This window comes from Patiria miniata, unplaced genomic scaffold (genome assembly GCF_015706575.1).
Source record: "Patiria miniata isolate m_02_andy unplaced genomic scaffold, ASM1570657v1 HiC_scaffold_5, whole genome shotgun sequence".
Classification (NCBI taxonomy): Eukaryota; Metazoa; Echinodermata; class Asteroidea; order Valvatida; family Asterinidae; genus Patiria; species Patiria miniata.
In genome coordinates, this window is record NW_024037072.1 from 5,629,119 (window position 1) to 5,752,904 (window position 123,786).

At 41.5% G+C, this 123,786-nt stretch overlaps 7 protein-coding genes and 1 long non-coding RNA gene across 11 annotated transcripts in view; 5 read left to right on the forward strand and 3 right to left on the reverse strand.

Moving 5' to 3' along the window:
* The window catches only part of LOC119740893, a 14,971-nt gene extending 2,003 nt beyond the window's left edge, over nt 1-12,968 (reverse strand). The window contains exons 1-12 of the mRNA XM_038216365.1: nt 12,631-12,968; nt 11,540-12,110; nt 11,233-11,312; nt 10,721-10,851; nt 9,841-10,030; nt 9,106-9,173; nt 8,712-8,796; nt 5,124-5,267; nt 4,133-4,192; nt 3,407-3,616; nt 1,610-2,805; nt 1-899 (exon numbers count right to left, since the gene is read on the reverse strand). The exon at nt 1-899 is cut by the window's left edge and continues 2,003 nt beyond it. Coding sequence (XP_038072293.1) covers nt 1-899; nt 1,610-2,805; nt 3,407-3,616; nt 4,133-4,192; nt 5,124-5,267; nt 8,712-8,796; nt 9,106-9,173; nt 9,841-10,030; nt 10,721-10,851; nt 11,233-11,312; nt 11,540-12,096 — 3,620 coding nt within the window. The 5' untranslated portion in view covers nt 12,097-12,110; nt 12,631-12,968. The remainder of the gene's footprint in view (nt 900-1,609; nt 2,806-3,406; nt 3,617-4,132; nt 4,193-5,123; nt 5,268-8,711; nt 8,797-9,105; nt 9,174-9,840; nt 10,031-10,720; nt 10,852-11,232; nt 11,313-11,539; nt 12,111-12,630) is intronic.
* Nucleotides 12,969-14,846: 1,878 nt separating this feature from the next.
* LOC119742018 (lectin-like) lies at nt 14,847-17,467 on the forward strand. Its single transcript, XM_038218024.1, has 2 exons — nt 14,847-15,088; nt 16,658-17,467. The coding sequence occupies exons 1-2, from the start codon at nt 14,928-14,930 to the stop codon at nt 16,971-16,973; spliced, it is 477 nt and encodes a 158-aa protein (XP_038073952.1). The 5' UTR covers nt 14,847-14,927; the 3' UTR covers nt 16,974-17,467.
* A 5,163-nt stretch (nt 17,468-22,630) lies between these two features.
* On the forward strand, nt 22,631-24,577 carry LOC119742101 (echinoidin-like). The gene is made up of 2 exons (XM_038218124.1): nt 22,631-22,829; nt 23,720-24,577. The coding sequence occupies exons 1-2, from the start codon at nt 22,672-22,674 to the stop codon at nt 24,033-24,035; spliced, it is 474 nt and encodes a 157-aa protein (XP_038074052.1). The 5' UTR covers nt 22,631-22,671; the 3' UTR covers nt 24,036-24,577.
* A 2,886-nt stretch (nt 24,578-27,463) lies between these two features.
* LOC119740289 (dual specificity protein phosphatase 10-like) lies at nt 27,464-40,520 on the forward strand. The gene is made up of 2 exons (XM_038215553.1): nt 27,464-27,600; nt 37,800-40,520. Exons 1-2 carry the CDS (start codon nt 27,467-27,469, stop codon nt 38,902-38,904), a joined length of 1,239 nt encoding a protein of 412 aa, XP_038071481.1. The 5' UTR covers nt 27,464-27,466; the 3' UTR covers nt 38,905-40,520.
* Nucleotides 40,521-47,253: 6,733 nt separating this feature from the next.
* Nucleotides 47,254-87,890, forward strand: LOC119741874 (receptor-type tyrosine-protein phosphatase H-like). The gene is given in 24 exon segments (XM_038217803.1): nt 47,254-47,616; nt 49,524-49,832; nt 64,395-64,428; nt 64,886-65,191; nt 66,478-66,768; nt 68,278-68,574; nt 69,095-69,204; nt 69,427-69,607; nt 71,475-71,729; nt 72,617-72,913; nt 74,481-74,594; nt 74,597-74,767; nt 75,974-76,117; nt 77,270-77,410; nt 78,355-78,472; nt 79,685-79,752; nt 80,457-80,559; nt 81,250-81,515; nt 82,272-82,348; nt 83,345-83,479; nt 84,795-84,917; nt 85,158-85,306; nt 85,735-85,870; nt 86,331-87,890. Coding segments are annotated over 23 exon segments (4,080 nt in total). The 5' UTR covers nt 47,254-47,616; nt 49,524-49,661; the 3' UTR covers nt 86,724-87,890.
* Nucleotides 87,891-90,782: 2,892 nt separating this feature from the next.
* LOC119741875 (single-stranded DNA-binding protein, mitochondrial-like) lies at nt 90,783-96,187 on the reverse strand. 3 transcript variants are annotated; one of them, XM_038217805.1, is made up of 6 exons: nt 95,804-95,863; nt 94,604-94,673; nt 93,242-93,376; nt 92,635-92,719; nt 91,615-91,703; nt 90,783-91,226 (listed from the first exon to the last, which is right to left on the reverse strand). In XM_038217805.1, exons 1-6 carry the CDS (start codon nt 95,846-95,848, stop codon nt 91,162-91,164), a joined length of 489 nt encoding a protein of 162 aa, XP_038073733.1. In that variant the 5' UTR covers nt 95,849-95,863; the 3' UTR covers nt 90,783-91,161. The 3 variants fall into 3 exon arrangements, with proteins under 3 accessions (XP_038073733.1, XP_038073732.1, XP_038073734.1); XM_038217804.1 differs by lacking the exon at nt 95,804-95,863 and adding an exon at nt 95,423-95,485; XM_038217806.1 differs by lacking the exon at nt 95,804-95,863 and adding an exon at nt 95,988-96,187 and having other exon boundaries at nt 90,784-91,226.
* Nucleotides 96,188-96,401: 214 nt separating this feature from the next.
* On the forward strand, nt 96,402-112,807 carry LOC119741876. 2 transcript variants are annotated; one of them, XM_038217808.1, is made up of 11 exons: nt 96,402-96,535; nt 98,047-98,213; nt 99,186-99,339; nt 100,529-101,045; nt 101,280-102,205; nt 102,779-102,937; nt 104,350-104,462; nt 105,017-105,230; nt 106,638-106,913; nt 108,191-108,369; nt 109,469-112,807. In XM_038217808.1, exons 2-11 carry the CDS (start codon nt 98,103-98,105, stop codon nt 110,828-110,830), a joined length of 4,011 nt encoding a protein of 1,336 aa, XP_038073736.1. In that variant the 5' UTR covers nt 96,402-96,535; nt 98,047-98,102; the 3' UTR covers nt 110,831-112,807. The 2 variants fall into 2 exon arrangements, with proteins under 2 accessions (XP_038073736.1, XP_038073735.1); XM_038217807.1 differs by having other exon boundaries at nt 96,410-96,477; nt 109,469-110,830.
* On the reverse strand, nt 112,704-121,414 carry LOC119741877. The gene is made up of 4 exons (XR_005272784.1): nt 121,208-121,414; nt 115,778-115,904; nt 114,464-114,551; nt 112,704-113,665 (listed from the first exon to the last, which is right to left on the reverse strand). It is a non-coding gene; the product is annotated as an uncharacterized LOC119741877 (long non-coding RNA).
* Between the last annotated feature and the right edge of the window lie 2,372 nt (nt 121,415-123,786).

Genomic DNA, 123,786 nt, shown 5'->3' on the forward strand with positions numbered 1-123,786 from the left:
AAATTAATGGGAGAACGAGACGGATTTTGGAGATCGCTCATATCGCAAGGCGGAAGGGACGGTGGGAAATTAGGAAATTGACCCCAACTGTTGCTGGACTTCCAAAAGGGAGACAGAAGTTGCCTATCCTGGATTGGTGATAGGTAGGCAACACAGGGCATCGTGACGGGCGACACTCCTGGACGAAGACTGTCACGGGCTAGGACAGACAACACAGCGGGATTGTCACCACCACAGACCCTAGGAGATCCAAACGATGGCAAATCCATCTCAGAAGCCCTAAGACTGGCGACCGATCTGGGCCTGTTGGAGGAGCCAACTGGTGATGGGTGGTTACTGGCATCCAGGGCTAAGGGCGAGCATGGTAGAGACTTGGAGCTTTTCTGCCCACGTTGTGGCCGAGATTTTTGTGGTTGCTCCTCTCGCTTCACTGGTACCTTCTGCTTGGGTGTCTCTGCCGATGAGTTATGTAACGGCCAAGCCAGTGTCTCTTCCCTGTCGCCGTTCAACTCCAAGCCATTCCTCCCCAGTCCTGGATTGTTATAAGCTATTTTCCTCTCCCTCCCAAGGTCACCATGTTGACCTGATACTGTTCCTAATCCAGCCAACATTGTATCATTGTCTCTATACAGTTTGTGCCTGTTGTCTGTACCATCACTTCTGTCTTCATTCGGTTCGTTCTTTGCCATTGCCGACTTGGGGGACAAACATTCCCCAGCGATCTCAGTCGAGTGTGAATCCTGGGTGCTTTGGCCAGAAACATCTGCGTTTCTGAATTCGGGACACAGGTGCAGGGCTCTGGCGGAGGAGGGCTTCTTGAAATCCTTGGCCGTCTTCTGTCTTAAGTGATGCCCGCGTTGCCGAGGGGACATCCTGTTTTCGGCCGTGCCATTAGTTATCTGAATACAACACACAAAAAGAAAACATTGGAGATGAAAGAGAAATTGCTTGGTAAGATTGTCCTGATGAAACCGTGCAATTTTTTTTTAAAACCGTCCAACTTTGGCTAAAATAGCACAGAACCCAGCATCAATCATGTGAAGTGCGATCATTTTTTTAAAATACTTTGAGACATGGATATTTCTGGAATTATTCTCTGGATATTCACTTTCCTTCAGTTGTGTTTGTTATTTGGTATTACTCATATCTGTAGAATGAGGGGGGGGGGAAGGAATCAAAAAAAGTTAGAAAATCCTCTAAATAGTTTCACTTGTCAAGCTGGAATATAAACTTATTAGTATGTTATTTTTCCCCTTTTAAACACTTTTCATAAAACTGTTGGAACAGTCATGCACGAAACAAAGGTTAACGCAAAGAAAAATGCTTGCTGATGCAAGAACAAAAAGTGAATTAAAATCTAAATTCAACACAAAACTTCATCAACAATTACTTCTTGAAAACTTGTTCAAATAAAAGTGAAATTCTTGAAAAAAAACAACCAATATTGTTTTTGGGGGTACATTTTAATAGCGCTAGACATCAGAACGCAAAGTAAATGTAACTGACCGAGATTAGTGTTATTATCTTGTTAAATGCTGCATCAATTTTGGAACTCAATGAAACAACACCAAACTTCGAACCAACAACAGTTGCATTTTTCTTTGCATACCTTACTACATGCATCTCTTTGAATGCCTGTTTTCCTGTGCCTAACTTTGGATTTGTCAAGTCTCAAACCTTTGTCGTCCTGCGTCTGTTTCATGAGCTGCCGACTGTCTTGCTGTCCTCCTTGCCCCACACTAGTTTGTTCTGATGCAACTTCATGAAACAGCAGTTGTGTCGTAGTTGTGACATCTTCTCCGTCGCTCAGCCTTTCCGTGCATATAAGTTCTGGGGTGTGTTTAGAGTTTGGTTCACTGGTGGCAGTTTGTGGAATACTTGGGGCAGCATCATGTTGTGTGTGATGTTTTACAGTCACTGTCTTTATAGGTGCAGCACCTACACGATTTATGAGAATTGCCTGTTGTGGAGCTGTAAGCCGTTTACCACTGAAAATAGTGCCAGGTACCAGTGTAGCTGTGACGGTACCCCGTGGATGGCCACTAGTGTCACCTGTCATGACACCAGTAGGTAACGAGGAATTTTTATTCAAGACGGAAACGTCTTTCCTGATGATGATGGTTTGCACAGGCTTCCCCGAAGCCTGTTGGAGCAGCTTCCCGTCAACTGGGATTTTCAGGTACCGGGTCTGTCCTGATTGATTCTGGCTTGGGAGGTCTTGATGGCCGCGTTGGAGTGCAAGGGCCGCTTCCACCTCCATCTTGCTTCTCTTGACTACGGGCTGGTACTCAAACTCCCCGCTGGTTGGTTGCTTGATGGTGCGCTTGCTGCGCCGCGTGCTGTCCGGCTGGCGCAGGACCACGTGCAGCGCGTTGACCGTGTCAGTCAACACGGAGTACTGCCCAGAGCTTGTAGCAGCGGTGCACAGAACTGCCTGGCCTTCAGATGAGGAAGGCACAGAGCCTTTGTCGGGACTCAGAACAGCTTCCTCACCGCCGTCGGATTTAGCCACGTTAAACGACAGAGGAACTGGGATGGCACTGGACACAAGTCGGCTGGTGCCCACAGGAAGGGAACCAGGGATTGGGGACACTATGACTTTAGGATTTAGCGGTGCCACTCCGGCTGTGTTTCCCGGGGTGCAAATTGGACTTGTGATAGGTACTGCGGAGCTGGGGCAAGCTCTACTTTGGGTACCGGTATCTCCTTGACCGTGTTCTTCTTGCTGGTTGCTGACGTAAATCTGGGACATCTGGTCTGGGTACTTGGAGCGAAGAGCCTCAAAGTCCTGGCGAAATTTCTCATCTGAAAAGAGGGCAGAATACAGTTATACTGATAGGGAACGCTGTTAAAAAAGGACAATCATGGACACTATCGGATAGATTTCAACGTCCCGATTTTGCTTCTGTCAGCATCCTGATTGCGCTTTTAAATCTTCTAACCCATTGCAATCTGCCACTCTGCACCCCCTTGTTACGCCACTGCATAATCTCACTCCAGTATTATTTATAAGTGCTTAATGTTAAAATCAAATGGATATTCCATAAACCTTTTTCTACATATATTTCATAATCACGGACCTATATGGAGCCGTAGCATACTCCAAGTCAGACCCTGAAATCTCTCGAAGCCACAGCAAGGGATGAGAGCCAAGGTTTGGAAACTCCCATTTACATTGTAGTATAGCCCAAAGTCAAAGGTCATGGAGACGCTATTAAAGCAGAAAAAAATACTGCTTAGCAAATTTACGTACTCAGCAGAAATCAGTGGGAACCAGCCACAAGCAATATACATTGCACAGCATTTTGGTTGGTAACGTGTTTCTGTTAAGCAAATATTGTCTGTGCTTAGCAATTTTTTTTTGTCCCAACAAACTCTGTGAAGTTACCCCCCGTCAGTACCGTACCTAAAGGAGTGTCCTGTGGCTTGTCCCCTTGGCTGTCTTTCGTCGGGCTGTTGGGTGCCGAGGAGTAGGACCGTCTCTCTCTCTCAACCACCTCACAGATGGCATTGAAGGATGCGTGCCGGGACCAAGCAACCTTCTTGGGGCCTCTAGGATTGGAGGCCGGGGACGAGGAGGGTTGGGGGTCTTGGGAAGGCAGGGTGGATATGGGAGCTGTGGGGACAAAATGAGTCATTAGTTTCATCTACTCAGCAAAGTCCACTTTGTAAGTTACCTGCGTGACACGAAAGATGCCTTCATTTGGTAAATCATGGAAATTTCAAGGCTATTTGGGTTTTTTTTTTAAATCGGAAAAAGCTTTAAGTCTCATAAAGAACACGAAAGGCAAACACCAACAATTTCAATGTTTTGAGTCTTTTCAACATTCCAATGCCAGAGGGTTTCATTACATTAACATTTGCAGTGAGGTTTTCTGATGGTGTTCCTCCATTTTCAACTCGGAACAGAAAGTAAATCCCTGAATAGTGAAAGAGAAAAACTCTATAGATACCTGAGCAACACTGCTGTAAGTAGGCTACAGTACAGTCCATTAACAAAGTAAATTGGGAAAATTGTCTTTTGTATCGGCGGGAAAATCTGTTTGCTTCGTGACATAATTTACAATTAAAAAAAAGGAGGAAAGCATGTGGGGAAGAGAGGGATATGATACTGAAAGCGATTTTGATTTACCAGCTGGGGTCGAGAAGAAAGATTGTCTCGATGGACCGTCATTCTCCACACAAACGTCACCTGAACGGCAATCAAACACAAACAAATTTACACAAAGAAATTGGTCTACTAACAAAAAATTGGATTTTTCCGTCAAATTTTCCAAAAATGTTTACACAGTTGACAGGTCAAACTGCAATTTCAGCTTTGCTGGAAATTAGCAAATGCAAATATCACTTGAAATTCTAAACAAACACTTTGCTCGTATTTTTGCTCCCTGAGTGACTGGTTTTCTTTAATCACAAAAGACTTAGCTTTCCTGGAAAGGGAACTTGCCTCGTTACAATTTTGTTTGTAAGAAGAAATTAAACTCGAACACTAATTTTCTAGGAACCTTTGCATGCTTGTTCAGAATTTCATTTTATGAGGGAAGCGTATGGAACTGGGCTTTGCAGTCGGCCACCCACGTGGGAATTTTACTCAACACGACAAAATATGAATAAACATACATGATTTTCTTTTTGTCGAATTCTGTAAAATGAATTTAAAAGTCACATACTTATGGTTCTGCAGAGTGCACGCTCTTACAAGATTGAAATGAAATGTCATGGGCCTGCTCTGCAAAACAATGCATTTGTGCAACGTTGACTTTCTGTGTTACCTACACGGCATGGCAAGAAAGCCAAATAAGCTGGGATTTTGAAAGATTGTGGACCTCTTTTGGATATTTTGTTGTACAGCTTGTGTGTTTCATAAAGAAATTGGTCCTTTTGTCAAAAAGAAAGATAAATCTCCATGAAAAAAAAAACAGGCTTTGAAGAACTTGATCTTTCATTAACTTATACAATCACCCCCCCCCCCCAAAAAAAAACCCAAAGGAATAAATCAAAACTGTGGCGAATTTTTCTCCAAGCTTGAAATGCTTGAAATAAATATATCTGACACAGGACTCAATTTTACAATGTGGTAATGTATTTTTAAGATTTGTTTGCAAATGGGTAGTCATTCTTACTTGGGTCCACATGACGTGTGTCTGGGTTGGGCCCAATCCACTTGAACGCAGGCTTCCGGCCCCGCCCTTCTTGCACGTGCACTTTCTGGATCATCTGCAGGCTGGTCAAGATGTTGGCTATGTCGTACAACCGTCGCACTTTAGCTGCAGAGAGAGATATTGCATCAGGATTCAGTGATTATCATTTTGTTAAATTTTTATTTTTAAAACACAGCCACATTCATAGAGCTGCTTAAAGGGGTACATCGTCTTGTAATCAGCAAAATTGTGAAATGTTTACGATTGTTTACTTTAATTTCAAAGGTCTGGCTAAGGAGAAACTAACCTAATTTCATACTGTTCCTGAGAAAAGACAACAACAAAAACCTAGTCGTTCACTTCCGACGCGGCGGACATTCTGTGGCATACACGTACGTATTTCCAGACGTAAATATAAGTCTCCTTCTTGGGCGTTGCCCCCCCCCCCCAGCTTCTGTGTCCATGTGTCAGACGATTCAATACATACACTGTGCGTGAGTGTGTTATGTACACATGTGCACATACACTGTGCGTGTTATGTACACATACACTGTGCGTGTGCGTGTTATGTACACATAATGTACACATAATGTACACACAACACAGCACCAATACACACACGTTGCAACTGAAATCACGACTAGCACCAAAATAACTCAATTTTGGAGACTCAACATTTTAACTCCCTGAAATTCATTCTCGCAAGAACACAAAAAAATGGCCACTTTTGAAAGGATGGTTGTGTGGATGTTTATACTCCACTTTTAAGTGCTGGGTCATTCCATGCCAACTCAACAAATGGTGCACACCATCACCTCTTGGATTTTTTTCTTTTTTGGTGTACTGAAAGATACTTAGGAGAAATGCAAATTCTGAAAATTTGGGGTCTCTACGACTTTTCGTTCTTGCGCAACAGCATTTTGAAATTTGAGGTGGGCGGGGCCAAAAGTGCGTCGCGTCACGAAATTCAATGTTTAAAGGGCCATATATTTAAAACTATACCCCCCAGACATTTCAAACTTGGTAATCTGGGCTACTTTTTGCTGTACATTTCAAATATTTAAACAGAAAGAAAGTAGCTTGTTTCATTTTTAAGTTAGAGGGGCCCCAAAATGGCCCAAAACTCATCTGGACCAATGTTCGAGGGGGTGTAAGTCAAAAATTGAAAATATTTTTTTCACCAATTTTTTTGCCTGTAATAGCCCCCAATTAAAACTACTTTCATGTAAAATCTTACACTTATATTAACTTCATTGAATGAAATATAGCCCTTGCAAAAAGCAAAATGTTTATTTTTACGACAACTTGACCCCCCCAAAAACCAACGTCAGACATTCCGCACCAAATTTTGCTTCACATATGTTTGAGGTTGGTCCTTAGTGAAGTCCTCTGAAAAGTTTCATGTTGGTGTCTAAATTTCTTCAGTGGATAGCTGGGCTTTATAAAGAGTCTATATCTTATGATGCTGCAGGTTCCGTAACATACATGTGCATTTACATGTACTTGTATTTTACGGAACCAGCACAACAAAATCCCCCGACTGTTGAAAGACTTGGGTCAAGACTACCCATTTCCTGCTCAATAAACAGTTGCTTGTAGACCTATGTGTGCATTATATGCAAATTAGGTTAAATGACTTGAGAGTCTAATTCTTTCCATGTGCTCATCACACAGCATGCATGTCATGTATGTAGTAATTAACCAGTTCTCACTTGCACAACATAGTATAGCACTAACCTGAACCAAAGAGAAGTGATTCAGTTTGAGTAGAAGGTCTATGGTTTTAACCTGATTGATCTTAGTTTTCATTATGGATAAGGGGAAACCTAGTTCATCCAAGGAGTTGCATGTATGCTCAAACTCATCATGCACCAATTGTAGCAGCTGACCTCAACCCAGGAAAATATGTTTGTGACTTTGTGTGGTCTATGATGATGTTTGGTACATTGCTAAATTGTAGAAGATGTACATGTATCACAACTTCATGAGGATGTGTATGTCTGCTTCATGTACAGGACGGAATCAACAAATACTCTCTATTGGCCACAAAGAGAGGATAAATGTAACATTCCATTTGTTGATGTGTTGTGTTGCGTACCAACACCAGAACTTCTACATAGCGGTGGAAGGCAATACAAACTTAGTGAGCCAACCATCATGCAACTCATTCAACTTCATCAAAACTACATCACAAGGAATGCATAATTTCACCTGTGAAACTGTAAACAATTTTATCAACTGTCTACATGTACAAATGTAAGCTAAGTTTCATACCCAACTTATTCTTTATGTACCAACTGCTGTTTTATTCTATGTACGTGTACTTGTATGTTACGGAACCAGCACCGCAAGATATAGACTCATTATAAAGCCCAGCTATCTACTGAAGACATTTAGACACCAACATGAAACTTTTCAGAGGACTTCACTAAGGACCAACCTCAAACATATGTGAAGCAAAATTTGGTGCGGAATGTTTGACGTTGGTTTTTGGGGGGGTCAAGTTATCGTAAAAATGAACAATTTGCTTTTTGCAAGGGCTATATCTCATTCAATGAAGTTAATATAAGTGTAAGATTTTACATGAAAGTAGTTTCAATTGGGGGCTATTACAGGCAAAAAATTTGGTGAAAAAAATATTTTCCATTTTTGACTTACACCCCCCCGAACATTGGTCCAGATGAGTTTTGGGCCATTTTGGGGCCCCTTTAACTTAAAAATGAAACAAGCTACTTTCTTTCTGGTTAAATATTTGAAATCTACAGCAAAAAGTAGCCCAGATTACCAAGTTTGAAATGTCTGGGGGGTATAGTTTTAAATATATGGCCCTTTAAACATTGAATTTTGTGACGCGACGCGCTTTTGGCCCCGCCCACCTCAAATTTCAAAATGCTGTTGCGCAAGAACGAAAAGTCGTAGAGACCCCAAATTTTCAGAATTTGCATTTCTCTTTAGTATCTTTCAGTACACCAAAAAAGAAAAAAATCCAAGAGGTGATGGTGTGCACCATTTGTTGAGTTGGCATGGAATGACCCTGCTCTTTCCAATTAAAATCATTTCGTTTTTGCAAGCATTTTGTAGCTCAATTGGGTGACTTCCAGGACGCAGTGTCCCTTTAAGACTGGAATTTGCCAAGCATGGAAGTGATTCATTTTGCGAAAAAAAGCCTAACAGCCAAAATTCCGGCCAAAATTCTGCTTTAGCGCAAATTTTTTTTAAGCAAAATCTTTCTGCTTAGCAGCTCTTAGGCTGAGTGAAAAAAAAATAAGTAGTTTCTCATTTGGCCTTTTTGAAAAAAACGAGGGACTTGGAGGCGGACGTTTTTCTTTTTCTTTGCGAATTTTCCAAGAAAGTAGATGGATTCTTCGATTTTCTTGACTACTTTGCTGATACAAAATTGTGTCCAAAGAACCCATAACCCTTTCTACATAAGCTACAATTTTGTTGGAAACAAATAAAAAGACAGTGTATTAACAACATATGTGCAAAATATATTGCAAATATATTAAACTGGCTAAATGACGGCAGGCAAAGGTGTCGCAACCCAGCCTGGGCAAATTTTGAACTCACTTTTGAACTTGGAGCCTTCCCTGATTTCGTAGTTGATGTCGCCGATCAACACTCTAGCTGCAATATCCAAGGTGATAACTTTGGCCTGGGCATGAAAGAAAGAGAACAAAGATACAAATGTATAAATTACTTCATCACTTACATTTTTTTAATGTTTCAAGGGAGAGTTGATGACACAATTTTTGAAAATAATGTAATGTTACATTCACAAAACTTTGAAATTCAACGAAATTGATAAAAGTAGATATAAAATACAGAAAAAGGGCCTATCAATGTTTTCAACCATGAATTTAACATATTATGAACACTCTACTGCAGAAAAAGACACACTGGTTTCATATTAAATAAATTGCGGCCTAAATTTGTTTTAGATAGTAATCACTGATCACGTTACCTGGGAAACCAAGAAAAGCATGATGAACTTCTGGCTCATGACGCCGAGGGACTTGTCTCTCCGCGTGTCTGGTGGGAACGAAACAGAGAAAAAAAAATGTTACCAGGAAAAGAGTCGTTGACAAAATGAGACTTTCTATTCTGAATTTTACACATGCAATAAAAACTGTAAATTTGAGTTTACAAAATGATACTTGGTTTAATAAGAAATGCATGGGTATGTATGTATGTACTTATTATATTAATTATTTCTGGTAATGAAACCAAGGATTCCTCAAAAGCGCCCTAGGCTCTGAAGCTCGCAAGCCTGAAGAAACCCGTAGAGAGAAGACAATGAGAAGAAATTAGTTTTAAAAGTGGGAGGAAAACCCCAGAACAATATTCTGGGGAAAACCAACGGAATCAGGCAGGGACTGAAAACCCAATCCACATATTGGCCCAGGCGCGATTCGAACCTGGGTTCCACATCGGTGGAAGGCGAGGAAAGAACCGCTACGCTAACCCAACTCCCCCAAAAAAGGGACGAACAGAGGGAGGACTATAAATAAATTGAAACGACCAAGGAAGGAACAAGCACAGAAACATACAAATTACAATTTGAGGAACATTGCTTTCTAAAAAAAAAGGCAGTGTTTTCTTGCATTTCTGTCTTTATTTGCGAAACCTGTGAAAGAACTTGTGAATTACTTGTGACTGGACTTGTGATGGATTGAACACAACACTGTCGTGAACTCACTCATATCTTCGTCGAATTTGTCCTTTATATCTTTCTTGTCCTCGGTTTCCTGGGGCTGGGAACCGATGTTGCTGATGTCTCGGAACGGCTGCTTGGACAGTTGCTCCAGCTCCTCGCTGAACTCATTCTGTATCTGAAGCTTCTTAAGATGGGCGATCTGGTCAGCATATCTCTTCTTCTCACCAAGACACTATTCAAAGAAAAGGAAAAGTAGGGTCAGCCATCACTGTGATTCTGTCTTAAATATAGTTTTTACAAGAATGAGACTCCAAGTGCAGAAAAACATGCAAAACTCTCAAAATTCCTTTGACTTTGAAGCTCAAGATATTTCACAAACAAAATGTGACATCTCAATTCAAATTAAAGCCCGAGTCCATCATTTGCAGCTATCCAAAAAAGTAACCGGCGTAATTATTGTTGAAAAACATACTGGTTGAAAGATAGTAAGGGGACTAAACTCCCTGTGAAATTATCCTTTCTGGCAAGCTCTCATTTTGAAGAAATCAACGAAAGAAGGCATTTCCAACGGTGATTCTTAAGAAGCACCGTAGGAAAATTTAAATTAGTAGTTCGTTTTGTTATTCAGCGAAGCGCGCACAAGTATTCGAACGACGCACACGCGGTTGTTATAATTCGTCGGATCAGTGCGCGACGTCGCGTATAGTTGCAATTCAAAACAATTCAAAACATGATTCAGCAACTTTTGATTTGAAATTGAGATCTTAGAATGCTGTTTTTCTCGGAATGTACAGCTGAAGCTTAGCTGAAACTTCATCAGGTTAGTTGCTCAGTATCCTTCATTAGATTTTGAACTCTTTTGTTGCTTCAAACGAACAAAATGCACAAATTACAAATGATGGACTGTAGCTTTAAATCTTACCTTGAGTCTAGCTAAAGTTGACTCCATGTTCATTTTGCCGTGCCACAGATATTTGTTCTTCGCCATTCGAGAAACCATCTCTATACTCTCCAAGACGTTGACAATGTCGTAAATTCTACGCCTCTCCACGCCTATGATGGCAGAGAGTAAAAAGGCAGACATTTTATTAATTTGCCTTTAAACATCTGGCCGTTTATTATCTGTAATACATGTAACTTTACAAAACTTTGAAACAAACTGTGATACACATTGTATGTGTTTCCAAAACAAGTACTAGAAATGACATTTTACACTAACTTTTTCTCTTCTGGGGTGGAAAGGGGAAACAACACTTAGGAAAGGCAACAAGATTGTTTTTGTTTAATATGACAGCAAGGCATTTTGCAATATGTCTTTGCTAAAAAGTCTTTTGCTGGAATGGAAGTGCCACATTATCTGTTTTCAAAGCTTTGCATTTAAAAATTGGCAGTGCTAAATCTGGGATTGCAAAAAACATTTTAAAAAATGCTCACCTAAGTCCTTGGAGATGGCATCCAGGGAAATCGCCATGGCAACACCATTTGCAGGGTAGTCTGGATATCTGGACAAAAATCTACATAAACAAAGATTTAGAACGATTAAAAATAAACGGTACCACTTCAGATTGCTTGTAAATTCAATGTAAACAACGTCTGGTTTTCAACTTGTGATAATTTTAATTCCATTTCGAAAGTTTTATTTCACATTTGAAACAGGGGGGAAAAACCTCATTGTGCTGACGGTAAGAAAAATGGAAAATAAATATAAAGCTCCAGACGTATTTTCAAAACAGACAAATACCTTTGACATAGCAGCCCCAGCGATTTGGACTTTCTGTTGATTGGCTTGTCAGTGTCGTCCATTCCGTCTTCTCCTTGCGACATACACTCAATCTCGACCACTTCTTCCTGCATGTCACCCAATCCCGAATCCACCACTTGCTCTTCCTGCAACGACGACGCGTGATCTGCAATAGCGTTGAAGAGCGCCAACTGCCGTCGCGAGTCCAGGACACGTATTTCCGGACTGGCGGCACTGATCAGCACTTTGAGGTTGGCGGTGGGTGTCAGTGGGCTCAGGCAGGGCAGGTGGATCAGGGGTTTGTTCGGCGTCGACGGAGTCACCTCTGGCTCCATCTCAACGGCTACCTCGTGACTGACCTCCGGCAAAGAATTAATATTTTCGAGAGGTTCCTGAAACGACACACTTGGTGCCTGGATCTCGCTGTCTCTTGAGTCGTGGAAGGCTGATGACATGATGAATGATTCTATGTTCAGTTCGTCTTCGTCACATCCATCGAGCGGCTGAAATTCCTCAGGAAATAGAAAGTTTGACATACTGGAAGCCAAGTCAGCCATCTTTCAGTTTCGATCTACACAATTACACAAATTAACACATTAGGCCCTACAAACATTATGAAAAAGTATAAATCAGACGAAAGAGGAATGGAAATAATCACATAAAAAAGACTTTTTAAAAGTGTTTTTAATTAAAAGAAAAAATTATTAAATACATGAAGACATTAATGTGACTAGGCCTACCTTATATCTCATCACATAGGGGCCTACATTCTTTTTGAATGAATCAAGTCATTGAAAATAAGTCATGTTACTTTTAGTACATGTACATGTACATAAGATTGGGAGAGATCAGTCAGACAATGCAGGCGCCAAAACTGCACATGATTGAGTGAGTCCATGGAGGTTGAGTCCAACTAGAACTGGTCATGTTTCTATTTTCAGATTTCAAACTCATGTGTTTCACTTTCATGTCTCTACTATTTAACAGCTGCTAGTTAAAGACGATGTTATGTGTGAATTTATAGGTCATTCATGGCTAAGCATCCCTTTCTTTACATGCTTTAATGCAATAATAATTCGTCCAATACTCACCTTACAAGCAGCTGGTCACTGGCGTTGTTTGCTGCAGCATTTGGTCAAGCTAGCTTAACGCTCCCGACACGTAGACAAAATATGGCGCGCCACTAAACTGATGGGCGGAATTCTGAATCAATCTACTTCCTTTCAAAATACACCCTATAGATGATTCTCGTTCCCGAAAATCTGTTCTTTCTGGTTCAATGAACTATTTTCTTCCAAACTGTCGAATCGGAGTAAAACTCTTCAGAGAAATTAGGGACAAATTTGTTGAGTTTTTGCAACAAACCACAGTTTATGTGCAAACGATTTCCGTTCAATTTACGCGCGGACGCTAGCTATTTGCATAAACTCCGCCCACAAGCCCAATTAGCCAATGGCAAACGCGATACATTCATGATGCACGCAGAATAAAGGTGACCGTTTCCAAAACGCTGGCTTCAGTTTTACATGTTTTTTCGAAGGGCTCTGAATTGGACATTACCGTCAGTGTTATAACCAATATAACTTGAACATAATTATGTGCTATATAAATGCGTCCTGGCTTCGAATTATAGAATGTCGAGTACATGCTTAAAGAAGGAGATAATACCATGCTGATGCCAAGTTGAAGCCACAAATAGTGTTGAAACCGATATTTGAGAAATGGTCATGTATGATGCAAAAAACGTCTCGTATCACTGAACACGGCGGAACACAACGCTCAAGTAGTTCTCATCCTTCTTGCAAAGTTTATCTCTCAATTTTCGAATGTCTTTCTCATTATGCATGTAATTGTTATGGGAAAGAGGAAACAAGGGAGAGCGATATTAGTGCTCATTTAAAAAATAAACAAGTTTCGACCAAAATCCCGATGGCCCCAACCTCGTCTTCAGGGTGTCGAGCAGTACGCGCCCACCACTACAGCTGCTCTCTCTACTATAGGAAACGATGTTGGAAATAAAGTAAGCATTGGGGACGAGGTTGCGATGGCCCAGATCGCGCGTAGTCTGGTTTCCAGACCAAAAGATTCTGACTATTCCCGATGATTCATCAGGTAGCAGACCAGTAAATAAACTTCCATAGACCCCAATGGTAAATGCTCCCACTTCAGAAATTCGGGAAAAATACTCACAACTCTCCAAGGTGTTCGAGACACACATCAAATTAAAGCTTATTTCATCATCTTTCATTATTTTCTTTTCAAGTTTTGGGGGGTCAACTAATGACTTTTAGGAGAAATTTCCATCTGAAGATGATCACCCCTGAAAATAGTCCTGAAGCCCATCGCCATTTTGAAAAACGATGCCTATACACTCCATTGCAAAATAGAGCGCTTTTAGGGTCCAAATTACATCCAAATTACACATAACTGCAAGCTCCCAGTCCTGTGCACGGCTTCCACCCATATTTTTTACAAACCCTCAAGTTCATGGCCCACAGCATGCTCGAATACTGAAGAGTTTGCAAGTCGTGATTTGGCCGGCGTAGGCAATTTCGGACCGATTTACTGGTCTGCACCCATCAGGAATAATAGTCAGAATCTTTTGGTCCGGGAACCAAACTAAGATCGCGCGCTGTTCGCTCGTAACCCCCCCCCCCCCCCCCCCCCCCCCGCCCTGCAAACAGCAGGGCGGGGGGTACGAGCGAACGCGCGCTGTTGCATTATCGCTGGTCACACGTCAGGTACGCGCAGGGAGCTTCGCTCGTACCCCCGCCCTGTTTGCAGGGCGGGGGGTGCGAAGCAGGGAGCCAGGACAATGATGTTCGCGCAGGCGCCAAGTCAAGTCACTGTTGGTTCCTGCTCGAACTTTCTCAAGTCTAATGGTGGCAATCCACTGAAAGACAATACATTTCGGTTGTCAGTCATAACCACCAAAGTAAACCCACAACATCTGTTCAATGATTTGGCGATCAACGGGGATCGATAAAGTACACTTCGAAATAAGGCTCGAAATTATTAATAGTTATAAGTAATAATAATAATCATGCTCAGTTTTATAAACTACACAGTTAGCTCCACGTACTGGTTACACTGCTCTCGAATTTAATATCGGAGACAGCAGATCAATTGAAAAATCAATCAAAAGTCAGATTGATCTGTGATGAAATTTGTCCTGGTTTGTTTTCCATTTTTTCCCCTCCTGATGTTGTCGTTTCAAGTCAGAGTGACATTCATGTCAAAATATCTCCACCAAGTCAATACTTAATCAGTCAACACATTAAGTACAAAAACCGTATAAAAGAAGCACATTTCTCCTCATGTTTCGCCACTTTTTCACCGCAATCCTGCCGACTTGAAGCCTGCGAGTGTAAGACTCGAACATCTCAAGATGAACATACTCGAATCCAGTGTGGTCCTCGTGGCCATGATTTCAGCCGTCTTTGCCGGGTGCGGGCCATCCTGCCCGGATGGGTACCTCAACTGGGAACACGACTGCTACAAGCTTTACGATGTTCAAAAGACCTGGGCCAATGCTGAACAACATTGCGTGTAAGGACTACATAGTTTTCATAATGTTTGATATTGCATGTTTTCATAACTCATAATCTCGAATCCATAAGAGAATAATGACATGCATGAAATCATGTTATTAGGCCTTTTGGATATTATGCACCCCTTTTCTGCATTGTCTGAATATTCCAGGTAACTCTGAATGATTTTGGGTTTAATCTGAACGGTATGATTCATAATTTGATCAAGACCTAATCACAAATTAATTGTAAGTTAACGAAGGGATAAAAAAATACACGTACATGAACGGGTCTGAAGTAACATTACTTTTCTTGTCAATCCAACTTGAAGTTCTTTGATGCTTTGAGAGGAGGCACTATGTTTGAGACTTAGTTGTAGCTGGATATTGGTGTTGATGACTCAACAAACAATAGTGAAGAAGAGAATAGTAAAATACAATAAATCGACCTCTTTTTGATTTGAAAATGATTTTTGCCGAACATTTTTACCTTTTTCTTAATTGAAGAGTTGTGTCTCCCTCGGGAGTTTGAGCTCGGGACTTTCGCGCATCGCAAAAACCCCAAACTTTTACAATTTTTGGGGTGCTCACAACAAACTCAATCAGTTGGTCCAGGAAACCTATAGAAATATTGAAGAAAGGATGGGCATGAGTGTGTATGTGTGCAAATTTAACAAGAGCTCTAAGGTCAAAAAACAAAGTCTCCGGTTTCTGGTATGGAGCTTGCCCAAAAAGTGGTGCGGCGACGCGGTTTTTTTTTTTTTTTTACCTGATTTTTTTGCTTCAAATGTCGGCTGATGACTGCAAATGGTGCCCGACTAAACTTAGTGCAAATATATGGGAGTCCAGAGAGGTCACATAAAGCTTATTCTTGACCATAACCCAATCTAAAAACACGTTAAAATTGTGCAGCAACAGGATTCCAGTCAAACGAGTGAGTTTGGCGGTTTTGAGACATCATCTTTCATTGAAAAAAAAAAACTTTTTCATTTTGCCGACGCGCATGGCTACGGCGACGCGCGCGCATACCAGAAACCGGAGACTTTTTTTTTTGTTGGCCTAAGAACAATTAGTTGATTCTTTTTGTAACCCTCACCCTAACCATACTATACCCCAACCCAACCTCGACCTAATCCATAACCCAACCATAACCCTAACCGAAAATGCTATTAATGTGCATGCACGTATAGTTTGAAACGTCGCACTACGGTGTTTTTCTTCTGGTTTTTAAGCGCTGGCAACAGAGCTCCTACAAGTCACTTTGGTGCCGGTCGGTTGGTGTCCCCCCCCCCCCCCAAAAAAAGGTTAACCAAAAACGAACCCCCTAAGTGTCCCATAAAACTGTAAGTTTTAACTGTCCACAAAAAGCAAACAAAATACATTAATTAGTTGACAACAATTGTTTCGTGACGTTGTTATGAACATTTTGTACGTGGAGGCCATCACCCCCGCCTCTGCCCCTGTGCCTTCAGTCTTCAGGACGTATACGGGTGAGGAGATAGTTAAATTGTGAAGGTCACTATTATTTTGCATTGTGAATTTCCAAGACGACCGGAGCTTATTGTGCAGTCGCACTTGTTTTTCTCCAGAGCCGACGGGGCCCACTTGGCGTCAATCCACTCGGCCGCCGAGGACAACTTCCTAAACCTCCTCTCCCAGCAGGGCACAACCGAGAGCAAGCACACCTGGATGGGCTTGAACGACCACGCGACGGAAGGAAGCTTCGTGTGGACCGACGGTTCTCCTTGTGACTACTTCAACTGGCACAACGCAGAGCCCAACAACGCTGGAGCCGGGGAACAATGCGGGGAGATCAACTTCTTCGCCCTGGACGGCACCTGGAATGATCATTTCTGCAGTCGGAACCATCGGTTCATCTGCAAGATGCCTCCAAGTTCTCATTAAACGGCGCAATAATTAGTGACGACCCATCACCGTTGCCCTATATAGATCTATAGTTTATCATGAGCTGCATGTAGCTGTTTAGATTTGGCAAAAATGTCACAATATACATTTAACTCAAATTAATAAGGAATTGTTAAGGCCGGTTCATACTTCATGCGAATGCGAAGACGATGCGAATTTGACGTCACGAAGCATCCCCCCCCCCCCGGCGTCACAAATTCGCGTTCGCATTCGCTTTCGCACCGATATGAACCGGCCTTCAAGCTTTTAGAATTTAGTTAAAAATTTCATTTGATATTAACAAAGGGTGAAAGTCTACCTAATTAGGTACGGCCTAAGTATCAAAATCACAAGATTCAAGCTTTGATCGCTTATTAGTGTGAAGTCACCACATAATCCCTTTGATTTGATTCAAGACCTTTAGAATTTGACCTTAAGAATTTAAAGGAAGGAAAATAAAGATATTTGGATCAACCATCCATGAAAAATATGAACCCACCCAGCCAATTTTGTATCGCTTACTTTACCATGTATAGTTACATGTAGGCCGTGTCGGAAAAGGGTTCCATGAGATGCGGCTACGTCTAGCTATAGGCCTATCTCATGCGAAACCATCTTGGAAATCAAAGCGAGGCATCTAACGCTAACAAACATGGCGGCGTCACTGTTACAAAGTTCCAGCAGATTGGCAATCTCATAAGTGGATGGCCATGGATACTTCAAATTCCCCGAAACATCAATCCAGATTGGGTCACGTCTCGGATTCCATTTTGAAGAAGGATCTTATAATATAAAGCCCAAACCAGTGGCCGAACTGAAGTTTCCAGAAATCTCACTTGGCTTTATAAATATGGCTCAAAATAACCCGATTCTGGTTTGCCGATCATCATTTCTGATTTCCTTTCCACGCCTAGCAGGCTACATTAGATACACCTTCATGCTTAGCCAATTTTTTTGAGATTTTTTTGGCTGGTGCCCTGTTGCTGATGAGCGAATTTGTGTGTTTAGTATAGCTCCCTGAAATCAGTGACCCATTGAGAAATGGCTCCTTGATAATTATGATCAGACGTTCACGTGTGCGCAGTGCAACGTCTAAATATATCCGGCCGAGCATTCAATTGTTATGCTACCTCGCGCGCAGCCAATCGAATTTAGAACAGGGGCGTAGCTACAGTGGCGGGGGGGGGGGGTGCTCCCCCAAACTCCCCCTCCCCAAAAAACAAAACAATGTCGCCCCCCCCCCCCCAATCGCACCCCCACTGGCTAGTTGGCAATCGGAAAAACATCACGAAACCATGATTAGCGGGTTTAACATAAAGTGCCTTTTGGTTATTTATTTTGGGCGAAAAGTCTGGGTTTTTTTTTTAGCGATTAGCCGTTTATTTTAACGTTCCGAGTAATATTGTCTGAGACAATGAATTCGGTTTTGAACAGCGCTATCATTGAAAGATGGTGTCCAGCCCCCTCCCCCCCCCCCGACCAGCTTTATAATTTTACGAGCTACAACCTCGTTCCCAGGGTGTCGAGCAGTACGCTCCCACCACGTATACCTGCTCGCTCACCCTGGTATTGGATCAGTAGTATATCCAAGTTTTATTTTAGATACGTATGCAAATGAGGAATAGTCTGGTACCTGCCTGTGCATTAAATCAGCGTTTGTTTTTTGTATGTGGTGTCTGGGTGCAAAACGAATCGCGGCGTGAATTACGAAAACACGATTTTGTTAAAATATTACAATTATCTTATCCATATTTCATATAAAATAATGAGCAAATTGGAAAGGAAAGGATTATTTTTGAGAAGGTGTGGACGTGATAATTACAATGACCGTGAAAACACGTTATACACGTTGGAAATAACAACACCAACTACACGATATAGGCCTACCTGCAAACTGCGCTATCGAACCAGGATACAGGAAGCAAGTTCCCATCCCAGGGCTTCAATAGGCTATTGGAAACGAGTTTGAAAATAAAGGAAGCCCTGGGGACGAGGTTGATAGAGCTTGGACCAAGCTCTATGCTTCAAAGACTGAGGTAAGTGCTCGTATTCGTGCGCCGAGAGTTCGGATCAGATGCCATGCAAAATCACGGGGGAAAAAAACAAAATCATAGAAAGATGCACTTTTAGGAACAGCTGTGGGTCAAGTTCGGCCCAAAATGGAGTTCAAAAGTGTCACTTTTTTCGTCATATATTATCTCAATGAAGTACGTGGGTCAGTCATAGTTGCAAAAATATTGAAAAGACTTGAATCTGGAACTGAGAAAAAAATCCCAAATATGTTTGAAAATACTTAGAACATGTTGAAAATGCACTCAGCTCTCTTTGTACACAACCAAATAAGTGGTGTCAGGATACTACATTCTTTCCTTTTTGAATGAATCAAGTCACATGTTCTTCCGCCATGGTATCAGACAATGCATGCAGGCGCCAAAGCTGCACACTGAGTCTAGATGGTATTATTCGCTCGTACACCCCCGCCCTGCAAACAGGGCGCTTGGACAGGCTGATGAGCTTCACATAATCTTGTCATAATTGCAAAAAGTGGGGTGGCATTCTGAGTAATTAATCATGACCTATGTATAAACACATCTGGCTGCAACTGTTTAAGACCACAACTAATGCGCGCAAATGCTATCCGAAAACTTTCTCATAGAAATACACACATTCCATACCGGATGTGATTTCTTTTTCATTGCGGACCATGTGGACACATTTCGAGCGTCGCATAATATGCAATTTGGTTGAGTCTCGATAGTCCAAAGTCCCATTGGTCCGAAGTCCCATTGGTCCGAAGTCCCATTGGTCCGAAACATACTACTGTGTACAAAAAAATGTAGTTCCATTACAATCCTATGGGGCGTCGGACCAATGGGACTTCGGACCAATGGGGCGTCGGACCAATGGGGCGTCGGACCAATGGGACGTTTATACCAATGGGACGTTTATACCAATGGAACGTATAGAGCAATGGGACGTCGGACCAATGGGACTTCGGACCAATGGGACTTCGGACCAATGGGACTTCGGACTATAGATACGTCCCCTGCAATTTGACCCCTCGTGAATTCGAAACAGAGCCTGAGCAATTGACGGGAATTGAAAATTTACAAAACAGATAAGTTTTACAGATGTTTCCTACATCCGATTACGCTTTTCAACGAAAAAAGCACTTATGAATGGGAATAAAAAGAGTGATGACTCGGTCTTAACCGCCGTTTCAACCTTGCAGGATCGTGGCCATGATGACTTGCAGGTCACAGCTCACGCAAAATCTACCCAATCAGAGCGTTAATTCATCAGCCCATCCCATCCCAGCGTCCTGTTTGCAGGGCGGAGGGTATACGAGCGAAGATAGTACTATATAGTAGTAACGTCAGGAAAATGTGGGACACATCTATTTTTGTCTTTACTAAAATGTGGAAGACAATGCAAGAGCATGTTTTACCATATCTTTAACAGCTGCTTAAAGACAATGTTATGTGTGAATTTATAGGTCAATTTATGGCTTACCACCCCTTTTATTTCTTTAATCCAAAATTATTCGATGAAAACTCATCTTGCAGCTGATGGTCACTGGCGTTTGCTGTAGCATTTGGTCAAGCTATCTATAAACTAAACGCTGCCTACCGTGGAAACAATATGGCACGCCATAACCGATGGACGGAATTCTGAATCAATCTACATGTATTCCTTGCAGCATACACCCTATAGATGATTCTTGTTCCGGAAAATCTGTTCTTTCTGGTTAAATGAACTATTGTCTTCCAAATTGTCGAATCGAAGTAAAACTCTTTAGAGAAATTCGTGACAAATTCGTTGAGATTTTGCAACAAACCACGGTTTACATGTATATGCAAACGATAGTACGCGCGGACGCCGGCTATTTGCATAAACTCCACACATAAGCCCAATTAGCCAATGACAAACGCGGGTATATTAACCTTTTAAGCACATTACTCATAGATTACTCATACATTACTCATAGAACAGCAAAACATTGAACATTAAAGAATAACATTTGAATTAACTTTAATGAAATGCCATATCCTGTACCATCACGCATTCATCACCAGTGTACAAAGCTTAACCGATAGAACACAAGACCCCGGATGTCATGACCTGAATTGTAAACAGGACAGAGGTCATGACATCCAAGCCAACAGTGTGGGGGCGCTGTTCCATTGTGATTACTGTTTTCACCCGAAAATGATAAAATATGCAAAATGAGGGTCGTGAGGCAAGAAGAATTGAAGAGTTCACTAATCAATTCAAATTCATGCACGCATGCGCATAAATGGGCCCAAATGCAAAAAGCGAAAGTGGCCCATTGAAAATGTACAGGGGTCCAAACAGTTTTATAATTTTTTCTCAGTTTCACCAGGATTTGTCCCATTTGTCTTTGGGAAAAGTCCCTGAAATCGTCACAGGTATTACTTTCTGGTCTAAGTTGTTTTTTTGGGGTACAAAATAAACTCTTTAAAAACGGCTTTCGTCACGTGCGTACAAGGTCCAAGGAAATCAGCAAGGCTCCTTTCCGCACAAGTGCCAAGAAATAACCGTATGCTTCAGGGTACCATCCACGCCGGCACACGATTTCACCCGTGCGTGCAACGGACGGACACGTTGACCGGAGATTATAAATGCGGGTGGGCCGCCCGACGCGAAAATCACACCTTCCTAATATACATGTACATGCATGTACACATGTGTAAAGAAGTGCTTGACGACACGAGAATGTTGCACTTTTTGCCGCTGACCAGTTAAGCGTGATTTTCGAATTCGTTTTGAAATATTCAACATTGTATCAGGATGCTGATATGATATCCAACATGTATCAGGATACTTTCGCATTTGTTTTCCTCTTTCAAGCCTATTCTTGGACACATATCCTGATTTTAAGTTCCAGTGTCTGCAAGAGCTCTTTTCACGACTTGGTACTCAATTAAAAAAATGAAACAAGTTCGACTAAAACCCCGAAATTTCTAATATCTCTGTTGCCGTATTATAGCTCCGTGGTTGCAGCATGCTCATGCATATAGGTTGACATTATCGCCAGTCACGTCAACATTAGTCTCGCGTTTCTTAATGAATGACCCAGCCAGTGATGTTAGTGCAGGCGCCAAGTCAAGTCACGAATCAACCATTGTTAAAATTGGTTCCTGCTCGAACTTTCTCTCGTCTAATGATGGAAATCCAAAGAAAAAAAAGCCTCAGTTGTCAGTCATTCAACAAAGTAAACCCACAGCATCTGTTCAATGATTTGGCGATCAACAGGGATCGATAAAGTACACTTTGAAATAACAAGGCTCCAAATTATTAATAATCTAACAATTAGTTTATAAGTAATTATTATTTGAATAATAATAATTTTTTGTGCTCGGTTATAAAAACCACACAAGAGTTCCACGTATTGATTACACTGCTCTGAAATTCAATATCGGAGACAGCAAATCAATCAAGAGTCAGATTGATTCTGATGAAATATGTCCTGGTTTGTTTCCCAATTGTTTTCCCTCCTAAGTTGTCGCTTCAAGTCTGAGTGACAGTCATGTCAACATAACACCATCAAGTCAGCCAACACAATGTACACACAAACTACAAAAACCGTATATAAAAAGCTCACTTCTCCTCACTTTTTCATCGCAATCCTTTCGACTTGAAAAGCTGCGAGTGTATAGGCGACAAAATTATCACGATGAAGGTACTATCCAGCCTGGTCCTCATAGCCTTGATTTCAGCCGTCTTTGCAGGGTGCGGTCCATCCTGCCCGGATGGGTACCTCAACTGGGAACACGACTGCTACAAGCTTTACGATGTTCAAAAGACCTGGGCCAATGCTGAACAACATTGTGTGTAAGGACAACAGTCATTATGTTTTATATCATCATAATTCTTCTCAGAACTAATATCTTCTAAGCAGTAGTTATTACCACATGGTGTTACCGCAAAACCGAAACGATACCGATACCCCACCATGCAAAGCCTCAAATCTTATATCATCATAATTGTGATTTTATAACCCTGATTTTTGCATCCATGTTATAATGGGAGTGATCCTTAAATGATCTGTATGCTCACAGGTTTATGAAATATCTGATTAGTCTTAATAATTTTGTATTTCAAAAAGGCTATTTTAGTGAGGCTTAGATGAAGAGTTTGAAGTTTAATGGTTCGGAAGTAACGTCACTTTTCGTAAAGCAACCTGAAGGTCCTCAAAGTTGTTCTCGGAGGCGCTCAATAGAGACTCCAAAATTGTAGTTCAATATTGACATTGACCCCATGAACAATTATTGGTCTTTAGGCACATCTATAATAATATACAGCAACATTTAAGTTTGTTCTACTGGTCTTAATGATGGGTACTGATTTGAAAATATTTTATTTACTAATCAATTATGTTATACCATGGAGTCTAATTAATTCACAGGAAGCTATAAAATCTGAGCATATCAGCGGGGCTCAGATTTCGCAGCATGCAGAATTATATTTTCAAAAATCCTTTGAACACTTTTCAGGGTGATCACAACCAAGTCGATCAAAAATGATTGATTATCTATGTGTGTAAGTTTATCAAGAGCTCGCAAGTACATGTACGTATGAACAATGATTGGTTTGGTTTCAACAGGCTGTCAATCTCATTGCATCAAAATTCATATAAATAACCGGGGAAAAAAGTAATGTGCGTAGTTCGCATGTGCATATATAGTTCGAAACTTCGCACTTCTTTGTTTTTTTTTCTCCAGAGCCGACGGGGCCCACTTGGCGTCAATCCACTCGGCCGCCGAGGACAACTTTCTAAACCTCCTATCCCAGCAGGGCACGGCCGGGAGCAAGCACACCTGGATGGGCTTGAACGACCACGCGACGGAAGGAAGCTTCGTGTGGACCGACGGTTCTCCTTGTGACTACTTCAACTGGCACAACGCAGAGCCCAACAACGCTGGAGCCGGGGAACAATGCGGGGAGATCAACTTCTTCGCCCTGGACGGCACCTGGAACGATCATTTCTGCAGTCGGACCCATCGGTTCATCTGCAAGATACCTCCAAGTTATCATTAAACGGCGCAAAAGTGATGACCCATCACCGCCGCCCTATAAATTGATAGTTCTATAGTTTATCATGAGCAAGTAAGAGAGATGACACAGAAACAATGCATTGCTGGCTGGAGACGTGGGTTTAATCTACGTTTCGAGACAGTAAAACTGCTCTTCTTCAGGAATCTATACAAGTGAAAAAAAAAATAATATTAACAGAGCGTAAACAAAATGAACATAAACGACAATAACAGAACTTATAACAAGTGGGATAATTGTTGTGATTGTGAGTTTATCATGAGTATACTTTTAAGCCACATAGATTTGCGAAACATGTCATTGTATACATTTTAATTCAAACTCATGATAAGAATTGTTAAGCTTTTCAGAATTCGTTTCGGACCTCATTGACTTAAACAAAAGGTGAAAGTCCACCTTAGGCCTATGTAAAGAAATCACAAGATTCAAGCTAGGGGTATTTCATCACTTGTTAGTGTGAATTCACAACACAATCTCTTTGATTTGATTCAAGATCTTTAGAACTCAAAGGAAGAAAAAAATAAAGATGTTTGGATCCACCATCCATGAAAAATATTGCTACACCAGCTGATTTTGTGTCGCTTACTTTACCATGTATTGTGTCGGAAACGGGCTTCCATGAGATGCGGCTACGTCTAGCTATCGACCTATCTCACGCGACACCATCTTGGAAATCAAAGCGAGGCATTTAACGCTAACAAACATGGCGTGTTTATGAGTTTGTTTCTCGATTGTCATTCCTATTGCCTGCTCCGGGCCCGAAATTGGTTGCATCATCATGGGCTCCTGATCTCCTCATGCAGACTCTGTTTTGTGACATCTGATTTTCTTTCCACCTCTGATTTTCATTCCCGATCATCATTCCTATCTCCTGCTCCCCTCCAAATTAGTTGCATCAGTGGATCTCCCCTGACTGTCTTTTGTGTTATATCTTCTTTTCTTTCCATCCCTACAGCCAGGCTAAATTGCTAAATTGGACACTACCTTCTACATGTTTAGCCAATTTTCTTGCGCTGAGCAGTCAATCGGGAACCGCCCTCAACCGATACGAATTTGACAATTTGGCTTGTGACCTGTGAGTTGTTGCTGAGCGAATGTGTGTGTTCACGTGTGCAGAGCAACCACTGATCTCCATTAGTGAGAGCAACACTATACGAACCTCTGATATATCCGAGCATGCAAATCTTATGTGACCCCGCGCGCCGGCCAACCGGATCGACTTTAGAAATTGTGACGTCATTTCGAGCAGAAATTCGGCCTAAGCTGGTGATTGGTCAACTATTGGCTGCCATGCATGTGTTTTTTTTTTAATACAACAACGGGTTACCGAAGACGCGATAGAAGCATCCGCTGAATGGTGAGAAACTGGAGGTCAAGACGCAGTCTTGTTTTGCATAATTAATTGCTGAAACTGCGCGAATATCTGTGTGCAAGCGGAAATACATAGTCGACGGATGGGGTAGAGGCTGAATGCTGAAGCAAAGCACGAGGCAACGCACGTGAGGTGAATACTTAAAATGCAGCACAATGTGAAGGTCTTTATTGTCCGAACTGTTCTCCACATTTTGAGTGACTTTGCATGTGACAGCCTGTTCGATCAACGACCCTTTTACCTTTTGCCGTGAAGTTGAAATGCAACTATAACTGCGAACGTCTCTGATGGAACTATGGAAGGCATATACGTCATATGGTCTTCATGCAGTTTGTTCGTTGCCAATAATTACACCGTTATAACCTGTTTTGTTGAAGTTTCAGCTCAGTGGATATTACACTTTTCGAGAAAACAGTGGAAAACCATGCACAACCTTTTCATCACAAAACACAATTTCGTCAATATTTCAAAAAAAAAAATCAGTCAATTGACTCAGTGATCGTTAGAAATCACTTACATCTCTTGATTTCTTCTAAATGACATCAGGCCAGATGGAATGACATCAAGGGGTGATTAGTACCAGTACGACCCAATCCAATTAAGTAAACCTTTTGATAATAGCTTGGTTTAGGTTACTTTTGGGATAACTGCAAATGATCTTATGCCTTCAAACGTCTGCAGTCACGAACCTCATTTTTCTTGGCTCCCTGCTTGCTGTCAAATTAAACACGAGCGGCTGGCTATTGATCACCAGCGATGCTTTGCCATTTAGTCAAATGTCGAATTGCGGTTGCTCCACGAAATACATTTTAACTATATTCAACCATAGTTCTTGATTTTACCATAGGACCAGCTCTATGAGCTTACTTGCTCAAAGCATATGCCTAGAACTCAGCTATACCCAGCTGTATACTGAGGTTCCCCTGTGCACGAGCTAATTGCGGTGTTCGGTATACCTGGCCAAGTTTTCGTATTCGTGCTCCGAGACGCATGCTTCAGCTGCCATGCAAAATCACGGAGGACAAAAGAGTAAAATTGTTAGAAGATGCACTTAGGAACAGTTGCGGGTCAAGTTCGGCTCCAAAAAAGGTTCAACGAAAACAGCTGCAGCCGACCAAAAGTATGAAAAATAGATGTTGAATTTATAAATGTTTCATGATAAAGTAATCAAGAGAGGGACCTTGGATGAACTGCAGCCCTTGCTTAATTTTATGTTCGAACCTTGACTTGCATTCACAAAAATGCCCCGCATTGCATGCATATGAGCTGGATGTATAGCGGCCAGCCGGATTATTAAATTCCAGCTCGGCGAAGCCTTTAAAGTAATCAATTATATCTAGCCGGCCAGGTAGATCTACTTAACCACTTTCCTTACCTCTCCTCGGCAACTCCCCTAATGCAACCAATTCATTGTAGTGTCTTACTCTCAACAGATATGATCCACGATGTTCGTTTTTTTTCTCTCATAAAATTCCTACATGGATAGGCCTGCGCATCATTCCTATTTTTCCAAAACTCTGGCCCCATTTGTTTCCGCGCCTAGCCTGCGTCTCCAGTTTTATAACCATGTCCCCCCTTGCTATCCATACAAAACAACTCGGCTCAATTTTAAGGGGAAAAAGGGCAAGTTTAATAGCCTATAGTAACTCAAGCACGAGTACACTTTCTTTAGATTAGACAGTGGTTGGAAATGAAAATTTCACCGATACCCTTTAATAATTAAACATTGCCTCTTAGATGTCGCCCCGCGATCGGCCAATGTACGAATCACGATTTTCCACCGCCATCTATAACCTCGGCAAATAGGGAAATTGTTGCGATGCCGTGCACGCGATCAAGATCTTAACAGCAATCAGTCGTCGACTCCGCCCTCCATCCCTCCCCCGCCTCCACCCCCCCCCCCCCCCCCCCCGCATGCTGAACAGTCGGAGCCAACGCGCGCCTCAGTATGATGCACGTGCGACCCCCCCCCCCCCCCCCCGCGAAGGACACTTCTCTTCGCCCTCTTTACACACAGCACACACTCTGTGTTTTTGCCCATTCGATGAGCAACGACAACACGCGACGTCGGCGAAATCAACATCAGCAAACAACGGCCGACCGCTCCGCTCCGCCTGCTGAGCGAGTCACAAGCTGCGCTGCTGCGGAGGAACGAAGAAGACTGGAGCCCCGCGGAAGGTGAGCTTGACAAAATGGATAATTTTCTCCTCCCTTGGTTCTTGGGTAAAAAGTAATGTCTCGTAAGCCTGGTGGGAGTGGAATCTGGGGCACGGGCACGTATACGGCGCTGATTTGCAATTTCATCGGGGAGTTGAAGAGGTTTTGTGCGGTGAAACACAAGCTGCCTCATTCGGTCAAGGGCTGGGCAGCCAACATTGTAAACAGAGTAACATTTCTCGTGTGTTTGTTTTTTTGGCGATGCACTGGGGATTTTATTCTAACCAGTGTCCTCACGTCCTGCTTTACTTTATTCTGAAAAAGGGAAATCAACCGTCTGAAATGATCAAGTTAATATGAATTACCTTTTATACCACGAGAATAAAATTTATTCCACTCGAAACCATTGGCTTATGATTGTACCCTGGTGTATCACTGGATTTTAATCTTGAGATTGAAGAGCTGTTTTCCAGAAATTAGGCTTTTTTTATGATAAATTCTCTTTCCCCACGGGCATTGGGCCATTACAATTTGGCATAAACGGAATTGTTCACGCAAGAGATTTCTTTCTTCCAGCGTAGTGCACACAGGTACACGAGCATACTAATTGACATTTTGTACGTTTGGCTTATCAGGTAAGTCTACCAATCATGAGAAGAAAATGATTCTGCATTAGTATACAGAAATTATGCAGTGGACAGTGAACAATCAACATACATTGTCAGCCTTTTGGCATCAGTGAACAAAACACTGTTGATGTTGATCATTCGCCTTGACTCGTGCGTACCAAAGACGGAGGTTTAATAGAACTAATTGCATGCCACGTTCGCCTTCGTGCCCAGGAGGCATGACTGCACCGAACACTGATTGGGAACATTAATTTTAATTTTATCATAATATCGGGTGAAAAATTTCATCGGACTCGTGGGCGAGCAGTAATAGGCGGCCTTTATAATGACGAAACTATGGAAATCACGATTTCTGCTCATGGTGAGAAAATGTCCTTCACTGCCTGTTTGCGTTGTAAATCCTTTCTCCACGACATGTTGACACGAGCACACCCACGGTAATTATAGACGTGGGCAGAGTATCGCACAATAGGCCTATACATCGAGTAATTTTGCTAATGAACACGACTGATGAAAGCAAAATGCCACGGTGAATGTATACTCATAGAGTTGGTAAGAACATTGTATATTTTCCTTGTAACTGCTACCGCCTAGTAGTAGAATTATGAGATTATTGGTCATATTAAGAGCAGTGATGATTTAAGCCAAACTGCGCATGACTGAACGAAAGCAAAACGGCCGCATTATACGACGCGTTGGTAGTAATACTTTTTCTTGATTATTGCCGAGTAAAGAAGAAATTTAAACCGCAACCCTCACCTTTCCACTAAATACATTCATTTGTAAAGTGTAATATACTAAATTTGTGACTCGGATATATTTAAATTAAATTCTGTCGAGACAAAGATTGTTTCATACAGGCCTACATTTAAAATTGGTTTTATTTTTTTGTAATGGAAGTAGTTATAATAATTACCAAAAATGGGACCATAGGGAGACATTCCCATAGACTTGTGCGCACAATTTTTCAAACTTAACTGTGCTCTAACCCAATATTCCCTGGTCCTTTCCCGCGAATTTCGGTATGTTTACTAATTAGTCCACGAGAAACAAATATAACCCGGTTGCGACGGCAAAAATTTGCCTCTAAAGGGGGGCTGTGGAATTAGGGAGACATGAAAATGTCTCCCTAATGACCGATGTCTCCCAATTGTCGAAGAAATTACGATAACGTGTCTCCCTAATGGTACTATTGGGGGAACACTGGTTCCCGTGCCATACTTGACTAGAGAGATTTGGAACCAGCGCGTAGCTTCAAGATGTGTGTGCATTACGATGGCCAACGATCTATCCAGGTATCTAAACGTGGAGATCAGTGGTTATTTGGCGTACTCACGCCATCACTCACACACACGATGGGTCTTATTTACGAGTCGGCCATTTTGAATTGAAAGTTACGTAAAATCTTAATTTTTGGAACTTGCGAAGAGAAATGAAAGCAAGTTCATTTATAATAAATTCCAGTCTGCTTCAATAAATAATTTAAAATGTGTAATTAAACAGTCCATAATGTTTAAAGTCGTATTTAAAAAAGAAATGACAGTAAAACAAGGCTGCATTGTGCGTGCATAGATAGTCGGGCGCCATCCCATTACACCGTAAACAATTAGTGAAATACATTCAGGGAACTCGACAAAAATGGCCAACTCGTGAATAAGGCCCATACCTACATTTCAAAGGCATCTTGAGTATAAACGCAGAACAACGTCATGTCATTTCATGGTGTATTATATTTGATACCTGAGGCACACGAAGTATTGAGAAATTATTTAATCAGACATTTTTTAACCGAGTTATGTCGATTGTTTTCTGCTATGCCGTATTGTTGAGTTAAGTGCTAGTTGTGTGAAGAAAACCTCGGAATGATGTTCAAGGCGAAAACAAGGAATCAGTTTAGTAGGGTTTAATACCCAAATCCACACGTTTGTGTGTAAGCTTCGTTAATCGTTTGTACGTGTATGTACTATGTGTGTATTTGTACCAGTGGCTCCAGTTTTTATAGTGTATGAGTCCCGTTTAGTGATTTTTTTTTTAAAAGATTTGTCTAATTGTATTAAATAATTGTGCCTGTTTTCCATAATCTCCCTTTTGTGTTTTCTCACAGCTTTTCGCATTTTTCTCTAATGGTGTTAATGTGTTGTTTTGAACTACTCTGTTTTTATTTGTATATTTCAATGATTGGAAAATTCCATGCCTGGATTCGAACCCGATTCGCAGGCGTGGACGACGAGAAAAGTACTTGAACTCCCATATTCTAATGAAAAAAAACCCCTCACACTTCCGAGAAAGATCATTCCTATGATTGAACTAAGGATTAGGCCAACCATTAATTCGTCAAATCTTTTATTTGCATTTTTGTTTTAATGAACGAACTATGTCATTAAAATTTTAAAACAATCCTATAGATGTTTTTCGCTCATGACAATGTACAATCGTACATTATTGACCAGCTGAGCGTGCATAGATTACTGACACATACACTCGCTACATTGGGCACTTTAAAGCATCGGATTCGAGACTGTCCTTAAACAGCTAGCTGCGTGTTTCGATCGGGATGATTTTGAAACGAAGACTGACATTTATAAATGCCAAACATGGATTGAAGTACACAACTATCCAGAAGGCACGAGAAATAAAAGAAAGTGAACATAAACAAATAGGTGTTCGGAAAAAAGAAAGAAAGAAGGGTGAACAAGGAGGCAGCATAAGCGTGTGTTCGCGAGTAATTTTGGTAAAAAGTAATTAGTGGTCTGTTAAAACCACTGATAATACATGAAACAGGAGAAACAACACTTCCGATCCTAATTGAACCGAACAAAACCGAACCAAAGCAACCAAACCGAACAGAACCACACTTTATATTATGTACAGGTATAAATTGAGCTACGCATTGGAGTAAGAGTGCCACGATGTCACTGAATTCAAAGATTGTTTTTTTAAATGCGTTCCCGTTTTGGTATTGGTAGTCGCCATCTTAGCCGTGACGTCACAACGATTGGGTCACGTTTTTCGCTTCCCGTTATGTTGCACGTTGGCACCGTGAACAAAATGTACGCAGAAAGCAAATGGCTGCACCATACTCGCTGAAACTGACGATTTGTTGTCTACTTTCAACTTTTGGAAAACAGGAAGAACAGCAGTGAACCTCGATAGTTTGAAGACGGCCTGCAGGCTCCTTTGTTTAGCTTTTATTGTTAAATCGAAATTCAGCGAAATTTCATCATAAAACGATAAATATGTGTAATACGTGTTATCGAGTATATGAAAGAACCGTATAAGCTACTTCTATAAAAAAGAAAAAAAAAGTGCTTCTGGCCTCACATCAGGAAGCGACGTTTACTACGATGGCATATAAAAACCAAGAAACTCAAAACGAGGTTCCATGGACAAAAGTATTACGCGCCGAGCTATATGAAGCTGACTGAGTGTTATGAAATGCACTTATAACGTCCATCTATTAAGCCAAAGGAGATAGGATGCCAGACATCAATTTACATAACACACGACACATACTTGACATCATGTGATGGACGATCTGTGTAGTGGACACAGGTGTCAAAAACGAGCTTTCATTTACTGGATTAGCCTACCAAGGTTTGACTGCAGATGCATTAATAATTGAATTCCCAGTAGTATGTTTAATGATCGCTGCAACAAGACAGACATTTTCACGTAAAAGTATAGCCCTTTATATTCAGTTGTTTAGTTATTTTTACACAGGGTATTCAGACACAGTTAAAACTGATTACCATTTTTCCTGCACACATTACAATAACAGGCACTTGAAGAAAGATGTAAATAGGCTAATGCAGGATAAAATAATATAGGTTTTCCCAGCTATTTTAACACTTTTATCACTCGAATTCCCTATATCATGACTTTAATTTCGTCCCCAATCATCGCCAAGCTCACTTCTCAATTTGAATTTCAAAAAGCCACCACTAGACTTCATTTAAGGTGCAGTATAATTCAAATTGTTAGCATTCTGATTCGTCCAAAATCTTTGAAATTCGTCTCGTGAAGCAATCGGCGTTGAATTGACAAAGCAAATTCATTTTTGTCATTCGTTTTCAAGTTGTTGTCATTGAATTTCGTTTCTTGTGACGTAAAGTGCATACGATTAGAAAAAGCGCCCAATCTTTAGACTTATTTGAAGAATTGTGCGCATTAAAACAATGATAATTTCAACATCCATTACCCTATATGTATAAATAAAAGTTGTTAGCTGCATAAGGTATGCATTTTTATTTTGTGTTTCACAATTAACATTAGAGTCAAGAATTGACATTTCAAATATGACATGGACACTAAGCGTCTTCTTAATGTTGCTCTTTGATAGACATATACCGCATTTCTGTTGTTTTATTCATATACCTGTACATATATCAAAGGGCAACATTAAGAAGGTCACGGTCTGATGTCAGTGCATAATTTCCATATGCTAAACAAAGAGCATATTGTGAAAGTCCCATTTCTGATTTTATTGTTAACTGTCAAAGAAAACTCAAAACTTACAGCTAACTTCTTTCATTTATAAGGAACTATTTGCTTAACATTAAAACTGTAATTAACGTGCACAATTCTTTAAATAAGTCCAAAGATTGGGCACATTTTTAATCGTTACGTTTTAAGTAACCAGAAACGAAATGTAATGATAACAACATGAAAATGAATGACAAAAAAAACGAATTTGCTTTGTCAATTCAACGCCGATTGCTTCACGAGACGAATTTCAGAGATTTTGGACGAATCGGTATGCTAAAAATTTGAATTTTACTGAACCTTAAATGAAATCTAGTGGTGACTTTTTGAAATTCAATTTGAGATGTGAGCTGGGCGATGATCAGGGACGAAATTAAAGTAATGATATAGGGAATTTGTGTGATAAAAGTGTTAAAATAGCTGGGAAAACCTATAGTACACTATCGAAAAAAACCACTAATTAATTTGATGCAGCGAACACAAGGGACACTGTTCATGTTATTTAAAACCCAAATTGAGGCAAACAGAATGCATTGATAACGGGAAGGACGTAAACCCCTCGAAATTCCTTTTATGGAGAAACAAAAAAAACCCGGAAACATTTACAGCGGGCTCCAAATTTTTCACGGTTTCCAAGTTTGTCAACTCCGTAGGTATGTAGAGTATATCACATGCTTTCAAAGCAGGGCCACCATATTATTCCGAACCGAGATCATTAGGACCTATCAGTCAGAACACATGTACGTCATTTAAACCGATAGGTTGTAGGCATGCTCGTGCATAATTATGTATGATGCGGACCAAAGCAATGAATAGGCGCAGCTTTTGCCACCAGCTATATAGAATGGTGTTTCGGTTTCACGCTCACGGTCTGAATATTTGATTAGATCCGCACCGACTTTCCCTCAGCGTGGCTGCGAGAATTGGCGGCGTTTTATTGATTGGTCATAAATTGAAGTTGCAACGGAGAAAGCCAAGTGTCCTTCTGCATGTTCCCTCTTGCTCCCAGTCGGGAAACAATCAGCAGTCTAAATCCGTGTTGAACAGTGATCTCATGGTGTTGAAAATGTACGTTTGTTCAGTCTATGTTCGTTTTGTGCTGGTCCTAAAGAGAGTCAGCCTTACAGAGTGTGCCAAACAAGTGCAACATTCAGAAAATAAATAATTAAAATTGAAAAACTAAATATTACATTACAGCCTGACTATTTCTCAATCCACTCCTTTTTACCCCATTCCATATCGGTCCCTAGATCCAGAAAAACAATCAATTAAGTGAAAGGGTGTAAATTTTGCTTGGGCCACGCACCTGTGATGTCACCAACTTCAATGCCTATTTAGTGCTTAACCCAGATTCAGCATGTCCAGCCGAGAGTGGCCCAAGTAACATTTACACCCTTCCACTTAATTGATTGTATGTCTGGATCTATGGACCCAAATGGAATGGGGTAAAAAAGAGTGTACTGGGAAATAGTCAGGCTTTAATGTAATATATAATTTCATTGAAGAAAAAACATTTAACAGTTTTAATAACTTGTTTTTTGAATGTTGCACTATTTTTTTGGCACACTCTGTATAGTCGTCTTTTTTTCTTAACTGACGACTGTTACATGTCAGCCTTGCCGTGCTATCGTATTAGCCCATATTTATCGCCAATGAACGGGCTAAATCACTCACATAGTGTACAAATGTCATATTGATGCTGCAAAGATCGTGGGCTTCCGTATAAACAGAGACAGAAGTTATGTCATTTGATCCTTCTTGCCCAGGAGATCGTACCCTGGATGGTGAATCCAGTACCTGGGTTCAATGATGGCATCAACAGAAAGCGATGTACGCCGTAGAAGAGCATTAGCCTGGGCAGCATTCTGGAAGCTTGTAAAAAATCTGGAAACAATTCATCTTGACCTCAAACTCAAGATCTTCCAAACTTCATGCCTCGCCATCCTCATGTATGCCTGTGAATCGCAGGCAGTGACCAAACACCTTGAAGCTTACATCGATAGCTTTGCTACAAACTGCTTCCGTATATCATTTTGAAGATCAGGTGGAGATACCACATCAGTAATGATGAAATCTATGAAATAACAGGACGACAGCCCCTCTCCATCACCATTTACCAACGGCAGCTTAAATGGCTTGGACATGCGCTGAGAAAACCAAAAGACAATCTGGTCAACCTCTACGCCCTCAACCTGTCCACGGGAACCGTAGGAAAGGAAGACCTACTTTGATGTACACATGCACAATGCATTGCCAGATTACTCTCTAAAGATGTAGCTCTTACGGCAGGGAAAATCAGTAATCGGGGCGGGGCGGGGGGGGGGGGGGCTAACATTTGACATCCAAGATGGAAACGGAAACGCGTAAACACAGCATATAAGTCTGAAATGTGTTTATCGGGTCCGAATCGCACACAGGTGGCTGTAAGAATCATTAGTTAATGTCGAGTTCCAATTTGGCAGGCTGAATTCATCAAGGAAAAAACCCAAAGGCGAGGTGGCCCATTATGAACGGAATATGATTTCCCAGCGGACGAAGAAACCTTATAATTTCTGTGGCGTGAACAGAAAAAAAGTAAAAACAAAAACACAACAACTTCTCGCAATCAGCATCATACATCAACTTAAAGAATAATTGCATCAACTTTCTTGAGCAACATCTCACAAAATAATGCACTACTCTGATGTTTCTCTGCTTTGTATTCTTCATAGATGATAGGAAGGGAGATTATCATGGTTCCATGTGAAAGAATCGGTATAAGCATTCTTTAGATATAAGATGTGAAGGTTTTCATGGTAAAGATAACAATGAGATGAAGTTTATGGTTCCACCATGGTCTCTTTTGTGAGTTTGTGGGTTTTTCAAAGAACCGGGGGTAACACAACGTTTCGGACAGTACGCTTTGCCCGCCGTTCTTATACCTTGCTTTTGTCAAACAAACGACACCTTATAAAGTACTCGACTATTTTCAAATATACTATATAAGTGTTGTAAATTATCGTATCCAAACACTCGATAAACAAACCCAACCAATTAGGCTAGAATGACCGTATCTGGAAGTAAGCTCGCAGTAGTGTGATAAATATTAGGGTACTTTTTTTCAGAGAAAAACGAATAATGATTTTACATTCCGTTGATGCAAGACCAGGGAGTTTTCCGGAAGGGACCCAAGAAAAATTTAGTAACATAACTTTCCAACTCCCATTTTTTTATGCTTTGACATTCATGTATATACAAAATGTAGGTTTTTTTTATACCGTTTCAAAACAGTGAGCAGATATACTTTGTCTTGTTGCAATGTCTACAATTTGTGTGCACCTTTGAACATTGGTTGTACTCTTAAACAAAGAAATGATCATTAAACACACAATCAGTCAACATAAAACGCCCATTGTCTTTCACCGCCATAAAGTCATATAACCATTAGACCATCACGATGTATACGCCTTGTTGATTCGGCAATATAGACGGTCATTAGAGGAGAGTGACATTTTATGCACGGGTTATGTTGATAGCACGCACGGCTGGCCAGAGCAAATCAGGCGGCTGTTCCGTGAAGCCAGAAAGCCTCATTCCTGAGCGCATCCCGTGTCATTGCTATGGCAACCAACGCCCAATCCATCATATTTTAGCCCGCACCGTCTGACAACCCGACTCAGGAGACAGATTTCAGAGATAGGAGAACACTCCCGATTGGACTGGAACACAACATGTAAGCACTTCTTGCTCAGCAATGATTAACCAAAGAGTAAACGCAATTAAGCAATCTCTTGCGGAACAAAAAACACATCAGCCACGTCTCGGGACACGCTGAATCAGCGCTCGGGGGATAAAGCTTGCGTCTGGAAACGCAAAATTGATACAGAGGGCATCGCATTGGTGTTCTAAATATTAAAGCCATGATGTCTTTTTTTTGGGGGGGGGGGGAGGGGGGGGGGGGGTGGGAGTGGTGGTGTGCTAAGTGCATCAGTGGATATTCACGATCGTGCTCTAGTCAAATTGCTCTCGAGATCAAAGTCTATACACACTCGTGAATATTTGACAGTGAAGAACAGCAAATGATTTTGTGGCGTATTCCACCGGAAATGTCGACAGTCAGGGCCCTCCGGCTGGCGAATGTTGACGGGGAAACTGTCCTTGTATTACTGAGAGAAAAGCCTGACTAATCCTATATGCAAAGATTACATATTTCCGAGTCGATCTCTGTTAATGACATTTTTCTTTGAAGCATTATTTTTCTATTGACAACACATTGGTTCGGTCAGCCCAAATATGTCATTAGGTAACCAGAACGAAACCATATTTCCCATTAGAACCACCCCCTATATATATTCATATATATGGAATAGATCCTTACGAATAATTATGCAAAACAAGACTGCGTCAAGACCTCGAGAATCTGACCATTCAGCGGCCGCCTTTTATCGGGTCTTCCGTTACCCGTTGTTGTATTTAAAAAAAAACTCAGGCATATCGACCAATCAACAGCTTAGTCCACATTTTCTGATCGAAACGACCTCACAATTTCCGAAGTCGCACTGAAATTTGCATTCCTAACGTAATATCAGACGTTGGACTTGGATATACGGAGAGGGCTCCGTTGGACAACGGGGGATACTCAGACTATACCTCCTCCCGCCCCCCCCCCCCCACTCAAACATTTTCCGGAACCATTTTGACTCAAAACATTCTCAAGGCAGTCACGACATTTCAAAATCACAAAGATTAGGCCTACGGCTTTGAGCAGAATTAAGCAGCTTGTGTTGTGGGATGCTCATGATTGGCTACATAGCCAAAGTTGAAATTAAGACCCAGAGTGGGTAATATGCTTGCCAGTAAATTTGCCAAAAAAAAGAAGTGCTGAGCTCACTTTTAGGATCACTTGAGTTCATCAATAAGTTCAAAGTGTTTGCTCATCAGGCAAAATAAGTTGCAGACGAATTTAATCGAAAATGTTTCACAGTGTGAACTGAAATGCACGTGCCTGAAATAGTTTAATCTTTAACTATATTATCATGCGCAAAATCTTGTCTACGATCTTTGCAAGGAACAGTAGATTGCCATAAGAACCGGAGATTAATTACATATTTCCCGTAATTACAATTGCAGAATGATGAAAACACTGCTTCATAACGATCAAACTGCAGTCGGCATGGCGGACCGCACCAGGTCCAACAGCACCGTGGCGACAGCAGCAACGACAACCACCGTAGCTTACCAAAGGAGCACCTCTTCCTCCATGTCTCCCCAGACGTCTTTTGGAGTGGTCCAGACAGATCCGACTACCTCCTCCACGGGAGCAGGAACAGGTAAGACGTCTAGTGGCTACGCATCCTCCTGTCCAGACCTTCTGTTTGTCAAGACCGAGCCTTGCGCTGCTGGAGAGATCCACCGTAAGCTCCACCTCACGGCGTCCCTGAGCGAAGGCCGGCGAAGCCCTCGAGCGGACGGCTACTCGCGGTACCAGCATTCACACTCAACTAAGACATCCCCGTGCCAGGGGAGGGAAGTGCTATCCCGCAAGACATCCTCTATTTCCTCCTGCCGCTCCTCCTCCGAGATGTCTTGCGACGAGGAGCTGGACATCTCCAAGGTGATACCTGAAATCAAAATTGATGAGCTGCCGCAGAGCTCCACGCCGTTCCGAGACAAGAACATCTCAGAGATTCTCAGCTTCCTTTTCGTCGGTGACGCCGAGGCAGCCTTCCGAGAACCCCTCCTGTGCCGACTCAACATCGAGTGTGTGGTGGATCTCAGCAACCTTTCCCCTGATGAGATCTCCAAGTCCATCCGTCTCAAGGACTGCCCTTGCGTCTGCCCTTCTCAGATGAAGCACACTCGCATCCGACTCAACCTCCTGGTGGACGACACAGTCAACGAGGATATCATCCATTACTTCGACGAGATCAATGCCTTCATAGAAGGCGCTCGGAAAATGGACCGTAAATGCCTGGTCTACTGTTTCGGCGGGCGATCTCTCTCGCCCACCATCGTGACCCAGTATCTCATGCAGCACAACGGGATGACCCTCAAACAGGCCTACAGTCTGGTCAAGAAGAGACGGCCAGAGACCACTATATCGGCCGGCTTCCGGAGCGCCCTCGTGCGACTAGAGAGGCAGCTGCATCCTAACACCAACCCGGCCATCATGTTCGAGAGCGAGTTTCAGACAGAAGCCGTTGGACCCTCGTGTACCCAACAGGCATGGACCTAATCGTAGATTGTCTGGTCCAGCATATTTCTGCTACTCCATTCGAGAAATGGCTCTTTGGTCTCTCACATACGACCAATTAAAGATCAAACGCTCTATCAAAATACTCCAGATACTACTCTGTTTGATTGTAACCCATCTGTGAAGGTAGAGACCATATTGTTCGGATCTCGAGCTGCTGCAGGGTCTCATTCCTGACGAACAGGGATAATAATTGAGATGCGCATTTGATCATAATTATGCTTATGGAATTTGCGTAATATATATGTATAAATTATTAATTTTATTGTTCGATCTTCCCTTGATCCTCGTTTAACTGAACAATTTCAGCAATTTTCGACTTCCAGATGACCGCCGCTCTACCAACTGAGCCATCCACCCTGTGTGTTATACAAAGCAACGGAATATAGGCTTACCTACAATGACAGGTGTAGCCAATCTAGAATAATGTTCTTATTCGTCAGCGTCTTGTGATACCTGAGGTTCTGCCAGTATATAAAAGCGTATTTCTTCTGAAGTTTTAGAATAACGTAAAATGCGAAAACTTTCCAGGCATGCTTTTGCGGATTGTTGGTGACTCGCAAAACGAGTCTTTGAAATCTATGTCTGGAAAAAGGTGAACTGAAATTGGCCGTTTGTAATTTTTGTCTCTGCTCCTTAACAAAATTTATCTTATCCAACATAGCGCACTTGTATATGTAACGTGTGCATAAGTGTATGTCCATTTTTGAAAATGGGTGTGTGAAATTAGGGAATAAACTAGGCGCCTTCTTGTTACTCACTCGTCATATTTTCTGGAGCATTCTGCTAAGATAATTTTTCTCAGCCATGGTGGCCTTTGCTTTCCATAAATCCATTTTTCGATGTCGGTACTGGGAATTTAAAGTAAGGTCTTATTTTTGGGGGTTTCCAAATTAAAGGTCATTAACGTCTAAACACTACATTAGGAAACTCGACTCACTTGTTGCGAAGTTTAATTATTTAGCATGAATCACACACAATACAAATACCAGTGAGGGCAACAATGTGACCGGCTAGACTGTAAATCACGATACAACAAATTGTCTAGGGTTCATTTTGACCGATAGTGAGTTGGAGACGTGTGCATTGATATGGAATGGCTGTGGATCACCGCGTGTGGGACGTGTCGACATTTTGTGTCCATCTGTACACATTTCTTTTTTCCACGTCGCATTTGGTGTATTTACCAAGAGGTGGTTGGTTGGTAGGCCCTAAACTATGGGCGCCCACCATTGGAAAAATAATAGGCCTACACAAAGAATTCACAAATTAGTGTTTGTAAAGTTTGTAAACCAATCAATGTTTGTAAAAAAAACCTCTCAATTATAAAAAAAACACTACCAAAAAAAAAGTATGATGAAAATACTCCCGTATGAATGAATGTCCTATATTTTGAGCAAAAAGATATTGCCAACGACGGATGAAATTTATGCCAAAAAAAAAAGAAAAAAAAATGGCGGCCGCCCATACACAATGTTAGTGAGCAAAAGAAAGGTGTATAGGTTACAGGAAGTTTATGTGATAACTGCTTTGGGTCATTTGAATAAATGATACATTTCCCAGTCCGTTATTTGTATAAGGGGTAATTTTCTATTAATACACAGAATTTAATTCTTTCTAAACTATAATTCAATAATAATATAATAATAATTTGGGAGGCTAATCATCCTTACTCGCAGCTGGTATGCTGAATTGCGAAGGACGCGGCTACAACGTGGTCGGGCCGCTAAAGGCGCCTATGGCTGCCAGCCACATCGACCCATATATGACCACGGAGCACAGCCTGAGATCGAAAGTGTTTGATTTTTCCGGAGGGAGGAAAACCAGAGGGCCCGGAGAAAACCCTCGTGGCACAGGAGAGAACCAACGCACAACTCTACTCACATGTGATCCGCGGCCAGGATTCGAACCGTGGTCACCTTGGTGAGAGGCCACCGCTTTACGCACAAGCCACCCATGCCACCCTAATTAATAATTAATAATTTCGATGTTGTATTGTACAGATTAAAAAAATGCAGATATTATTATGATGTAAAATAATTCTACACACGGTTTTTTTTCTTCATTTTGTACAAATAGGAGAAATGTAATTTGTAAATGGGAATTACGAATATATACTGATCTTGCATTATAAACAAAAAATTCAGTGAAGTGCAAATTTGTGATTTCAACTTCTCCAGTTGCATTATTTCTATGCAGATGCCGAAGGCTTTCTTTTGAACAGGTAATCTTCTTTACTTTAAGTCGGTATGTCTCTCTGCGATGTGTTTAAAGGTAATCGACACCATTTTGCAAATAAAAAATGTATTTTTTTTTTTACCGACTCAAGGAAAACCAATACAATAAATCTGAGCCAGGTTAATAAAATAGTAACCTGATGAAATTTCCGCCGAGTACAATTTTTGAAAAATTGTGAAAATGTATGTTCTCGACGCAAAGCATTACATGTTTCTGTTGAAAGCTCATTATGGGTCGGTCCTAACCATCGCGAGGAAATGACGCTACATGTAATTCCTTTTTTTCTCGAAAATGCATGATCCTATTTTTAACTTATCACTCAAGTATTTTGGCCAAACTTTCATTTTTCAGTTTTGCATAGTGATGTCCATCACTTTTAACATTTCTAATTCCTGAGAACTTTCTTTGGTCGGCGCTTTTTTGCCAAGCACGGGTTGGCAAACTATGGAAGGTCAACGTTGCAAAAATAAAGAATAGATATTAATGCTTCCAAACATATCATTGGATTGTTGAAAAAATATAATAACTAAGCCTAACCAACGCTACCACAGACTTAATTTTTTTTAAATGCCTCTTTCTTACATGAAGAGGGTATTAATATCCAAATTTGGGCAACATTTGTTGGCAACCACGGTTTAAATGTATACCCTTGTGACAGCCCACACAAAATGGTGCCCAGCGTTTACAAACAAAAGAAATGCATATGGATGAAGGTCAAAATAAGCGGACAAGCTGATGCTTTAAGCGCACGCTAAGCCTTTTTGTATGACGTTGGACATTACACTTTAATCAGACAGCACTAAGGCTTTCTAGTTTGAAATTTGTCTCCATCTGTGAGGCTTCCTAAAGGCTTATCCACCGTCTATCTTTATTTGCGGTTGACTTGGCAACAAAAATAAGCGAATATTATTGATACTTGTTACCATGACGACAGGTATACATCTAGATAAATTATGTATTTTCGGCGCCTTGTCATGGCTATTTGATTGTGTTTAAAACCCGATTGTCACTTATTCATGGCAATGTAGAATTTGACAATGTAGCGTACTTTTCTCAATCAAAATCATTGAATAAGTTCCTTGCCTCGTGTGTCTTCCTCGTATATGATGGTAACGTGGTCGTATCATTTGACTCATGTCGACGACGCATTCAAGGTATTTTGATGGCTCTTCCAGTGTAAAAAAAAAAAAAATCAGCACGGAAATCAATAAGGACCTTTTACTGATAGAATGTCGACACGGAATATGCGTACCCTCTTAAAAGGTTGCAAATCTTTTCTGTGGTTAGATGAACTGATCTTTTTTTTAGGGGCTGAAGAATGAAAAGTAATCTTGACTTAATTTAATTCCGATATTATGTCAAACTTGTTGTGGTATTCAATCCGTAGCTGCCTCTTTTCTCGACAATGCATTGCAATATGCGTTCGAAACAGGAAAGGTATAGTTTTGAGATAACTCTCTGACGGATAGCTCATGTTTGGCTCCAGATATTTTTTTGATCGAATAAGGACACGGGTACAAAAACTAGAAGAAAAAACCTTTCATTTAAAATAGCTTAGTATATTAACTTACATTTTAATACCAAATATTGTTTGAATGTAAGTTTCGAATTGCAGGAAAATCATAAACTTACGCCAATAACATTGGATTACAAGTCTGTTGATACTACCCTTCGCGTGAGCGCCCTCAATCGTTAAAGGGGTAGGCCTATCCCGTCCTGGAATGCGCCCCAGTGGGCATATATAAAACGTGTTTTAAACGAAATGATATTTACTTAGAAAGAGCATTTAAAAATAAAGGCTTTTAAAACTTGGTGTTTTTGTGTTATTCTTGCGAGAACCATGTAAGAACGAATTTCGGCGGTCAAAATTTTGACTCTCAAAAATTGAGCTGTTGTGCTAGTTGTGAATCCTGCCGCACAGTGCATCGCATTCTACGGACGTGTGAGAAACAACATTTTGTGTTTGGTGCTATGAGCATTATGTGTCGCACACACCTCGTGTGCCGTCCATTGAATGGACACGGCCGGAAACACGTATGCGTATATGCCGCAAATGTCCGCCGCGTCAGAAGTAAACGACCGCCCCCCCCCCGTCTTTTTTTCTGGAACGGTATATAAGACATTAGGTAAGTTTCCTTTCAACAAGAACTTTGAAACAGCCTAGGGATAAGTCAACAATCCAAAACATAAAAATTAAGGTGATTTCATGCCGAGCGGAGAATAAGACCCACATTGTATTAGTATTCGGGCTCGAAGAGGGAATTTGGCCCCAACATTTGACACTTTGGGCGCTGTTCCTTAAACACATGTACGATGTATACTGAACAAACAACAAACAAACGGCTGCATTTGATGTCTCCAACAGTTTCTACCGGTATGGTAGGGTCTATATCTACAAGTCCAAGCTGATATAGAAAGGAGACGTGACAAACCTGACGGGAGAGAGGGGCTGAGGGAAAGGGAACGGTCCGTACCGCCTCGAGCCCCATCCCTTCCCCTCACTCAGAACTTCGGGAAGGCGAAACTGAGCTTTGTATTGTTAAAAGCGCATAGAGTGTACCCTCCAGGAAACGGAGGCCCCCTATAGTTTCCCCTCACGAATTGGACCCCAGTTACGCCACTATTCACGAGCCGGCCATATTAAATTGAAAGCGAGGTAAACTCTTTATTGTAGGAACTTGCGAGTGAAAATGAAAGCAAATAAGTAAAAATTCATTACAAATTAATACCAGTACACAGTAATTTGTGATTAATCAGACCATAACGTTTTAAGCCACATTTAAAAAAAAGATGACAGTGAAGCTTGGCACGCACTCCAATCACAAAATAGTCTGGCACCATCCCATTCAACAGTTTACAGTTTATAAAATAGAATTAATAGATTCAGGGAACACGATCAAAAATGGCTTCTTCGTGAATAAGGTCAATTGATTGGATGACCTGTATATTGGCGCGCGCGCCCTAACAACAACTGAATTTTGTTTAGAAAAGTACTTGTGTCCTCTGAACAGTTTTGTTTTTGGAGCAGATAGAAATTTCTTTCACATAACATATTAAACTGTTTATTTATTTTTTTTAGTTTGATGGACATTTCAATAGAGGGCGTCTTCTTGTTGGGGTTCAAAATGTCCGTTCGGTGTGCGGTATAAAATAATTGTTTTCCTAAATTTTTAGTGGACGAATTCTACAGAGGAAAAGGTCCCGTCGGCTTAGCACTAAGTCCATATTCGAGAGCAATTCACTTTAACCGGTTGCCATGGCAATCCTGACGTAGATGTCGCTGACATGATGTGTCTTATTAATATTGTAGTTTCTCGTAATTAATGAGGCGCTTCGACTTAATGAACAGCATTGAGCACCAATCAGAATGATGTTGCTATGGTAACGATGATGGTGGCGGTGACGGAGACAAAACAATGTCATGGTAACAGTCGGCGATTCCATTCCAAATTGTGTCAAGATCCTCACAACTCATGGCGGCCTTGTTTAACCACCTAGTATATGTGGTTAACATAAATCCCAAATTAACCGACTCGTTGGGTAAATTTAAGTTCTTGCATCAGACATAATTCCAACATTGTAAAGCAATAATATAACAGACACGCGACAAACGATGATTTTGATTACGGAAAAAGGAGTTACACAAAATAGAAATCATTCACAAATTTGAAGTTGACGGCTTCGCACTTAAGTTCGCAAATAAACAACAGAATGGATTTCGTTTTCCGTCCACTACGTGGCAAGGCAAAATGTCTCTTGCGTCTAACAAATAAAAATGTGGGTTAATTTGCTTGGAGTGAAAGGCCTGTGCTATTTATTTTAGTTCCCGGCTGCGGAACCATTACTCATACGGTCTTCCTGGTTACCATACGCGGGGGGCCGGGGAGAAAGAGCTATGCTGTTATTTAGGACACTGTGCTTCATCTGAAGATCATCGCTCAAGTTTGGACTCGGAAGGAGTCAACAGAATGACTGCATGTAGCCTTGTTATTGTTTAATTTGCAAAGTCCGACTTCACCTTACCTTCGGCTTCAGGACCAGATTTTGAACCCTTGACTTTGGGCCATCCCGGCTCAATCTAGGTTATGCTAATTGTTTTTTATGGAAATACCATTCCCATGTGTATGAGGCCACAGTTTAAAGAGTGTATAAACATTAGGCCTAAGACTTTAAGGGTTTTTACAACATGATTCTGGAGCAAGATATGAGCCGAACCGCAACGAAGCCGAGGTTTCGAAAAACCCAAACATCTCATTCTTGAGGGCGCCCTGCACAGAATCATTTTTTTACAATGAACAGATCGCTTAAACTGTACTCCGCAAAATAGTGATCATGAATTAACAAGACGCATAATAAAAGAATATTTAGCCGTGTGATCAACCGGTTTTGCATCGTACGTCCAGACATGATTGAACATTGAGAATGCGACGTCTAGCCATGGGCGTAGCGAGGAGGGGGCAAGGGGGGGGGGGCACCCCCCGGAAAAGCAAAAAAAAAAAAAAAAGGAGGAAGAAGAAGAAGAAAAAAAGAGAAAAAAGAAAAGAAAAAGAGGCGCGAAGACAAAGTGGTGTAAATTTAATGAGTTGGGGGGGGGGGGGGGGGGCGCAACATGTCCCTGCCCCCCTCTAAAACTGATAAATCGAGAATATGTTGAGAAATGCAAGCATTTTTGGCAAAAAAACCGTTTTGCCCCCCTCTAGAAAAAATCCTGGCGACTCCCATGCGTCTAGCTTCACTTCCCGTATCACTTTCCGATTTGCCCTATAAACCTTGGCATTGATACCGAGTGAGAAACCTTTGACAATAAAATGACTTTCATTAACCTGTTATTATAAGATGTTGTTCACTTGCGTTTAAACCTGACTGTCTGGGATGGCATTAATGTCAAGGGTGAAGGGTCGGGGTCGAGTGCAAGGCCAAGGTGGTAGTGATCTGACATTTTGTGCACTCCATAGCTTGCTCGAATCGAAGGGAGCTGGTGACTTCCAACATTCGCGAGATCTCATTGGATAGATTCAGTATAACCATGGAGAAATAAAACACTCCATGGTATAACTGCATGTTGACCCAGGGTAAACACTTCCGGGTCATGGAGGTAAACTATATACCCACAATTCATTACGTTTCCTTGACAAAACTTAGTGAAAGAGATTAGCGCAGTCATAAGCGCGCGCTCTTGGATATGGCTTTACGAAAACAATATACCGTCATTGTTTATATACGGTCAGCTATACAGGTTTTGATGTGGGAAGGGTTGCAAAATCATGGTACTTTCCCCAACAGGTTCCTGAAAACTAAAAATGGTGGGATGGAGGGAGTATCGTCTTTTCTTTATTACAAAAAGAAAAGAAAGAAAAGAAAAACTGTCAACGGAGAGGTGTCCGCTAGCACTCATTATCCAGTGAGGCAAGATAATTTGAGCATGTCACTAAAAATGCCCCCCCCCCAAAAAAAAAAAGACCCACAAACTGAGACCCAGAATCAAAGCTCTGAGCAAATTGTAGGTCTGCGTGAATCCTACTTGGAAACCAAAAGGCCAATTCAGACCTACCCCCGTGCTCCTATAGTGCATTGTTAATGTTAAAGTTGAGAGAATAATTCTACCGGGAATTGCTGTCCAGTGAATGTCATTAAAGTTCAGTGTTCAAGAGTGTTTTTTTGGGGGGGGGGAGGGGATAAGATCAGATTGAAGGGAAAGGGGATGTGCGGGTGTGACCGTGTGGGTAATACTAACTTGAAACATGTTTTTGTTTTTTTCAATAACTTGCACAGTCAGGCGCGGATCCAGAGGGGACCCCAGCTGCACAAAAAATATAAACAATTATAAGTAATAATAATTACCTATGTCTGCTTGTCCGCAATAATCCGACTGGCCTGACCCCCCCCCCCCCGCAAAGATTCCTGGATCCAAATAGTACACATCGCCTACAGTCCACTCCAAAGCTCTTAAAGCAGACTTATTACTTAGTCACGATTATGACATGCTACATTGACGGTCTTAATAATAGCTTCTTGATCAGGATATCTGTATCACTACACAGGATATAGTGCAGAGAATTTCCGCTTCCTGGCCTCCGGATTACATATTGCTATTGTTTCACTTTTGACAATGAATACTATACGAGGGGTTCTGTGATTATGATGGACATGCACGTTCACTGAGTCTTTCTGCTTCAGTTGCCCGTCCTGCACTGACACGGATCAGTGCAGCATCACTACGAGTGCGAGTTGATGGTTCCAACAGCGGCTGTTGAACTCGCCAACCACACTCGCTCAGGCTGACAATTTTTGTTCAAACTCCAGGCCGTTTTATATTGCATGGACAAGGCTGATTCGTCACCGGGATTAAAGTCTTACGATTAAAGGGCGTTCATAACATTGGCTGGATCGCATCTTTTTACGCGGACAGTCAGAAAGCGCGGGACTTGTATTGGAGATGATACTTTTGCCTTGCAGGTGAGTGGACCTAAATAGGTGCTTATAGTATTCAACGCGGAACTACATCTATAGGTGAAAAGGTGGGAATTATGTACGTCAAGTTATCAAATCTATCGCCTCAAGGCATCAGCTGTTTCGTGCTTTCTGTTATGCAGGAAATGCTACTTTCCGCACTTTATCTGCAGCAATTAAAGCGTCACGATACGGCCACACGAAGAGCCGCTGATAAAACTTGATAGGCCTGTATACAGCCTATAGGCTGCAGCAAAATTAGCAGTGCTATTTTGGTCAATATTAATGGCGCTTTGCAATAGCAACGTTGCTTCGAAGGTTTCAGTTAAAGCTGGTTACTCTTTGACCAAGATAACGTATAACTGGCGCCACGAACAACGTGAAAACCTTTCACATTTACAAAGTCGATATATTGATCATTAATATAACTGAAAAAGCAACTGGAAATGTTGCAGCAACATGGTGGGTAAGTTACATACGTTTATAAAATTATATATATTTATATGAAATGGGCTTTTACTGAGGCAGTCGCACGATCTTATCTTATCTGGTAAAATCATTTCAGTCAGTCGGGAAAACACTTTGCTTAAAGGGAATATATATCATTTGCTTTTGCTGTTATTTTCAGAAATGGATGGAATTGGGGGGTTGGAAATATAAAGCGAATATAGTTACACTGACTTTTCGGAGGTTTTGGGTTCGAAAATGCTATAAAAACCAAGAAAAACGATCATTTTCCTGTAGTCTGGTTCCCTGACTCCATATAAGAAGAAACAGAGCAGTTTACATACATTGGGGAATTGTAAGGTCAGGGAACCAGTCTAGCTGGCTCGTACCCGTTCATAGGTTTGTAATCGATTACAAACAAGTGCAATGGTCAATTGGGGCCAGTATTTGAAAAAAAGCCAGTTGTTTCCAACGCTGATCGGCCGATCAGCGTTGGAAATTGATACAAAAATACCACTTTTCTTGAAAATGACAGTATACCAGGTGCCATAATTTTACAGGATGCTTTAGACTGTCATTTACCAACATCGTGTTAAGGTATTTCGCAAAAACTTGGTAGTTTTATTTTTCGATGTTTGCAAATGTTGTATATTCCCTTTAATCAGCTAGTGTCCGCGGAATGTTAGCAAGATTTGCAGGTGACGGGGGAGCTGGAAAATACATAAAGCATTTCTTTCTGTCCAGATACTTTGCAGTTAGCCAAATCGTGATCAAAATGAGTGCAGTTGCTAAACATGGCTCCCGGATATTTTAATGACATTTGAATATAAATAAGAATAAAAACTACTGAATGCGCATTTCAAAGGAATAATTTATTGAAATCCGTTATAGAAGGAAAGTACAATAATCAAAATGGTTGCATACTTCTCAAAATATTTCAAATTGCATTGATTTCAGATATATTTCCAAATAAAATGTTGATAATTTACCAAACAGGTTCATGGACTCGACCGCTCTTAAAATTAGATTTCCATGTTCTCGAAACTTTTCACCGAAGATCTATTTTTTGACAACTGCACTTCGTGTAAATGTTTTGGGCAAAATGTCCATAAACTGCCAGTCGTGAACCTGCTCACTCCAATTTCGACAAAAGTGAGAACACTCAACAATGACAACCTTGGCCTTGAATTATTATGAGTATCCCATGAGGGGACATCGAGGTACTTGGGGGAAAAAAAGGTAAAACCTGCCTGGGTTGAAGTTAATGCTCTCAATAAAATGTACAGTCATTCGTACCGTACCCGGCCCCCGTCTCCCGTCCCTAGCGTCCGTCTCAATTAGCGGCCCGTGAACTGAGGCGCGTCGCATACACATCATACACGCATGCACTTGCTGATTTCTCACGCATACGAAATGAAGCGACCTATCTGCGCAGTCACTGAAACGCTTTTCATTTCATTTTCCAGACAGGAGCGGTAACCCGACGACGCAAATCATCAGGCCGTTCGATTAGCCGGTAACAGGACCCAATCACAGCTTGGATCCCGTCTAATTTGAAATCATCATAATGATGTTGTGCTCGTCTAGAAATCCCATGTGTTGCAATGCCTAGTAATAATGCGTACGACATCTGTTTAATATTTCCCCGGCATTGGTCGATCATCATGGTGGACCCTGCCGCCTCGGGTAGGCGTATGGCTGGCGGGGGCGTACGTAAACGACACCGGCATTTTGCTTCAAGCTTAAGAGGGATGGCCATTTCTACAGTACTCAAGGTAAGTCATGACAATTTGTGGGAACCGAATATGAAGAGGGGGATTTTCAGAAACCGGCTGGTCTTGGCCTTGGGATTCAGGTATTTTTTGTGCTGTTTTGGCAAAGCCGGTTTAAACCACCTATATGATAAACGGATCACCAGGCGCGGCTCAAAATGCTAAAAACAACGCAATCTGCGATGCATAAATTAACCCGAATACGGCTGATTAATAATGCAGATCGTTACGCGTTATAATACTGCTCACAGTCAAAGACAAAATCTCAAAATGGACGCTTGAATGCCATTATAATAAACTGATAATGGCGCGAGTAAGGGGCAGGTGAATCTAATTGCAATTAAGCCATGACCTTTCCGTTACCTGTAGGATTACAACATTATTTAACATGTCCGCAGTTTCGAACGAAAGGCTTATAATTATATGTCATCAGTCATATCCGTGCATATAAATGGGGATATTTTACGGCTCCGGTGAAAAGATAAAAAAAAGAAGCTATATTTAATAACATATCATGTTCTGTCTTGGATTATTTTTGGTTGTGCATACCTGTACGAATGTTTGAAGGTTTTGATGAAATATTTAAAAAGTGGTTTCCGTTTGGGGCCCCACGTACATAACAAATTACTAGAAATAACGAGGCAAGGCAGGCATAGTATAGAGCTGGTCACAGAGTGCACAGAATTCTGTTCATGATTGAATCGGAATGGCTTTTCACTGGAAGCTTCTTTTCATACATCAGCTGTATACAACGGAACAGATGTAGCCCATTCATTGGCGTTACAGTGTAATACATGTACTCCTATACGATAGCACTGCCCAGCTCTCACGAGACTAGTGGTTGTGAGACTCGGAGCAAGTCAGTCAGTGAAAAAAGTGCAAAGAGGACACACGGCCGCCATTGGTCACACAGAGGCGGAATCAAACACACAAACCTGCTAAAGAATTATTATTCCTTACTATGACCATGACCGAGCCCATCCGTTTTCGGTAAATATCGGGCAAATGTCAAAAGTCTGACCTTTATTTCACCGTCTGATAACAGACTCTACACTTTGCCCACTGATTTGTATTATAGTCTTCCGTGGAAGGAAACGGCCACCTTAAAAATAACCGAACAGGGGTGCTGGCCTTTCAGCTTATGACACATGCACTGCTCAAGATTCGAAACAAAAACAGAAGCAAAAGGGCAATATTATTCAAACCAAACCAGGGACTTACCGAACAGGAAAACCCGATTTCAACTGTCAAAGTCTAAAGTGATTACAGGTCTTTAACAGGGGAACCAGTTCTTTTGGTCACAGTTGCATAAAGTACAATTAACTTGTTCCTTAAATAGAAAACTTGGGCAAAGGTACAATTATAGTTCGCGTGGCTCTGAGCGTGTATAGTCTCGCCAGTCCACCTTCACTTGTTATGTGAACGTCTTGCTAAACACTGACCAGTCTAGTCGCAGATTCCCGTGTTTGAATTTACCAAATTGCTATCTGCAAACGATCTGAAATTCAACAGGAGACAAAATTGCCTCCGATTTTGAGTGAATTTGTTCCCGTTTAAGCCGTCGTAAATTAAATTAGCCTTCTGAGATTTCCAATGCCAGAAAAACAAAATACCTCGGGGATTCCCCTCGCGAGAAGAAACGTCACTTAATTTACAACCATAAAGATGGCGATATCAAGCCAAGTTTGTTTGGGTGTATATCAGTGCATGAATCATAGATGCCTGGGGACTATAGCACCCGTCTGTCTAATCACTGCTGCTGTGTCATCAATACTCAAAAGAAATTAATAACCTTATAATAACCTTCTTGAATCTTGACACAATTCTGGCTCTGCTGTTAACCGCGTATTTTACTCTGAACACCATTTCCTAGTCTGCGGATCCGACGTTCGTGACCTCGCGAGCCAGCCAATCGGAGTCAAATTTAGAAATTGTGGCGTCATTTCGAGCAGAAATTAGACCTAAGCTGTTGATTGGTCAGTTATCCGCCATGTTATGTAATACAACAACTTGTTATCGAAGACCCGATAGAAGGCGCCCGCTGCATGGTCAGAATCTGGAGGTCAAGACGGAGTCTTGTTTTGCATAATATTAATCGCCGAATCTGCTCAATAGACGATTGCTTTGCAAGTGGCTATTCCATAGACTAACCATTTCCCGTGCTTATTAGCCAGAAATTCTGCGCTATAACCTCCGCGATGTATATGCGCACAAGCCAAAATTCCACAAGCATATCGGCGAAATTTTCTGCTAGTATAGATTCACTGTAAAAAAAAAAGTTGGGTAACATTTGCTCAACATTAGAATGAAGTAACCTCATTGTTGGTTAATTCGGGTAAAGAGTAATTCAGGTAAAAAGTAACCAACTATTGGGAAAAATTTGCCCAAGAGTGTCGGCAGTAGCATGGAGCTACTAAACGGATAGGTCCATGTTATTATGTTGACCAACATTGGACAAATACCAACCCATTCAATGTCGAACTTTTTTTAGCGTTGCCAAGTTTCCTTGAAGTACGGGAAGCGGAAGTTTTCAGGAGGAACATGGAGGCCTAAGGACGAAAGGTTTAAAACCAACAATTGATTGTTTTCATTTTGCTGTATCGAAAAAAGAAAGAAACCGTGATGTTAAATTAGCACAGTGTAAAATGTGTATGTTGAGCCGTATTTGCCAAGTGGATCAATATAGATGACGGTGCTAATGGTGTTGATATAAACACTGCATGCATCTTTTGAAGTGTAATACTCCTCTTATAGTATTATATTCTGTAGTTGGAAATAATACTATAGCCCGAGTTCAATGTCAATAGCTACGGTGGTCAGTGAGGGGCTTGAGGGGAATGTCATTTACAACAACGAATTTCTTTGACGACATTGCGAAGTTCTTTGATGAAATCGCACCGTAAAGATTTTTGGTAATGTATTCACGTTACCTAAATGCATTGCACTTTGATAGCAATTCCGTGCATTTCTTTTGTGAATCGTGATTTTTGGTCATGTTTTCGCGATGTTGAAGAAGTTAGTGATATCGTGGGAAAGTGCCAATGTCGTGACAACTAATTTGACCTCGTGATTTCATGTTCAATGTCGTGAGTTTGTGTTGCAATTCAGTTAAACGACAAGTGATGTCGTTTGATGCTTGATGTGTAGACTCCTATGGGAAGCAGTGCTGCTTGTCCAAGGAGAAGTCGAGGTGACTCAAGTTGCACAGTTGTGCAGGTGCAGTAGACACAGGTGCAGGTAAAAACATCCTCACTTCTTAGAGTTGCTGGTGGGTGGTGGTGGGACGCATGTCTCTCACCGCCGGAAGGGCCACTGGCACTGCCTGAAAAGCTGCAAGTGATGGTGCTATTACTGCTTCCAGTTGGAGCCTGTTCCGTATTAGCATGGTGCGGACGAAGAATGAGAATTTGAATGATTTTCTTAACACCTGGATTGTTTGGATTGAAGACGATATTAGGATTTGCCTAATGCTGGGTTAAGTTGAACACAATGTGGAAAACTGACATTGACGAAGTTGTAGTGAATTTTGCAGAACATGGTTTTTGAAATGATGAATATCACGTCGTGCAAAATCCAACGACTTTATTTTTTGTTAAATGACGAAATAAATTCTAACCAGATTATTGGACAAGTTGTTCAATATGGATAACGCATAGTGTTTGTCAATACAAAAATACTACGACTGGCTCGGTATAACCTACTCCTAAAAACGTATAGGGCCTGAATTTCTTTCCTTTCAGATCGTGTGTTTGGATGGACTAAGTGCATGCAGGATTGTGTCAGTAAATTAGTTGACGTCTATAGGTTCAGTGATTAGGCGCAGGACAACATAAAGAAAACATGGGGCTTGGGGTCCGTTTGCCATTTGAGTTTAATCGGAACCCTTCCCGTATCCATTAGGCAGAGACCTTGTCATGTATTATTATGCCCGCGGATACGAGACGAGATGTAGTATTCCAGTATGTGAAGCCTCGTACTCTCCTAATATCGTGCAATCGATACACTGCGTGTTTTCATTCGAAATCCTGAGGAGTCCGTCCTTGTTTGTGTATACGAAAGATGCTGTGTGAGCGGTCTACACGATTTTCCCCAATACAAATGTTCGCCAATACTTTCCCCAACATCCTTAGGGTTAGGGTTAGGGCTAGAGTTGGGGAACATAGGCTAGGTATTGGGGAACATATGCACCCCTGTGTGACTGTGAGGTATTGACGTCTCTCTGTCCCGCATTGAGTGCATCATTTTAGATATGACGAAACTTGTGAGCACAAACGAATAGAAGAAAACGAGACAAGGTAAATCTAGTAAAGATGGTCTTACAGTGCACCAAATCAAATGATATTTAATTGATTCAGAATGGTAAAACTGTTTCCCAAATATGCTAATTGGTAACGTGATGGACATGAACAAAAAGTTGAATCGCGGTTGCATGCGTAAACTATTCCCTCCATGATGTATCATGACAGTACATGAAACAAGCACGTGTTGTAGTTCCTATACACGACATAAATAGGCAAGCCTCCTAAAACGGGTCACAGGCTAGTCTAAGTCATACACGTGATATTCAGTCAGTGAGATACCCAATGGTCAGTCATCAGTGAGGCACAGAAAGGAGTTTAGGCTGGCCCCCCTGGGCCCAGCGATAATTTCGAGGTAATGCACTTCAAGTCATGTTCCATGTTTCCACGTACCTCCTTCCTGAACATGACATTTTCCAAAGTGAAGAAAATGTGAGCGTGGATCCTGGGGCATGGCAGGATATGACATAATTGTTTGCCCATAGGGTCAGAGGCCCAGGCACCCCTCACAGGGATAGAAGTAGGACCACTGAGTTCATGGAGCAGCTATAAGCAGATAATATTGCTTAGAAGAAAACAAGTACTGATCTAAAATGAGAGAAGAGCAGTTAGTATATGACTTTGGACATTTTGAATGGTAACATTCTTGTACTCTTTTCTGTGCTGAGCATAATTCTGTTTACCGCAACTTATTTCAGTTTCAATTCAGTAGCCATTTGTTTTGCAATCACCAATAAACCAATACAAAGTGGGATAATATTAAGTACATTTTAAGGTTAATAAGTAAGAAATAATACAATGTAAACAGAAAAAAAAGAACTGAAACACGAACAGACAGACAAACAACTTAACAAACGAATCTATATCATGAACAAGCTGATGCAAGATGGAGAAAAAATCTTCACGACAATTTTGGCTCCTGTCAGCACTGTGCCGATGTCTCCCTGGTTCACGAAAGTTCCCATGATGAAATTACTCTTTCGAGATGTGCGCATGCGCGAGTGCGGGTGTTTTTGTGTTAAGCCTACATTCTTCTGCATGCCGAATAGACGAATTTCAAACGAGCATTGAAATCGAGGCTCCCAGTGCCGCCATTGTATGAATTGAAGACCTTTTTTTTTTTTTTAAATCCTCTCAACAAAATAGAGCCCTGGGGACCTCGTTTTCAATGCTAATTTGAAATTCGTCTATGCGTGACCTTTTTCCAGCACACAAGGTTCGTAGGAGGTGTTGTTATCAAAACCAGCTGAAGGCTGAGAACTTGTCAGCATTTTTTTATCAGAAAGTTACATGTCCTGATATTTATTTCAGCAGGATTCTCTCTCACAGGCAAAAGACAGATCATGTTTGAACTTGGAAGTTCCAGGGTAAACTCTGGTCCCTCGAGGATCAGGGGTGTCTGAGGCAAACACCTCATGATTGTGACACATAGTGTGTTCCGGGGGTATGACATCATGACTTTTGTAGTCCCAAGGATAGGAAGCATACATGTATCAGAGGAATGGGTCCCTGGCCCCATGGTGGCCCAAGAGGGGAGACTTTTAACGTTAACATTCCTGGTAAAAACAAACATGAGGGACCTATAATTGAAATAGCTAATCAATAATGGCTGTATTTTGGGTCATTTTAGACCATTTTGGGTCATTTAGGGGGATCAAGACATAAAGTAGGGAAAGACGAAGGCTATACATATAGGCTTTACGGCCTCCATCCACGTGTAATGTTGTGAATCCTGTTGCTGCTGTTCAATCCAGAACTTAAGATTGAAAAGATGGTTCCATTGGTGTTTCCCTTTTTGCTTGTACACACGTGCATGAATTTGATGATGATGATGAGAGAGGTCGTCTTCAGCCGACGCCTTCTCCGGAACCACTGATGGTCACCTTCCACGCATCCCGGCCCAGCATCAGCGTCCTCAGCTCAGCTGAATCTTGTTGCGCTGCGTCCCTCTTAAATACCAAAACATTGTACATGCTAATGGCGGATCCAGAATCCATTTTTTTTTATTGGGGGGGGGGGGGGGGGGGGGAGGCAGGAGGGCTCAAGTATCTTATTTTTTTCAAAAAGGGGAAGGGAAAGCATCGTGCGCTTTTCCACATTGTGATATTAAAACTAAAAGGAATGTGTAACTGATGGCTTGCGAGGGAGATACGCAACGGTTTAATTTATTTCCCGAAAAAAAATACCCCCCTTTTTGTGTGGGGGTGGAGGGGGGGGGGGCGGGGGCATGGCCCCCGTTGCCCCCCCCCCCTGTATATCCGCCAATGTTGGATGCCTGCATTTTCCTGAATATAAGCTGAGCCTCGCCGTACGAATATTGGGTTTCACATCATGAAAGCTATTAATTTACATGCCATCAATGGATTAGCACCTTGAGTGTCGAACAAGTGGTGAAACACGATAGGGGCGTCTTATACTAGCGCTGATGTATATGAATCTCATTCGGGGTATATGAACTGGTAATAAAGATTGACATGATCAGATATCCAGTCGATATCAGGGATCCAGTGACAGTGATTATAATTGAAAGCTACTAGTCTCGGGAGTAAGTGATTTCAGCAGTAAGGTTATTGCCCTCTGGTGAGTACAACGTTTTCGATATAATCGCGTTGCATTCTGGGTAATGATGACACAAACGAACCTGGGGCCAATTTCACGGCGCTGTTAAGCACAAAAATTCGCTTAGCACAAAAAAGTCTGGCTTATAGAAGCAGGTTACCAGTCAAAACTCCACGTGGTGTGTATTGCTCGTGATTACTATTCAGCTGTTGTTCGCTTAGCATGAAAATCACATGGAGTTTTGGCTGATAACCTGCTTTTATAAGCTAGACTTTTTTGTGCTAAGCAAATGTTTGTGCAGCGCCGTGAAATTGGCCCCCGAACATTTCCTCCTCGTTTTATCCAGAATTGCGTTATAAACTTCCACATACTTTTATTGGAATAATTTGATACATTATTTAGAAACTGGGAATCATCATTTGTTCGCTACCAGTTAAATCTTGAACTCCATCACCTCAGAATTTGAAGAGTTAGTGTCACTGGCATCCTTGTTGGCCAATTAAAAACAAGAGTAACATTAGTAATATTTTTGGACACGGACTCTCACAACCATGATCACATTCGTTTCACTGCAGTTGGTTTATCTTTTTTAAATTATCGTCAAGATTTCCCGTCCTGTGGAGAAATACAGCGTGTTCCAAAAAAAATGTCCCTCTCATAGACCACAGAATAATTACCAAAATCAAGTTTAATACTCAATTAAGTTTACATATTTAGAAAGCCCACTTAATTTTGTAGTTCCTGTGAAAATTTCAAAGGTCTCACTTCATTGGTTTTGAATATACAGGCTTTTATGTAACAGCAGTGCTTTCCGGCCAATTCCAAGTTTGATAAAAAGAAATGCACACTACAGACATACCATACCTTATTCCATGCTTCACTTTTATTTCAACAACTGTGTTCTTGTTTTGTTATTAAGTAACTAAAGTCAAGTTTATTTACTTTTTAAAATGAAAACTAATCAAAGTTCAGTTCCACTGGTCATGTTTGCTTTCACAGGGTGTGTTCCACTTATGGTTTGTTCTTCAATGTCCAGCTTGTAAACCTTTTAACCCTCCTGCACATCCTTCCACCCGCAAACTTGGAATGGCCTGAAAAACACTGCTGTTACATAATAGACTGTGTATTCAAAACCAATGAAGCGAGACCAATGAAATTTTCACAGAAGTTACAAAATTAAATGGGCTTTCTTAATCTAAACACTAAATTGAGAATAATACTTGATTTTGGAATTAATTAAGCAGTCTATCAGAGGGACATTTTTTGGGGGACACGCTGTATGTGATAATAATGCAAAACGATGATCAGTTAATGACCCATTGGTTTGTGTATATATTAAAAATGCATCGAGTTTCGAGTTTCACCTTGAAAAACTTATTTATTTTCAATTGCTATTTTCCTAGCACTACACGTATATTATTCAGGTTTGAATTGAGACATCGATCGAAAACATCCACCGACGTTTAGTTATGGAATAATTTCTTCACAAAATTCGAATTATTGGCTGGCAGACAATAATTCGGCTCTCGCAGGGCGGGTTCATTTGTGCGCAAAATCAAAGCCCTTTGCAGAGGGTTGCAGACGTCAAAAATCGGACTAGAGTAGTTTTATTTGTTAAAGCAAAAACATACATATCGAAAAGTCATTAAAGATAATGAATTCTTTTTTGAGAGCACTAGGTATGCCTCTTTTAATAACAGGTTTGTTTTGCATCCATTTCCAGAATGCAATGAGAATGCCAAAAGGAGAAGAACGTGAGCTGAGATGCTCTCACATGGATAAAACCCCTCCAAATATTTACACGAATGCAATTTCGATTTTTGTTAATGGGAATCTCTTCCGGGAGTTACGGGTTGGATACGCCTAAAGCATAATCTGGGACCGGTGTCATATGAAAATCGGACTCGTATGAAAACTCACTGAAAGATCACTGTTCGTGTCATCCATTATATTGCACATTTTGTCTGACTCAATAATACTGTATGGAAATGGAGGGTTGTTAATATTTCATCACATTATTTCATGTGTTGAGCAATCGTAACCTCGGGCATGTACTATGCTTCCAATCGTCTGTATGATGCAATCAGTATGATTTCACTGAGTCATATATAATAGCCGTGACTATGCATAAAACTCTGTGGTTTAAAGCTCTTTAAGTTACATGTACTTTAAACATGCTCTTCAAAAATTGTGATGGTTTTTCCCGTAACAAAATTTCAATTTGTACGTGTATTTAAACAGAAAAACTACTTTTAATTTGGATGTTTTCAACCCTCTGAAAATATGATTTTGCTATTGCGCCCATAATGCATAACAGATACACCTGAATTATTATTGGGCCGCAATTTAAAAACAAAATCGTTTTTCTTTTGGGTGACACTCGAAAACAACACGGAGAAAGCGACTTCAATTGTATACCTTGCAATATTCTTTGAAAAAAATCCCAGAAATCAAAAGAAGCATCACACGCGCAATATTAACATGCGAGTTACCCCCGGACTTAGAAACCACAACACAAATGCAATCGTGACACATCATCCCAGCGGTCCATTCAAACGAGGGAGCAAACTTGAGCCAAGTCTAGCACGAACTTATAAATCTATGCAATTAGTATTAAGCCATGCCAATTGACAAAAACAGCTACCATTGTCCTTAAGTGAACATAATGCGACATCATGAGGAAACGCTCAATAAAGAAAGAGATACTGGACGGAAGTTCCGAACCATGTGCAGTTGCGTCATGATAAATGACCTGCTTTAAAATAATAATGCGTACCGATAAATAGACCTATTTTACAGCCAAGTCGTTATTCATGGTGACCAAATTGTTCCTTGTAATAAAAGAGGCTACAGTTTGAAAACAATTGAAAGAATTTTCGTTCTTCCACTTAAATTGATGACTCTGTTACACCCCAACTGTGGCACTGCGCTAACTGTGATGGTTCATCCACAGTTGGGTACTGGGTAGTCCCAAGGGCGGATCCAGAACACAATTTTGGGGGGGGCCAAAAAAAAATTTGGTCCCCCCAAAAAAAGTGAGTCTCAAAAATTACGGCGTGGGGTTCGGGGCCCGTGAGGGCCCCGAAAATTTTTTGGATTCTAGATGCTCTGTGGTGCGATCTGAGGCAATTTCTGACCACTTTAACCAATTTTTTTTGAGGAAAAGATGGTGGTGTACTCATTGCCTGCCTTTATTGCAATGTCACATTAAAAAAAAAAAAAAATTGGTTTCGTTTTGGGGGGGGGGGGGGGGGCCATGGCCCCCTTTGGCCCCCCCCTGGATCCGCCCTTGGTAGTCCTATTACTTTAGTTTGATCATTATAGTTGGGCATGTATAACAATAGCCAAACTATAGTTGGGACTACCAAATATGAGCCATAGTTGGCACAGTTGCCACAGTTGGGGTGTAACAACTCGGCCATAATAATCCTCATCAATGACAATTGGCTCATCGAGAGCCTTACATGCACATGCCTACAACGTTTTGTTATCATGTAAAGTCGGCTCAAGCAGTCAGTCTGTGCTTGAGTTGAGGATACATGGCGAGATAGCCCTTTAAGGCAGGGATTATACCCTCGTATTGTATCCAGGGATCATTGCAACTTCGTTTTCGGCGGTCGTAAATTTTCTGTCAAAAGTTGACTCATACTTTGTGAATCGTGGCCAGGTGTCAATTAATTTCTTAGTACAGTTTGACCTCAGTGGATTCGGCATTTGGAAGTCTCGAGGCAAAGACAATGACGCACTTAGAATTATCTGCGAAAATCCTATAATTCTGGATAATACTTGTAATATTGAAGGAAATGAGGCACTTAAAAAAAAGAAGAAGTTAAAATGCAACAAACGGGAAACGTCGAGCTGAGATTCACATGCACAGATTCCAAGGGCGGATCCAGAACACAATTTTAGGGGGGGCCAAAAAAAATGTTGGTCCCCCAAAAAGTGGGTCCAAAAAATTACGGCGTGGGGTTCGGGGCCCGCTTAAGGGCCCCAAAAAATTTTTGGATTCTAGATGCTCTGTGGTGCGATCTGAGGCAATTTCTGACCACTTTAACCAATGTTTTTTTGAGGAAAAGATGGTGGTGTACTCATTGCCTGCCTTTATTGCGATGTCACATAAAAAAAAAAAAAATTGGTTTCGTTTTGGGGGGGGGGGGGCCATGGCCCCCTTTGGCCCCCCCCCTGGATCCGCCCTTGACAGATTCAAGGAACAGCTGAACAGCTAAATTATATTTTCTCGATATAACGGCCTATAACGTTTCAGTGGATTTACTGGAAACTTTTCAGATACACTGAAAATGACGTGTCATGCTAAACAATTTCTCACAACCGATCGTATATAGGCCCACGTGTGTAATTGCTGGAGACAATGAATGAATAATGATCTGGAATGATCAATACACAAAACTGTACCGGACGCGTTCTCATGCCAACAGTCGCATTATTGTCTGGATCACATCCTACCTAGCGGATAACAAGAGTTGACTTGCCCCAGTGGGGATTCCCCATTTGCTCTGGTTCGGATGGAATTTTGAAATATCATTTGCAATCTTTCTACATAGTGTGTCAACTACATAGTGTACGTGTCAACCGCGCCCACCAACTTGAAGCGTAATTTTGATTGTTGCGTAAACGTGTTGTTGGAACAATCACCTGCTCTGCGTAACGCAAAAAGAAATTGCCGGGAAAAATGCCAAGTTTCCCTTTTCCAAGTGCATCCTACATATCGTGTAGCCTACAGTAGTTAAATGAAACGGTGAATTGTGATAGATGTGGGGGATGACTTCGACTATTCTGGAATATGGATTTGAAAGAGATGTCTAGGCCTGGATGCTATAGAGACAGTAAAACAAACATGGTCTACTCGTGTCTTGTGTTTAAATAATGTTTTAATTGAGGATACTGCTACCTCGTTCCCATGGCGTCGAGTCGTACTCTAACACTAATTTCTAGAAGTTGATACCCGGGAACAAGGTTGAGGGTAAACCGTCCCCCCCCCCCCCTTGTCAATAGGTGTTTACAACTGGTTGCAAAGGTTATGTGAAGGATTGTATGGTAAATAAGTGTAATTATATGCTTGGAGTGTATTTTTTCCAGTTTATGCCATGTTGGATTCTTTCGGGATTTGCTGCAGTTTTAACGTGTGCAGTTTTCACGTATATGCAGTTTTCATGTGTGCAGAGCCACGCTCGTTAAGTTCTGACATAACACGCAAAATTAATGTAAATATTATGTGACCCTGCACGCCAGCCAGTCGGAGTCGACTTTAGAAACTGTGACGTCATTTCGATCAGGAATTTGGACCGCAAGCTTTCGATTGGTCGATTTGGCTGTCATGTTTTTGTAACACAACGGGTTACCGAAGACCCGATATAAAAGAAGGCGCTCACTGAATGGTCAGAATAATCGAGGTCAAGGCGCAGTCTTGTTTTGCAATTGCCGAATCTGCTCGCTTTATCGTAGACCCTAGCTGTGCAAGGGGATATTCCATAGTATAAGTGGATCTGGAAAAAAAACACTTTATCCGACGTTTTGTCGTCTTCAGTGGAATATTACCCCTTTTTTCGGGGAAAATCAGGTTCCGTTGCTGTAAATCCTCGTCAGGCTGAAAATGGTCTTAAAATGGGGCATTTTCTGCGAAAAGGTTTTGTCGGGATTTTGAACTCAAGCAAACTTTGACGTTTCTACTGGCAGCCCCGCTGTGTCCGGACATAATCATGATAACAGGGATCCATGTGTACAAGACCTCCGGAATTGCCCGCAACATTTACCGTATACTCATCGGGGTTTTCCGGGTCATCGACCAGATTTTTCCCCTTAAAAATATCTGCTGGCAAACCGCAAGTTTCAACCGGAACTTGTTGCTCTTGCAATTAAGAAACTTCCTTTTCACCGTCAATTTTATTTTTAGTTGACCGGTTGCCGGCTTTTAGGGCTGATTTTTTTTGCTGACTGCATGACATAGTTGGGACCAATTTTTCGATCATGTTGTTCTCTGAGAGAGACAGGCTATAAGTATAATTATTATTGCATCTCAGGACAAGTCTTTGCAGGGGATCGAAGCACATTATGGGTACGGGTCCTTATTGTAGAAGGCAATATGTTTGGTAACAACAAACAACACTAATAAAGCACACTAGTCCTCAATAAGCCATTTGCGAGTAACCTATACCCTTTGGGATTTACATTTGAAAAACGTCTGGTACAATGACTTGCTCAGAATGCTTGGCACATTTTAACTGTGAATTCTCCAGACCAAAGACACTGTTGCTAATCACATGATTCGGGGCAAACCTTGCATAGTTACGTAAGAGACGCTCAGCACCAATACATCGTTCACAATGGGTGAGAATGGCACAAAGACACCAGACAATGCCGGAGCTGGGGGTTGCTAGCATAAGGCTTGCCCCGAATCACGTGATATAGTAACAGTCTCTTTGGTCGGGAAAATGCTACGTTAAAACGTGCAAAGCATTGTATTAAGTCAGCGTTCCAGATTTTATTCAAATTTAACACGCAAATGGCTTATTTGAGCGAGTATATCTGGGCACGGGTCTCGGGCAGGGGGTGGGGCTAATTAATTATAATTCACCAGAGCATGCTGTAGTGGTGGGGTAGTGGGTCCGGAAGGAGGGGCTGGGGAAGGTGATAGGTGGTAATTGGGTGAAGCTTTGGTCGGCGAAAATTTCGTCATCTCTGACAAGACTTTTATTCAAAACGGTCGCTTTTGGGCTATGGTTTTGATACGCATGCCTCCTACCAAACTAGGTTGCACTAACTCAGTGCACCTGAAATCGGGTCATCAAATCTGAACAGTTTGGCCATTACTTTGGTTTGAGTTTTGGACACCCATAGCATAGCCTGCGGTGTGTGGGACGCACGTCTTTATAGCGCATACAAGTACAGCGCGTCCCAAAATACCCGCAACATTTTTGGGGGGCGAATTATAGCGTCGCCATGGAAACACGTACCGCCATTATTGTTATATTATTTTAAAGCTTGGAATCTTAACTTTATCCCTGGTAATTATTGGTTTGATTTTCAAAAAGGGTTTTGAAATTGTGTTCAAATAAAGGCATGTCGAACACAAACTCAACCGATTTCAAGGAAAATCAATCATGCGCATTTTTTTTCTAATGTGGAAATTTCTCATCATGTTCATGATGTGACGATCTCATTGCCTTTTACTTTCTGTGTTTCCTTTTCTTTTGGATCCCAATTTTGTTCTTCGTTTCAAGTTTAATGTGTTTTTAATATCAATCAACTGTTTTTTTTTTGGTTCTTTGGGGGGGGGGGAGTTAATATTTCAATAGCTTATTGACTTGAGTTTGCAGGTATACCGCGCGCATCATATTTTCCTTGAAATCGGTTGAGTTTGTTTTCGACATGCCTTGATTTGAACGCAAGTAATTTTTAAACTCTTTTAAATATCAACCCAATATTTGCTAGGGATAAAGTTAAGATTCCAAGATTTAAAATGGTGTAACAAATAACGACGGTACGGTATGTGTCACCGCGCCGACGATAGAGCCCCGCAAAAAAAGTTGTGGCTATTTTGAGACGCGCTGTAGATCAAAGACCGCGTTATTAGTTGGTTGTAATTTACTTTTGTGCTAGTTTATTGTACAGAAATGTAATTCAGATTTACCTTTCTTCCCCCTTTTTCATTTAAGTAAGTAATCATTTGATTTTTAAATCTTTGTTACAGATAATAGTTGTTGCGTGTATCGCCAATCCATCAAGTAAGTAAAAAATCTCATAACAGTGCCAGTGGAATATCGACTTAACTGATTTGTGTTGCTTATAATATCTTTGCCAAAAGGCAACGATAGTTTCGAAACTGACTGCGATTTTTGGCCAAGGACGCTTTTAAAAACGAAAGTACATTGTATATTTACATATACAACGGAAAAGCTAAGAAAATAAACAAGGATATCAACATACTGCAACGTTTCATGTTGCCCCTCACACTAAAACTAAATGGAAAAGGTTTCACACATCTGTTTGGTAAAATACGTGTGAAACAAAGGGCAAGCAATTGAAATAACTTTCCAAATCGCCACATAAACATAATATAGTACTTTCTCTTTGGTCTCTTGTAACTTTTAATCCACTTCCGTTCTATTCCCCGTCAACTTCAACATCATCCTCGCCGACGCCCCTCCCTATTAAAAACGAACGTTACGACTGCCGACACAGCGCCCTCTGTCATCGGTCATTCCACAACAACACAAGTGTTGACAGCTGCACTTCAACATGGAATCGCAGCTAGTCCAAGCTCCTCCATACCAGAAGTTGTAATTCCTGAAACTCCCCAAGCCGAAAGAACCAATGTGTCTGAAAGCCGGACAAACGTCTTGACATCTACCGAAACTTATCTGCCTACTGGTCCGGAGAATGGAGCCCAAGCATCGGCCACGGCGGGCAGAACGCCGAGTGATGTACCGCCGCCGGAGCCCGCGTCTACAACGGGAATGGCATCAGGCGTTTACAGAACATCATACCGTAAAACAAGTTTTTCTCCCCCTCTAGTCCCTTACACAGAATACTTTTCGTCCCAACTGAATCATTAAATGAACATATGAAAAAAAAATTGTTGCAATCTGACGCCACGTCCGCGATTGTGTACAAAGTTTGTGGAGAGTTAAGAAAGTTTCTAAGTATTTCCTAACAAAATTGGAAATGTTTCTCAGACTCGGTCCCAGATCCGGAAAGAATTCCATACTGGGCCACCACTCAGACCTCCTGCACTAAGTCTATGGGCCATGACAGAAAAAATAAAGATTTTCAGAATTTTTGCACTCCATAAATAGTGTTTCTTCATCATATTTACAACTTTTGGTACGTTTCAGGTCATATTAGGGAATAACTCTTGCCATAGATTAATGTCTCAGAGTCTTATCCCTTATGAGTTTTGCAATGACCATTTTGGAAGGAAAAAAAGGGCCTCCTCCTTCCTTTTTTTCAAAAAGCAGGACGCTAAACATATGTTTTTAACTTGGCCTTAGTTCGTTAAGATATTAGCCTAGGCCTGTATACTACTTTAGCTAGCCCCACTTGTGTGGCCTCCATATTGCTGCGCTGTACGTTAGGCCACACGTGGTTTTCCAACCTACTGAGGAGTTTAATCCAAACACTGGCGCACCCTTTTTTGATATTTTTTTTACACACCACTGTATATGGTTGTAATTCTATGATTTCTCATCTTTTGACCTCCGGGTAGATTAGGTACGTCTTTCTTCAAATTTTTTGAGAAATTTAGACATCTTTCTGGAGTACATATGCGCCAGTTTCGGACTAAACTCCTCAGTAGGTTGGGAAACCAGACGTGTGGCCTAACGTACAGCATACATGTAGCAATACGGAGGCCACACAAGTGGGGCTAGCCTGTATACATGATATAATTTCACAACCGAGAGAATGTACACAAGGCAAAGACAAAAAAAGTTGGTCGTCCGTTTTTTTCCAAAAGGAGGAGGATGCGCGTCTTTTATTTTTTGTTTTTAATATTTTTTTCTAAGATTGCCGCCAAGTATTTCAAATCAAAATGGCCACCAATTTCGGTTCAAAAAGACCGACAGCTTTTAATTAGCCATCCTAATAATAGTAAGTAGAGTCAAAATATTCATGTTAAAGTTAGCTTTTTGAGATGAGGGTGAAAAAAAAAAAAAAAAAAAGGATGCGGCTTAAAAAAAAAAAAAAAAAATTCCCAAAAAGGAAGCGGGCGAGGACTCTAAACGTGTTTTTATTTTATTTGGCCTAATAACCACATTTTGTATTCACATTTACAGCACTGCCTCGGCCTGTCATCAATGGTACGAGTGTGGACGTTACAGCCCATGGAGTCAGCCTATGTCTCGTCGAGCCTGTTGGTCCAGAGGGATCCATTAATTACTTCCTGATCACCGAGTCTTACCTTGACGGTACACGGACATGGAACCGCAGCCACGACCTGCTTAACAGCACAACGGTGTGCGTTCGCAAGCAGGATCTGGTTGCTGGCGTACTATACAGCGTGCAAGTGGTCGCACGAGATGACGATCGCGGAAGGTCCGCGAGTGAACTCCTGAACATCACAACAGGTGAACAAGTGCATAATGAGCATTGCTCGTTATAGAAGTACCTCAAGTAGGTTAAAATCCTACATGTAGTTTAGGCCAAAAAAAAATAAATATTCGGTCTCTGGTCAGACCCAAGTTCCGGAATTGACGCGGCCACGCGGCTTTTTTTTTTTTTTCCTTCACGCTTGGATTGTACAGACAAGGTGGGTACTATTTTGCTTTTTTGGTGTCCTCGTGTACATTGGTGTCCTCCATAATTTGCCTTGGTGCTTTCGATCATTTGCCTTGGTGCAATTTCCCATTCCTTGGTGCTCTGTGGTAAAAAAAATTGAGGAGGTGCGGTAATAGAGGGCGCTGTTGGAGCTACCGCGGAACATTTTGGAAAAAAAGAAGATCGACGCGCATGGTTAAAATCGACGCGCGCGCTGACCAGAGACCGACTTATTTTTGTTTTTGGCCTTACAGATGGTGATTGGTGTATCATTTGACGTTCATGCTAGACCTTTAACCACGTCGGTTGACGTGTATACACACAAAGGTTTTGCCATATTCGGAACGGTGACGGATATATATGCAAAGCAAGGCCAGAAATATCTGTCGGTAACCTACTCACAGCGAGCAAGACCAGAAATATAAGGGTGTGCTACCCGCAAATGATGGCCAGAACCATCGATGGCCTGGCATCGAGGTTCGTGAAAATCTCTCACCTGGGTCCGGTTGATGTCAAAATAATCCCGGCGCGAACTGGTTAATTGCCAAATAGTTCTCATTTTGAACAAACGGGATCCACATTTTTTCTTTCCTTTGGTCATGTGTGCGTGTTATTTGATTTTTTTTCTGTGAATAAGGATGGTTTGTACTTTGGTACAAGACTTCAGTATGCAACAAAGTATAAATGATTAAGTTTCAGATAGTGTATGCAAAAAGCAGACAGTTGATGCTGAAGTGGTTTCTTGATGTGGTTTCTTCTAAAACTTCTCTTGTAGGCCATTAAAATTGAAAAACAACCAAAGAGAGTCTTGTTTAAGGGCTCAATGTAATTTGTTTTAATGCTATCCTTGAAAATGCACCTTTGTGTCCCATTAAACTCAATTTTCAATTTTTGTTTTGCTGTTTTGAAGGGTATTTTGGTGCCTTTTTGTTTTTATGCTAATGCCAATTTCCATATTCATGAGTAAAACTGTGATGTCATTCCAGGCAAAAACCTCAATGTTGCAGCTATTTCCGCACAAAAAGTCGCCAGAATTTTGCATATTTTGTGTCATAGATTTTCTTTTCTTTGGTGATTCTTTCGTGTTGTGTAAGTACATGGCAGTAAGCCAATGAGCAACTCTTTTCATACATTTAAGAGGAGTAGCAAGTTGCACAAAATGTGTATCGCACGGACCATTTAAGCTTGAAATTTCCTTTTTTTTTGTGACTTCCCAGTTTCATGCCTAACAATATGTTAGTGACTTTTCAATAGCTTATTCCACGGACCGTCACAAAGCAAATCAGAAGGTTAAATATTTTTCCGTTTCTCCTTCACAGAACTTCCTCCGATAGAACTGGTTCTGGATCCAGTCTTGGAACTCCTAGAAGACGACATGACAGAGGCGACCATAGATTGGTCCTTCCAGAATCTCACCCACGTTGAGAGGTTTGTCTTCTCCTACAACCAGACCGACAACTATCCGGGTGGATTCCAGCAATACGAGACACAGAATCTTAGTGGCTCGACCCGTAGCGTCACCCTAAAAGGGATTTACCCCGGTGCTAACTATGACCTGTATCTACAAGGCTTCAGCGGGCCGCACACCACGACTGTCGTAAGGCGATGGACCCCAGGTAAAGTTAAGTCCTGGATTGAAGGAAAGAAGGGTCATGTAGGGGGAGTTATGAGCTGGACAATGGTTCTATTAACTAAAGATACAAGGGTTAGTTTCTGGCTAGCAGAAAATTTTGGACCGAGCAGTTCTGATTCCTCCCCATTTAATCAAAAGTTATCATTGATAAAATAAGATAAATTTCAACTTCAGAGGTGACTCCTTGCATATTTTATCCTACAGTTTACCGTCTGTCCCTCATTATGTGCAGTAACACACAAACACAAATGCATTCAGAAGCTTCAAATAAAAGTCGTTATTATTTTCAGAAAAACTTTCAACTTAATCGTGTACCTAAAAAAAATAAGTATTGAGTTCTTGTCCATTAGTGTAAAATGAAGACAATTTGACAACATCAAGAAATGGATATTAACTGTTCCAGTGAAACAGTGCTGGTAAAGCAGAATTCTTGCCACCAATGGCAGCTTTTCTTGCATAATGATATTTCTCTAATGTTACGCTCTCTTTTGGTGGACCCACAGCAACAGAGCCGCCTTCCCATCTGACACCCCTGGCCACTACCTCCACCACCATGGAGCTGGCATGGACCTTCCCTCCACATACCCCTAGGCCTCTAGTCAGGGAATTCCTGGTAAGCAGTGATGTTTACACATTTTTAAACGTTGAAACTTAGCAATCAAAATCGCTTAACTCAAATTAATTCTGGCAAAGGCATTCTGTTCGTCCGCTTGTGTCCTGATTTGTGATTGGACTTGTGATCGATTTGTGATGGACTAAAGATTGACTTGCGGTGGACTCTGCTACAAGTCTTGTGCTTATAAATAAAACGAAAAATGTCCATTCACATTACCAGGTCACCTACAGGGTCATCAGTGGCAATCCCTGGAAGCACGGTGGCCAGGCTGTTCAGTGGACCAACGACACTAGAATTGTTCTGGAGGGTCTGATCCCAGACGCCAAGTACGAGGTGAATGTCAGCACCATCAGTATCAGCGGTCGGCCCAGCTATGCCAGAACAGTCATCCATGAAACAGGTGGGTGTTACAGAGACACAGGATGGCATCTCAATTTGACCACTCACAGGTGTCAAGTGTACGAGACATACATGCACATGCAGTCGTGAATTTCTATACGCCCGAGGACAATGCTTTGTGCTTACCTTTGTCCCTGTAATATAACACTCTCCCAGAGACTATAAGCACATAACCGTACGATCGAGGACCATTTTCAACAAAAGACCCAACTCCCGAGGACTGAAAGGATCTGTTGTTCTCCCTTTGTGTGTCTGTCCTCAGGGGTTATGTAGAACACGTACATACCGACAGTCGTATTGTACCATTATGTTTGTGAACAAGGCATTGTGTTTGCCTTTGTTCCAATAATCTAACACTCTCAGATAGACTAGGCACACAGACTTACGTCCGAGGACTGTTTTCAACAGAAGATGGACGTCAGAGGACAACAAAGAATCTGTTGTTCTCTCTTTGTTTACCATTACGTCTGAGGACAAGGCATTGTGTTTCCCTTTGTTCCTATAATCTAACACTCTCCTGTAAACTAAGCACATGGACTTACGTTCCATGACCGTTTTCAACAGAAGATGGATGTTAAAGATATAGTCCATCATTTGTAATTTGTGCATGTTGTTCGTTTGAAGCAACAAAAGTGTTCAAAATCTAATGAAGGATACTGAACAACTAACCTGATGAAGTTTCAGCTCAGCTTCAGCTGTATATTCCGAGAAAAAAAGCATTCTAGGATCTCAATTTCAAATCAAAAGTTGTGAATCATGTTTTGAATTATTTTGAACTGCAGCTATATGCGATGTCGCGCACTGATCCGACGAATTATAGCAACCGCGCGCGCCTGTGCGTCGTGCCAATGCTTGCGCGCGCTGCGCCGAATGACAAAACGAACTACTAATTAAAATTTTCCTACGGTGCGTCTTAAGACGCACCGTTGGAAAGGCCTTCTTTCGTTGATTACTTCAAAATGATAGCTTGCCAGAAAGATTAATTTCACAGGGAGTTTAGTCCACTTACTATCTTTCAACCAAGTATGTTTTTCAACAATAATACGCCAGTTACTTTTTCGGATGGCTGCAAATGATGGACTATAGCTTTAAGAGGACAACAAAGAATATGTTGTTATGTTGCTGCCTTTGGGATGTATGTAATACAAGAGCTGCTCCACACATGTACATGTATAGGTTGAAGAACACACTACTATTAAACTTTCATCTGTTTGTGTAGAAACTCATAACGTCTGTGTGATGGTACCAGGCGCATATGGAGGCAGTGGCATATTAAATTTTCTTTGAACCATATTTAAGAAGGGTAACCTTTCCAGTGAATGCTCATCATTAGGCATCCTTCTATATTTATCATTTAAAGTGTCTGTCACGTCTCTTCTTTGTATAGTCACTGTCGAAGAATGCTCGTGCACAGAATTCCTTGAAAGAATTTGCATGAGACACGAAAGAGACAGGCCGAATTTCTTGGCTTTGCTTACAGTTAGTGAAAAGTCCATAACAGAAAATCCTGTGCTTACGCTAAGCTTTTGTTCACGCGTTAGCGAGTAATTTAGACTTCTGCGCATGCGAACACCCCGTGCTTACTGGGTTAGCAAAGCATTTTTCTGCTATCGCGATTAGCACAAAACAGTGATCATAAGCATGGAATTCTGTGGTTAGCAAAGCCATGACCAAACAATGAGCCAGAAATTTTGGCTTCAAATTGACACCGTTGCATAATATTCAAACAAAGAAGCTGACTTGCAATGTCTGAAATAAACCACGAAGAATTGAGAAAAACATGGCCTTCTGGGGGTCATTACTTTTCCATTTTCCTCAAGTCTTCAGATTTTCCTTTCCTTTCTTCCCCCCCCCCTGCTTTTTGACAGCAATTGCACCGCCCCATATCTCCACGGTCTCTGCCACCAGCACCAGCTTCACTCTCGTCTGGGAGCCACCCCGGGGGAACTATCAACATATAGTGACCTGCTCCAACTGCCTGTTGAGGTTTCAGACGCTAGCCCCTGGCGTGAACAGGGCTACCTTCGGAGGACTGAGGCCAGGGAATGTCTACAACGGCACCCTGGTGGCGCTGAAGGACAGTCTGATCAGGAGTGATCCCACCACCTACAGAGAGCTGACTTGTAAGTTTCATCTGGGACACCAAATTTGTGTCAAATCTTTCAAAGAGTTTTTCTCCAAATTGTATTTCCACCACATGCTTGCGTTTCAGTTGAGGAAAACCAAAATTATTCTATTACGCATCAGTGTACAAAGTGCTCGGGCACACCCGTGTGTGAGTTGTGAAACCGAAATTATTTATTACGTGGTTTTCACGAACTGAAAACACACAGCGTGTGAAAATGGTGATAGTTTGTACAGTCAAACCATCTACAGGTAGACCATTAACAGTAAAAAGTAAATTCTGCTATGAGCCAGTCTAGTCCATCAGGCCGGCGTTTATCTCCGGTTCCCTTGGCATGAAACGACAGATAATATTTCCATTTTCCCTTGATGGAATGCCAATCCATCGCTGGTTACTCCTGGACGCAGAGAGGTAAGGGATGTTGATGTCCCTTATATGGCCAACAACTGGATTTGAACCCACGACCCTCTGATCACTAGTCATGATTCCTAACCATTAGGCCACACTCCTCCACAGTTAGACCATTACCGCAAATCAAACCAGGCTTTAAAAGATCAGTTGGCTGATCAAAAAGCTGTACAGTACTCTAAAAACTGTAGACCATTTTGCTGTGATCCTTATGTCCGAAGGCAAAGTTGAGCAGTGAGAAGAACCAAATCGACAGTTCATCTAGTTTACATATAAATTTCAAAATAGATGCATTGACAAAAACAAGTTAACAATCCACCCCAAAAAGTTTAATACAAAAACAAAATTAGGTAAACTGGTTTCAAGTATTTTCGAATAAAGTAGAAAGACTTAAGCAGCAAATAATTCCTTCTTCCAAGATCTTTCAAATACTCTCTCCCTCTTTTCTTTTTTTCCATTGAACCCCTTTACTTTAAGATCCACATGGACCCTCCGTAGTCCACGTCCGGTTGCTGGACCCCCACGGTACCAGCCTAGAAGTCTCCTGGCATGCCAGTATCTGTCCTGGCTGCATGGTAGATTCCTACACCACCTCCCTCATGATCTCCAGGACCTCCAGGCGATTGTATTGGAAGCACTCCAACTGCCTGGTCGGCACCTGTCGTGTGGTGTACGACTCACTGCAGCCGGGCCAGGAGTATCACGCGGAGGTCAACGCGGTCAGGATGGATCTGTTTAGCGATCCGCCAGCATTATCCAGGAATATAAGAATACGTGAGTCAATCGAACGTATTGCCTCTCTGATTTTGACAAAATCCAATTTTGGATGATTCTGCAGATTGAGGAAGGTAGAGAAAGAAGGTGGCTACAAATGAGACAAGAAAAAGCAATTTAAAGAGAAAGAAGGAATCTGTTGATATTATTCTTGAAACTTATAAGTTATAAGAGGAAAAATAAGATCTTGGCAAGGAGTTGCACTGCAAGGCAGTATGAGGGATGAAACTTGAAGAATTGTTAACAACTCCGACGGATTTTTTTTTTATTTGCTCCCTGAAAATGGTTCTGGTGGGCATGGTATGGAAGTCAGTCGTTAGATAATTAGTGTTTGATCGTTTTTGTGTGAAAGCACCTCTAGCAGCGTGTCAAGGGCTGAACTCGATGAGAAAGTATGCTATTATTGGAGTCTTTTACTTTTTTTTTTACCTTTCTTATTTTTTCCAGAGTCCCTCCGGTTCTTTTCAGAACCACACATACTCACAAAAGAGACCTTATCTTGTCTTAATGCAGCTCTATTGTTAAATCTTACGAGGTTTATTTCTTTATTCCTCCTTTGCAAACATACATTTTGTAACAAGTGGTCCCTTCTGTCAAAATCAATCAAGTGACTGTTTTCAACAGTTAAGAATTCCCAGCCTACATATAAAGCAGGATTGACTGGCTGTAACTGTTTAAGTAACTTGGTACAGCTATGCTTTGTCTCCGGGTGAGTGATAAAACAGCTGTGACCACAACTTGCCTGCTTTGTCTGTTGACCCAGTTTGACCAGTCACAGTGCTTGCTTGACATATGATCTGACTGCTGGTGACTAGCCTTTGTTAACAAGTATACTACAGGGGAAGTGGAACTGTGGAAGTGAATTTTGACTGTCTGTGACTACTTAAAGCTACAGTCCATCATTTGTAATTTGTGCATTTTGTTTGTTTGAAGCAACAAAAGAGTTCAAAATCTAATGAAGGATACTGAGCAACTAACCTGATGAAGTTTCAGCTAAGCTTCAGCTGTACATTCCGAGAAAAACAGCATTCTAAGATCTCAATTTCAAATCAAAAGTTACTGAATCATGTTTTGAATTGTTTTGAATTGCAGCTATACGCGACGTCGCGCACTGATCCGACGAATTATAACAACCGCGCGCGTGTGTGCGTCGTTCCAATACTTGTGCGCGCTGCGCTGCACTGAATAACAAAACGAACTACCAATTTAAATTTTCCTACGGTGCTTCTTAAGAATCACCGTTGGAAATGCCTTCTTTCGTTGATTACTTCAAAATGACAGCTTCCCAGAAAGAATAATTTCACAGGGAGTTTAGTTCCCTTACTATCTTTCAACCAAGTTTGTTTTTCAACAATAATTACGCCAGTTACTTTTCGGATGGCTGCAAATGATGGACTCTAGCTTTAAATAGCGGGAGGGTTCAATCTGTCTTAATTGGTTAATAAGCCAAACCAAGTACATGTACTTCACTGTACCACCCCTTGACCTGACAATTTGTGACCAGGTTTAAAAAAAAATTGTTGGGACAATGTGTGACAAAGACCCTGCTTTTCTATCCCCTCAATAGCCCCAGCCACCCCCAGTCACATCACCTTCACCAAAGTCACCCACACTCAGATCACCATGTCCTGGTCCCCTTCCTACGGCATAGTGGACAAATACATCATCGCTCTGTGCCAGGCCGGCCTGCCCCTACCGCCGACTGCATCTACCGGATCGAAGTCAACTCTTCCATAACGGAATTCAAAGGCCTTGAGCTGACGCCCCGCACGAGGTACAACATCACGCTGAGCGCCAAGTCGGGCGAACTCACAAGCGCTGTCTGGTGGGTTGTCAAGTCAACAACTTCAGACTGTGAGTAGTATTTTTTTGTTTTCCTGAACAAATAGTTCCCCATATCGATCGAGCAGATTTTCATGTCATCAGCCCTGGCCAATGCTAACGTAAAAGAACGATCACTTGATGCAATTTTTGGCATAAGATCTCTTAAATTCCAATTTCCAAAGTCCCAACCCGTTCAATGTAAGTGTATTTATAATCTGCTTTTACAATTTCATTGGAGAAATTCAACAACATCAACTCAACAAGCCCATACAATATCATTCAAAGAGCACCACAGGATAGAAAGGTTAACTCAGCAACTGTAGGCTATAGTTCAAAATGCCATATGATGTTTATTTCTTGATACTAGGGCTGTGTCCAAAATACTTGGCTATGGATAGAAATAACACAGGTGGCTATGGTAAGCGGCTGCAGCCACTTCCCATAGACACGTGTGTCTACTGCTAGCCATAGCCGAGTAAGGCCGTGTCCTAATTGCTTGGCTACGGCTTGAAAATACACACGTGTCTATGGTAGCCGCTGCAGCCACTTCCCATAGACCCGTGTGTTATATCCAGCCATAGCCAAGTAATGCGGATGTGGCTTTACTTATGCTAAAGGGTCGTTCCAATAAATTTGGGGTCCAAAAGTGTAACAGTTTATGGTGTCTCTGTTGCACCTGACCTGTGCAATTTACCATGCAAGTATCATTAAAATTGACTTTACACTATTTTGTATTTGTTTGGCAGCTTTACATAATCACTGTTTGAGATAGAAAGCATTAACCCTAACTCCGTAGCATAATTTACTAGGAACCATACCCATCCAGGCAAATTCCAACACCCACATGGGAAATCGTACACACACATTGTTGGACTTAGTTTCTGGAGGTATGCCAACCCCAATGTAAAAGACCATCAGTTTAGGGGTACTGTACCTATCCTAACAGATTTAAACAAAACCTGCTGTTGGGCTTTGATGGGTTGAGTTCCTCTAGGGTTAAAGAGGGTGCCCTGATCAGTTACAAAATCTTATACGTGTCGGATATAAAAGGGACACAAAAAATGAACCCCAAATGTGTGGAATGACCCTAAAATCATCAAAACTGTTGTACTTAAAAACCTCAAACCTCCCAACCTATTTTTAAGCTACAAAGGCAAAAACCAAAACCACAAACCGCACTTCGATAATTCTCATCCTAAAATAAGTTACCTCTCTGTAAATCTTCCCAATTTGCAGTTCCAGTGGTGAACAGTCGGCCGCCGAAAGCCCCCAGCGTCAATGACGTCACCCCGTACACATTTCCCGTGACCTTTGACACCAGCTATTTTGATTCCAACCAGGCCTTGTTGTACTACACCGTCCTGGTGGCCGAGGCTAGCGGTGAGTCAGATATCAGTCACTTCCTTGGAAAGTGTCGGGATCCTGTCGGCAACAAAAACACTCCCTGAACAGAGAAAACATTCAGATTTTTGAAAAAAGAAAGCCATATTTTATGAGGGTGTGGTTGCTAGCTAAAACTTATCGCTAGGTGCCTTCATTATAATCACAATAATTAAAATCACAACAAAAGTTGCGTTTGGATTGAATTTAGATCTCAATTTTTTTTTAAATGTCAAGAATATATAATATTGCCAGAATTTTCATAGATTTGCATGTACACAATTTTCCCTCCCGATAGCAAAATTTACTTGACTTAAGTAACATAATAGATCTCTCTCATAGGATGCCACCTTTGTAGGAAATTACAACTGCGTTTTCAACATCATCAGGTGCATTTACACGCAGTGTGCAAAATGTTCTAAACCATGTAAGGCCAAAAAAAAAAAAGTCTCCGGTTTCTGGTATGGAGCTTCCCCAAAAAGTGGTGCGGCGACGTGGCTTTTTTTTTTTTTTACCTGATTTGTTTTGCCTCAAATGTCGGCTGATGACTGCAAATGGTGCCCGACTAAACTTAGTGCAAATATATGGGAGTCCAGAGAGGCCATATAGAGCTTATTCTCGATCATAACCCCATCCAAAAACACGTTAAAATTGTGCAGCAGCAGGATTCCAGTCAAACCGTTGAGTTTGGCGGTTTTGAGACATCATCTTTCATTGAAAAAAAAACTTTTTCATTTTGCCGACGCGCATAGCTACGGCAACGCGCGCGCATACCAGAAACCGGAGACTTTTTTTGGGGGCCTAAACAAGCATGCGTGTTGCTCAAAATGTCTTTTTCGAAATATGGCGCATGTCACGAAAAATTTGGCGCCCAAAATGCTAATGCACGTGACAATCTGTAGGAAGTGATGTCATTTGAGAGAAACCAATGACATTACATTGCTGTGAAATTTATCAACAATTTCCAAACCCATTTCCTGAAGAATGTTCTCCCTTAGAAACCCCCCATTTCTTTTCTTGAACTTGGGCCTTAAGCCGCTTCACCTCCAATATGCAAGTGCAAATCAGAATAATGTACTGCTACAGGCTTTTGCACAACTTATTACAATCATTAATTAATATACTCAACATGTTTTGTTTTCCATTTGATAGCCGTAAGCCATGCAAATCTCCCGAAATACGGCAACTTGTCGGAGGGTCTACAGACCCGCACATGGGCCAAGGCTATCGGCAGGGAGACCATACAACGCTACCAGATTGCTGACAGATACTCCTATGGGGAGCTCATATCAGGTTTGTTAAAAAAAGTTTCCTCTGAGACAGAAACCTGTTGCAACAACTCCGTAATTCCTGATAAATACTGATTTAAGTTACAAGATATGGATTTACTGTAGCACCATGTGACAAATCTCCAGTTCCACTACATAACCTCCCTTCACCATTGGCATCCCTTCAGTCTCCTGACGACGGGCAGAGTATACTGTCCGAAACGTTGAGTACCCTCCGTTTCTTTTTCAGAACCACACATACTCACAAAAGAGATTTGTCACATGGTGCCACCGTAAGTGTATGTCTTATTGCTTTTTTCACTTTGCAAACCTTCAAATATTATCTTTTTTTGCCAAAAACAGTGATAATGTGTACACATTTATGCAATTTATAACAAATGATACTGAAAACAGTTGCACTTTTGTATGGTGCAAGTTGTGGTTCACACTCACCTTGCACGTATACAAAAGTGCAACTTTTTTTTGGATACCATTTCTCTAAATCGCATAGTTTTGTACACATTGTCACTGTTTTGGGCCAAACAAAGAGTATGGCTGGATTGCTAAGGAATTTCTGTACTGATCAGTGGTAATTTGAGCAAGATGTGCCCAGTAGTTTTCGAGTTAGACAAAAAAGTATTAAGGGGGGACTTTTGTTTTTGGTTGAGTGCAGTTACAGGGTACCAAATACACAGAGAATTTTTTTTCTCCAACATGCTGCCATTCTGAAGATGCTGCCATTCTGTAGATGCCACAAAAATATTTTGAAAGTTCAGTTTTCAACTTTTCTTTGGCTGCAGGATCATTCTCAAGCATTTTTTATTTTGGTAATATCCTCAAATTGTCGGCTTTCAACATTGAAAATGAGTGTTCATAACAAACGTGACCGTCAACAATTACCTTAAAGACTCTCTAAGCTTGAACCACTCTCACATGGTTTTATTCAGTTGACCTCTTTTTGTCGCGCAGAGTCTGGCAAGAGAGAAGCTTATGCTAAGAAGACCATCATTATCGGAGAGGAAGATTGCTCAGAAGAAGAGAAAGACGTCTACTGCAACGGACCACTGAAGCATAATAAGATATACGTGTGAGTCACAAATGCAGTCAGTTGTAGTTCCTGTTGGCATATGTGGGATTCCCATGTACCAGTCACCTCCTAGCAAAATTTGTACTTGATTATTTAAAGGTAGGGTAGATCGGTTGTCATTTGATGCAACAAAAGTGCTCCAAATCTAAAGACAGGTGCTTAACAACTAACCAGATGAAGTTTTAGCTCTGTGGATCTTGTTTTGAATTGCGGCCAAAATCAGCATCGGGGACACGTTCTCATTCAGCCGATTGCAGCTACGCAATGTTACGCACTGAGCCGGACGAATAGTAGCAACCACACGCATGTGTGCGTCACGTCCATGCTTGCGCGAACCCATTCACAGATTCGCCAAATTACAAACCAACTACTAATGGAAATGTCCAAAAATGCGTCACTTGACACATCTTTGGAAATGGCCTTCTTTTATTGCTTATTTCAAAATGACAGCATGCCAGAAGGAATAATTTCACAGGGAGTTTATTGCCATCCCCATTTTTAAACCAAGTGAGCTTTTCAACTATAATTTTGTCGGTTACATTTTGGATAGCTGCAAATGATCTACTCTATGTACCTTTAAGAGGCTCATGTTAGTATTAGCATTGAAGGTTGCGGGTTTGAGTCCTACTTGAGCAAGCTCATGAAGTTTTTGCTATATGGCAAGCTCCCAGAAAAGCAAAAGCATAAGGTAGAGGACAGTGTCCCTTTCGAGAACAGATATATTTATCTCACATATGATCTTGAATGGAATATGCAAAAACTGATAGGTACGTGCATTTGTACTTGTCAGTTTTAGTTTTGAGCATTAAAAAAAGGTTATTCGATTCGAGCGATTCACAATGCAGTGCGCCACCAAGAGTTTGCCACAGAGAGTTCATTTTTCCCAGTGCATTGTGGGAGATGGTCAACAAATTCGCAGCACGGGACATTTGAAATTGTTAGTTTGTCCTGTCCGTAGTTTCATAAGCGTATGATTCAAGTATATGTTTGCCCTTTTCTTTCCTTTTTATTAATATGGTGATTTTGGTAAGGCGGCAGAACGCTTTGCCCAAATCTATAACAAATGAGCTCAAATTGTCTACTGACACTCCTCCAAATGGGCCATTTTGTCAACTGTAAACTTGAAAAGTTGACTCTCCATTGCAAACTCTTGGTGGCGCACTGCATTATGAATTGCCCGAATTGTTATGTTTCACAATGTTTTTGTTACAGCTACCAGTTTCGTGCCTTCACAGCAACTGGCTACGCTGACACTCCATTCTCACATCATGTGATGCTACGTGAGTATGCTGTTTTTTTTTTTTAAATTTCTTATCACCTCAAGACATTGCAGAAGTATGTTCTTTATTTCCTGCTGTAGGAAATGACAGTAGATCATCACTATGTACTTGTGTTATTCCCCTGTCTTCCAAGTGACTCATTTCCCACCAACTTTTGTTTTTTCAGCACTGGTCCCACTAGGCATACCTAAGACTTGCACCCCACCAAGTTGACAGGAAAAATTGAGAATATCTAACCACTCTGAAAAAGGGTATACCAAATTGTGAAATGAGTTGTACCATTTTTGAAATATTGTTACTTGTTGCACTGATTCGCAAGCGCACAGCATGCATAGTACACACAGAACCAATTTTTTTAACATCCCTGCATCTAGCAAAGTGCAAGGATTTCATATCATCCCTTGAAACTGGTACTGAAAAAAATACATATTTTAGAAGCATTGCAAATTCTGAGTTTTGGTGATTGAAGACGAACAACTATTCCTGAAAAAAATGACAGCACATATGAAATTGCAGTACACCCAAGACATTCTGCATTGACCATATAATCTTCCAAAAGCCTCCATCGCAAAACTGGTCTGTTGAACAGATTGAAGCTCTATAACAAAAAGCGTATTAGACTAAATTTGTTCTAATCAAAATTACCTACCGCTGCCTTTCAGAAAGTGAATCACTGAATTTGACCTTTGTTTGTCTGTTTTCAGCTGAGGATAATTCTGGTGTCGTGGCTGGCATCAGTGTTGTCTTGATACTTCTTTTCATCATCGTGCTGGTTCTGATCGCCATGATTATGGGACGTAAATACAGGTATTTACCTCCACCATACGTTTTGGGTTTTTACAAACCTGACTCAACAAGAAATGAGGGTTTGTAGGTTTAAAGAAAGATAATAAAATTTTCTTTACAATGCTGTTTGTTGCACTTCAGTCGGACTTTCCGTTCACAAGTTATGATTATTTAAAGTTCGCATTTATCAAAAAAGTGAAATACTAAGAAAAGGGCCTTTAACCACTTTGCGCCGGGATTATTTTGACATTGACTGGACCCAGGCACAGGATTGTTTTTCACGAATCTGGATGCCAGACGGGTTCAGGCCACCATCTGCAGGTAGCACACAATTAGGGCACATGGGCGTCGCAAGGGGGTGGGGCAAGCGGGGGCGCTTGCCCCCCCTCCCCTGGGAAAAAAAAAAAAAAAAAAAAAAAAAAAAGAGGCGCAAGGTCATAGTGGTGTATATTTAATGAGTTGGGGGGGGGGGGCAAAATGTCCCTGCCCCCTTCTAAACTGAGAAATCGAGAATATGTTGAGAAATTCAGGAATGTTTTTGGGAAAAATATGTTTTGCCCCCCCTCTAGAAAAAATCCTGGCGACGCCCATGTTAGGGCAATACACACCAACACAGTCCATGGAACCTTTAACATGTTTTCAACATTTCTGGCTGCCGTAATGTTGTTTTTCTATTGATTTGAATCATTTCCCACTCGTTCTCCCTCCCAGAGGGAACTATGGCAAGTACATGGCTGCACGCTCCATGGAACCCCTCCCCGTCGGTGTCATGGCCCGTGCCTCTACCAGCCGACGCTTCTCCCGGCCTGTCCGTCTGATGGACTTCTGCCATGACTTCCAAGTCATGAACGCCCACTGCCACTACGGCTTCTCTCAGGAATACGAGTCCGTCATGAAGGTGGGCCGTAAGCTGACCAGCAACGCTGCCGTGCTGGCCGCTAACGTCAGCAAGAACCGCTACACCAACATACTGCCCTGTGAGTAGCATTGTCATACCTTGGTAGACTTGAGACTGGAGGACTTGTGATGAACTTGTGATGGTCTTCTGGGGACTTGTAGGGACTTGTGATGGACTTGTTGCGCTGTTTGAGTAGAGCAAAATGACACGCTCATTTGCTGATCGTGCGTTTCGGTTTTGGGTGTATTGGCGTTGATGAAGCACCGGTATGGAATACAAATGCAGATATGCAAATAGACGTACAAAATGTGTGCAAAATTTCTAGTTCTCCGTAGGTTTGTGTACTAACATGGATGCGCCCAGCAGGCATCACTTTGTACATGAGTTTGCGTTCTAGTAATTTAATATAGCTCTATGAGAGTACCACACTTGTGTACCCCAAAAATTTTACTTAGATTGTTCTCAGAGACCTTTGAATTTTTTGTCATTCTACATTTTACCACACAGCTTGAATACTGCCGGAACATGGGGTAGATGATTTACCCATAGGGTTGCACTTGTCACTGTTAATCTCTTTGCGTAAATTGGCAAAGCATCGGACTTCATGAATCAAAAGATTCCAAAAAATGACTTATTATGTTGTCATATTTATCATATTATTTTTATAGACTCAAAACAATGAAAAAGTAATACCATGGCAACCCCCGCCCCAGCATTGTCTAATGTCAGTTATCTGTGGTTTTCTTTTTGGCCCAAACTTGGGTTTCACAAAATACCGTGGACAATACCACATCAGACAATTCTGAGACAAGTGTCTCACTGTTTTTCTATACAGTTGACAGGACCAGAGTCATGCTGAGCCCCATTGATGATGTGGAAGGTTCCGACTACATCAATGCCAACTACATCTCAGTAAGTTCGCGGCACGTGTTCTGGGGTTCTCTCAATGCGTTTGTGGTGCAGTATTCCAACAGTGATAGCTGGGTGTGGATTTCTTCGGGCATGTTGCCTAGATTTGGAAGCGGAGGAGTTGGGGTTGGGATAGTCTAAACAATGCCTCAATAGGGCTCGTTCAATGACGGCCATCTCTGTAGGAGAACTGCAACTGCGTATTTTACGCAATCAAGCACGCATTGCGCAGTGTTGAAAATGTTCCAAACACCCGCGCTTGTTGCTTGAAATGTGTTCAAAATACGACGCAGCCAATGCGCGTTATGCAAGTTGACGCTAAAAATGCCGATGCACGTGGATGGTCTGTAGGAAATGACGTCATTTGAACGAGACCTATATCTTTTTCAGATGTACTAGATCAGTCGGAGAATGTTTTGTGCAACACATGTCCTCTGACAAACATACTTGTTCTGCAGTTGTGGGGACTATACATGAGTTGTCCCATGGTACTATGGGGACCGAGGACACTGTGGGTACAGCAGAAAATCCCCATAACTTGGTCCCAATTTGCCAAACAATAAAAAATTTGCTATAATGCGGTGACGGCCCTGCCCTGTGTTCTATGTGTGCATGAACTTGAGATCTAAGTGCAAGTTCAGGTGAGGACTATGGTTAAGCATAGTTCAACTAACTTCACTCTAACGAAAGATGGTTGGACTACTCTAGTCGACTACTCTATTCAAACCGGACCACTGAGCACGGTTACATCACTGGTTACCCATGACCTCCTGCTTACAAGTACAGACGTCGTACCACTCAACCACCGAGCTGGCTGGGATCGGCCGGCTGGTTCGAATCTGATATAACAGCTGGCATCGCAACCAAAGTACTCATACGATGGAATTGCATCGGAATAAAAGTCCAAAACTCGTGTCCCATTCACTATGTGAAAAAATACATCCCTGCCAGAACACTCTTTTAACCAACTGCCATTTTGGGGGGACACTTTGTATACAGGGCTATAACTCTCCGAGAGAGTACATCGCATGTCAGGGCCCACTACCAGGCACAGTGGATGACATGTGGAGGATGATGTGGGAACAAGACGTCGCAACCATCGTCATGTTAACGCAGCTGGTAGAAAAGGCAACGGTGAGTATTTCTGATATTTTGATGAATGCTTTGACCATTTAAGAAGCCATTATAGATACTTTGCACTTTGGCCATCTTTGAGGTCTGTGATTTGTTCCACAGGGATATAAAATAAATAAAAATTTATGTATTAGGCCCCCCCCCCAAAAAAAGTCTCCGGTTTCTGGTATGGAGCTTGCCCCAAAGTGGTGCGGCGATGTGGCTTTTTTTTTTTAACCATTTTTTTCTTAAAATGTCGGCTGATGACTGCAAATGGTGCCCGACTAAATTTAGTGCAAATATATAGGATTCCAGAGAGGCCACATAAAGCTTATACTCAATCGTAACCCCATCTAAAAACACGTTAAAATTGTACAGCAGCAGGATTCCAGTCAAACCAGTGAGTTTGGCGGTTTTGAGACATCTTCTTACATTGAAAAAAAAAAAGTTTTCATTTTGCCGACGCGCATGGCTACGGCGACGCGCGCGCATACCAGAAACCGGACACTTTTTTTTGGCCTATAATGCTTTTATTATATAGCGCTTTCTATCGTATCAACAATCTCCATTATTCCCCCATTCATCAGGTCACGAGACCACGCTGATAGCAGCACACATTCAGTCCTCACAGGTACCCAGTCATACTCCTGGTTGGAGAGAGGCAATTGTAGTTAAGTGTCTTGCCCAAGGGTACAAACACCATGTTCCTGGCAGGGTTTGAACCCACGCACCATCGTACATGAGTCAAACACTGTAACCACTGGACCATGGCATTCTACATGTGACCAGTACTGGGAGGAGGATTTGCATGAGTAGACCTTTTGTGCATTCATTGTTATTGAATTTGAATAACCAAAAAGCCCTCAAAGATGGCTGCTGGAAGTAACAGTCTATTGCACACTCCATGCTTCCTCGACCAGTAGGGTTGCCAACATCATATTCCTCAAATTGAAGAATGTGTGACGTGTGTACACGAGCAAGTTTACCATTTAGTATTAAATGGCCATTTAAGGTGGTCACTTTTTAAGTCTATTGAACCACCTACTCACGGCAAAATTATGGACTTCCCTTTTTAATGGTACATGGTAAATCCTTGAAGGTAAATTTTGTAAGACTTTGCTAGCTGTGCTTTCATAGCTTAGAGTCAGGTGGAGCAAAGCTTACCTGACTTCAGGAGTCATCACAACTCATCACAGGGCATCGCAAGTCAGTCACAAATCATGCAGGCTCAAGTCAAGTGACACAGTATTCACTTCTTTTTCATTGTTCATCCCCATGTGACTTGAACTTTTTACCTGTTTTACCTATGCTGTATGGAATATCTGTCCATTCGCAGGTAAAATGTGACCAGTACTGGGAGGATGACAACACGCCATACCTGCACGGTGAAATTCAAGTCACTTTGACAGCTACTACAGAATTGGAACATTGGACGATCCGAGACTTTACTCTTGAAAAGGTCAGAGAAACGTTCCCTTTGATAAAGAAACCTAGTCTATTTTAGTTCAGCCTATTTTAGATTTCACTGCCAAGTGGTTTTCCAATTTTTTTCTCAGACCACAAGAAGCCAGCAAAGTAAGAGCATTTTTCAATTTATGAACCCATTTTCAAGGACTTGCTTTAAGGACTTGCTTGACTTAAAATTGCACATTTTGTAGTACCAAATCCTGATCCCAGAATACTCTTTGCCTTATCATAGGGTGATGCCACCAAGAAGGTGCGACATTTCCATTACCTAGCCTGGCCAGACCACGGGGTACCAGACTCCAGCACCGCCCTCCTGAGTTTCATCCGGACAGTGCGGACACAGTTTCCAAAGAACGGGACACCGACAGTTGTCCACTGCAGGTGAGTGCGTTAGTTATGTGTAAAAAGAAACTGGTAACTGTTTCATGAGGAGAATGGTACCCTTCTCACCCCTTACCGAATCACCTGATGTTCAGCTGGTTACCAATTGTCATTGCAATTCGCAATTATTACTCCTGCTCATCAGGCCTTGAGACAGTTTTCTGCAGCAGCTTGAGATCAGCGCAATCTGGTTCCGACCTTCACAGGTACTCATTTATACTCCTGGTCGGAAAGAGGCACTTGTAGTAAAGTGTCTTGCCCAAGGACACAAACACCATGTTCCTGTCAGGGTTTGAACCCACGTATCCATGCACAAGTGTCTGTTGTATCCCTCCGATTGGGTTTGAAACTTGCAATCTGTAGAGCCAAGTTGGAGGCGTATTTTGTTTTGTCTAAGCGGTAATGAGATACTTTGTGTTGTCTCTTAGCGCTGGGGTTGGACGCACTGGGACCTTTGTGTGTTTGGATCGTCTTATGAAGCACATGGAGGAGTTTGACTTTGTTGACATCCTGAGTGTGACCTGTGACCTGAGAATGCATCGAAGCTACATGGTCCAGACGGAGGTAATATTAGAGGGAAGATACTGAAGGGGATTGGAGTAAGATTTTGTCAAAAAATAACGAAAAGAGTTGAGGGTTTGGTACATCAAGGTTTAGGATGAGGCTTCTGAGCGACTTATTCCACAAGACCTGGTGTACAATTCCTCGTCTAGCAGAGTTCTAAAATTCAGAAAGGAGAAAAAAATACTTTTGAACCTTCTGTGGGTTTTCTCGAATATAGTACCCGCTGAGGGCAATTTGTAAGGTTCACTTTTAATCAGTGTAAGTTGGAAGAAAGAAATTGACTAGAGTGGGATTTTAACCTGCAACCTACAGAATATCGACCTGGTATACTCACCCAACTGAAGTTGTCAATGTTTTTCTTGACAGGGTACTAGTCAGAAGCCATAAGCCCCCCCCCCCCCCCCTAAAAAAATATGAATGAAATGAAATGATTGAATTAAATTTCTTGTTCTGCCGACAGCAACAATACGTCTTCATCCACAAGTGTGTCCTGGACATGTTAGAGGAGAAAGGAATCGCTCCCAAGCGTCTTCCCAGCATCTCCTCCCTCGACACCTGCGACATGGCTTCCACCCGGCAAGGCAGCGACGCCTCAGCCATCAAACGACGCCTCTCCGACACCGAGGGCGATACCGTCGAAGCCGAGGACGTGGTGGTGTTTCGTCAACACCTGTCCCAGGACTTGGAGGAGGATGACGCCAATAAGAGGTTCTCCATGTACAGCATGGGTTCGCCCAAGCGATCACTGATTGAAGACGGAAGTGAGGGGCGGGCGTCGCCCTCACCAAAGCGCCGCAGCAGCAACGGCTCGGCCAAGAAAATGTCCAAACACATGAAAGAAGAATTCGTTTGATTCCTGAAGTCACATTGTTTGGTGAACCCAGAAACTGAAGTTCCTGTCCTTCGTTAAAGCCTGCCCAAGATCACTGCTCTTCAATTGAAAGTGGAACATTCGTCTTATTTATGTCATAACTCACTCCAAAACGTATATAATTGATTAGAAGTTGAGAGATATGATCAGGTGTATTGAGCCAAGAATCACCGAAGGACTTTAAAATGTTGTGTTTTCAGTGTCCAGTGTCTGTTGAGTTCCATGGATGATTCAGTCAAATAAATGATTTATGTGGAAGTGTGATGATGACCTTATATTACAGCCATTTCACTGAAAATATGCCAGAAATAAAGATGTATCTTAACCTTGAAAAAGTAAAGTTTGTTTCACAAACTAAGCCTGTAAATATTACTACCTGAAATTTCATGTGAGATAGGATATCCATTACACTCTCTTATTTTTCCTTTAATGATAGCGACAAAACTGCCAAGCCTGCTTATGTAAATACTTGCTAATCAAAATGGGCTTGTGCACAATAAACATTTGGAATGGTAACAGTAATTTTTCTAAAAGAGTATTTACATTTTTCGGGGTTAAAACGGAGGGGAGTTTAGAAAGGATTGGTCCTGACTTTCTGAATGAGCCAGGATGACTTTCACCCTTTAAGTCTTTCCTTTAACATGCGAACTGCACAAGTTAAACCTTTCAATACAATTTCAAGACATACATGGTATTTGTCGGATCTACTGGGGAAGTGTTTATCTAAGGGCACTTTTTAGTGAGATTTTGGGGGTATTTCAGGGTAATGTCTGAATACAAATTATTGGATGTTTATAAAGCAGACCAACTTGCTTCTATAACTTGGAACTGAAATTATGCCCTGAAAGATAAATTTCTTTGTGGTTTTCATTTTTTTTTATAAAGTGTAAAACTATTTCTTCCTGTTAACATTTGAAATATGTAATGTAAAATATTGATGCTTCACTCTGCAATTTCATAACATGATAACAATGTCCTTGATGCATACTTGCAAGCTGTGGGTTGGTTTACAAATCTAAACATTTCACTGTAAAATGTGCGGAGAGCAACGTGAACACGCTTGATTGGCTCTTTTGCCTGTCAGCATCGTACAGGGGCCAATTTCATGGCGCTGCTAAGCACAAAAAATTTGCTTAGCACAAAAGTAGTCTGGCTTATAAAAGCAGGTTACCAGCCAAAACTCAACGTGATGGATATTGCTCGTGATTGGTACTCAGCTGTTGTTTGCTTGGCATGAAAAATCACATGGAGTTTTGGCTGGTAACCTGCTTTTATAAGCCAGACTTTTTTTGTGCTAAGCAAATTTTTGTGATTAGCAGCGCCGTGAAATTGGGCCCAGGTGTGGCACCACTGGTGAACCTCTTGAATAAGTGTTGCAATTGTTTACGTGTATAAATATGATATTCTATTTTAATGTAAAGAAACTATTTTTAGCCAGAAATATTGTAAATGAGATGCATTTATGCTCCCGTTAATGGTTGTTTATAATACTCTGCTTTTAGTATAAAGTAACCCAACCCCTCATCACCGAAACCCTCACGGTCAGCTCTTAACTCTCACCTCAGCCCCTGTAATGCCAAAAAGGCAAAGTAATACAAGGCGATTTTCGCAACTTGGAGGCCAAAGGGAGCCATGCCCCCCCCCCCCAAAAACGAATCCATTTTTAAATTTTTTTTATAGTGACTTCGCAATAAAGGCATGGCAATGAGTACACCACCATCTTTTCTTAAAAAAAACATTGGTTATTAGTGGTCAGAAATTGCCTCAGATCGCACCACAGAGCATCTAGAATCCAAAAAATTTATGGACACACTTTTGGGGGCCCCCCAAAACAAAAAATTGCGTTCTGGGTCCGCCCTTGCTGATGCATCACTCTTCACACATGCACATGATTCCTAATGAGGTAGAAAACACAATAGAACAATAGTCCCCGTAAGAAAGTCTTTATAGAAATTAATCTGCCCCATCAGGGAAACGCTATGGAGTTTGAGATTTCAATAGGAACAAATGAGAACAAAAGTACAAAAGTCTTCCCCACAAGTATATTGAAACAACTATTCACCGGTGCATGAACTAATAATGAGATTGACGAAATAAAAAAAATGCATGGAAAAGTTTAGTTTATTTGTCAAGTTTTAATTGTGCTATATATGCCGAGTACAAAATGCAGCATTAAAAAAATCCAGTAAATAGTGGCAATATTTTATATATAAACATGATTGTTAAATGTGAACAATTACGTACTGTTTGTACAGCTTTTTATTAATATATGTAGAGCAACTGTACAATACTTTATTTGCTTTGTATTGGCTTTTCCGTTTTGTAATAGTTTAGTATACATTTCTGTGTTAGTGGCGTGAAACCACATTATATTTTTAAAGATTTGTTCAAATTGTAACATGCATGTCAACCAAATATTAAGTTTAAAAGGAAGCCTTGTTAAAAGTGAAGATCGTTGTTATTTTTGTCATGCCCGAGTTTGCCAGAATAAAATGCAGTTTTCCTGCAGCATGAAAATGGATTTAGTGACTCTACATCACACTTTGCCTAATTTAAGAAACCATTCAAGAAAATTTAAAGAAATATGTCGGCCATGATTTAATCACATTTCAGTTTAGGTCCAAAGTAAAATACAAGTTTCGTTTGTTTAAATTTCTATGAGATACAGTTTCGAATGGGACAAAGATTTTCCCAACTTAAGTTTCTTATAATTTCTTCTTAAAATTCACAAAGTTAAAAGAAAAGCAAATTTAAAAAAACTTTAATCTTTAGCCATGAATACATCACTACATAAATAAAACTCATGCACCGATAAAGGGTGACCTTTCAAGATAATAGGTTATAAGTTTTCTCATAGTAAAATTATAAAGGCTTAAAAAAAGCCAAATCCAAAAAGCCAAATATCTCTGAATAACTCTACTAAAAGCTTTAAGAATGACTCTGGAGCCAAAAACGAAGCCAAGTTGAGAAAAAAACCTATTGAATCGCTGTGATCTATGTACAAACTGTAAATGTCACCGTTCGGTCTACTGATGAGAACCAAGGGACGGTACTTTTGATGGGGCACATATAACAGATTGCAAGAATGCATCATGAAGAAAATGAGACAGAACTGGACAGAGGTCGAAATGAGGGTTTGTGGATATTTGGAAAGAGAATTGAAATTCTCCTCACAATACTGTTTGTTCACTTTGTTGCACTTTACAGACGTTCCGTTAACAAGTTATGGTTGCTCAAAGTTGGCATTTATCGACATGTCAAAAAGAAAAATACAGAGAAAAGGGTCTTTAAAGTTCCAACTGTTTTGTAGTCCTAAAAATAAAAGATGTTAATTGTCGTTCCTTTAAAACACTTTATTCCATGATTTTTTTAATACTATTTCTTTAAAATATGTGTATTAGGCATATCAAAGGTTACAAATATCAATTAGTCTGAAATTGGAATAAATCACCCCCATTCATTTTTTTTGCATTTTCTCCACTACGGTGCGGGCCCAGTTCTGTCCCATTTTGCCTCTATGCCTCACAAATACTCTGGGCATTACCAATTTCTTATCTTAGTCGCCATGCCAATTTCTTGTAACAGTGCCCCTCCAAAAAAAAAAAATAGGTATGTATTTCTTTTCTTCAATTTTTGTGTACAAAAACTTTGAAATATAAAGTGATGACTCCATGTACAGTCTGGATACTGACAACGTATTATTATTATTTTTTAATTTTTTTAAATTTTTTTTTGGGGGGGGGGGGCCTTACAGGCTGCACTTTTGGCAAATGCTCTTCAGAGAAGAAGGCGCCTAAGCATTGGCTCCAAATAAGCATTGTCTCCAAATACAAGAAGACAAGATGAGCCCAGTAAAGCTGGTCCCAGTGTGCACAACGTTGTATTCAATGGATTCAGAGTGGATACAAAATTAGTAGAATAAGCTGTAGTGGTAATAGAGAACCGAAGTGAATACATCACGCGCACAACTATGTGTGTAAAAGACATCAGCGCGTGATTCAGCCCGTGAACCAACATATGCACGTACTCCATTCGTTTGCACTACACTTCCCAGTTCAAAATGACGTCACACTTCGGTACTCTATGTGATGTAAATGGAAACTCTGCTTTTGCTGTTCCCGTGGAGACTTGACTTATTTCCTACTTGCCTACATATGTATCATGGAAGTACATAAAAACAAGGTGCCAGACTAAATGCACATGTGGTGTAGATATTACATCACATACATGTATAGGCAAGCGTCTTAAAGTTGGTCCGAGACAGTCAGTCGATCGGTACAAAGAGGCTAGCCCTCTGACTCACTTGAGGGAGTTGTGCACATAGGCATTAACCAACGACCCACAGGCATTAACCAACAGATGGTCATTCAGCGAGCAAATCGTTATCAAAATTGATGTACGATGACAGAAATCCACCTGTCTATCCTTCATACTGCAGGTCGGAGTCACTCAGTTTCGGTTCACTTCCCACGAATATTACATCATCTACGGGATGAATCAACCAGAAATGGAGAAACCAGTGACCAGTTTAGCAAATAGTTCTAAATTCTAGCTAAATTTGGTGTCTTGTCATAAAACTTAAAGAAATCTGTAATCTTTGTTACTGTCGGTCTAATCAGTGTTTAACTGTGATAAAGCATCCTTTTGTAATTTTTTTTTTTATCAATTTGGCACTGTACTGGCGAGTGGTTATTTATGTGCAGTGTTAACTTAAGGGTGGGGAGGGGAGGGGGGTTCCATTCACATCTGGAAATGAAAACACTCTGCCTAAAGATAAAAAATATTCAAGTTTATAAGAGCATGACAAATATATGGCGGACTTCAGTGCTATTATCTACTTTTTTGAGAGCGGAGAAATTTCACATACACGTACCTGCTATTATGTTGGTTGACATTATCTTCTGATCACTGTCATTGAAATACTCACTGTAGTTGATCCTTCCAGTCACCAGGACCCTGGAGCTACAAATACAACAAGAACACTATGTCTTAAGCAGGGTTTATTCTCGATTTCTTTAATGGTACCTGTGATGATTCGAGGAAGCGGGAGGGGTGTACAGACAAATGTAAGCACACTATCACTGTACACACACATAGGCCTCCGTAAAAGTAGAGTAGATCATCTGCAGCTACCCAAAAGGTAACTGACAAAATTATTGTTGAAAAGCTTACTTGGTTTAAAGCTAGTACTGGGACTAAACTCCGTGTGAAATTATTCTTTATGGTATGCTGTCATTTTAAAGAAAACATAAAAAAGGCCATTTCCAAAGATGCGTCAAGTGACATATTTTTGGAAATTTCCGTTAGTAGTTGGTTTGTAATTCGGCCAATCTGTGAATAGGTGCGCGGAAGCGTTGACACGACGCGCACGCGCTTGCTATTATTCGTCAGTTCAGTGCGTGACATCATGTAGCTGCAATCAGTTGAATGAGAATGTGTCCTGGATGCTGATTTCGGGCGCAATTCAAAACATGACCAAGCAAGTTTTGAATAGAATATTGTTTTCTCTGAATATACAGCATCCACAGAGCTAAAAGTTCATCAGGTTAGTTGCTTAGCCCCCGTCTTTAGATTTTGAGCACTTTTGTTGCTTCAAATGGAAAAAAATGCACAAATAACAAATGATCTACCCTGCCTTTAAAGCAATTTGCAAACTATTGTTCAGATGTTCTGCAATGCAGCAGTTGCTTTTTAGTGTAGCTCCTTAATATTTGGCACTTGTCCTACCAATTTTAGTTTCGAAAAGAAATGACAGGACCTACTTTTGAACACTGTAACAATCCTCTTGAAAAATTTCTATAAAACAACTCTACACACAAACTCTGTCTGCTTCTCTCTCCTGAGCGATAATAGCATTTAACATGAGGCAATAATAGTCTAATACAACACTCACCCCTTTTTGCAGTATGTGAAGACAGAATCTCGCAGTCCTGGCTTGAACACGTTTATCCGATGCCAACTGGTTCTCTGTTTTAATTCTAGAGAGAAAAAAAACAAACACAACAAAACAACAACTTGAATGTTTGGCATAAGTTGCAGTCCACTATATGTGATGCGATCATGAGTCGTTTGTCGGGAATTTCCATTTGGAGATACAGGCCATCTTCTTCATCGCATCACTTCATCACATCTCTTGATGATCCGACTTCCATAATTTTTGAACTAAAGACGATACCACCATGCGGTTTTCACAGCAGTAATGCTGAGATTGTGCTCCTTTAAAATCTGTAATAAAAAAAAGTTTTGACCGGGGTCGACAAATGACTCATTTAGCTTGATCGCATCACATTAATTGGCAATTCGTCAAACCCCCTTAAATCCCCTAAACTCCAGCACTGGGAGGAAGCCGATGGCACATTTTTCTACTTGATCCACAAAGGGGCATCCATCCAGCCCCATATATAGTAACAGTCACTGTGACCTACTTGCTTTTAACCAGCTATATCCTCCAAAACCTTTAGGAGGGTAAGGGCATCATTTAATTACAACCAGTGTCTTACCGTCTTCTTCACTATCTCGCTTGACTCTAAATGTCTCACTGGTTGCCAAGGGAAACAAAGCCACAGGATTGGCTCCTTGACCTCGTAACTCGGCATCCCGACCAACCCTGCCCAGAAGGGTCACTTTATTCAAACCTGTAAACAAAACAAAACACCTATAAAAATAAACAACATTGCCGCAAGCTGCTTACTGACTAAGATTTCTTTGACTACATCATCCTTTCTGCCACATCAACAATCGGTCCGATATGACAAACCTGTATAACAAAACAAGAACCTGATCAAAATCTGACCAGGAGTTTCCACTGTGAATGAAATTTGGTATGTAGGTAGGTGAAGTTAGCCCTATCTTATGGTATACAAATAATGAATGTTTGTGAGTGCAATGGTAAGAATAATTTCATGAGGTGACAGATGAAATGTTCCATTCCACTGGGCGAAGCCGAGTGGAATGGAACATTTCATATGTCACCGAATGAAATTTTCCATTGCACGAACGTGAAACATTCATTATTTGTTTTATATAACACCTGAATAAATCCTCGTCATCTGATTGGTTGACTTTGAATAGCCAATTTATTCCAGTTAAAAACTGTTTAAAAGTTTGACAAGTTCAGAGCTATCATATTTAATTTATGCAAACTGTTCTACAGGTTGAGAACAATCATATTCAGTTTATCTCAATTTAAAACTGTTCCACGAGTTTAGACCTCAAACAGTTCAACAAGTTCCGAACTTTTATTATCAATTTGTGCAAGGCAAGTTAAAAGCTGTTCCACAAGTTCAGAACTCAAACAGTGTAACAAGTTCAGAACTTATATCAATTTATGCAAGTTAAAAGCTGTTCCACAGCGCCACCACCGGCAGCAGTCAAACCATGCAATGGAAGTTCTATTCACCGTGCAATAGAACTTCCATTGCACTGTGCGCTGCACGCACAATGACATGTGATAAACGATCCACCAATCAGATGACGGGGATTTATTCAGGTGTTGTATAAGGCCCCAAAAAGTCTCCGGTTTCTGGTATGGAGCTTGCCCCAAAAGTGGTGCCGCGACAGCTTTTTTTTTTTAGCTGTTTCAGCTCTTCAGTGTCATGTGACTAAATTCCACCAATCAAATGACAAAGATCTATGTAGGCGTTATATAATATCCCCTATCAATTGAACATTTTAGGGGAGACTTGAAAAGGGTAGGGTGTTGGGAGGGGGGGGGGGGGGAATAAGGGGTTAGGAAATCCTGCTGGCCCATTACTACAATTCTGCATAGGACAAATGACAGCAATCCTTGCAGATTGGTAGTAGTAAAAGTAGTGCTCAACAGAACTAGATTTACCTGAAGGAGTACAATATCAAATACTTACTTCGCTCAACGACACCTGTTTCCACCGTCTTCACTGTTGTACTGTATCCTCTCCCAAGATATCTACACAACTGAGATAAAATTAACAGTACGGTAAATGTAATACAAGTTACAAAGCAAACAGAAAGCTGCATTTAGTTTGCTCAACCATTCAAAAAAACAATCCACACAAAATCTAATTTTGCGAAAAGGGGGGGCATGAATTGTTGTTAGACTGGACTATTGGTGGGGCGGGCTGACGTCATCCGATGAAAACAGCTATGCATTGGCACACCAGTTTTCATCGATTGCTATTAGGTTTGCGCGGTTCCGGCGGTTCCCCGGTTCTAACCGGTTCCAAAATGGGAACCGGAACCGCGAGTCCAATATTTTCAAGAACCGGGTACCCGCTATCGTCGGTTCCGGGCCCAAAAGAATCGGTTCCAGATTAAATTACCTATTTTCTGTGCACAAAATCCAAAGCCGAAAATCGGCTCCACAGGAAATCAATCGCGGAGTCCCGGCCAAAGGTATGGACATCCAGGTATGGATTTCTTTCCGTAAAATCGGCCATCTTGGGAAAAAAAGGGGCCACCTCCTGCTTTTTTTCAAAAAGCCCGGGAGAGAAACTATAATACTAGTTGGCGTCTAAATGACACTTGACACTGACAGTGATCATAAGGATGATGAAATCAAACTCATACTGCATCTACCAGTTAATGCCATAATGGTTAAAGGGGCACTAGGTCCTGAAATCCCTGAAAATTTCATGTTTTGGATTGTTTACTTAGCCTATTTCAAACATCTGGTTGGAAGGAAACCAACCTAAGTAATGTCTTACCGTTCCTGAGTAAAGACGAAAAAACCCCCGTTTTTTTACATCGAACATGTCGCGGTACGAATACGGTTTTCCTGTTGTTCAATGTACGATATACACGTTGCGTGTGTGTCTATTAATAACATACGTATACAGCACCGTGCTCAGGAACAGCAGTGACCAATCACGAACATGACCAATGCACAAAATGTGGTTTCTTACACGTCTGCAAAAGGCAAACACTTTACGGATGAAATCACAACTAGCAGTAGCACCCAAACACTGAAACAGCTTGACTTTTGGGGTCGCAAAAGTGGACCCCGAAATTCGTTCCCGCACGCATAATGGAATAACACAAAAACGCCCAGTTTTTAAAGGATAGTTGTGTGGATGTTTATATCCTACTTTTAAATGTTCTTTCCAATCAACATCATATCGTTCAAAGCGCATTTTGTAGCCAGGACGCAGTGTCCCATTCCAATCCCAAGTTTAACTTGAGTCAAGTTTGTATAGTCATGATAGTTGGCAAGTCATTATATTATAGTGAAGTGCAACCACAGTGCTTTTTTTCATAACAACATAGGCCTACCTGAGTTAATGACGACCTGTACATTTTGACCTATTGTTTTGGCAAGAATGCAACCACACTTTTCCACACTCCACAATCTTTTCTTATGAAGAGAAATAAACCTGATGATGCAGTGATAGTGATGCAACGTGCCTACCACCAGTGCTAGTGTTTTTCCCGGGAAATTTTCGTGGGCCGGGCATGTGCAGCCGGGGTCAAATTTGTTTAGAGGTCAAAAGTTTGGTCAAAACCATTTTTCATGCAGGGGATTTAATCTAATTGCCATACTAATTCGTAAGAAATATCATGAAATTTGTTTTTCCCCACATGTGTTTTTAACTAAAATAAAGACAATATATTTATTTCTGATCGTTTTTTATTTTTTATAATAGTTTAAGTGTTTGTGCATTTACAACTAGTATTAACTGACAACACTTGCACTTGAATCTTGAGTGGTATCTACCAACATGGCGGCTTCCAAGCTGCAGACTGATTGACAGATTTAATGCAGGTTTTAACTCGCGATTTCTTGGTTTTGTAGATGTATTTTTGTGCGTGAGTTGGTAGGGGTAAAGACCAATGTTTATTTTCTATTGTTTGTGTAATTTTTTTTTAGGTTCACTGTGCCTTATGTTGTATTTTACTTAATCAAAATCCTTCAACTAGTACAAAACGCTCCGTCACTCATGTCACTCAGCTGCCCCAAGACGTGAATTTGAATGCTGTGGGGCGAGTTTGCCAAATGCTCTTTCGTTGATACGATTTGATTTAATAACTTAAGGCAATGGCTATATATTTGACCATTAGCCGGTCCCATATTGTTTTTGGTATTGAACCGACAAGGAACTGAACATGCGATGTGACTGTTTTTTGGGACTTGAATTTTTGGTGATCGTGTAGGCCTATATTATAGGCCCCTACACTACAGTATAGGATCTACGCCGCTACGGTCATGACGGTACAGGAATGATGTCTTGACGGGCCTGGTTCGGGCATGACGGGCCTGGTTCAGGACCTGGCGATCGTGTAGTGTAGGGCCCCTGTTTAGTTTCCATAAGCGTGTTAAACAAAAATGACCTTTTCAACCTAGAGCAGACTTCTCTCAATATTATAATGACACCTAGGCCGAGGCCTATTTTGCAATTTTTAAACAGTTTTTTGGGGTAGAAATTACGATTTTCCTGCATGGTTTACAGTTGGTGCCATGCGATTCGGCATCTTTATTTTTTAAAATTTCTACCCTAAGAAACTGTTCAAAAAATACCAAAAAGGTGTCATTATATATTGAGAGAAGTCTGCTTTAGGTTGAAAAGGTCATTTTTTTAGTTTTAAAAAACACCCTTGACTCTAATTTGATCAAAACTAAACAGGGGCCCTACACTACTACACAATCGCCAATTTTGTTTATCGTGACGAATATTTGTCTGGTTCCGCGCTAACTTGAGTAGGCCTAACTCTAGCTCCAATACTCATCAGAAATTGGACATTTAACGCTGGAGGTCAATGTACGTTCTATCCAGAGGTAAAAAAATAGCGGAGTCCTTTAAAAAACGGACTCCACAAAAACGGTCCTTTTCCCCTATTAATTATCCAAACCCAGATGAGAGTAAACATATCGGAAAAAAAATAATGTTGCATCCTGACGTCACTTCAGCAGTTGTGTACAAAGTCTATGGAGAGTCAAGAAAATTTTCTAAGTATTTCTTAACAAAATTGGAAATGTTTCTCAGTCCCAGGTTCATGTATTTTCAACATTACAATGACTGACCTTTGTTGAGATGATATATGAAGAAAAAAGTGGCGCTAGGATGCAACATTCTTTCCAACATACCTGCAGCAGTCATTCATGAAGCTAATTATCGACTTGAAACAGAACAACAGTGACAAAAATATGAAAAATATTGATGATTTTGGTGGCTTCTTGAGAAAAACTGTCCAGTTCCGCTGTCATGGCTGCGTTCTGGTGGTTGCGTACCTGTGTGCATGCGCATGTGTCAGTCAGGGGACCAGATGAAAAATCGAGAATCAAAAAATTTGCTAGATTTACCACACTCATTTTGCTGATTCTTGTCTCTTGCAGAAATCCGTCTGTTGTCATCGGAAAGTTAAGTTGCTGTATCCAGCCAAATCTTCAAGATGATGAGCGATTCACTGGCAGCCATCAACGTTGATCAACTGAGCAACGCTGTGAGTGCTGTGGTGAATGGCACGCAGGGGCAGTCCCACAATGCTGGTTCTGCATCACAGGTATTAAGCTGACTTAATATTGGATTGAAAATCTCAGTGTCAGACAGTAGTGCTTTGGGAAAGATTTCCATATAGGAAGTTCACTCAACACCCTGTGTACAAACCCTATGAGATTGGACTGAAAAATTCCAAGTGTTTTCTAAGAAAATGCTTGTATTTTCTCACTGCTCAAATTGACTTTGATGACATGAAATTGCTATCTGGGGGCTTGTTAGTCAATACAGAGGAAAATTAGTGAACTTCGTATATGGAAATCTTTCCGTACAGACTGGGATGTTAAGTGCAGAAAAACATGCCAAACAACATCTGGCCAACTGACCAAATTCTTCAAATTTCTACGAGGCAAAAGCAAGGTCCTCAGTATTTCACCAGCCAAGTTTGAGGTCTCAGTTCGATTTTTAATTAGATGAGACCTTCAACAATTTGCACAGATCTGAGAGCTATGCAAAGTGATTTCAATTCGAAGCTTTAGACTTGACTGGGACATATCCAACTTTTGGAAGAGATCAACCCTTCGGTAGTCTGATGGCATGACCATTGAGGGAACGTGTAGAAATAGAGACTAGGTACCGGATATTTCTTTTGACACAGTTGGTTGATGCAGTACTAAAGGGTTGTTGGACTGGTTGTTTCATGTGCCAGTCTATTTTCTTGTATTGCGTGTTTTCACAATCTTAAAGTTTTGGGACTCACACACAGTATTGAGAGTCTCAAATTTTCGAACTAGTGTTTTTCTGAATGTCATACATTGTAATCCTCTTTAACATGTTTCGTTGTACATTTTAATCTATCGATGTACAAACCATTGTCGGCATTATAAAAGTACACGCAGAATTGAAAACACTAATCTTTAGAATATTGGAATCTTCCGCCTAAACTTCCACCACCCCCCCCCCCCCCCCCCCCCCCCCCCGAAAAGAGACACAAAATTTAAAAACAAATATGTTATTTTTACTACTGTTTCATTGTCAGACTACCATGGGCCTCCAAATGCCGACCACCAATACCGTCCCCAATACCGTCATGGTCCATGTAGACCGGCAGCTGTTGAGTCAGCTTGCGTTCCCCCATCCGGGATCGACTGGCGAGGTTTCCAATATTGATGGCACGCTGTTGCAGAACTCCGGTAATCTTTCTATACAATTGGAGTTTTTCAATCACTTTTTTGCAAGGTGCGAAGGATTCGCTTGACAAGCTATGTACTAATAATTACACAAGTGTTAATTCAATATTCAATACACTGGAGTGGGGTTCAAACCAGGGACATCTGGAATGCTGTACCGATGCTCTACCAACTGAGCTATCCAGTCAGTGTCTTTGTTGTTATAAGGCCAAGTAAAAAAAAACATGTTTAGCGTCCGGGTTTTTGAAAATAAAGGAGGAGGCGGGGCTTTTTTTTTCCGTGTTTTTTTCTTCAAGATAGCCGACAACCGTTGGTTTTTACACTGTTCAAAGATACAAAAAAATGAAACAGACATGCTGGACAAGAGAATTAAACATATTTACAGTGTTTTTAATAGTTTTCCAGCACGGTTTTACAAGAATTAAAAAACACTGCCGCACGGGCATTCTTGTCCACGTCGAGGCTGGTTTGGAGATCGCAGGGTCGACTGCATGCATGATGTGGGAAGTGACCAATAGAGTTTAGAATTAGAAGTTCCGACTTGCAAGTATTTGATTTTATGACAGATCGGTCGACATTTTTGCTTTTTTTTTCCAGAAAAAGAAAAAGAAAAGAAAAAGGAGGCGGCCTCCAAAAAGGAAGCGGGCGGGGACGCTAAACATGTTTTTTTTTATTTGGCCTAATTGAAGAGACTTTACTTCAACCAAAGGCAAAATGTCATTAAAATGTCAACGCACCACTCAGTAATTGACTAAGATTCATAGTATCAAACTGGTTAACACACATCACAAGCACTTATTGTTAACCAGTTTGCAGCGAGATTATTTTGACAAGAACAGAACAAGGCACGGGATTACTTTTCACTCGACCTCAAGCCAGGCGGGTTGAAGCCATCACCCTCGGGCAGCACACTCATATTTCCGACCTCGCTCGCTGCGAGCGGGTCGCTGACAGATATTTCTTGCCTCACTCCCTGCATGTTTACGGCGTCATCCGTTCTGAATACCGCAAATCTTTGTATACACGTCATCCGACATGAACTGGTTAAAAGTTGAAGTTGAGTTTTGGGAAGAGTGGAAGGTGTTATTTTAATTGTCTCCAAACTAAGGAGGTAACTTGGGTAAGTTTGGGGTTCATCATGACAGGATTGGTCTTTTCAACTTCTGTTTTTCTCCTTGTAATATTCTTTCAGTGAATGTTTCGGGCGGTTTTCAAACCGGCAACTCACAGCAACAGAGCAGATTGCTGCAACCTATCACCCTGACTGCCACACCCCCCACCACATCCCAGAACACACTGGTGGCAACGCAGATGATGGGCCCATCTGCAGCAACCAACGGACAGGTGCCGTCCTCAATCCAAAATGTGGCCCTCATGAACGCCGTGCAGATGCTGAACGCTCCCCACTCCAACGTGGGCAGAACCCCTGCCGCAACCCACAACGCACCCATGAACCAAGTGGTGGGCACACAGATGATGATCCCCTCCATCCTCACCAGCATGGTGCCGGCTGCCACAAGCCAGGTCGCAACCCAGAGTACACCCCAGAACGCTTTGCTGGGGACCACGGGACTTGCCAATGCCTTCATGACAAAACAGGGTGGGGAACAAATGATATTCAATATTCAACCAGAAGTGGCCAGAGGGGGTAACAGCACTAACAGTAACAACAATGTATTGCAGCTGGTGCCCATCAACAATAGTAGTAGGTGAGTATTTCAAATACTGCTGCTCCTGTTGGATTGTCTTCTATTTTGGTGAAAATTCTGGCATGAATATTACCATTCAACTCCAGTAACATGAGAAGTTTAAATGCCAAAGACCTAGATGATGCATTTGTGGAGGGACTGTTGCAGCATCCATATCTGTAAGCTATTTGACAACCAAATAATATCTCTCCTTAACCTTTTAACATGTCTTTAATGACTTCCTGTTCTTGACAGTGGTCTTTCAAACCAGCAGCCTGCAAACCAAAACCCAATGATCAACATGAGCATAGCCATCCACCTCCCGTCCCAGGGTAACCAAGACAACAAGGACCCCAGCAACGCCCAGAAACAGGCCCGAACTATCCCCTTGTCTCAGCTGATGACTGGCCAGCCAATCCCAGTCTCTCAAATCGCTGGTCCTATCCATATGGCAGTGGAACACGGACAGGATCGAGGGGCTATCTCATCTGGCGGTGTGCATCAAGTCTCGCAGTTTGGTAGCCCTGCCCAGGGTGTGAATGCCCCCCAGATGGCTGGCCAGCTCACAGGGAACATTGTCCAGTCGCAGATGTCGATACCCTTATCCCAGCTAGCCGTAGCCCAAGCCATACCCTTCTCCCAAATCACCACACATCTCTCAGACAGTTCCTCCCAATCTGGCTTGTGTCTCCCCAACAATTCGACATCTCAGCACATTCAAATACCGCATTCAGTCTTCCAGTCCTTGCAAGCAAACTCTGTCAGCATGGCGTCGACCCCGTTTGCTGCCGCGACGTCCACAACGCAAGCCATCACCACGGCGTCGCAAGTTGCTGCGCCGGTTTCGACGCCGGCCCAAGCCCCGGCCGTCATGATGGGACAGGAGATGCAGGGGAAATCGTTTTGGAACCTCCAGTCACTGGATCAAGGCTCACAGCTGACCTCAGAGTTGACCTCTAGCCTGGCCCCGTCCTTGACCTCGCAAACCCACGACGGCTCATCTGTTGCACCGATCACCAAGGCTCCAAGTCAGACTGGAATGGATCTAGGCATGGTGTCTATATCACCAGAGGGGCTGGTTTCAAGTATGAGCACTGACGACATGGCAAACATAGATCTGGGGGCAACGGAGTCCATCGAAAATCTAGCCATGCCATTTGATGAGGAAGCATCAAACATTTGTGAGTAATTTCTCTTGTAATTAAAGGTAGAGTCATTTACAGCTATCCAAAAAGTAGCTAACAAAATTATTGATGAAAAGCTTACTTGGTTTAAGATAGTAATGGCAGTAAACTCCCTGTGAAATTATTCTTTGTATTTTACCAGCAAATCTTGATCATCGTGGAACCTGTCATTACACACACTATCAAGGTTGATACAAGACACTCACAGAATTGTGTTTGAAGTAAATGAATTGCTATTTTACTCCTGACAAAATGTTTTAGAGTGGCCGCACGATTCCGAAGAAAGTCAGGCAAACTATTTTCAAAATGGCGGGCGGAGGCGATTCAACAACTGTTTCGTGAAGGAACACAATTATACCAAAACAGCCGTCGTAAATGCTATTAATATGCTCGTCCAAGATGTTTAGATGATTTAAAATGTTTGGCAGCTCAGCAATAAATTTGTTGTGTAAGTCCTACGCATGGCGTAAGTTGCGCACTGTTTCGTGAAATCGGCTGCTTGCCCTTCTTGGAACCATTTCTCTTATAGAACTGTATTCCTCATACACTTACTGTTTTTTTTCTTCCCAGGGTGTGTTGAGTGCAACCATTACAATCCCACCACCTGTGCTACCCACGGCCCACCGACGTACATTCCAGATACTGAGATACCATGCAGAGCCAAGCTGACGTTGCCCGCCATGCTGAGGTTATCCGAGTCACTGACGAATCGCAAAAATCTGCGCTGCGGTAAGAAATGCTGCACAATGCTTTGTGACTCTCCTTTGTAAAATCAGAAATGATGTGCTTTACTTGAATTCTTGCTAGTAATTATTCAAGGATTTCTGCAAGGTTCGCTGGTTGTAATACTTCGGAAAGTGAAAGACATCTAAGAAAGTGTTGGAGCTGGTAGGAAAACCCTAGAATGATATTCCCGAAAAAAACACATTCAAATCATAGGTTTTGAAAACCCTGATCCGCATATCGGCCTGAGTAGGATTCAGACCCATGGCAAACATTTGAAAGGCAAGAAAGTCCAACTGCACCAACTTATGAGGTAATATACAACATTTGCAAACCTCAAAAAACCAAAATACCAAATTGTTATGAAATAACTTACTCCACTGTAAGTGCATTTAGTCTCCAGCATCCTGTGAAATCATGGCACCTGATGTGTTGTCATTTTCAAGAAAAGTGGAATTTCTGTATCAATTTCCAATCATGGTCGGCCGACCATCGTTGGAAAAAAATCTGACTTTTTTTCAAATACTGCTCCCAATTTACCAACTTTAGTTAGTCCACATTTTGTTTGCAATCGGTTGCACATCTGTGAACAGGTGCAAGCCAGCTAGTCTGGTTCCCTGACCTGACAATTCCTCGACATCTATAAATTGCTTGTTTTCATCTGAAGTTGGGTCAGGGAACCAAACCACAAGAACAGCATTTTTTTCTTGGTTTTTCCAGCATGTATGCACACAAACTTTTAAACAGGTCAGTGTAAAAATACTAAACCCCAAATGCATTCATTTCTGAAAATTACAGCAACAGCAAATGTTGTATACTAGTACTTTAAGGGTTAAATCATTTTACCTGTCGTGAATGAAACAGTTACAAGTTTTAAGACTGACACTCTCAGATCATTCAAAAAATTAAAACAGATTTTAGAGGGATTTTGCAATGTCAAAGAAAATGCATCCCAGCTCCTGTGTGTTTTCATGGGACTTAATGGTTCCTGCAAGTCAAAAAGATTGTGTCATTCGGTTTCTACACAAGGCTTGACTTTTGGAAGATTTCAACAAATATTTCAGTTGGATTTGAACATCTTTAATTATATAACTATTACATTTCTAATCAACAAAATTAGCTGGCCTGACGTTTCGTTCTTAACCTGCCTCTGAAGCAGCTGGGGCCAATTTCGTAGAGCAGCTAAAGCACAAAATTGCTTAAGCACAAAAAAAAACACCTTGCTTAATATAATCAGGTTACCGGCCCAAACTCCATGCGATGTACATTGCTTGTGACTGGTATTTAGCTGTTGTTCACTTAGCATAATAATCGCATGGAGTTATAACTTATACTTATAACTTACGAAACTTTTAGTTGAGAATGAAAGCCTATGTAATTATTTTAAGAAATGTTAATCTCAATTTCATGTCATGTAGGTGTCATTGCAGTGGAGAATATCCAAGCACGCAGTCAGTTTGGCCCTTTGATTGGAAAAGTTATCAGTAAGAGTGATGACATTCTAGAAGCAGATTCCATTAGGATTTGGAAGGTAAGACCATGAAAGAGGTTAAACAGGTAAACTGTAATCATTCATATTCAATAAAACAAGTCCAATTTTCTTGTCAGCTTGATGCTTTATGTGAATTCTCAGAGGGTTTAGTATAAGAATAATAACAAGTTGGGGGCCTAATCATCCTTACTCGCAGCTGACAAGCCGAATTGTGAAGGACGTGGCTACGTGGTCGAGCCAAAGGCACATAAAGGTGCCTTTGCCGCCATATGACCCATGTCTGACCATGGAAAACAGCCAGAGATCGAAAGTGTTTAATTTTGCGGAGGTAGCAAAACCGGAGAGCCCGGAGAAAAACCCTTGTGGCACAGAAGAGAATCGATGCACAACTCCACTCACATATGGTCCTAGCCAGGAATCGAATCCAGGCCACAGTGGCGAGAGGCAAGCGCTTTACGCACTAGCCACCCAGGCCACCCACAGTGCCCATAAAATTAAAGTTGGTGAATAACCCTGCAATTTTTGTAATTTTTATACTAAAAAACATCTTTTTTTTTCCCTTGGATAATTTTGGTAGATTTTGTTTTTGATAGATTTTCCGCAATGGCATTGCCAGCCATTTTATTGACGTTTCCGACGAGAACCAATCCAACTGGATGAGGTACGTCAGGCTGGCCGCACGGTCGCAAGAGCAGAACGTCGTGATCCACCAGAGTGGAGGAAACATTTACTTCACCACCAATAAACAAATTACGATGGGGGAAGAGCTGAGGGCTTGGTACAGCCAGGAATACGCACGATGGAACGGTTAGTCTTGATTACAGAACAGATTATGTTGTTACCTCAGATTTTTGGGCCAGGTTACACAAGGCATTTCACAGGCAACGGAATGCACTGACATATACAGGAGGCCATGGGAGTAGTGTTTTTTCCCCCAGCAGTTATTAAAATCCCTCCAAACATTACATGGAATTAAAATTTGCATGTTACTTTTCTCCTTCGATTGCCTGGAACAAGTTGCGGGCCTCTTGTGTCATGGCCCTTACATTGGCAAACTTATTTTCCATTATGGTGAAAGGGATACTTTTCACATGGATTGCAAAGATAGGCCACTGACATTGAGCAAGTTTAGACAAATGATTGTTGTTGTCCATAGTTCTTCTAAGAATCATCGTATAATTAGTGTAGTCCACTTTTCTGGACCAGCCTACCAACACTATGCAGTAAGCTAAATGTAAAACAAAATGGATTTTGTATAAAACTGGGAAATCATTCTCCATACAGAGAAATGTAGGCTGGTTCTACCATAATATTGCAGTGTTGGGGTTGGATTTTAGCTATTCCAAAGTGTGTGCACAGATATGAGACAGACTGTCAGAGCTCTATGTGATTTGCCTGATTTTCAAAGCACTAATAAATTTGGTAGTTACATAATGAAGTATCGTATACTACTCATTAATTAACACTTCTAGTCTTCTGCATTTCACAACCCTTTTAAGTTTTGCAAAATCACTTTTGCCCATAGAGTTAGCACCCACACTTCAAATTCCTTGGAGGTAATCGTCTGTGGAGTATGGACGACACTTTAAATCCCTGCACAATTCTTTTGTGTAGTACAGCTACAAGCAGGCAGATTTGGTTATGCTTCTCTGCTCTCTACAGTGCTGTTTTTGTGTGTGCAGGGTCTCTCTGTGTGACACAATTACTTTAACCCTAACCGCCCTGAATCCTTTAAAATCCTCTTTGCCACAGTGGAGGAACTTGGAGGATTGAGGTTACATGGCAAAAGTGCGTTACTGATTTCATAGGATGCACTTTGTCAAGGTCTTGGGTTGACCTTGTGTTGTTTTTGCTTAGCCATGCATAAATATAGGCCTGGATTATGCTTGGAATCCTCTGTACTGCTCCAGGATGGCAGTGGCCAAGCCTCAACATATTGACAGTCACTGCCGCAGGATTTTGCAAGATTCAGGCAGTGGTCGCCCCTCCACGGACCATATTCAAGAAATAATGGCGGAATATGCAGGATTGAGGCTATGCTATTTTTCCAGGAGGCCATCGGAGGATTTTGCAGGATTCAGGCCACATCCTAGCAAAAAGGCTTAGGGAGTTAGGGTTAACGTTTCATATCCCTTGATACTGACCTGCAAATGGCACACTGGAGGTGTATCCTGATAAGCACAATACATTTTTCCACCTATTGATTCTCCATAGGTGTACCTGAGAAGCCAGGCTCCTCCTTCCAGTGCACCCAGTGCCCCATGCAGTTCCTCCAGCGCAGACAGCTGTCCCAGCACCTGGGCTTCAAGCATCCAGACATGGCCTCCCGCCACTACAAATGCTCCCTCTGCCCGCGGGCCTTCGTCTCCAGCACCAAGCTGCAGCTGCACATGCTGACTCACATGGGTCTCAAGCCGTACAAGTGCAGTCACTGCGGCAAACAGTTCTCAGACCCCAGCAACCTGCGCATCCACACCAGGATCCATACGGGTGAGACATGGGTACAATTCTTCGCAAATTCGAGCCCGGTAGAGTTGCGGTCTGGTCCTCACTTGTCATCCTAATTCAGTCACAAGTCCATCACAAGTTGTCCAAGTCAAGTCAAAAGCTATTCCAATAAACTTGTGAAAAGGGCAGTCCTATTAATAACTCATTTTAGCCCCATTAACTCTCCTATGCAAACATACATTCTGTGCCAAGTTTTCCTTTCAGTCCAAATCGATCATTAGTGACTGTTTTCAACAGTTAAGGGCTCCCAGCCTACATAAAGCAGGATTGACTGGCTGTGACTGTTTATGTAACTTGATACAGCTATGCTTTGACTGTAGGTGATTGATAAGCCAGCTGTGCCTGCCACTTGCCTTTTTTTTGTCTGTTGACTGAATTTGACTCATCAAAGTGCTTGAGTGAAATATGATCTGACTGTTTGTGACTAGCCTGTGTAAAAGGCATGGCAGGGGAAGATTATTGCTTTTTTGATTGACTGTGACTGTTCAGGTAGCAGGAGGGTTAATAAATTGTGACCACTGCACAGTTGTGATTTGACTTGTGATGGACTCGACTCGAAATCTGGGCCCCATTTCTTGGCTCTTCAAAACCACAGAACTCTGCGCCTGTGATCACCTTTCTGTGTTTAGCATTAGCACAAAAATTCTTTCATGTACCATTTCTGGTTGAAAGAAGTGAATTTTCATTCCCTGCCTTCTTGACATGGACCATGTTTGCCGTAAAAACACCAATCGGTGTTCAAACCAACGTATGGGGCTGGAAGTGTGTGCACAATCTCTCATCTCTAATGTTTACATAACAGGCCCAATACTTCAGGCTATCTGTGCATTATGTGAACTATTTGTCACTTTGACTGCAGATATTATATGTGATGCGATCAAGCTAAATGAGTCGTTTGTCGGGAATTATTATTTGAAGAGACAGGCCAAAATAGGGCCACTTCATCACATCACTTCATCACATCTCTTGGTGTTCCGACTTCCATAATTTTTGGAACTAAAGATGGTACCAGCATGCGGTTTTTACAGCAGTAATACTGAGATTGTGCTCTTTTCAAATCTGTAATAAATTGGGTTTTTTACCAGGGTCGACAAACGACTCATATAGCTTGAACGCATCACATATGAAAATCCCTTAGTGAAGTTGAAATAAAAATCACAAACCATAAACACAGATTTGATATAAACACAGAACTAATAATCTGATATAATTAATGAATGTTTTTATACTCATTTTGTTATGGTTTCCATGGTTTCCAGAAGAGAAGAAGTTCATTTGTGACATTTGCCAGAAGGCCTTTCGTCAGAAGATCCACCTGATCTCTCACATGACCACCCACACTGGGGAGAAACACTTGAAATGTCCCTACTGTGACCTGACGTTTTCCACCCACTCGACTCTCATCCAGCACAGACACTCCCACGCGACTGACAAGGAGGTACGTGGAGCTTAAAAGCTAGTTTATGTTTGCACTTTCTGTTCCTCTATAAGATTCAAACTGGAGAGCCAGCAAAAGCAAGCTCAGTCAGCAGGTGGTTGTGCGTTAATTGACCTATCGCGGTAGAATCGCGTTAGAATCATGTTAACGCAGCTTGTGAAATACTGTCCAATTACATGATTTACAAATGGATGCGGAATGCGCAAATTCTGCGACAAACAAAACTTAGTGTACCAAAATTCCGTAGGGTTGTCTAAGGGGTGTGGCTAACTTGGAAATGGCGATAGGTCAATTGCACCCAAGTTTGTATATTTTTCTAAGCTTTCGGATACTTTAGTTCAAAGAGATCATAAAATTGCCAACACCAAAAAAGTCCAACCCCATCAATACAAACTCAGCCAGAACCAAGTCAAAATGTTTGTTATATCCAAATTTTGTCCTATTCATTGTGCACATAAATGCACAGTTGGGACTAAGGCTTTAGGTTCACTATAACCAGAAATTTGTTGAATTTTTAACAAAGTTAGATTCAAATACTGATAAACAGATTATACCCTGCACATGTACTTTTCTAAGCGCTGTATGCTCGGTGCTGTCTAAGAGCCAATCAAAAAATTTACAAGCTTGATCAGATGCGAATTAAAACAGTTATTTACTACAGTAGATGTCTTATTCACCCATCTTCCGAGCTTGCTGGGGTGAGCTGGCCAATTCAAAAGTAATTGATCAGCGCACCTGCTGCTATGGACTCCCTATGGACACTGTACCTGATGCATAACGGTGCATAACTTAATTAATTCTGGATTTGCAGAAACCCACTGCATTGCTGAGTGAGCACCTGGCATTTAGTACATTGTATTTTAATATTTTTCCCAACTCTTTTTTTGTCAATGTTCAGGAGGGAGCGTTTGTGCACAGAGTTTATATCCCCGGTTCCAAATTCCGTTGACTTTGCATTTTTCCACAATGTCACCCCTTTACTGAGTCATTAGTAAAAGTCACTAATGAACTTGTACCATGCTTGCCCAAAAATGTCTGCATTGCTAATATTATATACCACATATGTTTCATTTGTTTTCCATCTCAATTATTCATCCAGTTGCAGTGCGACAAATGCAACCGCAAGTTCAAGACCTATCGCATACTCCAGAAGCACATCAAGACGCACACGTCCCAGCGTGAATTCAAGTGCCAGTCCTGCAGCAAGGGGTTCTACACACGCTACCACGCCAAACGGCATCACCAGAAATGCCGGGGGTCGGGAGGGGAGCGAGATAGGAAGAGGGACAGGGGGAGGGAGGAGGGCGGGGATGGGGAGAGGAAAGCCAGAAAGCGGAGGGGTAGACCTATGAGACATCTGAGGCAGACTTCCCATGATTCTGAATCGAGTCTGGTCGAGAGTTACGGTACTGATAGTCACACCCATCAGGGAAGGAACACGGAGCACCATCTGACTGTCCGACGAGAGAGTCATCCAGGTGATGACGAAGAGCCAAGGTTGGGGTCAGGTGATAGAAGGGAACTGCCAAAGAGTGTCAGAAGGGGATCACACAGAGAGAAGGAAAGGACACCAAGGGGAACTTTCGGTGGACATGGTGTGCAAAGTTTAGATTACTTTGTTGGTAGTGTCTTAGGATCGTCCAATATGGAAACTGGGCTTTCCTCTGCGGAATTGGATCAGTCGTCTGAGCAACACAAACATGAACGCCAGAGGAACTCCTCGAAGAAGTCTCCAAATAAGGACGCTGATTCTGCAAGCAAACGGCGAGATGGCAGGCCCGTCCGGCAGAGAAAAATGCCCAAGAGGTACTCCTCAGAAGAGGACAAGTCTCTGGATAAAAGCAGGCATACAGGACGCAACCAACAGGGAAGAGACAGGCGCCGTGGCTTCTACAACTTCAATATTGTTGACGCACCTGCCAACACTGAAAGTAGCCCCAGAGATCAAACACCGAGACGGGGAAGCAGCAATGATTCAAGTTCCCATGTAGGTGGTAATCCAGGAACCTCTCTCTTCGACACCAGCCATGCTCTCGAGTCTGGTATTCTGGACGATGGTGAAGACTCTAGGGGGAGCCCTTCAGTTTCCTTCTCGGAGCTGATGGAGAGCGGTGGCCTGCAGAACTCCAGCTGGCACACTGCTGTAGGAGTTGGTTCCCTTAACAATACCCCAGGGCCAGTTGAGCAGGGAACATCAAGAGCAGTTGGGATGTTACCAATAGGAATTGGATTGTCATCGTCCGAGACTGCAACTTTGCCATCATTGGCCATTTCACAGCCAGTTGACACGGACTCTACATTACAGATGCCCAGTTCGCTGTACTCGGCCAGGTCATCGTCCCTGGCAACGAGTTCAATGTCGACGCAGATGAGGGGTGAGCTAACAAGCGATGTGGAGGCAAACGAGCAATGTGATGATGAGGAAAGGGCAGGGACAGTCAACGACAATGTTGAGGAATAGTTGACAGACAGATATAACTTGTATCTATTTAATCGACTGTTACAACATGTGAAAGCTGGAGTTTGTTTCATTGCATGTACAGTGCAAATGTTGAAAACACTCGTGATCTTTTTGATATCTATTGTGAAATCAAATTGTGGCTCTTCCACATCAATTACAGGTGTCAAAATCAATGAATTTCAATCACTTGACAGGAAGGCATAAAATCAAAGCTTATTGTTCGAGGGCCCTTTGCCCAAGTTCATGTGTGAGAAACAGGCCATGGTGATTGCATAACAGAAAGTGGTTCTTGTGGCACCTTCACTTATTGGTTTTAACTTCCCATTGCATGTATACCCTTGCTTGCTGCCCATTGTAATGCTGTTAGTAAATGTAGAATTTACTAATTTGTGCAGGCGTGAAAACATTGTAAATGTTATGCTGCATTGAGGGTAGGCGGTAAAAAGGTTGCATGCGCTGAACAGTAATGATCACTGTACATACACGTGTCATATCAACTTGTGTGTCGCATGCCAGGATTTGTGTTAAGCTGGCGTTAGGAACTAGCCTTGGTCAAGGTGTTCGTTGATTGTGTCCGTGATGGTATCTGGCCACCAAGCGCAATGCACTGAGCGAATATTTGTTCGTCGCCTACTGATTTGCATCATTGTAGACGGGTGAGGTTTGCACTTTGTACAGTGCATAGTGCGCAGCTAGTGTTTGTTTTTAGCGGTCAGGTACCATCATGGACACTATCGACGAGTGCCTTAAGCAAGGCTAGTTCCATCGCAGCACAAGCAAATCTTAGTGTTCCATGTCTCAAATGATTGCATCATGTAACCTTCATTAAATATTAACCAGTAGGGAAGGAGGTTCCAAGTATTCAAGGGGTATTAACTGCACTGTATTTTAACCTCCAGGCTTCATCTGACAATGCAATACACCAACCACAATAAAAATAAAACTCAAGGAATTCAAAAACCGTTCATTCTGAAATGTCTTTATTTGATAAAATCTATGTACAAAATACCACCCTTAACATGCGCCCTTGTAACTCAATCAATAAAGATCACACCGACTTTCCAATATGAATTTATAAAGGTTCATTGAAAACAATTTTTGGGAACTGCTACCAAACATACTGAATGTTGAGGCTTGTGTCGGTAGATCAGAAACTGGCAATGTAATTCTGTGCTTAACACTTCTAATACAGTGTTGCAATAAATAAATCTGTCATAACATGAGCTCAGCAGGATTTGTAAATGCCATTTTCTCCAAAGTTAGTTTCACAGTTTAAATTAGGTTTGTGGTCTACATTTTGGTTCATACTGACATCGACACCATTGGAAAGCTCCTGTTTTGAAGAATCCATATATTTTTTAAAGTATAACTTTATAGCTCATTTTCTGACAACAGGCGACAATTTAGCCGAGAACCAGTCACAAGTTACATAGCATAGCATTACACTTCGGTTGGTAACCTTTTTTTGTCACTGACTGACTGAGCAAATATTGTCTATGTTTTGCAAAATTTGTCTGTGCTTCACAGCTCCATGAAATTGGCGTCTGGTTTCCGTGTAGTTAAAATGAAATGTTTCCCCATTTAAGATGCAAAAGGCAATAGGAAAGAGTTGTGCACATGGTTGTTTTACAGTCTACCAAATTCCTAGCCTTGATCAAAGTGTTTGACGATAGAGTCCGATCATCCATGGTTGGTTGGCTGTGCGCTAGCGCTATGAACTTACACCTACTGTGCGAAGCGTGAACAGCGACCTCATGCGGCTAGGCTACAATACAGGTAGTGCTGAACTAACGCCTTGGAACAACCATTCGCCTTAGCTTAGTTTTTCTGTATTTTGTCGTTGCGGGGTTTTTGCGACGACCCTGTATGTGAATTTTTACATTTTTACATGCACAGAGAGTTGGACAGTGTGACTACATTCTCCAACAAGTTTGGAACTGCAGACCAAAAATAAATTGATATAAATCCTGTGAAAAACCCCCGAAAACTGCCCGAAAAACATAGGCCAACGCGACGGTTGTTCAAAGGCATTCATTCAGCACCAACTGATTTGCATATTGTAGCCTAGCCACGAGAGGTCCCTGTTCATACTTCGTACAGTACCTGTGAGTGCATAGCACGTGGCTAATGTGTATGTTAGCGGCCAACCACTGATCATCAGACCAAACGCCTTGACCAAGGCTACCAAATTCCTTGACTTGATTCCTTACATTGCATTGAGTCTGTCATGCCAATATTCCCCAGTGGAAAGAAAATGTTCCGGAACTACTGTCTGATCGTATCCTACAAACGGTCTATTTCATATGCAACAGAGTTTCTGCATGGGACTGGCAAGTTTCAAAAGGACTTGTGTGTTTACATAAGTGTGTTTGGAGGATGGGGGAGGGGGCTTTCTCCAAGCTTTTAATCTATGCAAATGTACACATCTGATATGTTGAAATGAACTTTTTTACACAGGGAACATACTGATGCCTATATGGTGCCTTAACCCTTTCAAAACTCAACCAATCAAACCCCAACGGCATGTTTTGTTGGAATCTGTTAGGATAGGTACAGTACCCCTAAACTGATGGTCTTTTACATTGCGTTTGGCATACCTCCAGAAGTACGATTTCCCATGTGGGTGTTGGAATTTGCCAGGATGGGTACGGTTCCTAGTAAACTATGCTGAGTTAGGGTTAAATTATAATCAAGTTTTACACTTGAACACAACCAGTATCTGTCTAGATGTAACGGATGTCGATATCAAATGGTTTCTTAATCATACATTCTGGTGCCGGAATCAACATGCTTATTGCTGGATGAGCTTACAAACACGGAGGCTGAGGTCTTAACCTGCAGTAAAAAAAACAGTAAAAACAATTTGAGAGAATCAAATTTGGAAATGATTTTATTTGCAAGAAATCTAAGTTTACTCCAATGTAACATTTTTTTTTTTTACTCTTGAACATGTACTCATTGGTATGTTATGAGGAAAAGCCATACACAGATACAGTAAACTCCAGCTAAATAGACATCGTACAACTCGTCAAATCGCTCAAGTTTGCTGTCTGACTAAAATCTCGATTGTCTGTAAAAGGTGTCGCAAAAGGGTGTCCTACTATATACATCGCTTGTGCATCGTGAGCATATCAATACCAGTACCCCCTCTAGTCTGTACGCATGCGCTCTGTCCATTTGAATGACTAGTGCTGCAGTCAATGCGTGCATTGCACGCATTTAATTCGTTACTGTGCACGTACATATGTACATGTATTACTATTTTGTACACGTAGTCTCCTCTTTCAGTATCCCAAACGTGATGATAAACTCCAGCATAAAGGAGTTAAACCAGGGTAAATCAAATAGTGCAATGAATCATGTGTGCAAAAGGCCATTTATGTAAGTGGGCAAAATGACGTCTTACAGCAGATGTCGGCATTCGCGTAAGTCGTCACAAATTCTCGGGTCCCGAGAGTGCCGACTTGGCCGGAGTTTACTGTATTTCAAATTTGAAAATTATTGGAAATTTCGTTTTGGAATCATCAAACCAGAAGATTACTAGAGAACAAGCAAATACTTTCTTTGTCCACTGATCAAAATTGCTTATCTCTTCAGATTTGTTTTCCCGCCCTTATTTGACTTGTAACTTACTTCTTGTCCTGTGTTAATCTTCATCATCAGGTGGTATGCCTAGTTCCTCATCTGTCCACTTGGAGGCATCAGGCCAAGGATTGTGACCCTTTAAAGAATTTTTGTTTGCGAAGATATAAAAAAAAGATGTTGCATGTATTATTTCACCAGACTTTTATTTCTTAGTTGAAAAATGCACTTTTGAGACAATCTTGGAGTCGATTAATGTTTTTATGTGTAGTCTTGTGTAGTCTTGTGATGATTATATTTAATTCCATGTTTATCCAGTCGTTGGTCTTGAAATGATGTAATTCTATGTTTGTTCATATTCCTTGTCTTACCCCTCCCCTCTCATCCTCTCCCCCTTCCCAGCTTACCTTCCTCATACCTTAGGCTATGGAACTCTAAAAACAAGTGAACAATTTTTTTTATTGCCTCATTATAATTAATCACTTTTTTTATTGACATCCATGTCTAATGGTTTTATTGGAATAATTATCCGTTTTAATCCTGGGAATTTGTGTTATCCCTCCCCGCCCACACCCTCCTCCCTTAACTCCCCACATAGCTTAATCTTTGTCCTATTGTGAGTTTGATGTTTTATGACAGTTATGTATTCCTTTGTCTTTTTTGTTTTGTTTTTTTGTTTTGTTTTGTGTAAAGCAATTTTTTAAGCCTAGAAACTTTTTACCCATAAACCTTTTTTCGTTCTCTCTCATCCATTTGTATGTAATGTAATGCAAATCTTTTTATGTGTAGTCTTGTGAAGATTACATTTAATTCCATGTTTATCCAGTCGTTGGTCTTGAAATGATGTAATTCTATGTCTGTTCATATTCCTTGTCTTACCCCTCCCCTCTCATCCTCTCCCCCTTCCCACCCTCTCCATTTGATGTTGTTTTTTTTTTATTTTATTTTTATATATGATATTTTAGTCTTTCGCGCTCTTGTAAAGTAAAGTTTTGTTTTTAATGATTAAACATTGTAAATGTTCTTTACAATTCCGCTGCTGGCGGCGAAAAAAGACATAATAATAAACCAATTAATAAAAAAAAAAAAAAAATTAAATTGAAGGTACAACACAACTGGAACTGCACAGTAAATGGATGGCGTCAATAGAAATATAACAGGACCCACCCACCCCCCCAATTTTTTTTAAACCAAGTGTTTGATTTGGGAAGATTTTGGTGGGCTGGCGTTTCAAGGATCATTTTTTGACCCTAACTCCCTAGGGGGTATGCCAAATCGTATTGAAATTGGAGGATTCAGGACTGTTAGGGCTATTGTTTGTCAATGGCACAAAACGATGGGTTTGATTTTACTGCGTATACTCACAAAAACATCTTTTGGTTCGTGGTAAAACCTCCACAGAATCCAGAACCACATAGCACCAGCAACTATCTCTCCTTTCCAGTATTGCCTTCTGCTAGGCTGTGCAGCACCACGGTATACAACACTGCCACTGTTAGGGAAACAAATCACAATAAAAGTGAACTTCATCTCTTGTTAAATTAACCCCAACTCCCTTATTCCCTAAGCCTTTTTGCTAGGATGTAGCCTCAATCCTGCAAAATCATTCAATTGGCCTCATGGAAAAAAAAGCATATAGCCTGAATCCTGCAAATTCCTCCATTATTTCTTGAATATGGTCCGTGGAGGGGTGACCACTGCCTGAATCCTGCAAAATCATGCGGCAGTGACTGTCAATATGTTGAGGCTTGGCCAGTGACATCCTGGAGCAGTACGGAGGATTTCAAGCATTATCCAAGCCTATATTTATGCATGGCTGAGCAAAAACAACACAAGGTCCAGCCCAAGACCTTAACAAAGTGCATCCTACGAAATCAGTAACGCACTTTTGCCATGTAACCTCAATCCTCCAAATTCCTTCAATTTGGCATACAGGGTTTTGAAGGATTCAGGGCGGTTAGGGTTAATGTTTACTTTGAATTATAGAGTTTCTTGTGAACCAGTCACACTTGGTGATTACAGTTGTATGTTCACATTTAGCATTCATGGTCAGTGATGACGTCAGTTTTAGTTTGGCTGAATTTTGAGTAAAACCGAGGATGGAATGCAGAACTCAGCTTCTGATGCTACTTGTTTTACTTTAAACCCTTACCCTCCTAAATCCTCCAAAATCCTCTAGGCGGTTTTTGGATGATTTTGGTGGATTGAGGATGAATGGCACAAAAGTGTCGGTTGATTTTGGAGGATGCATGATTGTGTCAAGTTCGTAGAACAGCATTATGTTCAGTCATTCATAATTGATCCCTGCATTAAGCTCAATATCATCTGCACTGCTTCTGAATGTCATCGGCACTACTTCAACCCATTAACAGTGTTTGTTGTAGGGTTTTGAAGGATTGAGGCAATTATCCCCCCCCCCCCCCCCCCCCCGCGCTGAACAAATTCAAGAAATAACTAATGATTTTAGAGGAATGAGGCTGAATCCAATTTTTACATAGTGGCAATTGGAGGATTTTGCAGGATTGAGGATGGTTCCTAGCCAAAAAGGGTTAGGGTTAACGACCTCAATGATGATTTTGCATAGCAGGTACATTGGATACAATGGATTCGCCCAGACTGTATCAGTTGAGAGGTTGTACAAGAAACAGCCGTCGCATCACAACTCACGCAGTAGAAGTGACAAGATCGATTTGCACAACACTATGTCAGTTTAAGTTTAAGGTCGTCGCTTCTTATATTGAAAATGGCTGCCATCAACAGACCTTGTATGTGTTCATACAACTCCAGAAAGACGCCTTAATTTCTCGAAAAATTGGAGCTAAGATTACCTATTCAACCCGGAGCTCAAAAGCTGAGACATAAAATAAAGGCCACACAATCAAATTTACTCACACTGGTAGAACTTATTACAACATTTATTTTCACATTCAGACTGCGTGCATAGTTGATTTATGCTTTGAAAACACTCACCCTGTTAATAACAAATTCAGAGTTTTCGGCATTTGTCAGCAGTCCAGCTTTCGCGTCATTTCCAGCCAAATTTGGAGGCTTCTTGGCATCACTTTGTGTGTAACTCATTGCAACCTCGCGCAATACATGATGGGATACATGAATCATTCACCTGTCAGTCGCGCAGCGCGCAGCACGCTGCACGCCCGGTGGCTGTTGCCTGCCTTCAGTGAATCCTTCATGTATAGTGCGCCCTCATGCGTGTACCGTCGGCGGTATATCGTGTATGCACACGATATACTGCAAATTTACCGAAAATAAATTTTGCAATAAGTTCTACCGGTGTGAGTAAATGATAGTGTGGCCTTTATGAATGTAGTCCAGTAAATCATGTAAATAGGCCACATACATGTAAATTAGGCGATCCACTTTAAAATTATAAGACCGACCAAACTAGTTGGCGACATTCTCAATAACCAGGTATGTCATAGATAGAGGGCAGGGTATTGATTTTTTAAGGAAAGTTTTTCGGTAAAATGACGATGACAGCGCGGCGACGACACTCGACCCAAAAATAAAGATGGCTATCACCGCGCGATGTACCGTGAGCACGCACGGCGCGCTGAATCACAAGGCACAACCGCGCTAGCTTGAGTAACTCCAGCTTAACAAGCTCATCAGGAATTTACATGTGAATTCCTGATGAGCTTGTTAAGCTGTAGCCCGACTGCATCTGACTGTACAGTACTATCGCAAGCTCTGTAGTACTGCCAGACAGCAAATGCTCCCCTAAACGCTGAACTCTGATGGAGCGATATTGCTACAAATTTTGATCGAGATTATCTTCTCATCCAGGACAGAAATTTCCAAACTTAACTTAGGTTTGGAAAGGTATGAGTTCCTCTACGACTAGAAACCTTAATTTAACCCTAACCCACCTCACTCCTCCAAAATCCTCCTGGCGGTTTTGGAGGATTCTAGAGGATTGAGGATGAATGGTGATTGAATCAAATGAGGATTCTGGAGGATTGAGGATGAATGGTGATTGAAGCACATGAGGATTTTGGAGGATTGAGGATGAATGGTGATTGAAGCACAAGAGGATTTTGGAGGATTGAGGATGAATGCATTTTGAGGCAGGACTGTCTGATGATTTTGAAGGATTTGGCGTTGGTTTATCCTTCATTTAAACACGAGTGCAAAATTTTGGGATGAGGAGGATTTTGGAGGATTGAGGATGAATGCATTTTGAGGCAGGACTGTCTGACAATTTTGAAAAATTTAGGCGGAGTTGAAAAATTTTGGAGGATTTTGGAGGATTGAGGATGGTTGTAAGCAACAAGGGCCTAGGGGGTTAGGGTTAAATTAAGTTACTTAAGGTTTCTAGTCGTAGAGGAACTCATACCTTTTCGAAAAAACGTTCTTTTATCTAAAAATCTTCATCCATCTGGCCAAAAGACAACTTTCAGTCGTCATCTCCCACGAATATCGTCCCGGAAATTTTCCTCCATGCGATTTCAAAATGGCGGCCGCGTTGTATGCATTATATTATATGTATGTAATGTATGCATTATGCGGGCGCGCTTGGTCAAGATTATGAATATACATTCAGTTCATGACGTTTGTCAGGCGCGCGGGGCAGCTGGCCATACAAACACGAGGTCATGAACTGAACAATGCATATATTCATAATCTTGCTCAAGCTGTTACCCGTCATTCCAAAATCTTTGGCGCTCTGTGAAGTGCCTGGATGTAATATACGACCGCGGATGAAGAGCGCACACAAGAGGGCGCGCTTCACTGCAGAGGGCTTCAAAGATTTTGGAATGACAGGTAACAACCGCAGTGTGCTTTGCCAAAGTTGACGCACGCTCAGTAGATGATTAAAGCTCTTGTTTGGTTCCCTGACCCCTTTGGCCTCTTGACTATTAATATTAGGGTGGCCGGGAAACATATCAGCGACGCCATGTTTGCTCAAAACCGTCTGCATTCTTTGACGAATTACCATGATTTTTGGAAAACTAGACCTCTGTAGGTACCAAATTTAACGATTTTGTGCTATTTAGCGGTCATACTATAGCTGGGTTGATTTTCTGCTGACAAAATAATTTCGATCTTTATTTAATTTTCGGCTCCCCTAGCAACGGGACGCTCCGCTCACAGTACGTGGCTCTGCCTCTGTGATATACCTCTCTGATATACCTCTGATATACCTCTGAAATACCTCTCTGATATACCTCTCTGATATACGGAGGTAGTCCAGTATTTCAGTCACATTTAAGGGACTAGGTCCCAGTCTGAAACTGCGCAGGAAAATCGTGATTTCTACCCGTAGGCCTACCCCAAGAAACTGTTCAAAATTGCAAAACGGGTGTCATTACATTAGATTAGAATTGAGAAAAGTCTGCTTTTGATTGTAAAGGTGATTTTTGAGCAATAAAAACATTTTTGATTCTAATTTGGGAGCAACTATAGAATGCAGGGCCACGCCGGAGCAAGGTTTTTTATTTTGCTTGGAGGCGTGGATGGATAGGAGTAATAGATATGCAAACCTGCAAAAAGTGCTAAGTACAGCAAATGCACTTGTCTTCTAAGCTTCTCATGAAGGATCGGAAGGGAGGGCGTGCTTGTAAATGTGTTGGGGGCACGGTACGGATCGGAGTCGCGGAGTGGCGGAGGCGCAGAGTCGCGGAGTCGCAGAGTCGCGGGGCACTGGAGTGGCGGAGTCGCGGAGTCGCAGAGACTCGCGCCGAAGCATCCATAGACTCGAAGCATCCATATCCATTTTAAATGGGCTTGCAAATTAGGAAGGGAGGAGGGCGACGGGGCACTGTCTGGAGTGGCGGAGGCGCGGAGTCGCAGAGTCCATTTTAAATGAGGTTGCAAATTAGGAAGGGAGGAGGGCGACGGGGCACTGTCTGGAGTGGCGGAGGCGCGGAGTCGGGGAGTCGCAGAGTCCATTTTAAATGGGCTCGCAAATTAGGAAGGGAGGAGGGCGACGGGGCACTGTCTGGAGTGGCGGAGGCGCGGAGTCGTGGAGTCGCAGAGACGCGCACCGATAGAGGGCGCAATTCTCGGAGATATCGACTGCGGCTCCACGGTACGACTCCACGATCGATTTTCGGAGGTAGGTCGGCTCCTAGCCCCATAAATGTGGCCTATTTACTGGACTGCCTCCGTAAACATAGGCCACACATCCACATGTACAAAAATCGTGTCGACGGAGCCAAATTTTGATTTTCACATTTAGGCTTAGTTTGTAGGTTTTTTTTGCTTTAGAAGCATACTCACCCTCTTTACAGGCTAATCAGAAAGTGCTGCCTTTTTCAGATGTATATTTTTCGTGAAATTTCCAGATTCATTTTTACACGTTTGCGTATCAAAATTTCAACATGAAATTTCACAAAAATTAGACATCTGAAAAAGGCAGCACTTTCTGATTAGCCTGTAAAGAGGGTGAGTATGCTTCTAAAGCAAAAAAAACCTACAAACTAAGCCTAAATGTGAAAATCAAAATTTGGCTCCGTCGACACGATTTTTGTACATGTGGATGTGTGGCCTATGTTTACGGAGGCAGTCCAGTAAATAGGCCACATTTATGGGGCTAGTCGGCTCCACGCCTCCACGCAGCCGTACGGAGGCGCGGATGTAGAGTAAAGTGGCCCTGCATTCTATAGTTGTACCCTAATTTGATCAAAACAAAACAGGGGCCCTACACTTCACGATCGCCATAAATTATTTAGGCCCTAGGCTATCATATATGGGCCTATTTCTAGACCAAAACTAGGCCTAGTCCGGAAACTGGGCAACTAATGCACATACCCATACAAAAAAAAAAATACTTACTGCCTCATTGGTGTCGAACGCAGCACACCTCTGAGCGGTCCAAACGATACCCGTAGCTTTGATAGAGCGTACATGATTCGTTAATTGTGAAAACTGCTCCCAACATAGAGAAAAATGGGCTGTTTTCAGGGTTGAAATTTAGGATACCTCTGCCCACTATCGCTGTGAGTTGCGCTGGTGTACAGCATGCAGCATGCAACGCCGAAGCTAGACGCTCGTGTATTGTGCGCCCGGCTGCGCCGGGGACCATCACAACACTTGTGACCGACTGGTACGGTCCATCCAAAGCACCAAAACTTGGCAGATAGATTCTTTTAGTTTGATAAAGTAATAAGAAGATGTTTTTAGAAGGGGCGAACACCTGAAATTCTTTTGGGAAGGGTGCCTATTTTGCAAAAGTGAAAAGTATATTTTGGGGATTCTACTTAAATGACATATCCTTGCTTCAATAACATTTTCTGAAGCATGAGCTGGATAGGGTTTAATCAAAATTTCGAGAACAAATCCCCTTTAGTCCCATAGCAGTACATCACGTACCCTGGTATCATCGACCCTGATCACAGAATGGCCAGTCTTTCGCTAGATCAGACGGCCGACTGGCTCATTGGCGCAATATGTCACTGGGGCCAATTTTACATTTAATCAATATTTTGTAAAACAAGAACGAAACTATTTTTATATGATAGCTTGGCCTTTGTAGATAATGGAAATATAACTTAAGACTGATTTTAGATCAGACTAATTAACTTAAAGTCGAGCGGCGCAAAAAGCGGGCGGGGGGGGGGGGGGGGCGTGGCCCCCATCTTCTACAAGTGCCAAGTCTTCAATAGAAACCAGTTTCATTTTCTCCCCTATCGTCGTGTTGCAAGTTGCAACGGTATCAGCGAAAAGGAACAGGAGGGAGTGACGGCCACGCGGCCCCCTCCGCGCTTTTTTTCGCCGCTCGCAAGTAAATTTATAGTCTGATCTAAAAAAAAAAAAACCATCACTCTTTAGTTATTATTTCCATTATCTGCAAGTGCCAAGCTGTCAAACAAAACTGGTTTCGTTCTTGTTCTCAAAATTTTGATTAAATGTAAAATTTGCCCCATTTTGCATGGCGCCAATTATGAGCCTCGGTCTGATCTTGCGAAACTTAAGACTGCAGACTGGCCATTCCGTGATCAGGATCAATGATACTATGCTATGGGACCATAAAGGCCGGGATTTGTTCCCGAAATTTTGATTAAACTTTAACCCTTCCAGCTGTTGGTCTGTGTGGATAATTATGAGCTCGAGGACATTATGAAAGATCAAAAAATTGCACTCATTTACCTTTTCCCTAGCAGTCATGATCATCAAGACAGTAGTCTTGCCAAACCTCATTATGAGCTTAAAATTCACAATGTTACTCATTGACACAGTTACCCTAATAAAACTATATGGAAAATCATGTGTTTTTTAATGATAACATCATGATATTTATCCCAGAAAAAAGGGGGGAGGTGTCCGTAAATTGGGCTAAACCTTAGGCGGAGCCTGCAGAGGGTTGCCTAACGTGGGGGTCTTGAACAAGTTCAAAGAAATCCCCCAAAATAAGAGATTATGGTTGTTTAAAATAATTATGTCTACGTCAAAAACTTTTTACGGGTAATTTGGTGATTTCTTTGAACCTGCTCAAGTCCCCCGCGTTAAGCAACCCTTTGCCTAATTAACGGACACCTCCTTTCCCTCTCTTATGGGCGTCAATCCTGGGGGGGGGGGGGGACAGGGGGACATGTCCCCTCCCCCACTTTTTGAAAGGTGGGGGACACAATATCAAATGTCCCCCCAAATTTTTGAAGTCGTGTCTCAATTACTATTAATAATTATATTCAATGTATCTTTTGCTAAGAAAATAATGGTTAAAGTGGTCAGAAATTGCCTAAGATCGCACCACAGAGCATTTAGAATCCACATTTTTTTCGGGGCCCTTAATAAGCGGGCCCGGAACCCCACACCTTTAGCTGAGAATAGCTTATTCAATGACTTCAACCTCGAAAATGATGTTTAAATTATTATCTTTAGCAAAGAAAATATTGGTTAAAGTAGGCAGAAATTGCCTCAGATTGCACCACAGAGCATCTACAATCAATTTTATTGGGGCCCTTCAGCGGGCCCCGAACCCAACGCCTTTAGCTGAGAATATAATAGGCCTATCTTATTCAATGACTTCAACCTCGAAAATGATGTTTAAATAATATTATTATCTTTCGCTAAGAAAATATTGGTTAAAGTAAATTGCCGCAGATCGCAGCACAGAGCATCTATAGAATCAATTTTTTTGGGGGGCCCCGACCCAAATCCTAGCTCAGAATAGCTGATTCAATGACTCCAACATCGAAAACGATGTTCAAATTATTTTCTTTTGCTAAGAAAATATTGGTTAAAGTGGTCAGAAATGGCTTCAGATCACACCACAGGGCATCTATAATCCAATTTTTTCGGGGCCCTTAAGCGGGCCCCGAACCCCACGCCGTATTTATTTATTTATTTCAAAATCTTTATACAGGATACAAAATATCAGCTCAAAGGCTGTTTTACATTATGGTCCTTTGATA

Excerpts from the sequence above, each read along its gene's own strand:
- LOC119741875 (XM_038217804.1), bottom strand. The coding sequence starts at position 95,470 with ATGTTCGATGTAAAAAAACGGGGGTTTTTTCGTCTTTACTCAGGAACG. Across the intron at positions 93,377-94,603 it reads AACAGGTGTCGTTGAGCGAA|GTTTGAATAAAGTGACCCTT; the intron begins GTAAGTATTTGA and ends TTTTGTTTACAG. Across the intron at positions 91,704-92,634 it reads TTCACATACTGCAAAAAGGG|CTCCAGGGTCCTGGTGACTG; the intron begins GTGAGTGTTGTA and ends TTGTATTTGTAG.
- LOC119740289 (XM_038215553.1), top strand. The coding sequence starts at position 27,467 with ATGAGCAACGACAACACGCGACGTCGGCGAAATCAACATCAGCAAACA. Across the intron at positions 27,601-37,799 it reads AGACTGGAGCCCCGCGGAAG|AATGATGAAAACACTGCTTC; the intron begins GTGAGCTTGACA and ends TTACAATTGCAG.
- LOC119742101 (XM_038218124.1), top strand. The coding sequence starts at position 22,672 with ATGAAGGTACTATCCAGCCTGGTCCTCATAGCCTTGATTTCAGCCGTC. Across the intron at positions 22,830-23,719 it reads AATGCTGAACAACATTGTGT|AGCCGACGGGGCCCACTTGG; the intron begins GTAAGGACAACA and ends TTTTTTCTCCAG.
- LOC119742018 (XM_038218024.1), top strand. The coding sequence starts at position 14,928 with ATGAACATACTCGAATCCAGTGTGGTCCTCGTGGCCATGATTTCAGCC. Across the intron at positions 15,089-16,657 it reads AATGCTGAACAACATTGCGT|AGCCGACGGGGCCCACTTGG; the intron begins GTAAGGACTACA and ends GTTTTTCTCCAG.
- LOC119741876 (XM_038217808.1), top strand. The coding sequence starts at position 98,103 with ATGATGAGCGATTCACTGGCAGCCATCAACGTTGATCAACTGAGCAAC. Across the intron at positions 99,340-100,528 it reads CACGCTGTTGCAGAACTCCG|TGAATGTTTCGGGCGGTTTT; the intron begins GTAATCTTTCTA and ends ATATTCTTTCAG. Across the intron at positions 102,206-102,778 it reads TGAGGAAGCATCAAACATTT|GGTGTGTTGAGTGCAACCAT; the intron begins GTGAGTAATTTC and ends TTTTCTTCCCAG.